Below are 139,093 nucleotides of genomic sequence, written 5' to 3' on the forward strand. Positions count from 1 at the left end.
TATGCGGACGAGGGGACAGGTTATGTCTTGGTTTCAGGGAAAAGAAAGGCAAATGAGGCAAGGATTGGGGATCCCTTTGTGTTTATGTGTGTGGCGAAGATAAAAGGCTGGCTAAGGCGGGGAAAACACATCTATTATCCTGATCTGGGAGCAAGGGAAAGCGATCTGAATTTAACCGGGATGCGGGCGTGCACAGCCAGGGTGGGGACAGGGGCCGAGGCTCGCGTATCCCTGCAGCTGCCGCAGGGATGGATGCTTCGGCTGCTGAAGCTTTCTGCTGGCCCCCATCCATGCACCTGCTAAGAGGCAGCACCCGCAGCTAAGCCGGGGCTGCTCCTGCAGCTGGGGAATGGATCATGGAGTCATCCAGAGCCTGGACTGCCCGGGACCGTCAGCGTCTGCAAGAGGCGAGGCTCGAACGGCTCCCTCGAGGCTGCGCAGCAGCACACGAGGAGGTTCTGCACTGGTGCAGGGACACGGGGCCTGCTGCCGAGCTGCCAGGGTCCTGCTGAGCGCTGGGGCGAGGACATGGAGCTGCCTTCCTGCGCCACAGCATTGTCCTTGTGCCACGGCACTGTCCCTGTGCCACAGCATTGCCCTTGTGCCACAGCATTGTCCCTGTGCCACAGCACTGTCCCTGTGCCATGGCATGGTCCTTGTGCCACAGCACTGTCCCTGTGCCACGGCCCTGCCCTCCTGCCCTGCTCCTGCCGTACCCTCATGGCCGCGGCCCAGCACCGCCCGGGGCCCGTGAGTCACAGGCCCGGGGCCGGCCCTGCCTCAGGAGCTGACTTTGGACTCCTCACAAGGCCGCACCTTCTGCGGGGCCGGAAAGCGGCATTCGGAGCGCTCCACTCCCCACAGCCACGGCTCGGCCGGAGGCGGCTGCGGGCAGGGTCAGTGCTCGGGGGCCGCTGTCGGGGGGCGGGGGGGGCACTGGCTGAGGAGGAACGCCCGGTGCGAGGGGACGGGCTCCCGGACCGACCCCACCGCCACCCCGCCGGCTGCCGCAGGGCCCCCCCGCAGCGCACAGCGCAGCGCCCGGAAGGGCCGCCCCTGCCCCTCACCCGGCGGCTGCCCGGGAAGCCGAGGGCCGGGGAGGAGGCAGCGCGGCGGCTCGGTGCTGCGGCGGGCCGGGGGCAGCGGCAGCGCCGGGACTCGAACCCGCGGCCTCCGCGCCGCTGCCGGGACCACGGAGGAGCAGGTGGAAAAGGGGCGGAGCCACCGGGGAACGGGCGCCGTGCTGCGCGCGGCCGGCCCCGCCCACCCTCGGCGGAGCCGCGCGGTCGCCATGGCAACAGAGGCGCTTCCCGCGGGGCCGGGCCGGGCTGCGCGCGCCGCGGCTCCTGGCGCTGTGGGGCGAAGGGGCCGAGCGCGGCCCCGCGGCGCGGCCCTGGGGAGCGGCGGGGCCCGGACCCCGACCCCGACCCCGACCGGGCCAGGCCCTGCCCGGCCGCGCCGCTCCCCTCCGCCGCCCTCCGGCAGCCCCTGGCCCCGGGGAACGCGGAGGGGCGGCGCCCGCTCCGCCCCGCCCCGCCCCCGGGGGGGTGTCCGGCCGTGCCCGGCCGCCGCTCGCCCTCAGCCGGGCAGGCCGCGGGGCTCGGCCGCGCTCGAACTTAGTTGGGAAGTTCCGCGCTGCGGCGGAGGCGGCGGCGCCGCGGGACGAGCCCGGGCCCCGCAGGGTGAGTGCGGGGCGGCGGCGGGACAAAGGCGGCCCGGCGCGGGCAGTGTCCGGTTCGCCCAGCGGAAAGGGAGGGCGGAGGGGGGGGGCGCGCACGGGGTCCTGCGGGCGCAGCGGGGCTGGGTCCGGCCCGTGGTGCTGGGGTCGCCTCGCTGCTCGTTTTCCACTGCGCCAGAGCCAAGGGCGAGGGGAGAGGTTGGCTCCGCGGGTGCGTGTGTTCGGCACAGAGGGGTCCCCCCGTGCCCCTGCCCCGCGCCCGTGCGGGTGCTCCGGGGGTGAGGTCGGTGGCTCACGGGTGCGATGTTCTGCTGCGAGCGCGGCGGATTAGAGCCTTGTTTTGTAATCCGAGATGACTTTTGTAAGCGCTGCAGTTATCTGTCCCCCTCTGGATTAGTGACGGTAATGTGCTTGGCGTTCTTAAGTGTACAAATAAAGATGCCCCCCTCCCTCTGCCCCCGAAGAGCTCGCGGCGGAGCCGAGTTCTGCTCGGGTGAGGAGCTGCCTGCGGGAGAGGTTTAGCATCCCAGGCGCCGGTATGCGACTCCCTTTTGCCTTGGACTCCGGGATACATGCCTGAAACAGTTCTAAGTGCCACTTTAAGGTCATTGCGCCGGTTCTTTTCAGTTGCAGATGCGCGTACCTTGGCTTGTTGGCACATCAGCCCGCGTGTGTGTCCGTGTCTTTGTTTTACAAGCACGTCTGGAGCGTTTGGGAGGGCAGATTTTTGTGTTGTGTTACGCAATTCAGCTGTTCGTTTTTCCTCCGAAATTCCAAATGTAAGTGGTTTACGCGTGGATGGGGGCTGTGGAGTTCTGTTTATGGGTGGAGAAAGCTGCTCCGAAGGAGGTCAGTTCCCAGTTCCCTGGGTTTGTGTGGAGTTTTGCGCCTGGATCTGGGAGGGAGCGGAGCTGGGATTCTGGGAGGGTGAAACTGAGCTGGGAAATCGCTGTTTCCTGCGTGGTGTTGAGTCCTGTGAAGAGCTTTGCCTTCCCCAGTGTGTTTGCAGCATCGTTACCGTTGTGGCATTTCTCCTGTGTGAGCGTAGGAGATTAATCCTGTGGGTTCAGGTATTGACTTGACTTCTATTTCTGTGGCGTAATCCCTGTGTTTTTGATTTGTGTGTGAGGAATGGGATTAAGGGAAGTCACACTTGGCAGATGGCGGAGCTCTTCTGTACCATGACGAGAGATCGTAACCTCTTATAATACCTATGGATTTGATTCCCTGGAGTTTAGCAGCACAGTTGTGCTGGAGATGAAGTGTTGCTGATGGCAGAACGCGGGTACCGCGTTACAGGAGCGGCAGCACGCAGCAAGGGACATTTTGTCAAGCTGATGCTTCCTGCCACCCTGGTAACTGCAGGCAGTTTTCATGGTAGGCTGAAGAGGTGAACTATGTTTCCACGGTAACTGGAAGTTGTTCAGCTGCTTCAGAGGTACTTTTTGCCAAAACTGAAGGTTGTTGGTGTTCCCTTGCCTTGTCTCCCTTCCAGAAATCAGGAGGTTTCGCATCTTTTTAATGACCACGTGAAAATACCATTTTCCTTTGTTTTCCTGTGACGTTTTCAGGGTGCAGTAGGGAAACAGACAATGTGGGGCAGAAATCCCAATAAAACTGCCTGGCAGCTTGACCCAGGTAAAGACTTTATTAGAGAAAACCCCAGACCTTATAAACTTCTTTTCACTTTTTTTATTTGGTAGGATTTTCATCCCTGCTCAACCTCTTTTTGTACAAGTTGTCAAGGACATTTATTAGCGAGTAAACCTATAAAGCCTTTCTACTTGAGTATAATTAAAGAGGTAGGAATCCCATTTAAGTAGATGTAGCCTGTAATTCGCTTTTGATAGGCGTATGGTTTGTTGAAAATACACTCGTAAAGTGGAGCCTGTTCTCTCAGACGATGCTCAACTAATCCTCAGCTCAGTGTTTCTTTTCCAGTGCAGAGAAGACATAGAACAAAGTGACTCCAGGATGTCATAGTATGGGAAGTCCAGTCCATAAAAGAAATCAAAACTAGGACTCTTTCCTGACTCGGATTCCTGAGTTTGTTGGGTTTTTGCTGTCTCATTTTATACGTGGTGGTAACGACGTGTCACAGTCCCAGGTTTATGCTCATGCTGCAGTTCTGGAGGCTGGAGGAGAAAGGGCAGAGTACCCAGGTATGTTCCCCCTGGCCTGGGCTCTCGACTGACACCATGCCAATAGAGTAGGAGAATCTTAATGTCTGATGATGAAGCAATTTATCACCTCTGATCATTGCCATCTTGATGGCAGTGTGTGGTGCTTGGTTGGTTTATTTTTAAGTACTGTTTCCAGCCATGTGTAGCACTGTCATCCTGGATGCTAATTGGGTCCCTTGTGTGTTTGCAGACTCCTCTGACAGTAATAATGTGCTTACTGTGTGCCTCATTTCTCCCAAAGGAAAATGGAATAAAACAGATTTTACTGAAAGAACGAATTTCAGACTCCAAGGTCTATGATGAGCGTGGCAGCTCCTACTGCTCATGGCCTGAAGGTACAATTGAGACCCTGTGTGAAAGATTTGAGTCCTGACCAGCAGCTCCCGGTGGAAGGGCAGTGGGAGCTCAGGTATTCCTGCCTGGGATTCTTTGCTTGCTCTGTGGTTTTGCCTGGGTGTTGTCCTGGACTCTGCTCCATTCAGCACTTGCGTTTCTCTGGCTACTAGATAATTTTGAAGCCAGTCCTGTCACTCCCTTCTTTCACACGTGCTTGGTTACTGTCAAGTGAAAAGCGAGCGCTCTCGCCCTGGTGAGGAATGTGTTGCTGCCTTGGCTGCCTAGTCCCTTCCTTGGGATTAGCCTTTGTTTGATCTTTGGTCATGGAGCTTTCTCTCTTGTGGTGGGTTTTCCAGGTATCATCAGAGCCAGGTTGTTAGAGCTTCTTGTGATTTTTGTCCCGTCCTTGGGTTTTTAAATGGTAGTGAGAAAACTTCCCATAGTCCTGAACATATCAATGTAGCAGTGCCTGTGGGGAGTGCTCTGCAGAGCAGGACACGGGGCTTGGGATTGTATTTGATTGGGAAGCAGCTGGGGGTTGGAACTTGATGACCTGTAAGGTCCCTTCCAACCCAAACCAGTCTGATAGTTCGAGAGGATTCCTCTGAGCATGTCAGTTAGGGGCATGGGGAATGGCGGCAGCAGCAATCTGCCTCTCTGATAGCTCGGCCTGCTCGTGTGTTTAAACGTTGTACTGGTTCCTCACTGAGCAGTCGCACGTATCAAGGTTTTTCTGTAGGACTCAGTATGTTTTCCTGAATTGATATTCCACCGGAGCTGGTAACTTGGCTCGGCTCACTGGCTGGGGAAGTTTCCCTTGGCAGATGAGGTTGTCATGCTGAGTTGTGAGCTATGGAGTCACTTACAAATTTGACTAGTAAGGGGTGTGTGTGTGCATTCCTAAGTGCGAGTTCTGGATGTTCTGCAGCCAGTTAAGTGTAATGTCACTGTTCTCCTTTGCAAGCTGTTTGTACCTACAGGATGTTTTCCTGCACAAGGATGTGAATGATGCTGGTTGGAAGTCTGTCTTTCACTTCCATAACTTGGTGAATTTGCATGATACCATTGGAGGGATTCAGTGCCTTAGTTTTTCTGCTGATTTACGTGTTAATTTATTTCATAATGCAGGTGCAGCCTTTTGGGGCTCCTTATTAAATTGTGAAGTAGTAGGCAGCCTTTGGGAGGAAAGTATGATGTCTATTGGATACTTCAAAGAGACGTTCATAGAATAGGAGATTGTTCTGCATTCAGTGGGCTGTTTGTAAAAGCCAGACTGAAGTAAACTACTTAATCCTGCAAGCCCAGGCATGAAGCTCGCAGTGATGCTGTGAGCGCAATCTGTATCACTTGTTTGTGTTTGATGCATGAGGGTGAGTAGAGCCTGAGAATGTTGCAATGGTTTCGGTGTGTTTTTTGTTGTGTATGTAGGAATTGCCCAAAGACATCCTATGGAAAAAGCCACAAACCTTTTGCTTTTGCCTCAGAAGTCTGTTTGACTGCGCCTACACTGATTGCAGTAGGAGCCTCTGCAGTTTAAGCCACTGTGGGGTTGTCTTGAGTGTGCAGCCAAAGAGACTGGAGTAATAGTGACAGGAGGGCTGTGGAATTACCTCCACAGCAAACTAGTCCTGAATCCTGTTAACAGCCTTCTGAAGAGCCACAGACCTGGTAGATTTAACAGTGTAACTGGAAGACCTCATGCTTGGTAAGCTCTAGATGCACCTGCCCTGTGCAGTTGAACATGCAGGCTTTCCCAGTACAGGGACTAAGAAAACCTGGATATTGAATTTTGACAAAACACAGTAAATCTTATCTATCCTTTTGCAGCTACTGATTTAAAAGCATGGGTAATGTCTCCCTCTTTTTCTCAGGGTTGGGTATCAGTTCGTGTTGGTATGACCTGAATGTCTGATGAGAAAAGGATATGTAGATCTGCTGGATGATGATTTTCCTCAGGCCTAGGCTGCAATACTTCTTCTAAGAGCCTAGATTATACTTCCGTAAACAGCCTAATCTTCAGATTCTTTCCTCAAATCAAGGTGCCTTATTTTCTTGCCTCCCACTGTCTTTGGTTTGTTCTGGAAATACCTAATACTGGAACTTCTGCAGGCAAGAAAGCCTTCAAACAGCTTCCCAAGCTGGTTGGGGTTATTTTTCGGTGCATCTGTATAATTAGGAGACTGTTAATACATATTTTCTCAGTTCCTGAATACCTTAAAATTACTTTGAAACAATGGGAGCTGAGTTTTTTTGAATACTCATCACTATGAAACATGCTTGGAGAGGAAATGAATTTGTTCTTAGGCTGTGTGATTGCGGTGATGCAACGTGAGCAATCTGGGACTGGAGAGGATTATTATCCAAAACATTGCTTGGTTTTGTTTTGAGTCATGTCCTATGAGCATGCACTTAAATGTTGGAAATGGTTGGGGGGAGAGGAAGGGAATCTGAGCTGCTTTAGAGCCACTTACAGAGCTGTTCATTAAAAGTTCTTATCAGTATTAAGGGCCCAAACTTTGAGTTTTGGGCAGTAATAAAGCTGCTGCCTGCCTGAAAGAAGATAAGCGTTGGTCTTGCAGCAGTGTGAGAACCGAAAGCTTTGTACTGTTGCAGTGATTATGAGTCAGGATGGTCATTAGCCTGCTGTAACAAGTACGAAAAGATAACCAGACCTTCAGCAATTGAATTGTTATCTGCACCATTTTCACTTAGAAGGAAAAAGGGGGCATGTGCGTTCCAGCACTTCCGAGAGTGTAAGTACGCGGCATGCGAACGGCTCCGGCTTTGGTGTGATTTCGATTTGTCTGATTTTACAGATTTAATGTAAGCTTTCGGGGGGGGGTGGCAGTTGATCTCAGGCTTTTTCCCAGCTCAGAATACCCCTTTGATTTGGCTGGGGGCTGGGGAGGGAGCTGTCAGCTACAGCACAGGCCTGACCCAGTTCCCCTGCGGCAGCGTGGGAGCTCCTCGAGCTGGGCCAGCCCAGGGATCCATCCGCAGCTTTGGCTTTGCTGCACAAGCAGCACTTGGGTGCAAAGGAGATGATGGCAAAAAGAGCAGAAACACAAAATGAGCTGCATTTAGTTTTTGAAAATAGGTAGGCATGACACGGTGGAGACGAGGCGGCGAAGAGAAGATGCCGATTGCCTTATTTTGTTAGTTTTTCTTTAAATCTAGCCCTTAAAAACTGGTTTACCCCTCCTAGTTCCTAAGGGTAAAAAGCTGCCAGTATTTTAGTGCAGTGCATGAAAATATGAGCATTTGTGTGTGCTTTTGCTGATGCAGTCAATGTTGTTGCCACACACATCAGCCCCTTCTGTTTGTTTTCATAGTGACTGTTTTTTCTGGTATTGGTAAACACGCTTCCCATGCCTTTCAACAACTGATATCAATAGATGCAAAGTTCTAAGACTTGTTATTCCTCCTGTTGTAAAACCAGGGTGATCTTTATTTCACCGTGTTGATAAGGATTTGAAAGACGTAAAGAGGAATGGGATGCAAGTTTGTTCCGTGTTTTAATGAGGTCAGACTGCAGCCTGCAATAAGTCTGGCTGCTTTTTCAGCTCAGCCATAGTATCAGGAACTCCTGGTAGGGAGCGAGTTGTGCCAAACTTGAAGAGGGATGTTTATCTGCTGCAAGCATGTTCAACCATACAAGGCTTTGGATGGACAAAGCTGTCTCATCCGTAACGAAGGCATTCTGCCCAGCAGAGCCATGATGTGTTTTAAACAGGGCTGGAATTTTTGGCCAGCGGAATTGCGCTTGATATTTCGTGAGAACACTCGGAATTCTCCATTGAACAAAATGGGCACAGATGCCTTTCTAAAAGGAGTGTTCATGCTGGGGTTGCGCAGCTCAGCCGCTGCATTAGAGACCTTTACAAGAAAAGCCATTTCTATTATTTGTGGTCAAACAGTGCTCTCACTCTTCTGGCATTATTAAATGTCAGATATTAGTGTAATCTGCCCTTAGAATATTTTAAGCAACATGATGGTTGCAGACTTACCTAACATCATCCTGTTGTTGTAGTCCACATGTACAAATGATACAGGGCATGTCTGAGCCTGCAATAACAGTTATGTCCGAGGAAACAGACGTCTTGATTTATGCAGATGACATTAACCGTTTCTAAAACATGTTTAAATTAATGTATTGAAATTCTCGCTGGTCATCATAATGTTCAGCTTGTCCTTCACAATCTGAGCGTCAAAAAATCACTGCAGCTCTCTGTGGTTGCTGCTTGTGAATGAGAGATTAAATGAACTGGTTTGGTTACGTAGAGTTCCAGTACAACTTCACCGCTTTACTTACTCTGCTAAATTCAGTCCTACTTAGGACAGAGATGCTCACTGTTGCTGCGTGGTGGTGTGAGGCTGCAGGAGGGGGTTCCACATGTCTGACCCCTTCGTACTGAACTTGACAGAGCAGCGGGTGTTTTCTCACTGCTTCCTTACCATAGTTGAATCACAGCGCTCATAGGAAGGGCTCATCGATGGCTGCAGAGCAGCGTTTCAAGGTCAGGGAAGCGGCTTTCTGCGTGGTGAGCATTATGCTAATTCAGTTGTTAAACATATTGGAATTGTGCTTCCTTTTGCTTCTGCAGTGCTTGCAGATTCCATCGGAGCCTTTGCGCTGCGCTTGGAGTACAGAGGCTTGGGTTAGAGCAGGGAGCAGCTTTCTTGTGTGCTGGGTTGTGACCACGTGCAAGAAATGTGTCTGCAGATCGCGGTTTGATTCAAGTTCTTTGCATGGAATACTTGCTTAAGCAGTGCCACTGTCGTGTTGGGGCTTATGCCTGAAGATGAAACCTAAGGAGGTGATGCCATGATGGTGAGGGTGAAGCCTTGAAGGCTATGGGAGAGTAGCAGCTGTAATGATGGAATTCATTGTTTCTGTGCATGCAGGAGTGAAATGAGAGTGTAATGAAGCAGAGGTGGAACTTAAGTCCTGGTGCTGACACCCTTTACAAACAACATGAAGCTTTTGGTCTCATGTTTGGTCTAGAATACTATGAATGTGTACCGGTATTGATTCCTAGCCAGCATGTGTAGTATCTTCAGAGATTTTGTGATACTTGTAATGATCACACAGTGACCTGTTTGTTTGGTATCAGTTGCACACAGTGTTAAAAGTAGTCGGTTTTGAATCCAGCTTTTCTGTACTGCAGACGCATGGCTGGCTGAGATAGGTTTTGCACCAGCTTGGCTCTGTAAGGAGCAGGTTAGTGTAGTTTTCAATGATTGTGCTTGTATGTGTGTTACATCCTTCCTAATCACCCTGGGAAGCTGAGCTTGGGGATGTTCCTCCTGGTGAGTTAGAAGCATTGTTGTACCTTGGGACAGTTGGAGCCTTCCTACAGGTTCCCCGTCAGGGTGATGCCTGCTTCCTGTCCTGCTCCTGCTCAGGGCTGCTGTAGCCTGGATTTTTCTCACTGCTTTCAAACCTTCATGGATGGTGACCTGCTCCATTTTCTGCTTATGTTGGCTCCTTCAACACTGCGAAGCAGCTCTGCTCTGGAGATCTACATCTCAGCATCCTGCTAATTACACTGGTTCTGCCAGGACTCACTTGGTGATGGGAGTGTGGAAAAGGCTGTGAATGTGGGAGGAGCACCTCAACCCAGAGTTTGAGAACATCTTCAGCAGTGTGAGAAGGGAGCAATGAAGCAGAAGGCAGGTTAGTGTCTGGAGAGCTTTAGAAGTGGTGATGGCGCATGTTGGAAGGCTGTGGATGCTGTTCGGATACTTGGCTGCCTGCGAGCTTCCTGCTCCTGCTGAGTGTCCCTGGCATTGCTTTGAGTGGAGGCCACTGCCAGTGCTTGATGGGCTCTGGTTAGGGAGCTGTCTGACTAGTTTGAGACCAGGGGTAGTAACTGCTAACGATCAGAGACAGACAGCACCAGAACCTGTCTTCAAAGAGCAACTACAGAACGTGGTGTTGGCCAGATTCAAGGGTTGTGCCCTCGATTACATCTGGAGAGGGGCCTGGAGTGAAAAGCTTGTTGAGACATGAGTGTATATTTTAAACTATATCATTAACAGAGGTTGTTTATAACTGTTTAGCCAATATTGGCTTTAAACCAATGTGCAAAGCAGTGTTTAGAAGAAGTTGGACTGGCTTTTATTAGGCTTCGCAGTCTGGAGAGTTTATCATTTTGCTGCAAAACAGGCTGTGTGCTACCTGGACGTCGGGCAGAGATCTCCTCATCCTGCATATCTGTCTTTCGTTCACCTGGTCTTCTGTCGGCTCATCAAGTCTCTAATCTACAGATTACTGGACACTGAAAAGCAAAGGTATGTTGTGCCTTTGTCACTTCTGAAGCATCCTCCACTGGCTGCTGTCTCATGAAAGGTGCTGGGATGTGTGAATCGTTGATTGCGCTGCCCAAGCTTGCCATGGACTTGAGGAAGCTGAAGACACATTTGACCTCGCATCCAGCTCCCTGGATTGGCAAGGCTGTTCTGAGAAGGATTTGATTCAGATGGGATTCCTCCTGCACAAATTGTGGATCCAGAGTCAGTTACTTGTTCTTAGGAGAGCATCGTGCCACTGCTTGAACGTGCAGATTTGCAGCAGAAAGGCCGGTGCGGAGCTGGCTCTGCAGATTTCCCAGGAGCTGCAGGACTTAGCTCTGCCTCTTGAAGTCGGTGAACGCATCTTGTGTCTTCCAGAGGCATCCAGTGCTGTTAACAGTGAAGCTAAACCCAGGATGGGTCAGTCACACTTTGCTGTGTGGCTTTCTGGGGGCAGGGAAGGACAAGGATGGAGGTGGGGAGCTGGGACAACTCTGTACTCTGGTTTTGCTTTGGGTCAGATTTCAAAGGAACCTTCTTTGTAGTGACCTTGGGAAGGTGCTGGTTCTAAGTTCAGTGTGAGATCATTCTCAGATTACTAAAATGCTGTTAAAATCCCTTCCTTTGGATATGCCCTGAGAAATCTGGATCAGGCTCTGGGGCTCCTGTAGTAGTGGTGTTGGTGTGATCCGAGGGAAGCATCCGGGCCTGCATGCTCCCGGGCAGGCGAGTGCTGATGCCCAGGGTCTGGATGAACTGCTGGGAGCATACCCGTGACCCTTCATTCCTGCTGACTTTTGTGACCTCCAAAATATGCCTTAAAATGGAGGTGATCTGCACAGTGCTCCATGGGTTCTTTGACAGGTCTGCACTGTGTAAAGTGTTTCTATGTTACTCTTAGCTTCATTTCCGTGTGTTGAGTGCTTCTGTGGCTTCTGTGCTTAAAGCTTGCCAGAAAATGTTGACTTGTGGTTAAAGAACACTTCTATGCTCCAGGTGTGAGCACGGCGTGAGCAGCCGCCGTCGCCTGCCCTTGCCTTGCTCCGTGCCCCTGCTAGCACAGGGGTGTGCTCACAGCCACGCGCTGCTGGTTCTCCATCCCTCCATGCTTTCTCAGTGCTGTTTTCTCACACTTCTGCCATTTCCCTTTGTTCTCCCACCCTCCTCAATAGACACATGAACATTTGAAGTGTCTGAGCTGTTGCCTTTCAATTCCTGGGCATTTCCCCCTTTTTTGTGCTTTCTGAAGCAGCCGGGGAGATGGAGGGCACTGTGTTGTAGTCAGTATCTTCTAGATTGTGTGTTGACCAATAGCTCATTACAGGCCTTGGTTGTGCTGTATAACATCATGTTTGTGAAGAACAAGGTAGCAGACGATGGCTCGTGTGTGTGCAGGCTTTGTGCTGGCAGAGGTCTTGGCTTAAACATACTTCAGAAATGGGAGGAAATGTTTCATTGCTCTGGTTCCTCATGTTCATATTTTGTGCTTGTTCAGCCTGGAGAAGAGAGGACTCCAGAGAGACCTTAGAGCAACTCCAGTGCCTAAAAGGGGCCACAAGAAACCTGGAGAGGGGCTTTGGACAAGGGGAATGGCTTTTGAGATGAGCTCTTAGGCAGAAGCTCTTCCCTGTGAGGGTGCTGAGGCGCTGGCACAGGGTGCCCAGAGAAGCTGTGGCTGCCCCATCCCTGGCAGTGCTCAAGGCCAGGTTGGACACAGGGGCTTGGAGCAAGCTGCTCCAGTGGAAGGGGTCCCTGCCCGTGGGACACCTTCCAGACAAAGGCTGCTACAGCTTAAAGGAGCAGCTTAGAAGTTGTTTATTGTTCGTGGAATGGAATATCCCTTCTGGGAATCATCCGGTCCAGCCCCTGTCCAGAGCAGGGCCAGTTCAGTGTCTTTCTCCCCTTATGCTGCAGTTCACTTCTAAGGTCGTGCCTGGGACAAGTGTTTTGGGCTTAAGTGTAGTTGCTTGTTGACTAAGCCTGACTACGTGCTTCTGTTATGACTAACGCAGACATTTGGAAGGTAGAATAGTGGATTGAGTGGGGAAAGCTGCTGCTGGACAATATTGCCTGTTTGTACTGAAAGAAAACGTGTTGTTAACAGTAAAACCGAAGCCGTTGAGCACAGCTTTCTAGCATATGAGTCTTTTTAAGAAAGAAGTAGAACATCAGGCGGTGAAGCCGTCAAATGGCAGAGCTGTAAGAGCCAAAGCAGAGCATGAACATCTGTAACAAGACTACGCAATGACAAGTTTCTTTTGAGCTGGGTGAAAGCTTAGAAGCGGCATTACCTGTTACAGCATCTTTGCTCAGTGTTTTGCCTGTAGGTGGCACGTGCTTTTTGTGAATGAGTCTGCGAGCTGGTGACCGTACAGCTTCAGAGGCTGTCCTTTAGCACAAGAACAGCTAAAACGAATGCAGTGGGAACGCTTTCTCTTTGCAGAATCAGAGGAATCTTAACGCTTAGACCTCAAATACAGATGTCGGTCACCCCCTGCCCTTGGGCAGGACCGGGCTGGGGGGTTCCACAGCTCTTCTGTGGGTCTCTGCACCTAACCCAGCAGCTCTGGCTCTGCTCTGCCTTGGGAGCAGTGTTATCCCCAAAGACTTGTCCCCATGCTCAGTCACTCGTTAGTTGTTGGCAGTGGCTGTTGGTGTCCTGACACAGTTGGCTTCATGGGGAGAGCAAATCCTGAGGATTAAACCAGCAGGAAAGCTGACTTCCTTGTGGAAACCATGCAGTTTGGCTTTGCCCAGCTGTTCTGCCATGGAGAAGATGCGCATGCACATACATAGAATTTTTAGCCTGTCATGATTCTTTTTGGTCTTCTATCCCGTCACTGTGTTTCCTGTATCCTCTGTTTTGTTGGTTCAGGTGTTGTCTGGGTGATTAAACTGTTGAAGTGACCTGTTGAAGGTGCTGCCCTTTCAGCAGCCTCAGGTTTTCCTAAAGGCTTGATGCAACCACTTGTTCTCTTCTCCGTATGGCAACACCGTAATCCCTTTTCTGGCAGTCAGATGAATGTGCAAGAGCCGTAGCATCTACATATTGGTACCAGGGACATTGAGTCAATCCCAGCACGGTGTGAGCTGGGTGTACGCGCTGAAGGAGCTTTACCACACAGGCCACCGCCGCGTCTTCCAGCACTGGAAATCCTGTTAGAATTTGAAGAGGACGATCGGGGATTATTGGATTTGTCCTTTCTTATGGGCCCTTCTGCCGCAGAAGCACCTGCCATGCTCAAAGGCGAGCAGGAAACGTCTGCTCACATCACTGCAAGCTTGTATGAAACGATCCATGCCCCCGGTTCCATCCTGGGGGCAGGGGTGATGGGTTTATTTGTGAAGGCTGCGGAGCCCTGGCTCTGTGCAGCAGCTCTGGTTCTGTGCGGGCGCTGGCTATTTCTGTAACAAGTAGGTGGATTTTTTAATAGCCCCAAGCCCACAGATGGTTTCACTCTGTTCTCTGGCTCCCGTGTCACCGGGTCAGGCACAGACCCACCTCCCAGGAGCAGCTCGCCTTGTAGTTCTCCTTAGCTTGGTTTCCATCCCGCTGGCGAGCTTAGCAAGGGGGTTTCTGACGAGGATTTTAACCTGACGTTTGCCCCATGCAATAAATAGCGTCAGTGTCCATGGAATTCTCACCAGTGTTTCAGGAGGAAACTGGCCCAGTGGTATCACTGCTGCCTATAAAGCATTTGCAGCAGCTGGTATCTCTGGCAGCGAGCACAGTGGCAAACCAGAGACTCCAGCAGTGATGATACCTGTGTCCTGTCAGCTCTGAGACTGGGCACGGTGTCCTTTGCTTCCCTTACTGCCAAGAGGACAAGAAGTACAGGCACTTAGAGTAAATACTGCCTGGTGTGGGTGGTCTCTGAGCTCCATTGACTGTTGAAACCTGGTACCGAACACGGCATTCTGGAGGGGGGTATCGAGTGGAGGGATGCTGAAGGTTGTTTTCCATCCTGTATGTCCGAGCTGCAGACAGCTGGCTTCTCCATCATTTGCTCTCCTTGAGCCGTGTCCATGGAGTGCCTGCCAAATGGGAGCATTCCCACCCAGAGCAGGAGCCTGTAGGGAAAACACAGCCCTGCCTCACCTCAGGGCTTCATGCCTAGAAAGGGGTGCTCAGAAGTGCTGCCTGCTTGAGGGCAGAGGGCTTGGTGGCTGCTCCATGTCTTTCTGAAACAACAGCGAACCAAATTCACCTCTTCTAAAGCAAGGTCGTGGAGACCACACACTCAAAGGAGGTATAAATAAATCAGCATGTGATTAATTTAATTGTATCCGGGATGTACAGCATAGGAGAATGAAAAGGACACAGCCAGGGATTTAACCCCTTTCCTGTAGAATCTTATGTGCAGGAAAACTGAATTCTAATCAAAATGTGAAGCTGTGGCTGCCCCATCCCTGGCAGTGCTCAAGGTCAGGTTGGACACAGGGGCTTGGAGCAAGCTGCTGCAGTGGAAGGGGTCCCTGCCCGTGGCAGGGGTTGGAGCTGGAGGAGCTTTAAGGTCCCTCCCAACCCAAACCAGTCTGGGATTCTATGAAGCTGTATTTTAAATGCAGTTAAGAGCTCCCTGCAGCAAGAGGGCTGCGTTGTTCCTGCACATTAACCAGGAGGAAGCTTTATGATGGTTCTGAAAAGGGCTGAGGAGAAACTTGCCAGGTTGCGGATGAAGGAATCCACCCTGTGCTGTGTCAGGGGCACAGCCCTGGTGACCTTTGGGAGCTGCAGATAGGGCAGGGTTCTGCCTGAAACGACTGAACATCAGCCTCCAAGAGCCTTGGCTTGACCTCTTTATGGTTTCAGTTCCATAGCCAGCTCTCCTTGCTTGTATCCAAGCCCAGTCATTAATACTTCAGCTGGCATGTGCTGGAGCTGGTCCGGGAATGTCTTCTTTTCATGCTAAACTGCCTATAATGGGGGGAAGTTATTTGCAAGGTCTTGTTTGTGGGCGAAACACATTTACAAGGATGAAACCTGAAAGAATCTTACCAGGAGCCGGAGCTGACCACAAAGCGAATGTTGGATGACACAAGCAAACAAACCAGCGCTTTCTGAGGCCTCCTGGGGATGCCGACCTTCTGCACAACCACTCCTCAGCCTTGCCCGGTAATTCGCGTTGTTCCTGCCGAGCGGCCTCCTCCGCTGGCATCAGTCAGGGTTTTGCTTTTGTTCCCTAGTTCCAACTGCCAAAAGAATCGGGACTTTCTGGAGATGCCCACTCCCTGGTGAGCCCATGGGATCCCTCGCGCAGAGAGCGAGCTGGCGAGGAAGGGTGACTCAGGAGGGCGAGGATGCACAGCAGCTGGTACCAAAAAATGATGATTCACCGACACCTGAAAGCATTTCTCCTTTGGGTAGGGTTTGTGCTAGCTCGCTCTCATGAGACTTTCAAAACAAATTAGACCCCCTGTGAAACTTGGAAGGGAGAAGAGTTTACTCTGAAACTGTCAATGAGAGGGTTGTGGAGAATGGAGTTATGGAAGCATGAGGTGTAATGAGGTAGTTGTGCTGCTCAGGAAATGCCTAACGTGCTCTTTCAGTCTGTGTGCTCTTGATGGGTCTCTCTCCCGAGGAGAACGCACTGGCAGTGGGGTATGAAGAGGAAGCACCCGAACCAGCAGCCTGGCTTTGACAACGCTGATCTTCACAGAGAAGTATTTGCCTTTGGCTGTCTTAGAACACTTGTAGCTGTCCCCAGAAGACTGCAGGAAGCTTTGGAGGTCTCGCTTGTTTTCAGCTCTGAGAACTGATGATAAATGTGATAACCATGCAGGGGAAAGTATGGTCACCCCTGGTGTTTGGAGGGATCTCCTTTTGCTGGCAAGGATCCCCCGTTCTCCCTTTAAAACCGTTTGGCACTGCAGAGAAGAGTCTCCTGTTGGTGGGAAGGATGGTGGGCACCATGCCCGGCTGTGCAGAGGGTGGAAGCTGGGCTGGGTGAGTGGGAGCGCAGAGCAGAGGCTGAGAGTCCAGAAGGGCTGACATTCAGAAGCTGTTTCCTGAACACAACTGGAGTCAAACCCCTCCTGTTCCAGGTCTGCTCCACTGTGCTGCCTCTTCCAAACAGTGTGGGCACGCTGCTGGGCAAAGGCGCAGGGATGCTCCTGCTTGCAAGTGACTGATTCCTGTCGATGAATCCTGTCTGGCTACTTGTGTCGGTGACACACAGGCACTGGCAGCTCTGCAGGGCTGGCAGCTACGGAAATGGGTCATTACCTGTAATTTTGTCACAAATCCTTCCCTCCAGACCCATCTTTGTCTCGCCAGCTCCAGGAAGTTTGGAGGATGAGATGATTCCGTGTGCTCCCCAGCCCTCCTCAGCCTTCTTGGTTACAGACAGTTGCATTTTGCTGTTGAATCCTATTTTAACATCGACTAATGTGTTCCTGAATGAACATCTCTGTTGTCCTGCTACATCAGGAATGCAGTCTCAGATTTATGTTGTCCATTCCATGGACATGCCAGCCTATTGAACATCCCATTTTTGCCTTGCTGTAAATGTTATTGCCTCTGCGGGGCCAGTTTGAATTATTGCAGCTACTGGCTTATAGTGCTTTATGATTTGTTACCCTTTTAACTGCCTTACCCTCGTAACCTGGGTATTGAAATACAAGGTGTAAAGTTTTCACTTGGGTAGCAGCACATGGTGAAAAGGGTTGTAGAAAATACTCCTGTTCTTTAGTGCATGCCTGGATCTCCCTGCAGCTCTAAGGAGTGATGGTCGTTATGCAATTGTCCTGGCAATAGCAATTGGAGCTTTACAAGTGCTTGTAAATGCTGCTATTTATAGGATGGGCACTTTGCTTAACCAAACCTAATCTTTCTCTGCAGAGGGAGAAATGTCAGAGCAGAGTGGTTCATCCTTGAGATGGGACTGGACTGCAGTGTCCAAAGGAACAGCACTTTGGCCTTAAAATACTAAAATAGAGGCTTCAAATAGGCTGGTAGCTGGGGAATGGAGGAAGATTGTAGCTTGGAATACTTGGAATGTTAGTAATAAAGATGTATGGGGCTTTGCAGGTCATAGGATATCTCAGTTCTCAGCCTGTTACTAACGAGTATTGAGAAGCAGAAGCAGCACCTTGTTCTCCTGAGCTGCACTATGAAGCCGGGAAAAGGGAACTGAGATGTGTTTTATTCCCTGCTCTTCCTTTGTGAACCAGTTTGTCCAGGGACAGTTGTAAAGCTTCGAGCCAGAATGACAGTACTTCTGTTAATCTTTCCTCTTCAATACAACTGATGATCCCGCGTCAGGGAATGACAGTGCTAATAATGGGAATCAGCCTTAAATCCAAGAACAGAAGAAACCCTGTTTTACTGAATTGGTTGCATTATCTGCTTGGTGCTAAAAGTTTCAGGGAAGGGATTTTTCTTTTCTCTGTTACTTTGGTTGTACTGTGTAAGCTGTGTGCTCTCTATAGAAGTCACACACATGGTGAAGTTACTCCCCTCTTCCTACGTGCCCAGCAAGTGATTGGATTAAGCAAGAATTAACGGAGGGATCCTGTCAGCAGCAATCCAAGTGCAGGAGGAAGCAGCAGGAGGATGACTGCTCAGGAGAACTGATGTGACCTGCTGTACGCTGCTGCCAGAGCATGGTCAGTGAGGGGAGGAAGGGGAAAAATGGGAAAAGGAAAGAATTCTTTCTATGAAGGCTGAAACATTTCAGACACGGGAGGAGCCTGTTGTAGAAGGCAGGAAATAAACCCTGGATTGCTGTGTGTCTGCTCATTGCCTTTGTTTCCAGTGGTGCCTGTGGCCTCCTGTGCCAAGGGAAAACCTGCGGGAGAGATGAGCGTACCCTGGCAGAGCTGGGGTTTCGGGAGCTCTCGTGCAGGTGGTTGCAGGGAGCTCCTCCTGGATTTGCACCCTGACTTCTTTCATGCTGCAGCAGATTTGCTGGGCAAGTTGTGTCCGAGGAAGGAAAATCCATAGTTTGATAGTTGTCTGCTGGAGTATTCATAGTGTAAACAGGGATAGTCGCTCCTGAGCCATGCTTTTGGGTTGCTTTCAGTTTTATAACTGGATTTGGGAGGTTTATTGTTTAGGGATTTCTGGATATTATGGAGGTTTTTCTCTGTGGAATTTTTATGCTTCCCATCCTTAGGAAAGACAGAGGGATAGTTCAGGGACAGCTCATGGGTTGGTTTGCTCTGTGCCATTTAAAACACTCTTATTTCGGATCAGGGAAGTTGGCGATAACCACGTGGTTCGTGGTGCAGAAATGACCTGCAGGCTGCTGCTCCTCTTGGCCTAATAGGCTTAAAGGCATTACCAGTGAGGTAAATACCAGTTCCGTGCTGGTGGTGGGCAGGGCAGCGCGCGATGCAAAAGGGTGTGTTTGGGGTAAAGCCCTTCCCGTAGGATTTTAGCGCAAGCAGCGCTGCAAAGGGAGCAGTCCGTGCTGGGTTTTGATGAGGAACGTGTACCACTGTTTAATTGGATTGTTCAGTTAAGAACCCAGGCAGCACCCCGCGACGTTAACTCTGTAAGAGTCTGCTTGAGCTTGGAGTGGTGTTGGTGTGCGCATCCCTGGAACGCCCTGTCCTGGTTCAGCTTGGCCCAGGGAAATCCTGGCCGCGGGAGTTGTGAGGAGGAGCGGAGGGAAGAGCCAGGCCTGCACACGCTGTTCTTGTCCTTATCAGCAGGAGGAATTTCGGGAGCAATTTTGGTGCCATTGATAATTTCATTTGTGCATTCAGGGTGTGCCGTGGAACAGCTGAGGGCGGTGAGACCGGAGCTTAGGGAGCACGAAGGAAAACGGTACCCAGAAAGGGGGACATCGTGGCTTGGGGGCTTTGCTGGATGGAGCTGGGATGTGTAGAGGGTGAGCACGGGACTTTGCTAGGTCATGTGGAAGAAAGCAGGATCCTGGAAAGCTGTAGTACAGTAAAACTAAGGTACAAATATCATCGGAATGGGTAAGCTGTGCTGGGGAATGTTGGCTGGAGACAGCAGTTGTACACTTAGCAGGGATTATGTCCTGCGTCGTATTCTCGCTGCCAGCGGAACGCTGCCTTGCGTTCTGTTGAGGATCAAGTTTTATCCCGTTTAAGAAGCTCTGCGCCCCCTTCTTCCTTTCCAAAGGAAAAGAGCTCCAGGATGAGAGGAGCAAACATGTTCTCGAGTACCGCAAGGCAGATGCTGGGTTTGCAGCTTAATTTTTACCCTGTGGTATTTCCTGTTGGCAGTGCCCTCATTGCAGCAAGTTTCACTGTTTCAGAGCGTGAGTCTCCTCGTAAAACCTTTGCATCCTTGGAATGTGAGAGCATATTAATGAGATTTTAATGGTGTTTCTTAGAATAAGGAGCGGGTGAGGCAGGAAGACCTCATTCAGGTCTGTGAGACTGGGGAAGGGGCAGGTTGATGCTGATAAGCTGATTGGGTTAGAGCCTGTTTAGGGAAGGAGAGGTCATGGGCTCTGCGGGGGCTAGAACAGGGTGTCAGTGCTTGAGACCCAATTCCAAGTGGATTGCGAGATGAAAGGGAACGGGCAAGGCAAGCGCGCAGCCTGCCCCAGAGGGGAAGGCACGAGTGCAAGGGCCGAAAATAAATCCCTGCAATCTATGTGCCAGTGTGGTGTCAGGCTGCTCGAGGGACGCTGAAGGTGAAATAACCCTTTTCCAGAGGGCAGGCTCAGCAAGGCAGTGGGCTCTGGTGGGCTTTGTGCCTTTCAGTTTAATATTCCCATGCGAGGGGCTGCATATTCCACGGGATCTGCAAAGAGGCATTTTGGTAGGGGTTTAAGTACACACCAGCATAGATGAGGCGACAGGAGCCCAGCGGCTGCCCAAAAGTAGACGAGAGGGTGGCAACACAAAACTGAGCCCCTCAGGGAAAGACTGTGAAATACGGGATGAATTGCCTCAAAATAGAGAGAACGGCAGCTTTTAAAGGGGAAAAAACTAAGCATCTAACCTCACCCAGCCACCAGCATCTGCTACAGAGCTTAAATATGCTTCTTATTAGGGCAAATTCAGGTTACTTCTTGTTGCTGAAATGGTAATTACTCTGCTTTGCCCTCATCTCTGCACTAAGAATATAATTAAAGCCAAAGCTGCTCTGCCTTTGTGGTGAGAGCCTGGAAAAACTGCTTTGTCATGGCAAAAGTCATATTTGGCTGGAAAAGCGGGCGCTTGAAGGTCAGCTGCTCAGGTGGCACTTCCCTGCTGCTGCCCCAGAAAGGAGATTTGCAATAGAAAGGGAATGGCAGTAATTGAGATGATGGCAATGCAGGGCCGGTGTTTAACCGGTGACTGGCAGCACTTGAACCTGCAGACAGTACTGGAGATGCGGTTTTACCTGTGCTCAGCCTGGGTCTGTGTCGTGCACGCCAAGGCAGACCTTTCAGTCTGGCCTTTCAGGCTGTAGGTGACAGCTTCTGTTGGCTCTTTAATAACCGCAGTTTTATTTGCTGTGTGCAGTTAAATGGGGTGGGTTTATGCTCGCACATGGGAGCCAGCTCTTCTGCCTTCAAACACTCCGGTCTCGTGGTGTTACCTGTGTGCATCTGGGTCCGTGCCACCCTGGAGTCTGAAGCTCTTTGTTTGCGTGCAGGAGAGGCCTGAGCAGTGCTGCTGCAGTGATCCCTTCGCCTGCTCTTAATGTCATCGTGGGCACCGGAACGCAGCTCTCACTATGAGGAGTGAATCCGGTGGTATGGATTGGTTCCAGCAGAAAATGCAGATTACGGTAAGTGACAGCAAAGCTTCTGGAGATGCATTTATTCCGTTGCTGAACTCTAGGCCTTAGCTAATAGGTAACAAATGACACTTTCAGACACACCAGTCTTGCTGGTTTTGTTAACTGCAGGTACATTCTCAATGCAGCTGAGCAGCTATTTATGTTTTCAGAAGGGGCTGATGTTTGCATGGCAACACTGAGATGTCTGCTTTGACAAAGAAATCTGCTTCTTTATTTTTAAGCATCTCAACTCTTAAAACGTACTAATGGGAGCTCTGTGCAGAGCTCTTGTGGGTTTTGTGATGTATTCTTTGGTTGTTAGGTCTGATCAGTGAATAATGGTGTTGCTGTTTCTCTAGGGGAGGAGGAGCAGGATGTCTGTCATTGTGATACACTCTGTAAGCAGCGTATCTGAAAGTCACCTTAATTTGAGTTTAGGTGCTGCATGAATTTAAATTGGAATGATGTTATTTGATATTCATGCTGACTCCACATCAATACTTGCATTTCCTTTCTTGTTTTGCAGGTCCTTTTTCCTTGTTGCATTCTCTCAGTTCTGTTGAATGTGTAATTACAACTATGGCAACAAGAGTAGAAATAAATTCGACTTTGGCGTCTTTGACGACAGTGCCTGACTTAAATGAGATCAGAAAGGAGGATAAATCACAGCGTGTGTATGTAAGTGTGCTTTCAGATGCAACTGGCAAGGCAAAGGAGGCTTCAGCATCCCTGACTCTGGAAGAGAAGAGCAACTTTGGGAGCACTTTGAGATCTGCAACGATGCCGTCGCTGGGATCACGGCCAAGGCTCTTCCCAAAGCCCTTTTCTAAAGAGAAATCTTCAGATACTTTTGCAAATGTAAAACCACCCGTTCCAGCTTTCAGATCAAGTAGTCTTATTAGAAAGGCCCCTGAAGAAACATCATCTGCTAAGGTGGTGTGTGGAAACGTTCCTCCGTTAGTAGATCAGAAAGCAATAGACGATGAAAGTAAGGCTGGCAGCGAAGTGGTCACAAACATGACTTTCTACACTGGACCCAGTGCAAATACTGTCATTCTCTTTGAGGCAGCAGGCACAGAGCAAGCAAAAGTGAGCCTGGCCCCGGAAAAAAGGGCTGCTGCTGACCGCCGAGTATTTACTGCTACGCAAACGAAAGAGCTGCAGTGCAGTGCAAAGCTGGAGAAACCGTCAGAGGCGTGCAGGAGTCCTGAAGGGTCTCTCCATAGGCAGATAGTGCTTTCCTCCAGTGTCAGACCAGTTTCCTGGAACTCCCTCAAAACTGGGGAAAAAAAAGATGCTTCTGAAGTTCAGCCCGCGGAGAAGCCCAGCGATGATGCGAACTGCATCAGCAGAAAAGCTGATGTCTCCACTGATGTGCAGCAAAGGCCAAAACAAAGACCAGTATCTGCTATTTTCCTGGAATCCTTACGGGATCAAAAGCATCGCACTGTGGAAGCTGCTGAGGAGACATCTCCTACGAAGAAATCCTGGGCTACGAAACCCAGGCCTTTGTCCGTGGACCTGACAGCAAAGTTTGAACAGAAGGACCTTTCTCCTTGCACGAAGACTTGCTCGTCTCATGACAGCAAGGAGAATGCATCAGTGACATCTTTTACTGACGCGGGCTGTCTTGATCAGGCTGAAATGAAGCCAAAACCTGAAGAAACTGAATTTAATAAAGGCACTTCTTCCAAACCAACTCTGAAGTGCAGTAGTCAGGACATTGGTGTTCTGGATAATGGAAAATACATCTGGGAGACAAAGCTTAAACCTAAAAGTGAACAGATTGAGACAAAACCAGAACTGACGAGTAACTCGCAGGGTTCGGAAAGGAGCCATGAAAGCCTGTGTGAAAGCAGAACTGGTAAGGGGGTGAAAAGACCGGATCAGAAGGATGTGGGTATGATCCCAGGCTCCCAAAGCCCTGCAGCTTCCTCAGAAACAGAGAATGCCATTGTAAGAGGCAGTGTTAAAAAACACATTAGTTTGTTCACTCCCGAAACTCCCAGTACCCCAATGGATCCAGAGCCGCTCCCGTCAGCGGCTGAGAAGGAGAGCAGAAGTGTGAGCATCCAGCAGAGAATCAAAGAGCTGACGACAGAAACTGCCGAGGCCAAGGCAGGAAACCTGCGCAGGTCACTGCAGGCGCGACCACGTTCTGCAGACTTCACCAAGTTGTGAGTTCAGAGCGGTTCTGTTTCATCCTCCTAAGTCCACCTCATTCAGTACAACTTGCGCCCTCAGTACAGGAAAACTGATCTTTTTGGTCCCACTAAATGTAATTCTTCTTTATACTGTTACTCTTGAGCCCTTTCCCACCTTTTCCTATCCAAAAAGTAGGAAGTGTAATGAAGGGGGCCCATCAATAGCTGCAAAGAACGGCAGAACTAATGCTGTCAGCTTTGTGGCCTCTGCCTGTTGCTGTAACTATATCTTATTAAAATCCCATGCATTCTGGAATCTCGAGGTGAGCACTGTAGCCTGCAAGCTTCTGTATCTGTTAGAAGGCAGAAGGATGGTTCCTGTGTCTCCACCAGCAGTACAGAGTATCGGGTTTTCAGCCAGACAGGAATCTTATTTTGCTGTCATATTAAAGCCTGAAGATCGATGATGTCTCTGCTGCCTGAGCTGCGGCCCTGAGCAGTGCTATTAGGGTAATATGAGATCTGCTATTTTTATACATCCAACCAAAGGAGCAAAAATCCTGTCCAGTACAAAGAGCTTTAGTCCAAGATAAATGCATTCTCTCAGTGCCAAGTTGGGTAGCTGGGGCCAGCAGTAGAGGGAGGGGATTCTGCCCCTCTGCTCTGCTCTGGTGAGACCCCCACTACTGTCCTGCCTCCATGCTCATGATTGTCTGTCATGACAGGAGGAGGACAGAGAAGTGATGGGTGTAGGTTGTGTAAGGGAGATGTGCTTCACATGATGAGCATGGTGTCTTTCAGCAAGTGAACCTTGGTCTTTCAACATTGGGATCAAAATAAAGATGTTTCCCTGAGGTGTGAGGGTATTGGTGTTGTATCCACTGTGCCTCATTGTCTCTAAATCTTACGCTGTACAGTCAGCTGCATCACCAACTGTTTTTTGGGAAACAACAATCCTTTGGTCTAGACACGATGAAACCACCGTACACCGTTGCAGACTATGAAATGCTGATGTTTCTCCTTTCAGAAATAGAATTTATTGGCTAATTTCTACCAGTCTGCTTTGGTGCAAGTGTATTTGCTAAGTAACTCCCTGGAGTAAAGGAAGTAACAGAAATCTCTTGGTTTAGGTTTTCAAGTCCGACCTCAAGCAGGGAAGCAAAGCCTGAGAAGCCTGCTGAAATGAGAAATGGCTCCATGGGTGAAACACCAGAAACCCCAAAAGTAAGAAAGTGGCACCAGGTTGGTGTGCTCTCCAGCTGGGTGTGCATTGCTTTGGGAGGCAGAGAGCACTGTCCTGTGGGTCTTTATCAGCCAGTGACTTGAAAATGGGTATTGAGAGTATTAAGAATGACATAATCCTAATAGGTTTGCTTGTGTGAGTCTATCTTTAGGACCCGCTGATCAGGTAGGGAAGTCTTCAGTGCTGAGTGGATCTGTGGTAGCTGGGGTTATGAACCTTCTCAAGTTTTGTGCTGTTTTGGCATGTGTTGTCTTCTCTGGAGTTTGTGGGTATAAACTGACCACAGATTAAACTGCATTGTGGAATCTGTGCGCAGGAGCTCAGAGTCCTGCGTCTCGGGTACCAACACATCTTTCCTTTTTTGCATTAAAAGGAAAAATCAAGCTGGGGGATAATTCTGCTACAAGCAGGATTCAGGAGCTGGAGCTATACGTTTGCTTGGTTACCTTGGTCTGAGTGCATTCTGTGTTCAGAGAACATGGATGTGTTTAACTTGAGCAGACCATGTTGCACAGAGTAGGTGCAAGTAAGCTTTATAATCAGCTTTGTTACACACCTTTGCTATGTGCTCTCCTAACTGTTGGATTTTCCTGTTCCAGAGCAAGGAGATCAAGCTTGGGCATGGCACTGATTGCACTGAGGCACATGCTACTGGGAACGCTTGGAAACCCCGGCAGATAGTGAAGATAACACATAAAGCTGCGGAGCTGGAGAGGAGCAGGAGCTTCCTTGGAGACAGTCCGCGTTTTCCCCAGCAAAGTGACAGCTCTGTCTCCTTCACGAGCAGCTTGGAAAGGAAACTAAACCCGAGCACACCTCTGGAAAAGACCTACATTAAAACTGTCCGCGCCACCATGTTTGACCATCACGTCCAGAGGCATAACGTTGCTGCTGATCACCCTGGAGCTGATGCTGCTCTGAAAGTGAATGAGGAGCCTGAGGCAAAGCACAGTGTGGTGACTTCAGGGCACAGCAGACGCTCATGGATGGGAGAAGTAGAGGAAACCACTGGTATAAAGAAGGAGTATCAGAAGCAGCCTGATCTATCAAAACATATGGCAGGTGGAGAGAAAAGCGGAAAACCAGCTTGTTCAAGTGAAGACAAGAAAATGACTTCAGGAATTCTCTTGGAAAAATCTTTGGTTGAGAAAAGTGAAAAGCTCGCTCCTAAAACTGCAGAGGGCTCTGTGGTTTACCAGAGAATAGAGCCAAGATATGAAATCTTCCAGACCTGTGGTGAGAGAGCTCTTAGTGAAGCCGTTGCAATGGCTCCAGAGAAAAAGGCTGTGACTCTCAGAACTAGGAAATCATCTGTGAAGGAGAATAAAACCGATGAGGATGTTCCACACACCAGTCAGTTGGTTAGGACAAGTAGTAAAACTCTCTACTTGAAAGAAGATAGTGTTGTTTCAGAAGCTAGAGACACAAAGGTGTTTGCAAGCAAGGCTGCTTTGAGAGAACCCACTGAGTGCACTTTACCTGAACAGAAAAAAGATTCTGATAAGACTGGTCCGGTATTAACAGCTGAGAAAATGCCCTATTCTACACACAAAAGTAAGTGTTTGGGAGTGAATGAGGAAGCAAATAAGCTGCATTCTGGAATTCAAAATGATAAGAGTGAAGCCTCTTCCTTGGATAGAACAGAGAGGTCTAATGTGATGAAGGCCTCTTCTGAGAGAAGGAGTTTTAGACCAGGAGGGACAGACAGCTATGAATTCAGAACCAACTTGGATTGGGAAGTTCCTTCAGCAAGTGTCAATAAACACAGGCTGCAGTCCTCTGTGCTTTCAGGGGGACAATTTAGTACATCATCCAGTAACCCCCAGCCTGATCCAACAGCACTAACCGTTAACAAAGAGGAGCCCAGGGCTTTTGCTTTAAGGAAAAGTCTAGACTTCACTCGCAAAGAGCAAGACTTCAGCTTAGATGGTCCAGCTCGTGAAAGCAGTGAAAAAACCAGAGCCACAGATCCAGAGGAGAGAGTCAGGAGAAGCAGAAGCAGCGTTTCTGACTTGAAGATTTCCGAGAGGTGGAGGAGGAGAACCCTGCCTCAGGATCCCATCAAGACAGAAGAAGTCATCTGGCTCACCCCTGACAATATCAAGCGGCTGAGCAGGACAGATTCACTGCAGTTGGATGAAGGCTTGGTTAAAAAGAGAAGCAAAAAAAGCAAAGAAGGGGTGGAAGGGGAGGAGGCAACCCAAGCTGCTCTTGGCAGGCACGATGAGGACTTGAAACACCAGAGTTCTCCTTTTGAGCCGAAGGCAACTTACTTTGCAGTGACTTACCAGGTCCCTGATAACAAAAAAGAGAGAGGCCTCATTTGTGCTCCCAGTGCGGGTGAAACCCGAACAAGTTCTAGCTCAAGTGAGGGAGCAACAGTTAATTTGGACCCTGGTCTTCCTGGGAGGTCCAAACCTTCCTTGCAGCAACCAGATGCAAACGTGAGGAGTGCAAACTGTAGAGAATCCTCACGGGAAGTGCGTATTAACAGAGATTGGGGCAAAGATGACCACAAAGATGGTATGTTTTCCATTGGTAATTTTCATGTATCTCCAAAAGATCACCAACAGTACCATGAAAAAGGGCTGGATCGTTCTAAAGAGAAAATTATAGATGTTGATGCTTTCCTGTTAAAACAGGATCTGGAAAGTCCAGCTCAAACTGATCTCAAAGGTAGCAGAAGAAAAGCCTCCTCTTATCTTGAGCCCAGGTCCCCCCTGCATTTTGCGCAGTTACCTAAAGAGAGTGACCCAGCCCCTCAGGCTCAGAGTGAAAACCACTCTGATTTCCCTAGGAGGAAGGCTGAGGATGGTTACAGGTCCCAGATCCTCGATATCGATGCGCTTATGGCAGAGTACAAAGATGACTCCATGAAGGCCAGTAATGCTCAAGATAAGCTCTCTGAAGAGCAAAGTTTACTGAGTAGGGAGAAATCAAAGAACAAGATAAATGAGTTGGACAGGGTGGCTTCTTCCTATAGCTGGAAAGAGTGGAAGGGATCAGGTCACTATTCTGTTAATAACAGACAAGGTGAGTGTGCAGAGGAGTACAACAGGCTGGAGAACCTAATTCTAACTGAAAAGAGCAAAGAGAAACAGGAATCCCGTAGCCCTGAGTTGGATAAACCAAAGTCCAAAGACAGAAAGTTCCTTCCTCCTTACTGGGGAAATCCGAGCAGCTTTAGTCCGGATAAGTTTGTGAACTCCCCTGTGGAGTTCACAAGGAAGAAAACGTTCATCGTTGACGAGGATGAAGACGTGAACTTCAGTTCCAGGAGTCAGAGTTCAAAACTGGTGCTTGATAAGGTACAGCCCATCAGCGCCGTTGGTACAGACCAAAGGGTGGAAGTGAATTTTGCTTCCAAGTTGTCCATAAAGGCAGACGATGGCCTCTTACAGAAGAAGTTGGTCACAAAAGAGCAGTCCCTGGAGGTGTCTCCTGAAGGTGATTGGAGCAAAAATGTAGCTCGGATCTCCATAGTGAGGAACAAAGACGTTGCAAATAAGACTGTGTGTGAGAATGACTCTTCCCATGTGAAAAGCAGAGCTGATTGGAAGAGCTATACCTCTGGCTCTGGAAGCGCACCCCCGGATTTGAGACGATCCTATTCGGAAAAGAGCCACCAAGGAAAAGACAATCTGCTCCTGCTGCAGGAAGCGAGGGCAAGAAAGGATCCGCACCCATCCAGGCAGAGCTTCCCTCTGGAAGGAGCCGACAGTGGATGGAAACACAAGGTGGCAGCTCGGTCAGAGTCATTCTTCTACGAGGATAAAAAGGTATTACGTGGGGTATCCAGGTGTTCATGCAGCTAACATTGGACGTGATGAGAAGCTTTTATTAGGTGTCTACACAGCTTTTCAGCATCAGCTGTGACCTGGCAGCAAGTGAGCAGGGCCATTCAGTAGAGTTCCTGTCCTCTGGGTTGTGTTTCTTGAGGAATTTGTATTGTACTTCGTGACTAGATTCTTTCAAGTGGATAAATATTGATGTTTCCATGGAGAGCTTGAAAAAGCTTTGCAATGTGCGTGTGTGTTATTTATGCTAGGATGTTAAACTGTTAACTCTGCAGTTCTGTAATGATCGGAGAAGTTGGGGTTTATTTCGCAAGTTGTCAGCAGTGAGCTTGGAGTTCTTTTGGGGTGGTTTTTTATTTTATCTTTTTTTCCTGAAGGAAGCAAATTCATGGAATCCCAGAGTCCCAGCCTGGGTTGTGTTGGAAGGACCTTAAAGCTCCTCCAGCTCCAAGCCCTGCCCTGGGCAGGGACCCCTTCCACTGGAGCAGCTTGCTCCAAGCCCCTGTGTCCAACCTGGCCTTGAGCACTGCCAGGGATGGGGCAGCCACAGCTTCTCTGGGCACCCTGTGCCAGCGCCTCAGCACCCTCACAGGGAAGAGCTTCTGCCTAAGAGCTCCTCTCAGTCCAGTCTGTGTTTTTACTGGGTGAATGGCCCTCAGGTGTAGGTGATGCTGACTGGTGGCGCGTTGAACACTGATGCCTGTGATGTTTTCTCATTCTGCATTTTCAGCTTTGAACTTCCTCTGTTCTTTTCTTTACGCAGGCTTTGAGGAGAGAGTGGAGCAAGCAGAGTTCAGCTGGAACAGACTTCTCCCTGGTCTCCACCCAGAGAAGCCACCACAGCTTCTACAAGGAGAGAAGGGACAACGGGACGGTACGTGGCTGTGGGGAGGTTCTCGCGTGGGGGCTCTCAGCTTAGGTCACAAGAGCTGAAATAGTGCACAGACAGAACCATGTCAGAGCCTGGGGAATGACAGCTTCAGGTTTGTTCTGCGAGCAGCACACAGAGCTGTTTATGTGGAGGATCACAGCTGACATCTTGGGTTGTCTGATTTGTCCTTTGGGGTGAACTCCCACTTAGAGCTGTTGGGTGATGTTCTCCTAAGTGGCAGGAGGATGTCCTGACTTCAGCCCACGGTGGAATTTTCTGCTGGGAAATGGGGTCCGGTGTCCAGGTGCTGTGAAATACGAAGCAAAAACCTGGCTCTTGCAAAAGTTGCGTACATGAAATACCCGAATTTGCTGTGGGAAGTAAAGGGGTTGAAGCCACAATAGCTCAGAACTCTGCAGTTTTAAGAGGGACGTTGGTGCTGCCACTGAAATCCTTCCTTGCTGGAGGAACTTGTTTGGAACCACTGCAAGTGCTGGGGAGGGGGATGTTGGTTTTGGTTTTAACGTTGTGCATGGAAACAGCTTTGATACACTGCAGTAACACTGTAGTCGCTTCAGGGAATCCTCTGTTGTAACTCCACACACGCGTCTTTGCTGTGTTTGGAAATCCGGGTGTCCCAGGTCTTTACAGGGCTTTTCCAACTGTGTGGAAAGGGGTGCCTGAAGGGTGTTTCCAGCCTGGCTGTCCCAAGGTCATCTGTCCTCTTGGTCTGCTGCACACTCGTGTGGTGACTGAGAGTATTGCTCCTTGCAGGGATGCTGGTTTTGTAGTTACTCACACTGCTAGTAACAGCCCTTCAGCTGAGGGGAGACAAAAAGGTCACAAGGAGAGGAGCTGAGTGAGTTCTTCCTGTCTCTTCTAATGAAGAAAAAGGAAACACACAAAATCCTGTAAGGATTTTGTGAAACGTTTCCTAATAGGAGTTTTGGAAGAGGTCTCATAGGGTTCCTATTCTAGTTTTAAAACTTCATGGAAGGCATCCAAAGGCTCATATCCCCTTGCCCTTCCCATTCTCAGCATGGTCTTCAACTTGAATCTTCATCTCTGGGGAGATGGCGTTATTTACAGAGTTAGCAGTTATCGTTTGATGCCTAAGAGCTGTTAAATGCCATCAGCTTACGGTGCAGATGTGTAGGATGATGTTGACGAGATAGACTATGGTGGAGAAAAGTGCTGTCAGCAGTAGTGCTGGGATGGTTGAACTGTTCAGGTGCTGTGCTCTCATAAACATGACTTATTCTCCAACTTGGTCATGAAGTGTGAGGTTACTCAGGGTAAACCTTTGACTTTGTCCAGCGTAGCCTGAAGCAAGAAAGGAAGCCTGTGAGCCCACTGGATGAGAGCATGCAGTGTCCAGCATCCACAATTGCTTTGAAGAGCCAGATCATGGTGTATTTGCTCTGCAGAGCAGTGGTAGCAACAGGAGCAGCCAGGCCTTTGTGCGTGTAAAGTGGCTGGGAGGTGGAAAGCTCACCATACTCTCTTGTTTGCCAAAGCTCCACGTGGGTATCGCAGAAGATGATGTAAAACTGAGCTGTTTCTTCTGGCAGCAAGGGTGAAGCCTTGGTTTTCCTTTGGGGAAGTTCTTGGTGTGGTGCTTGCTGTGTGGTCGCTGTTGTCACTGGGACGTTTCGATACTTCCCTCTGGTGGAGAGACCCCGTTGTGGTTGTGTTGGAGCTCGAGGCTGAGCTCCGTCTGGCACACTGTGACTGCACCACGCTGTGGTGAACCACCTGCGTTTCAGAAGATGTTTTCAAGGGTTGCCTTTGATAAATCAGAAGGATTCCATCACAGCTGACACATCTTTAATTCCCCGATGCTGGGTCACAAACCTCAGCTCCTGATTAAGTCATCGACACTGATAGGAGTCTTATGATTTACAAAGTGAGGAATGTGCTGTGCAGCTCAGCCCCTCAGTAAAGTAACTGCACTCGTATTGGGCTGAAGGGGTGGTGCCTTCATCTGCAAACAGAGCAGCTTTCATGCAGCTATGGGTCAGAACCAAAACTGCTGCTTTGTGTGGTTCAAAGGGAGCACTCTGGTACTAGAGCTGGTGTAGGCATGAATTCTTGAGAAGCCTCTGGTTATGCATTTAATGGGTTTATTTAATCATAGAATCCCAGCCTGGTTTGGGTTGAAGGGAGCTTAAAGCTCCTCCAGCTCCAACCACGGGCAGGGACCCCTTCCTCTGGAGCAGCTTGCTCCAAGCCCCTGTGTCCAACCTGGCCTTGAGCACTGCCAGGGATGGGGCAGCCACAGCTCCTCTGGGCACCCTGTGCCAGTGCCTCAGCACCCTCACAGGGAAGAGCTTCTGCCTAAGAGCTCATCTCAGCCTCCCCTCCGCCAGGTTCAAGCCATTCCCCTTGGCCTGTTGTCCCTTGGTGGGGAAAATCTGGTCTCCATATAAAGATGTGGCGCGTGGGTGGAGGAGGATTTGTTTAAGGAAATCACGAGCTGACTCTTGGAAATATTTTGGAAGGGAGCTGCAAGGGAGGGCAGGTAAATATTGTATCGACACGAGCAGATGAATCTGTGGCTGGGCTCGGCACAGTTCAGCAGGTCCCAGGTCTGCCTGTGACGGGCTCCCCTGCCCGCCTTCTCATCCAGTGCTGCAGCTTCACCCGTCCCAGCGCAGGCAGATGCACTGAAAGCTGTGTGTGGGAAAGCGGAAGAAGGTGAAAAGAACTCGTCAGCTCTGCGGGATCTTCCAGGTGCTGGTTAGAAAGAATCCAGAATAGAAAAGACCCAGAATTCCAATCAGAGGAGGCTGTGGTGTCCTGGAGGGGGTTTGTGTCCCCTCCATGCTGTCCCTCACAGGGAAAGGTGAGAGCTGGCGAGGGAGCAGCCGTCAGGGTCCTCGCTGGACTGGCTCTGGTCACGTATCTTGCCTTTTCCCATCCAAAGCCAGACACGGGTCAGAAAAGCCGGAGCAGGTAGATGTGCTGCACTCTCCTTTCTACTCTTCACAAAGTACCTACCGCCCTTCAACCGCTCAGTTCTGCTTCCTATTGCTAAAACCAGCCCGGAGGAGGGAGGCTGGTGTTGGTTAAGGACCGGGTTTGCCCAGGCTTGCTTCCTTTTTTGGTAGTATTCACTTACTGGGAGCATTCCAGGGCTGTATAAAGTCACTTTGTTGTGTCTGTTTCTTCTGGTTCACAAACGATGTTTTCATATTTAAAGCAGGAGCTCTTTTCACATGTGGTTTTTGCTTTTCCGTCTACATTAACCGAAAATAAGGTCAGCTGGCAACCCCGACCATTAGCAGCATTTCATAACCCAGCCTGCCCAGCAGAGAGGGGGGAGACGCTTCTCTTTCCCTGCAGATGAAGGGCTTTTTAGCACGAAACCCAAAGTACTATTATTAATTCCAGCCTAACACACTCGGGATTACGGAGAAGGGAGAGGTCGGAGCAGTTCGATGCTAAATAGCAAGTGGTGAAGTCACATGGTGCTGGGAGCTCAGCTACTGCTTATAAGTAGCCCCAGCATCTGTTAAAGGCGCAGAGCAGCGCGTGGTGACGTGGGGCCGGGCAGCACACACCATTCCTACGGCATTCCTGCTGCTTCTCATCCCACCGGTCTGCTTTGAGCTGCTGCTGGAGGCGGGGAGGAGCAGGAGCCTGGCTCTGCCCACCATGGTTCTGCGTGAACTTTAGCTGTGGAAGATGGAGTATTATTACTGTCCGCGTCTGCTGAAGCTGCTGCAGTACCTGTGGGTAAGAGTACTCCAGTTGTGCTTGCCAAGTTGGGTGTTCGTAGCTGTTTTCAGAGATCCTGAGGATGTTCACATGCAGCAGTGGCTTTACTTTGGAGTTTTTTCTGGTGTAGCTGGATAGTGGCATTGAACTTGGGGGTTATTTTGGGTGAGAAAGGCTATTTTATCTTTAACACTCACTTAAAATGATGAGACTCTGAACCACTTGAATGTGCCTCAGAAAACCCTCCTAGTAACTGGAATTTCTTCCTTGTTAATGTCTAACCATAGCAGTTGTAGTTTTGTATTACTGTGTGTTAGAAATACTCTTCCTGATGTAGTGATAGGGAAAGGGGGAATGGCTTTAACCTGCCAGAGGGGAGATTTAGACTGGATCTTAGGCAGAAGCTCTTCCCTGTGAGGGTGCTGAGGCGCTGGCACAGGGTGCCCAGAGAAGCTGTGGCTGCCCCATCCCTGGCAGTGCTCAAGGCCAGGTTGGACACAGGGGCTTGGAGCAAGCTGCTCCAGTGGAAGGGGTCCCTGCCCGTGGTTGGAGCTGGAGGAGCTTTAAGGTCCCTTCAACCCAAGCCATTCTGTGTGTTTGGAAGCCGGGCTCTAGCGAGTGCTGCTCCCAGGGGTGCTCCTTCCCCTGCTGCCTGTTCGTTGGGTCGGGCAGCAGCACCCCTGGTTCAGCAGGGTGTGATTTCTCAGCTCTGTGTGTTTAATTTGGCTGTTCTGGATCTCTCCTGTCTCGGGCAGCGCTTCCTCCCCAAACAGCCCTCAGTGAAAAGCTCTTTCTGGCCGGCGGCTTGTGCAGGCTGCAGCCTCTGAAGGGTCACTGTTGCTCGGGGATTGCCATTTGATATTTTCACATTCATAAAAGATGAATGCGATCGTCAAGCGTTATGAATAGATGCTCTATTACTTTCAACCTAATTCCGTAATGTTTTAATTTCTTCTGTTCAAATCCGACATCAGTTTTCATTTGCCTGTTGTGCTGTTCGCGTTAATCTCACGCCGTTTTCAGCTGTAAATCCGTGTAACCAGCACTGACACCCTAAACCCTTTGATGTTGGCTGTTTGCTGGCGTGTTTTGAAGCTAGCCTCCCACATTTGGAGCTGGATTTTACAATCCTTTCCTTGTGTGTGCTGCGAGCAGTCGTGAGCAACGCTGGGGCTGCCAATGCAAAGTTTTTGCAGCTGGGAGAGCAGGCAGCGCTCAGAGAAGTGGGTCTGTCCCTCTTGGAGGCTGTAGTGCTGCAACCCACGGAAGGCTGTGGCCATTTCCGATTTTATTTGGCTATGTTTTTAAGAGGCAAGCTGTCTTTAAACTGCATATTAGAGCATGACCATGGTGTATCTGACTTCAGTGTGATGAGGGGGTGGATGTTCTCCCCGGGGTGAGAACGCTGAAAGAGATCTCCAAGCGCTTTTGCTTTCACATTATCTGGTGATTTTCCATTAGGCCAGGAAAAAAACCCAACCTAACCCAAGCTGTTTGATCAGTGCAGATCCTCATGGGGGTCATGCCTCACACTGGGCAGTTTTAGTCTCTAACAGGACAGGCGTGTTCTATTTTCTGTGTGTACAGGCTCTTTCAGGGGCCTCGAGCGTTTCTTAATGTCCGCTCCTGATATGTTGTAGGAAAATATCGTAAGGACAATACGATATTAAATATATGTATAAAAGAAATATAAAGGGAAAAGTACATTTGTGCCTTCGGTCACTTTCTGTGGTGACGTTACAGCTGAAGGCTACTAAGGAGGTATCAGTTCTCTCTTTAATCAGGAGTAACTAGAGAAGTTGGGGTTAGTTGTCAAGTGTTACTTAATCTGTCCTGGGGAGCTAAGGTACTTTATTCATGAGATGGACATGCCTGAAGAAGCTGTGACTCTTAATTAAAAAGCATTATAATGCAAATGCATTTTAAAAGCTCTGTTTTGAGTTCCCAATAGGTTGCATCTCTCCTGCTGTGTATCTGTGGTACTCCTGCGAAGCAGTGGAGCTGTTGGCCACCAGTGGCCACACTCAGTGCCAGCTATCTGCTCATTGTTTGGCGATTGCTCTCCTGATCTGCGGGTAGGATATGTAATGTTGTGATGTGTAGGGAAGTGTCAGAAGGAATCCCCAGTGTTTTTTGAGCACAGCATAGCCGTGCTCTGCCTGAGCATGCGGGAAGTGGGGACTGCCCACCATGAAGCCTCTTTCGTTCAGTGGGTTGTGTTAGATGCAGGCAGAGTTCAGTCCCGGGATGCAGCCAAGAGATCTCTTTTCAGCTGGAGTAATGAGGAGAGCAAGGTAATCAAACCTGGGTCATCTGCGCCCGTGATGAGACCTGCTGCAGCACTCTGAAGTACCGCAGCTCGCTTCGTGTCCATGTGTTAACACTGATGTGGGATAGCTGAAGAGGAGGTTCCTGACCAGCACCTAGCATTGAACTTTGTGATGGGTAATGAGAGCTCCTGAGGACTCTGGCTGCGACTGTACCAACCAGCAAAAGAAAGATCAGTAAAAGAGGAGGGCCAGGAGTGCTGATGGGTCATTCAGATCCCTGCGGAAGGCTTTGAGTGTTTAGGAGGGCTGTTCCAGAATCCAGAAGATCCTGGCTGGTGTGATTAGCACAGTCTGGGTTTGAACAGGTTGCTTGGTGTTTCCTGGAGAGGGGAAGAGCAGACTCTTCAATACCACTCAGTAAATTGTCTTCTCATACTATAAATGTGCTGCTTGTTGGGAGGATTTCTCAGCAGCTTGTGGGCTTGTGGCTGCCACAATGAACTGATGCTTCTCTGGCCCTGAGCATTCAGATTTGAGGAGCTGTGAGCTATAACCTGTGTATCATATAAACAAGATCTTGCAGTGATGGGGAGAAGAAGGGTCCGGGCTGCCTCTTAGGTCTGTCTGCAGCCCTTGCTGGGACTGTCTGTGGTTGGACCTGCCTGGGGATGGGTTTAAACCACAACACCATGGTTTGGCGCGGGCTGCTGGGGGTGTTCTGTTCCTTTTCCTGGCCAGCCCAGGGCTGGCTGTTTTCCATCAACCGGTGTGAGCACCGATTCCTCTTGCTGCTTTTCCATCCGCCTGGAATCCACACCGGCTGAGCTGCTTTCAGGCAGGTTTTTAATTACAGAGCAAAGGTGTTACTTGGACCCCTTTGGATACGTGTGAAGCCAGAGCGCTGCTCACTGATCACCAACTGCGCTGCGGTCGGCAGCTGACGTTCAGGCACTGAATCATTGCTCTGTGCTCCACGTCATCACTTCCTCCTCTGCTCTGCTGTGCACTTCCTCCTAGCTGAGCTCTTTCCATCATCTTTAATTGGTTCATTATTGTAATTACATATCCAAGTGTCAGTCTTGCAGTGACCGTGTGCTATATTTATTCCGTTTGAGTGTTTTCCAGGGTACACAGGGTGTTCATCATCCCTTTTCCAGATGGTGAGGAGCTTTGCTGCAGCTGATAAAAGACATCCTTAGGTCTGACTTGCAGAAGAAATCCTGTAAGTGCAGCTCAATAGTCTAGTGTCCAGCTGCCTGCATCCGTCACACCATGTGCTGGTCAGCATGCCAGGGTTGCACCACAGGAAGGTGGTTTCCTGCTCCTCTGCAATACCCTTTATCCATTAACCAGCTTTTTTGGCTTGCTTGTGGACACAGCCACTCCTGGAGGGCCCTGGCAGTTCTGTCTATGGCTGTCTCAAAGTTGTGAGCAATCCTTGCTCTGCCCCAGGGTGTTTGTGGGATGCTGCAACTTTGATGCTGTGTCTGAGGCTGCTGTAGGAGCACTGTGATAAGCAACGATCCTTGTCACAGGTAGAACCAGGTAACATAAGCCGGCTCGGTGAGTGGAGGCCAGGCTTCAGAGGGGGCAGAGCTGGCAGGAGATAGGGAAGCTCTGCATCTCTTCCAGAATAGGTGCTGAAGGGAAGGAGCCGCCTGACTGTGAACAGGCACTGCTGTGCTCACAGGGAGAAAAGGGTTGGTGTCAGGATGTGAGCTGTGCTGGGGCAGTTCTTAGTACCTTGGTCAGGTAAGTGACTGAAGATGCCTTGAAAACATCATAGGTGTGATCTAAGGGTGGCCTTGGCTCCCAGTTAACACAATGGAGGTGCAAAAAGCCTGTGGAAGTTCAGTGCCCTCCTCTGAGTAGGAGCAAATCTCTTGGGAATCTTGCAGCTGTGTCACACACATAGTACTGTGATACAGCTGGAATGGAAGTGGGTTGTGCAGTTTTGGCCTTCTGCTGTGGATGCTGGTGGCGAGTCTCCTGGTACACGGGTACCATTCCTGATGGGTTGTTTCATCCCAACCTGGCACTTGTCTTTGTTCGAATAGCAAAACAAATGCCGCATCCTGGAAGCATTCAGTGGAAAATGGCATGTTTTAAAGGGAACACTGCCCTGCAGCACTGTGATGGTTTTAAAAGACTTCCTTATTCTTTATGAGCAGTCATTAAACAGTAATTGCAAAATCAAAAGGAAATTGGGGCATTTCAGTAAGACTTAAGGTTTGTTTTGCCAAGATTTTGTTGCTGCCTTTAAAGGGTGGTTCGGGTACCTCTTTACCAGGTGACTCCAGAGGAAGTGGCAGTTCGCTAACAGCTACGGCAATCGCATGTCACTGCTGCAGCATTTCCAGGGGGATGGAGGGAAACCCTAATGGTGGATCTGTGTGCTGCGGGAGTGGTTATCCCTGCTTGGAGGGAGGGCAGGCACGTGCTGTGGGTGCTCTGTGGCTTCCCCTTGTGTGCGCTGCCTGCGGTTTCCTCTGGACAGCGTCTGTTCTGTTACAGGTTCACCTCCGATGATGGGGCGGTTGTGGTTCAGGCACGTGCCTTTTCCTGGACACTCACAAATCCCTCACAGCCAGGTAGTGTCTGAGGTGTCAATGTGCCTTTCAGGCAGGAAATGGAGCCCTGTTGCGGGGAGAAATCTGAGAAGATGTTTTCCTAATTCCTGGAAGCTGCTGTGGAAGAGGAATTCTAACTGGTGTCATAGCTAAGAGCAAGCAGAGAACATAGGGAAGCCCATTCCCAGCAGGAACACGAGAGAGTGCTGTTCAGCCACCGAGGCCGGGCGCTGGCTCCAGGCCACTCATCCTGCCGTGCCTCCGGGCTTGCACAGGGGACACGGGGCAGGATCCAGGGCAGGCTGCTGTCATCAGGTGTGCTCTTCAGTTTAATTTACCGTCAAATGCTGTGATGAAATGGTGCATTCTAGGTTAATTCTGCACTTACAAGGACTGTTCAGGAAGAGGCAGCCATTTGTAGACCTGGTCATTTTTGTTGTGGAATGACTGTGTCATTCCAGGCTGGGAGCAGCTGGAGCCGGGCACTGCCTGCCCCTTCCCCTTCAATAGGAGCCTCTAGTGGTGCGTGCGCCTCCGATGGGCGGCTGGAAGTGGGGTGTTAAACCTCGGTTCTACACACAAAGCAGAGGTAAGCGCTGCCTCCCCACTCATGTTTTGAGGCAGACTTGTTGTGGCTCGGTTCCTGCTTTCCCATGCTGTTGTCCGTGCTCCTGGTGCTGGGAGACAGCCAAGTTCCCACTATTGTTCCCATTCTTTCAGCGCCTGCGAGGTGCTCGCGCAGCCAGCGCGTGTTTACTGTACCGAAAGGAAGCAGCAGTTTGGAGAGCAGCTTGAGCAGGGGGAAAATAGGTCTTTGTTGCGGGCTTCCCTCAAGAGACGCAGGACTTTGTTCTGTGCTGCAGAGCTTCTCTTAAGTAGCTGCAGGTGATTCTCAAGCCTGAATGATGCTTGGAAGTATTTGCTTTAGTGATTCATGGCTGAGGCTGATAAGTACCTGCAGTATAGATTAGTTGCTAACCACAGTACCTCATTTGGCAAGTTTTGATTGCTAGGGCTGGAGATGGCAGATATCGGATGTGGATTTACTTCTGGATTTGTTCCTTAGCTCAGCAGCATTCCTGAGGGCAGGAAATAGAGCAAACGTAGTTGAGATCGCAGATCAACCTTTTAGCTCCATGAAGTTCCAGGCCAAGCAAGAAATAATGCACTTAATCTAGGAAATGTACGTGAAGGCCACTCCTGGAGCAGTGACCCTGATAAGCAGCTTCAGATGTGGCCTCCTGCAGCATTGTGGGGCTGGTCTTGCACCATGACACTGCTCAGGGCTCCTGCAAAGCATCTCTGCTGGGTGTAGCTTGATGCAAGCATGGACTTGGCCTGCTTGTGGTCCCCATCAGTGACCTGGCCTCATCCCAAGGGATGTGGGAGCATCAGCCCTCATGTGGCTGGGCCACCTTCCAGCAGGTGATGTGGGGCTGACATGCTCTGTGTAACAGGAGGAGGAGGCAGCAAGAGCCAAGAGTCCAAGAAGTAATGGAACCGTGTATACGTGTGAGGTCCCACAGCCATGGCAAATAAATGCTATTGCTTTTGTCATAAAAATGGCATGTGGCAAGATAAAATGGATAAAGGACCTATTGTAGGAACTTGTGCCTGGTATTTGTTCTGCTTCCTGCTGTCAGGAAGTGGCTGATGTAGATGAAAGATGCATGGAAAGGTGTTTGTAGGGAGAAATGGAAATTGCCATCAGGCCTCATGGTGGGGGCCCCAGAGCTGAGCGCAGTTGCCTTGCTTAAGGTGTGAGAGTCCATTGGATTAGATGGAGAAGTAACTGTTCCCATGTTGGGACCTTGGGACAAACTGCACCAGGCCCATGCCGAGATGGTGCATTGGATCAGAACAATGAATCTGCTCCCAGGAGTAGTGCAGTCTGCTTTATACTTCCTTACACACCCATATTTGCATTTCAGTGTGCAAACAGCTTCGTTTCCTTAGGGATAGGTTTCACATCAGGCTTCATGTTGACAACAGATACCTCCCCTATTGTAAGACAGCTCCTGGTTTTCCAAAGCCTCTTTTCTTAGGTGATGCTAAAGCCAGTGCTTAGCTTGCTACTAAGCTCGTAGCTAACTCGACTGTGGTTTCCAACCCCCATTGGAGGGAATGTCTGGGATCTGTATGGCAGTGTGTATCAGCAACCAGCTTGCATCCTGGACTCTTATTTGTATAAATGGAAACCAGCAGCTCCCCATCCTTTGCCTGGCCCCAGCCTTTGCATGTAAACAAATGTAAAGCAAATGTTTTCAGGGCTTTCCAGAGGATTTGTGCTGTCGGAATTTCCTGTTGCTGCTTTGTTTCTCAGTTTTTCCCCCTCCATTGAGATAGAAGGGAAGTGCTGAATGATTACGGCCGTGGCCTTTCAAACAACACTGGGTATTTTTAGCCTGTTCCCTCAGCTTTAACGTTGATCGTGGATCGCTTTGTTTTATACTGAAACAATTCAAGGTACAAAAGCTGTGCATGTTCAGGATGTTTAACGGGGCCTTTCTTTAGTTCAAGAGCAACAGAGTTGGGGGGACAAAAAAATTAACGTTTCCCAAAGAAAACTCTTTTGGCACTCTGGTTACTGCTGGTATTCGTGTTTAAAGTGAAATGGCTGAAAACCTTAGGTTAAAAGCTATAGTTCGCCATTGCCTGTATTTAAAAGCTTGGAATAATCACAAAGTACTGTAAAAAGGCACAGAAATTTGTGCAGGAAGAGGGATGTCTGGCTTCTTGCTTTGGTTGCAGTGAAATGGGAAGCTGCAGTTTCTCACTGATCCCATCAAGGATGGCCATGGTGGTAGGATGACAAGATTTATCTAGGGAGGTAGAAACTAGTATGTGGAGAGTCATGAGAGTTACTGATGGGTTTTCTCTTATCACAAGCATTGCTCTGTGAGGAGGACAAGGAATGCAGGGTTAATGTTTTCCTTATCTGGCAGCCTTGGCCTGCGTTGATGAGATACCTTCTGAAGCGCTTTAGCACCTTGCTTTGCCTCTGGTGTTCCTGGGTGCTTGTGTAAGCTGGACAAGCCTCCATCCAGGACCTGTTGCTGCTGCAGCCTCTCCTTGCTCAAGAGTTTACGAGGCCTCTGTGGGCTTTTAAAATAGCCCAATGTGAGAAAAAAGCCTGGCAATGGAATTCCAGTCTCTTGCAGCTGGCTGGACGAGGGGAATGCCTTTAATGTCGTGTTCTATGCAAGCTGGCTTAAACTCTGGATAAGCCAAAGGTAGAACTGGCTTTGTGAGTTCATCTGCTTTGTGTCAGGAGAAAACGAAAGCAGGAGCAGAACACAAATATTATGGGTAAATATTGAGACAGCCGCTGGCTGTCCTTACGGGACAGTTCACTGTGCAAAGTCCTGGTGCTAAAACAGCCTGTCCGCTCTTTTATTTCCCTTTTTGTGCTGCCCACAGGCTGCTGGTGGTGGTTGGGGTGGCTGGAACAGTCTGGGCATCTGAATGAGTTGTAGTTATCCAGGAGAAAGAGAGAAGAAACCCCAGCAAACCAACCTGACACAGCCACTGAGGCCTTTCATCTTTGGCTGAGCCAAGTTTCAGTGTGAATCTTGGATTTTTGGGAGGGGAAAGTGAGGTACAGCCAATGGCAAGAAGGATGGAGGAAGAAGCAAACTTACTTTAGTGACTGGCTGAGAGTCCATGGCGTGTCAGTTATTCTGGGGTGGTAGACGTGATACTGTGTCAAAATCAGAGGGGAAGCAAGGCTTGTGTTGTGTTCAGAGTAGCCCAGCAGCAGGGGCCTGTGCTGTGAATTTGATCCAGTGTGGGCATACTGGTACCTGTGTCCCAGCTGGTGATGCCCCGGCACTGTGTGTTGGGAGCATACAAGAAAGCTGGAGAGCAGCTTTGGGCAAGGGCCTGTAGCTACAGGCCAAGGGAATGGCTTGAACCTGCCCGAGGGAAGGCTGAGCTGAGCTCTTAGGCAGAAGCTCTTCCCTAGGAGGGTGCTGAGGCGCTGGCACAGGGTGCCCAGAGAAGCTGTGGCTGCCCCATCCCTGGCAGTGCTCAAGGCCAGGTTGGACACAGGGGCTTGGAGCAAGCTGCTCCAGTGGAAGGGGTCCCTGCCCGTGGTTGGGGCTGGAGGAGCTTTAAGGTCCCTTCAACCTAAACCAGGCTGGGATGCTGGGATAACCTCAAGGTCCTTACATTATCACCCAGGCTGTGTTCACAGCCTGCAATACGGGGAAGGTGTGAGGCTGAAGGATGTTGAGCTGTAGATGGTTCCTGGCCTGCTGCAGGTCCTCGTCGGGACTGCTGGCTTCGGGACGGAGGTGGATGCGGTGGTGTGAATCGGATCATCTGTTCCTGCTCTCTCAGCGCAGATCCTGACTGCACCAAGGGTTTATTTCTGCTTCAGACGAAGGATGTCACAGTGATCCCTGCACTGCAGCTTGTCACGGCTTTGAGGTCCTGCCGGGTTTGGAACTCTGTCAAGTGAAAGCAGGTGCAGGAGCCCCAGCGATTCCAGCCCTTTGTTCGTGCACCTAAGTATAAGCCGTTTGTTTAACTTCAGCTCTGTGTTAATTCCCATTCTTTTAAACGTAAATGAACGGGATCGCTGCGTGCTGAGAGCAAAGCTCTACATTGAAGGCTCTGTGCAGTGCGGGTGTTCAGTGCACAGCTGTGACAGCTCGCTGACAGGAGCAGGGGAAGCGCCTGCACTTCTCCAAGTCTGCCTGCTTGCCAGCGACGTGGGGTTTAACCAGGCAGCCACACACAGGCAGCTTCTCCCCAGAAGCCTCATAACCTGATGGAAACTTGTGCCTTTGCCTTCCCCAAAGCCAGCTGATCCCAAAGCGCACCCAGGGATCTGTCGCTTTCTTTGGGTAACGGCAAGTCATCCCCAAGAGGAAAAGGGGGAGTGAGAACTGGCGGGTGGGCAGGAGCTTTGTAAAGAAACCAACTCGATACACAACCACTTCTGTCCTTTGCGTATGGAAAGCCAAACAGACTCCATCTGCCCAGGCTTAGGCACTGTGTCTTTTCCCAAGTTGAAACTGGTTTTAAGCAGTCCGGTTGGTCTTGGCTTGGAACGCAATGCAAACCTCTGCTCCAGCTCTTGGGCTTCTGTGCCTGTGCCAGATGTGGGGTGGCTGGAGCGCTTCACAGGGGGTCACTGGGAAGCCTCAGGAATATTACTTGGCATTTCAGATGACTGAGTGCTGCAGCATTCCTCTTCCCTTCAGATGAGAATCTGAAGGTGACGTCGTAAAAATGATGGGATGTTACATGTAGGAAATTCAGCCTGTGGTTAGGAATGCTTGCTGGCCCTTCTGCGGACATGGCAGTTCAGGTGGCAAAGTAGAAACTACAGAGGCAGAAATAAACTAGCTTGTGGGTTTTTATATGCTCCTTGCCATGTCTGAGGAGCCCACGGAGTAGCTGAGGCTGGAGCGGCACAGCTCGGCTCAGCACAGTGCTGTGTGTCTTTAAATAGTCCATAATGTCAAACACAACCGGTTAAATTAAGTTCTCTTACTAATGAAACGGAAAGAGTCGGTGTGGAATGCAGGCCCAGGACAGCCTTACAAGGGCAGGCTTCGCTCCTCGTGGTGCTGAGACTGGACAAACCAGGAGGCCCGGGATGGGATTGAAGCTGTCGTGAGCTTGGCGAGTACTTGGGCATATGTGGGGCGATGGCTTGCAGGAAACGCTTCAGAAACGCGTGAATTGCTAATAATTGCTAACGTAAGGGGAGCGATGGGGTGTGAGGCAGGTCAGCACCGGGACGGTGGGTTTCTGCCTGAGGGTCCCACAAGAGAAAAGCCGACACTGTTCTCTTGGTTAGAGAAGGGTGGGCAGCGTTAGTTTAAACTTGCACTTCTGCTCTGCTGGCAAAGGACCACTCAGGGATGCAGCTGAGATGCAAACTAATCCCTAGTGTCCTTTTGATGGTGTTTCAGCAGGGTTGGCCTCCTGGTTCCATGCACCCCAGTGTTACCATAAGGGAGGAGGTGGTGGTGATGGGGGGATCCGTGGCCATGCAGGGCTCACACTCCTCATGGGGCTGAGCTGTGAGTTCCACCTCCTCCCGTGGCAGGTCCATCATGTGTTGTGCTACACGCAGGCCTGTCTTCATTTGACCTTTCAGTCCTGTATAGTCATTAGCATAATTACGTGTATTTGAGAGCAGGTAAAGCTCAAAATGAGCTGAAAAAGCTCTTGAGAAATAGAATATAACCACTGAATTTTCTTTTCTACTGAATAAGGGGTAAAATGGGGATTGTTACTTTGTGCAGGGTTGTGTTTGTGAGTTGTAGGTGGAATTGATGTTAATAATAAAAGCATCCAGCGACGTTTGAATAATGAGGTCCCATTTGCCACTTGTGCAGTACCAGTTAGCTGCGTGTGCTCTGTGTTCTGAAGCTGCAGACCCTCAACAGACCCAGGGTGGCTGCAGCTCAAGCTAATCACTAGCAGCTTTCAAGGGCAGAAGATCATCTTGTGCTGTTCTTGTTCAGAAACAAACCCTTACTCAGCCAGAAAGACTGCTGCTGAAGCGGCTATGAGACAATTATAGAACATCTGTATGGTTCGAGCTATGTTCTGGAGGCTGGTGGTTATAAAAAGATGCATGGACTCACCCCAGAAGAAGGAAAGAGAGGCCGTGTGTAACCCACACGCTGTTATTTAATTAAAGTACAGTTGTGAGCCTTTTGCCAGCTGGGAAGTGTGTGCAGTGCTGCAGAGCATCGTGTTCTGGGGAGCCTGAGGAGGGAAGGAACAAGCACAAGTTGGCGTGCTCCCTGGGGAGCCCAGGCACTGCTGCAGCGCGGGGTGCGCACCCCAGGCAGACCTGCGCTCTGAAACTGCTGCTCTCCTGTGGCTGATACAGTCCCTACCGCATTGTGAAGGTGATTCGTGTCTCTTCAAATGGTTTTTAATAGCGGCTTATGTTTTTCATACAGATGAAATGTCCCTTGAACCAGAAACGCCCCAAACCACCATTCGCTACTCACAGCTATTGAAAACTCTGTCCTTTAGACTTTCCAAGTGTGCTCCAGCCTCGGCTGGTCGATGTCATGGGGTCCTCTAAGGGCTCAGTGGATTCTTTTACCTACCAGAATAGAAGGGCTAGAAGCAGTCCGTTTTAACAACGTGGAATAATAACCCTCCTCACCCGCCCTGCACGGATCCAGGCAGAGCTCAGCTGTTGACGAGGAGGGGCGAGAAGAACAAATTGAGAGACTAAATTTAGTATTGCAGATAGCCTCAGATCAGCAGTTTTACAGTCTCCTAAGGATGAGGAAGGTAAATGGGACATTAACACACTCTTTTCTGGGAGGTCTAATGAAAAAGTGAATATATTCTCTAGGGAATTCTCAGATCCCTCAAGTCATGTACACATGTAGAGGCTCTTGAAGCAAGTGTGAGAGCTGAGGATCTTGGGTTGAATCTGGTCATGCATCTCCTCCTGTTCTGTGGTGGGTGTTACACCAGGTACTGGTTGAGTTTCAGTTCTGTGCCCATTGTGTCTCAGTGCAGGGACTGGTGACTGATCTGTGTGGCAGCTACAGTCCACAGCTCTCTGATGGCTATTTCGGGGGGCTGCCGAATCAGACAGAGCCTGAACCCATCCGAAATAGCCAAGTGCCTCGCGAAGAATCCCTGTACTGCAGCAGGCACGGAGCTGTGCTTGCAAATGCACACGTTTGAAATGGAGAGCTCGGATCCAACAGCTTGAAAACGTGGGGCAAGTCTTGAATTTCAGCCTTGGGCACAGGCTCTCCATCGTTCGTGAGCCATCATCCGTAACTGTCACAATAGGTTTAGGGGTTTTCTCTCCCTTTCAAAATGTAAGGAACACCCAGCTCTTGGGGCATCAGACCAGGAGTCTCTCTTCCCCTGTCTGTCCAAGAACAACTCTGTAGCTCTTTAAAACAAGAGCTGTGTAAGGGATGAGAAATGTTTTTCCCTATTGGTTGCATTCCTCTTTAACACTGAGGGTTTTATAAGGCTGCTCATGTGAGAATGTTCCAAACAAATATAATGTATTCAGCAACGAAGGAGAGCACAGGGAATGGGACACTTTGTCACCAGGGTGTTTTTTTCTTGGAGCTAAATTGCAGGATGGTGGCTTTCAAGCAGTGCTTAAAAGGCAACCCCCCCCCCATTTCCTCAGAGCATCTCATGCTCCTGTGCCTGTTTGTAATACAATAATACTCTATGTGAGAATCGTTTCATAAGCCATCTAGAAATTATTCGTTAATGTATAAACTAATACATTTAAATCTCTTCCTGAATGGTTTCGAGGAGGAGAGGATGATGCAAGACCATGGTACTTTGTATGGCAAATGAAGCAACAGCACCAAAACCCCCTTGAACAAACAAAGTGAGCAGCTCTCAACATGCCTTTTTTGCCTTCAGACCCATATCTGCCTCCCCTCAGTTCTGAACTAGTCATGTCTTGACTTTGGAGAACTTTTTAAGCTTAGTAATAGAAATCCTTAGCTTTTATTTCTGCTGTCCTCCCAGATGGGCAGGAATTCTACGGTTGGTGGCATCTGACTGCTCAGTATTAGCTGGTTTTGTCCGTGGGGTTCTCCTGTTATCCCCATGCATTCGAGGCTTTGCAGCCGTGGTCCCAAGCAGGATCTCCCAGCTGGAGAGGGAGCAGAGCTGGTGCTGACAGCGAGCCCTTGCTCACAGAAGTGTCTGCAAGGGGGGGAAGAACTCCTTTAAGTGGTCAGACCCACTCGGCTTTGCTTTGAGCTCTGGTTTAATCCTTGTCTTGCACTGATGGCGTAGTCATGAAAGTATCTTGTTGGAGTTTAGTCGCATCATGAACCGTTAGAGGTGATGGTGCTGCCCCAGTGCCCAGTCAGACACCGGGAGCAGGGTGACGGCTTTGCCTGGAGCTGCCCATCTGAATAGGAAGCCTTTTGGTGTCAGTCAGACACTCCCTTGGCAGAGATTTTGCTCCCGTTTCCCCACGGAAGGGTTAAAATCAGTAAGTGCACGTGACATATGCAAACTATGAATCATTCCAATGGATCTGTGCAACTCCTGCCTGCTCCGGCAGCAAGCAGATGCTGTTCCCTCGTTGCCGTGGTAACCCTGCCTGTACTATAATAAAGCCCAGCCCAGATCCTTCCTTAGGCAGACCTCTGCGGCTCTCCCACCTAGCTCATTGTTTCCGCTCCGGAGCAGAGGGAAGGCAGGGACACAGAGGAGGGAGCGGGATTCGGGAGCCAGCGTCCCTCCTGCTGTGACCTCTCGTGCCTTACCCAGGGAGCGTTCGGACCGGGGCGCGCATCCAAAGCCGGCCCAGCCCCAGTGCCTTCATCCCTGGCTGTGCTGAGGAGCTGGGGTGAGCAGCGGGGCAAGGCTCCGTGCTGGCCTCTGTGCAGCTGCGTTCCTCCGGGTGAAGCCCCTGGGAGCAGAGGAGCTGATGTCATCCGGGAGATCTCTGGGCAGGCTCCGAGCAGCGGCAGGTCCGGTCTGAAGGCAGCAGCTCCCCACGGGTCCCCTGCAGCTTCACTGGGAGCTCGGCATCAACACCTTGGGAATGGCTCTAGCAGGGGGAGAGTGGTGAGGAGGGGGTGCTGCTGGGGGCGATGCCTTCCTGTGGCGTTCCTGGGCAGGAAAGCCGTTGGGATTTATTGCTCGGAAGGTCTACTCGTGTTGCTGCTAAATGGATTGTATAGAAGCATGAGAACTTTGTTTCATGTACTGGCACCTGACAAGCCGCCGAGCCAGAAGAATACGCTGGGTTTTATCCTTCTGATGGTATTTACAGCAAAACAAAAACTTGGCTTAAAAAGGGAGTTGCTTTTCCAGCCCTGAGATGAGAGCGTGAGAGCCCAGTCCTCTGCCTGTAGACGGACCAATTTCAGGTGACTGTGTCAGGATTCAGACCTTGATTTCTCTCTCTAACATGGCTGAATTAAACGTGTGTTGATGGAACTCTGGAAACCTGATGGCAAGTGGGAAAATTCCTTGATTTCTTCCTACTTGACAAATACCAGTCTCCAACCTCACCTCTCCTTTGCTATTTAAATACAGAAGTATGCCGATGGTTATCGTGCAGAGCTGTTTGCCTTTATGAGTGGAATCCTTTCAACAGAAGCAAACTGGGGTTGTTAAGGAGGATCTCTTTGCCAGCAATTCCTCCCGAATATTGATTTCTCATCTCTGCTGGAGAAATGGATTACCTTGGAGACAAGCTGACAGTGGCACAAACCCACATGACCCAGTGGATGGGCACAGTGCGGAGATCCTTGCAGGAAGCACTAAATTTAGTCACTACTGCGGTCGCTCACGAGCGGACTAGCGGGGAAGGTGGCAGCAGGACTCCCTTCAAGCGGACCTCCTCCTTCAGGCACTTTGCATCCCGGAGCAGAGAGTCCTTCCGAAGGTTTTCAGTGCGGAGTCAGCAGAGGTTTTCCTCTTTGAGGAAGAGGCAGCCCAGTTCAGAGCCACCCGAGCTTGTAAGCGAAACACCTTTTTGAGCCTCTCGAGGTAGATAACGCAATGCAAAAACCTTGGTGCTGTTGCAGCATTTGATCTTGATAACAGAACCTGTATCACATCTGCTTTCCATGCAGAAATAGCCCCCAAACCTCTCGCAGGTAGTGGTGTGTGTCTGTCTGTCTGCTCCCAGCTGGTTCCTTTCCGCAGCGCAGGTGGGTATTTTCATGTGCCAGGGAACAGTTAGTCCAGGTGTGGGGAACGGGGGGGAAATGGTCTTGAACTGCTTTAAAACAACACAGCCAGGCAGGACAAATATTTGGCTGACACTAGAACCAGGAAGTTAGTGTGAAACCGCGCTTGGGTCATTGCCACACCGTGGCTCAGTGTCACTTGGAGCTCACATCGGTATTTGTGATTTCTCAGTAAAAATGCCTTGAGTTAGGTTGTCATAAGCATGGAGTGCTGTCACTCTGTGCTCAGTGATCATTATGCTCTTTTTTTTCATTGAAAAAGAGGTGTTTTTCTCATTATAATTACTGTTTTGTCATGGAATAGAAGCTCCATGAGCATGGCTTTTGAGGGCTGCAGTGGGGTGTAATTTCATGGGGCAAAGGGAAGGTGAAGAGATCTTGGTTCATCCCAACCATGTGCCACACAGAGCCTCCATCCTCTCCCTTAAATGCCTTTCCTGGTCTCCAGGTTATTTTCAGGAAGGTCACTCGGCATTGAAGAGCCTCACGAAGTGGTGGAGGAGCTGGTGGCTGTGCAGAGAGAAGCCCCATTCCAGTGGGAGGGATGTGGGTCTGGTTCAGGGTCTGCCCCGCTCCTTGCAGGCAGTATGTGCCACCCCCTGTCCCTAGTCCTGCCAAATACTGCCAGTGCTTTTAGGCTGTAGTGTGTGAAAGGTAAAGGAATCCAGTTTATTCTGGTTTATTTCATGGAGAGGAGCCTAAGCAGTGATTTGAGTTGTACCTGGAACTGAGAGCTTAGGGCCGATGCTGGAGCTATGGATGTGCGGTGATTGACTTGGGTGGAATCAGACCTAAGCCTTGGGAGCAGCACGTGGGTAAATCCTGAGGAGCTTCCTCTCTGAAGTGGCTCCCATGTTGCTGGGTTTTGGTTTTGGTTTCTAAACGAAGCAGGTAAGGTCGTGCAGTGCAAGCACGCGGAGCTGGTGCGGCCTCTCGGAGCGGCTGAAGGTAAAGCCGCATTCCTTGGGCAGGCGTGGCCCTCGTGTGCGGGCTATTTCCAGGGCTTTTCATCAGCCCCGGTTATGGCAGTTCTGTCCGAGCTTGCTGCTCGCCTCCCGTTTGGAAAAGAAAACATTGTCAAGTGAGCACAAAAGAATGAGGAGGGAAATATTTGGTAACCACTGTTACAGCGCTAGCGTGGAGGAGCTCTGCTGCTGCCTTTTGTACGCCGGTAATTGCGAGTTATTGGGCTCATCTGACTGGAAAGCTTGTTTAAAGGAAGAGGAGGATGGGAGCGTGGAACCTGCGGAGGACAAGCGGACGACTTCCTTTGCGCTGCCTGTAGAGCAGGAATCGTGGGACGCGGGGTGACCTTTTCGCTCCATCCATGGTGACAGCGGGGATGCTGTTCCCCCCTTCCGCGGTCATTTGGTGTGTGCTTGGCTTTATGCATGGATTTGCTTTAACTTGTGCCCAACTCCTGAGCTCAAAGTTAAGGTTTTGGCACTTGTTCATAGCCTGTCCCCTCCACAGAACAACTTGTGTATATGGACCTTGAGCTATTTGTCATACTTTTATCTGGCTGGAACAGGGTCCTGGGTTTGCTTTGACCTTGGAGCTACTGATGTTTTTCTACAAAACAACTGTGGAATTACTGTAAAGCACGTAATTCATCCCAGCCTGAGCCTTTATTGGTTTAGGGATGTGCTCTAGAGTAGCCCTCGGCGTTGGTACTTGAGTTACGCAGTTAAAATAGAGCAGCCGGGGACTGGGGGCTCTCGGCTCCCATCTCTGGTGGCTTCTGGCTGAGAACTTGGCATCATACAAGAGCAAGGAGCCTGTCACACTTCAGGTCGAACAGCACAATTTGATGTAGTGCGAGTGAACTTCTTGACCTATAAATGCCTCGCTGCTGAGGCTGCAGGCAGGGGAGGTGTGAGGGTGAATTCTGCTGCATTGTGTAGCTGTGCACTTGTCCCCTCTCATGACTTTGGATAGAGTTTGTATGGAGCTCCTGTCGCTGATCTAGAGGAATGAAGAGTATTGCATTTAAGGCGTTCATCCATTCGTAGGTATATCTCTGAATATACAATGCCACAGGCTCATACATTATCCTGTTCTCTGTAGTTGCCACGCTGTGTTTGCAGTAGCTGTAATGGCAAAGGGCCGATGCGGCGCGCGCTGCCTCTTGGATCCGTGGTGAGAAACCTGGGGCTGTTCCATAGGCCTGGCATTCGTGCAGTTCCCAAGCTTTTCACAGGTAGAGGAATGGGGAGGTCAGCCCCTTGCCAACACCCCGCTACAGCGTATTTGAGCTGGTCACTGCTGCGTGTGTGGCTGGGGAAGGGCTCACGGGTGTCGCGGTGCTTTCTGGGCTGGGAGAGATTTTTATCGGCTGTGGAGCAGCTGTGGGATTGGAGCGGGAGGGATTTGACGTAACTGCTGATTGCCTTGCTGAGGTCAGAAGAGTAGGAATCGGGCTGCCAGAGAGAGGAAGTGATTCTCTCTTCAAGCACTTCTCTCCAGCCGCTCTGAAGGACGTGCTCGCTGTGCTGCTTGGGTCCTACCTCGGCCCGTTTTCCTCTTGGATGCAGGGCTGGATTCCTGATCCAGCTCCCATCGTGGCTGCTGCTTCTCTGCAGCGCCACAGCAGGGAGGTTCTGCAGCAGGTTCCTGAGGAGGGGAGATGGGTGGATACAGCTTGCTTAGGATGTGACCCCCTGGTTTTCATATGGGAGCCAGTCTGTATGCACAGGACACTGTGCCTCAGGAAGGCTCTTCTAACCTCCACTTGTTCTTTTTATCTTCTTGGTTTTAACTGATACACCTTACACGACACCTCAATAAATCAATGTCTAACACAGGGCTGTCTGAGTCTGCAGAAAGTACAGCCTAAAAGCAAGGACAATCCAGGGATAAAATGAACCCAAGAGCTAAAGCCGTTTGTCTTGTTCTCAAACCAGTGGCTGATCAGTCAGTTTAGTGTGTGCAGATCACAAAGAGGAGTGCAGGGGTAGTTTTGATTTTTAAATAGCTTCTCTGGTATATTCAATGGGACTGCTTGGAAACGCTGTGGCTGCCCCATCCCTGGCAGTGCTCAAGGCCAGGTTGGACACAGGGGCTTGGAGCAAGCTGCTCCAGTGGAAGGGGTCCCTGCTCGTGGTTGGAGCTGGAGGAGCTTTAAGGCCCCTTCAACCCACACCAGGCTGGGGTTCTGTATTTATTTCTGTGCCAATACAAACCTGTGCAGTCAGCTTGCTTCTTGGGACTGTGGCTTTTCCCATTGCAGTAGGATCCCTGTCCAGCACAGAACAACAGGAGAGGGATGAGAAGAGCGCTGTTAAATCCTGGATGGCACCTCAGCTGTTAAGGCAGCATTGGTCTGTGCTATCCGCTTTGACTTCACCCAAGGTCTGTCTGCAAATGGTTGTCCTTTATGGTAAACACCCTTCAACAGACTGTTTGTAAGAAGGAATTAAGGCAAGCTGGCATTTGGATTCCAAGCTTGGCTGTTTCGATCCTCATGAACTGTTTTGGCCTAGTGTTCACTGAGAGCACAATGAATTGCTCTCAGAAACACTTTGTTGTGTGAGTTGTTTGTCCTGTTTCGAGGTGGAGGCGAGGAGTAAAGCTGTGTGGTTTAATTAATGGAGATACCAGGGCCAGTGCTCAAACAGCTCGGGCTTTTTCATTCTGAATAGCTTCCCTCTGGTTTAACAGGCCATGAACATAGCTGGCAGCAGGAATCTGGGCCATGAGATGCAGCGATGGGCATTTGGTAGAGTGCCTTTGTTGGTCCCTTGTTGTTCTGACAGGGGTAATCACTTCAGCGACTTTACTCTGATTTCACTTGGCTGGCTGCAAGGAGGTGATTTTGACCATGTTAGAGCAGGAGAGAAGAACTAGAACTGGGCATTTTGTGCGCATTCACCTTAGGGGTTCAGGTTTCTTTGCCTTGTTTTTTTTGGTGGTTATTTGTGTTCTTTGGGTTTGGTTTTAAGCACTAAGTGCTATCAGGGGAAATAAATTGTATTAAACAAATACACGGCTGAGCACAGCTCTTAGCACTGGCAGTCCATTTGTATTGAGCTTTTGTAACAGTTGCAGGAAATCCTGGTGCTGGTTCATTGCGGGGGGATGTATTTTGACTGCTCTCATCTAAACCAAGAAATGCTGTCCCTTTCTGCAGATATTTAAGCCCAGACTTTCAATTAAAGAGCACTTTTTTCCCCAGGAATGTTTGTTTGAAGTTTAACTTGTGTCTTAGGTGGCAAAACATTAACTGTGCAGAAGAGGTGTGAAATCAAGCATTTCAAGTAGGAGGTGTTGATTTCAAGTATGCAGCTTCTCAAGAAAAGCAAATAGCTTCACTTCCTAGCATAACAGCAGAAAACTGTCTTGGCTTGTTCTGGCTTGTGTCCCTTGTGATGCTGGAGACGAGGGATCCTGTTCAGCTCTGGGTGCCAGCTTTTATTACTGCTGCCGAGGTAGGACAGCACTGCTGGGCTCAGAATGTCCCTGATGGGCAGGCCACCGTGGCTCTGATCCTGCTGGGTTTGATTAAATGCCTGTAGACCCTGACTGCCTAAAGCTGGAAACAAAACTTAGTATAGAAACATGGAATGGTTTGGGTTGGCAGGGACCTCAAACCTCATCCAGTTCCAACCCCTGCCACAGGCAGGGACACCTTCCACTAGAGCAGCTTGCTCCGAGCCCCAGTTGGTACAGGAGGGGTCTTAAAGATGTCCCCAGCTATTTCCTCTGCTCTGCTTTGGTTTTCAACCACTTCTCAGAGGCCGTGCTCAGCCCTAGCAAGGTATATTTAGTATTTGGTTCTTGTCTGCTTTTTGCACATGGAGTCAACCTCTGCTCTGTCTTCAGCCTTGCACTGAAACCACATGATAGGTGCGTGGTGAATGTTCACAGCAGCTCTATTTTCAGGGTATAAAAACTGTCAACTCAAAAATGGCTCTGAAATCCTCAGTGGAGTGAGCAGGTTCAGTGGGAGTCACTGCAAAGCAGTGGGGAGATTTCATTGCACAGTGATAACCAGTTTCCTGGCAAAACGGAAATAGGCTGGGTTAATTTGGCCCCGTTCTCTGTTGTGGACAGTCAGCTCTGGGTAGACTTTGGGTCTCTGGTGCTGCTGCTGTCAAACCCTGTGTCTCAGCTGGACCTGGCTGGCAGAGCCAAGCAGGGGAGGTCATTGTGTGTGTTCAAGAGGTGTGGAAAATCATGGAATCATGGAATGATTCGGACTGGAAAGGACCTCAAAGCTCATCCTGTGCCACCCCCTGCCACAGGCAGGGACCCCTTCCACTAGAGCAGGTTGCTCCAAGCCCCTGTGTCCAACCTGGCCTTGAAACAACCCGTGTTTTGTAAGGTAAAAACACCGTCAGCTTTGGGGATGTCACTGGTCGTTGCTTATCATATCCCAGTGGAAGAGGTAGAGAAGACACATACGGCTGAGGCAGCCCGGGGTTGCATGGCAACAGCGAGGATGTGGCTGACATCATTTATGAGAATGTTGTATACTGTGGCACTTGGTACCTACTCCAGTGCACAGGGGAAAACTAAGCACAGAATCAAAGAATATCTGGAGTTGGATGGAACCCACAAGGATCATCAAGTCCAACTCCCTGCTCCTCACAGGGCATTTATTATTTAAAGGTTTTCTGAGCAGAACAGCAGTAGATCCTTAGGATTTAATGGTGCTAAACATGCTGTGTGAGTGCTTTTGGACGTGGGCTGGGGCACCTTGTGTTTCCCCAGGCTCAGGTACCCCTGCAGTTTGCCACGTCAGACCGGCCTGTCCCCTCCAGGGCTTGTCCCACAAGAGCCAGCAGGATGTTCCTCTGGAGTGATTTAGAGCCGTTCCCCTTGGCCTGTCCCTACAGGCCCTTGTCCCAAGCCCCTCTCCAGGTTCCCTGCAGCCCCTTTAGGCACTGGAGCTGCTCTCAGGTCTCCCCTTCAGGAGCCTTCTCTTCTCCAGGCTGCCCCAGCCCAGCTCTCTCAGCCTGGCTCCAGAGCAGAGCTGCTCCAGCCCTCGCAGCAGCTCCGTGGCCCCCTCTGGCCTCGCTCCAACAGCTCCGCATCCCTCTTGTGTTATGGGATTGATAATTCCATCGCTTTTGTGGCCGCTCTTAGGCCTGGTCTCCGGCGTTTGTGAAGTGCTTCCTTGGTTGGAAGCGGGCATTCGGGAGGGCTGAGGGACTCGTGCTCACTGTCCATGCTGCGGGTGGAGCCTGCACTGGAGGTCTCTTAACTTCCCTCATCAGTGAGGTCAGAAAGAAAACGTACAATTCCTGGAACTGCTTATCTGGCCCTGCACATGGGCTGGGGGCAGGCAGGAGGTGCTGCTGCTGCTGCCCAGGGCGCTGTGCTAAGGCAGTTACTCCTTTCTCACACCCTGAGAGGGCAGATCTTCTCGCCTGTTCAATAGGAACCAGCTGGGGTGGTGGTCTTGAACCATGACTTACTCCTTGTGGGCAGCACTCATTCGTCGGATAGTAAGTATATATGGAAATCCCAGGATGCCGATCCCACCGGCTTAGGCTTTCCACTTGCTGTGTAGGCATTTGGCTGCTTACCAAGAGAAAATATATAGGTTGTGAAGTGTTATATAAGGCCCTCTGAAAGTGCGGTGGGTTGCGTTGGTCGGTTGGTTCTGATGTGGTGATATGTTCTTGATCATTCTGTTAATGGTGCGGAATATGTGGTGTACCTTTCAGTAATGATCCTTAGAATAGTTCAGGTTAGAAAGGGCCTCTGGAGGTCGTGGAGCCCAGCATCCTGGTCAAAGCAGAGCCAATTGTGGAATAAGAGAGTGATACTTTAATAGAATAAGGTGTATTGCCGTCTCCCTGGTCTAGTGCAGGGAACGATTGGGATGGTTTTCTGCATCCTCAAGGACTTGTAAACTCTCCGTAGTGCAGGGTCACTCTTAAAGGGCAAGGGAGGTCTGAATATGAGTGATTTAACCCAACTTCTGCCTTCTTCTAATGATAAAAAGGAGGGAGAAAGAGATAAGGGAAAAAAGCTTTCCAATAAATAGGCATTTTTTTCCCCCTTTGAGTTGCACATTAAGAAGGCAGAATGATCACAACTTCATTCCATTGTGCAGTCGCATTCATCTGCAATTTATGCCAACAGATTTTCACTTCTATTTCTTGCACTTCAAGCTGTGGGGTGTCATTTTGGCTGTCGGATGTCTCGGTCTCTTTGGCAAACAAAGCTATTTTTAAGGCTGTCTGTGCGGATTCTGACTCATGAGATCTCTTTCAACTGGTGGAATAAAGACGTGGTGTATGAGGAATCCATCAGTGCAGAAGAGTTTTTCGCATCCGTGTCTGCATTCGTGCTTGGTTAGGGTTCATTTTTGTGCTGTAGGACCAATATTGTGTGCGCATCACTTTCAGGAACTGGAAATCGCAGGAGTAATCAGCCCTGGCCTGTGGCCAAACCCAGCTTAATTCCAAGGGAGCACTGAAAGAGCCATAATCATCGTGTCTCATTTTAGAAGAACTAGAGGGAAATCAGTGTAGAGCTCAGCTGGTTTATTTTGTATGAAAATTAAGTTAGGTTTTTCCTGGCTACTGGTATAAGAATGATGACGTTTGAGATCAAAGATGGAGAATTACACACTTGAATACTGGAGCAACAGTGCTGTTTATTTGATTGGGGAGATTTTTCTCTGATTATAAATAAGAACGTTCCCAATTTGGGTGTATCTTGTGCGCTAAGACACCAGACCCCCTTTTGATGGCCTTCTCCTCTGAAATGACTGGTTTTACTGCACCATGAATATTCTGTTTATTGAGGAAGTGCTGTCTCTGGCCTCGCTCCACGTGTTGTACACCTCTGCCTTCGGCTTTGGTTGCTTCTGCCAAGGGATGGAGGACGAAAGAGAATGGATCATACGTATTAGCACAAGCTTGTCAAGTTACTAATGGGTGGTTGTCTCTTGTAGAGGAATGGTTTCTGTTCAGAGCAGGTCTGTTCTTAAGAGCAGCAAAAGTCAGAGCCAGATGTATCACTGCTTCATCCTGCAGGATCCTGCGTTCTGTAGAGCTTCTACATGAAAAAAGACCTCAGCATTGTCACGCTGGTACATTCAGTGTCCTATATTATTCTCCCAATCTGTCATGTTTTACAGCTCTTGATCTGTGATCCCAGTTTGTTCTCCATTCGTGCTCTTTGTCTGGAACACCAGGTTGTTCCAAGTAAAATGTCAATGCCAGAAAATGCAAATGTATCTCTATGATCAAATTGGAGTCGCTTGTGTCTTAAAAGCATCTCAGCCATAAAACACAGCGGTACGTATGTGTAGTTCGCAGTATTTGGGTGATTTTGACTGGTATTTAAAACCCAAAAGTTAATACAAACTAGTAAGTGCTATCCAGAAAGTATGAAGGCCGAAGGAGGACGGAGGATGGAAGCAGAGAAAATGATCCATCTCTTTTAGCTAGCCTCTACTGTCTTTGGAAAGTCAGCTCGTACTTCCTGACAGGTAAACCTTCCGAAGAGGAGGGAATGGATTTTCCCCTGGCACCTCCAAGGTCCCACTTTCAAATTCCCAGTTAAGAATTACTGAGCCTTTAGAGGAGCAATACATTTGCATCTAGATGTTCTGTTGCTGCTGCTGAGGCGGTGTTATCTGGGCCATCCATGCTTTCTCCTTCCAACCATCACATTGGTGATAACACAGTACTCATTATAAACAATGTCTCCTAAATGCCATGAAATGAAGTTGCTTTTCTGCTGCTCCCGTTCCTGTTTCTAAGCTTTTCAGGCTCTGTTTCTAGCTAGAAACAGTGGGAGCGATTGCAGGTAATGTGCTCTATACACCCTGCATAGAGAGAAGGTGCATCAGTCGCAGCTGGTGGGACATACTGGCTTCCAATGACAAGGAGATGCTCATGTGTGTTGGGTCATCTTCTGTCCAGGTCAGGGAGTGTTGTCCCACAGCTGCTGGGGGCTGCAGGTATGGGGCTTAACACAGATGCCACGTTTTCAGTGCAGAAAGCAGCTCTTTGTATTGATAAATACTCTCTATGTAGTGATTGCAAGAATGTAGTGGCTCCTAATGGGAAACTGGGATTGGAAACAAATTCGTAACAAGCAAGTTTAGTCCTGGCTTGAAGTTGGCCAAGTGTAATTGGTGAATTCCAACCCATTATGGCAACTGAATTGTAAATTGAGCTGGGGCTGAAGGAATGCTGACGGGTCTGATGGTGTCGTTGCAGGATCAGCTGAAGCAGTGCTTCTCCAGACAGCCCGCCGGAGCCAAGGACACCGACACGCTCGTGCAGGAGCCCGACAGCCAGTACGGCACCTGGAACAACCCGCGGCACAGCGGGGACAGGTAAGGGCACCGGGTCCCACCAGCACAGCTCTGCTTGCCCGAGTGAGGACAGCAGCCCTTGGCTTGGGTGGCACGTGTGCAGGGGGCTTCTCTAAAGCTTCATGCTCGGTTTCAGTGCCCACGTGGTTTCTTCAGTCTGTCAGTGAAGAAATATTCCTTTAATGTCTGCAAACTGCAGTAACTCCACCCGCAGTGAGAATGCAGCATCACCGCTTCTAGAATCAGTGACAGTACCGGCTTGGACTGGAATAGACTGGTTTGGGTTGAAGGAACCTTAAAGCTCTTCCAGCTCCAACCACGGGCAGGGACCCCTTCCACTGGAGCAGCTTGCTCCAAGCCCCTGTGTCCAACCTGGCCTTGAGCACTGCCAGGGACGGGGCAGCCACAGCTTCTCTGGGCACCCTGTGCCAGCGCCTCAGCACCCTCACAGGGAAGAGCTTCTGCCTAAGAGCTCAGCTCAGCCTCCCCTCTGGCAGGTTAAAGCCATTCCCCTTGTCCAAAGCCCCTCTCCAGCTTTCTTTTTGGCTACTTTAGGCCTGGCTGCTCTAAGGTCTGTCAGGTGAATGAAAGCTGATATTACAGATGCTTTTCTATTATTAACATGATTTAATGAAATAAACCTAGAGCACTGGAGTGTGAGGGTTTGTAACTTACACCTGTTGTGTAAATTATAGCTTCATCTACTCGGAGCCAATATCCTCTCTGCTCAGTGCAGTGTGGGAACAGCATTTTATCTGTGTTTTTAATGCTATACTTGCTGAGATCTTATGGTAGACATTAGTGTCAATTATGTTTGGTGTGCTCTACGCTCGAGAGCAGTGTGTTATAAATATTTTATTGCTTAGGAGCTCGGGGTAGCTTTCAGGCTGGAGTCAGCGAGCTCTCTGACACGCCAACAGTGACATCCAAGCCTCCCGTTAAATTAACTTTGATTTCAGGATATTATAGGCCCTTTCTGAAACCAGTTTCTTAGCAGCGGTGCTGTCTCAGCTCCGCAACAGACAGCAGCTGAATGCAGCTTCGAACCTGGGGGGCTCTTCCTGGTTGGAAAAGCCCCACCTGGAGATTCTGGTTCGTTAAAGTGCTGGACTCAGTCCCCATGTCCTGGAGCTTTGTTTCCACTCTAAGAAATGTTTGGTTTCTTCTGCTTTTACAGTGTCATGATGACAGTATAGTGACTCTTCAGCGTTTTGCCACCCCCTTGCTCTGCTTTAACTTGACTTACGGCTCACTGCAGGGGAATTACTGGTGTATTCATTCAGACACTTAGAGGAATGTGAATAACGTACTTTAAAATATTAAAGTAATAATGGGAATCTTCCTGGAATCTGTATTTTGTTTGCAGTGTATGCTTTATGAATCAGAGGCCTTGTCATAAGGACAAGGGCATCCGTTCTGCTGCTCTTGCCGTGGGTGATGGAGCACGTTCCTGTGCTCTGCTGCTGCGGTGCTTGTCTCCTTCTCTGCTCAGCCAGGGGCAGGAACTTAGAGGAGACTTTGATAACTCAGCCTTCCTGTTTTGCCTGGCTCGCTTCCCTTAGGCTGTATATCTCCCCAGCCACACAGCCCCGGGCTTGTGTTCCTTGGGCACCTTGATACGCCTGCCCAGGCAGTGTGTGCCCGTGGCTGAACTGAGAACACTGAGCACACTGGGACCTGAGTCCTGGGGGGCACCTGGGGAGCAAACAAGGAATATAATAGCAACAGGGACAAAACAACACCACCATCCTGCTGCTGCTGGGCCAGAGGAGCTTCCAGCCCCTGGCATTTTCATAGATTCATGGAATGCCAGACTGGTTTGGGTTGGAAGGGACCCTAAAGCTCATCTGGCAACCAGATTAGGAGCCATCATGTGAAATTAGGAGCCTTGGCTCCTAATTCTGTGTGATAAAGCAACACAATCTTTATGGCCTCGCAGCACTGTCTTGCTAAAACGAATGAAATTTAATTGCAGTTGACAGTGAGGATTGATCTCAGTTCACTGTATATGTGTGGTGCCCATGCTGCTGGCATTTGCGTGGGCTGGATGTAGGATAGGTTTTCAGAGAAGCAAGTGTCTGTAAATGGCACCAGTTGCACACTGTTGGTAGCTTATGGATGTGCTCATAAAACTTGGAATCTTAATGAAGTAATAGAAGAAGATGCATAATACATCATCTTCCATATTCTAGTGGATCTAAAGCCTAACGCTGCAGATACCAAATACCATTCAAAGCAAAACCAGCAGACAAACCCTTCCCCCAGGAGCTCATTAGAACCATTGCTTAATTGTCCTGGGGCCCACACGGAAGGAGGGAAGAGGCATTCACTGTGCCCGTGTGCTGGAAACCCTGCATGCAGGGTTTGCTCTGCCAGCCTGGAAACACACCATGCACTGCTGCTTGGTAGAACGTTGTTATTCAACAGCTCCTGAGTGTTTTCCTCTGAGATCACCATTGGACTGTACCAAATACTAAGGTCTATTGTTCAAAACGTGTGTGTGTTCCTGCATAAGTGTTGAGATTTTGAGGGGGTTTGAGCAGTTTTCCTGGATGTTTGCTAAAGAAAAGGTTCTCAGTAACAGAAGGCTCTTGTTAAGAAAAACCCCACATATCTATATGAAATATACACTATTACATTAGTAAGAGACTCATATGAATTTAAATAAATACAATCTGAGTATTATCTATGTGTGTGTATATACATATACACTTCGTCAGGGACTGTAGTGACAGGACAAGGGGTAACGGGTTCAAACTGAAACACGGAAGTTTAGATTGGATCTAAGGAGGAAATTCTTTCCTGTCAGGGTGCTGAGGCACTGGAATGGGTTGCCCAGGGAGGTTGTGAGTGCTTCATCCCTGGCAGTGTTCAAGGCCAGGTTGGATGAAGCCTTGTGTGGGATGGTTTAGTGTGAGGTGTCCCTGCCCATGGCAGGGGGGTTGGAACTGGATGATCTTGAGGTCCTTTCCAACCCGAACTATTCTATGATTCTATGATTCTATGTATATAATATATAATATATATAATGTGTATATAATGTATAGAATATATAATATATATTCTCTATATATATTCTATAGTATATATATATATAATATATATATATATATTATATATATATATATAAATAAAAGTGCCCTCCTGGGGAGAAGGGAACATGCACAAGTGATCTTGAAAGCTCTGCAAGTACCTCCTAGTGTCCTGCAGGAATCCACTTACAGGAAGAGTATTGATTGTTCTGTATCGGTAAGCATCTATATGTATTGGAGATTATTTTGGAGGAGAAAGGAGAAGAATCTTTTATGAGTTTCTCTTTGCCTGAGGCCTGCAAGCAGGGCATTACCCTTCACAGTGGTTTCACATGTACACAGTGCCACAGTGTAAAGTCTGCTGCTGTTATATATTAAACAGGGAAATCACTGGTGGGGTTTATTTCCTGGCTGTTATTTCCTTGCTGTTTCCCTCGCCTGGTTTGTGTGTATGTATTTAGAGGGGCCTTTTTGCTGGGGAGAAGGAACCCCAAGCAATAAAAGAATGTTACAATCCAGTTACTACAATCTGTCTGCGTACTTGCATCATTCAATGCGCTGTAAATCCACGTGGGTAAAAAGCTGTGCTAATGAAAGTGATCCACACCTTTGCTGCTGGTACCTGCTGCCTCCAAACACGCCTTTGGTACTTGTTTCAGTTCTACCTTTCTTTATCATCTGCTTGAGTATGTGCGATCCAGGCTGTCCTGGCTTGTATTTGTCTCTGAGATCCCATTGTCTTCATTTGCAGCTTTGTGCCCGAATCTCCTTCCTTGGAAAACGATGTCATTTCAACAAGAAAGCAGCCTCCAAACAGCCACCCGTCCTCACTGTCCTCACAGACAGAAGCTGCCTCCCTGGCTGATCACCATGACTTCTCTAAAGACCAAAGGAGCACGAGTTTGGATCGATCCAGCACTGACATGGACTCCACTGATGGCACAGATTTACCTCCTCCAGGAGACACCTACCCTGATGAAAAGACCACTGATTTCTCTTTCATTGATGTGAGTTACCATAATGGGAAACAACTTCTTCGTTAACTATGTAATTACCTGTGTTGGTCTTAATGGAAACTCAGCACTCAGTCTTCCTCTGGCTTTTCTTTATCCCATGGAGTTTTCCCAACTGACTTCCTGCCTGAAAAGTTTAAGGTCAAAGCTACCAAGTTGTTCTAGTTTCTTTAGTGCTTAGATTTTTGAGAGATTCCAGAGCTATTGGCCTTGGGTAATGTCTGCCAGTGGCTTAATAAAGTTGCTGTTTCTGCTCCTCGATGAGCTGTAACAGAAGAGTTAAATGGCTTTATGAACACTGGAGGCAGATATCACAAATAGCTACTGACTGCCGTGCTATGAGCCGTGCTATGAAGACATTGACTAGTATTTTTCTTAATTACAATTGGTCTCCATCTGAAGTCACTTACAATTGCCCTTTAAGGGACTTCTTTCATACTTAAGAACTTTGCAGTTAGCGTAAGGACAGCGATTTCCTCGGCTGTGGTTAAAGGCGTCTCTTTAAAACATGAATAGCTGCAAGTTCAGCTGGCAATATGCTGTTTTAATGAGGAGTTTACTCCTGACCTGAAACCTCTTGACAAGACACAAAACCACATCTGAAGAAGGGGAGGAGGCTCAGTGCTGTTTGCTCATTACCAGCAAGTCTCTCGCAACAAATTGCTTCAAGCAAATGAATTAGAGCTCCTTCTTTTGCCCTGTAACTGTTGCTTTACTGCCACAGCCAGAGATGGATGTGTTGGAAAAGACTGAGCGCAGCACTTTGTGACTGCTCTGGCTCTTCACTTGCAGCATGACAACTTCCTTGTTGCTGGTGAGCAGCTGGACGTGTCTGTGGATGGCAGCCCATCGGGACAATGAAATCCCAGCTCTCTGCTGCAAGAGAATTTTGTGTAGTTGCTCTGTTTAGGTCCCAGTCATCTTCTCTGCCTTCAGGTGGTACTAGCGAGCAAGGCTGCATTCTGAAAGCACTGGAGGAACCAAAATCCCATTTATTGCTGTTAGTTTTCTATTAATTCAGTTCAAATAATTCGTGCAGATCAGGCGTCCACAGCCAAGAGAGATCAAAGAAGCAGCGTTGCACCCAGTTAGCCACAATCTAGCTTCTCCTCATTAGACATTCTCTTTAATATGGTTGTAAGTAACTACAAGAATAATAATCAGGCAAATATCTACAGTTTAATTAAACTGAAGGGGTTAAAACCATTATGGTGATGACTTATTTTCAGGCTGGTTGAAGTAAAGGGTTTGTCTCTCTTGCCAGCAAACCACTGTTCTGGACTCCAGCGCTCTGAAAACGCGCGTGCAGCTCAGCAAGAAGCGACGCCGCCGGGCTCCCATTTCCCACTCCCTTAGAAGAAGCAGAGGGCTGGAGTTTGAGAACAGATTTTCTTTGACAGAAGAACCAGACAATACCTGGATGTTTAAAGATTCCACAGGTATCCCTCACTACCTGAAATAACAGGCTCGGATCACTTTGGTTGCCGGGGCAGGAACTTCTAACTGGTACAGAATACCGGAGCTTTAACAGCAGTTTTCTTTCCTTGCCTCTGGGTCATCCCCTAAATAAAGTCTCCCCCTCCGTTCCTTGGAGCCTTTGGAGCAAGGGAAGCTGCAGCACCAGACCTGCAGAAGCCCAGGGTGAAGGGGAATGTTGCTGCAGTTCCCCTGAGTTTCTGGCTGCTGGCTTAAAGAGAATTTTGTTCACTGAGGAAATACTGAGTTTGGGAATGGCTGCAGTTGGATGCGTTCTCTCGCATTGAAACTTACCTCACACTGTGGGATCAATGTTTAGAAGCAGCAACATTCATTAAATTAGGATTACCTTCGCTCCCTCACCTGTCAGCAAGAAATCTGTCCATTGCTGGGTACCTACTATGTTTGTTGAAGCGCTGAGCTCAGTCCTGTGCTGTGTTAACATAACTCTTAATACACATTTGAATGGAAGGGGGAGATCTGGAACAAGGTACAGGTGAAAAGCTCGCTGACTAACGGCTTTTCCTCTCCTCTGCTTCTTCTCTTTTAAACAACCCATTAGAAGAGAAGAAAACTATGCAACAGGAGGATTCCGATGAGGAAGACAGGGTCCAGCAGACTGCGAGGTCACCGTCTGTACAAGCCCAGAGACTCCCCGTGTTTCCAGGAATGGATCATTCTGTTCTCAAGGTGCGTGTGGGCAGAGGGTGTCAGTTGAGAGTTAAATCGGGTCGGGCGCTGCAGATCCCCTCCAGGAGCAGAGCTAGGAGGTGTGCTGGAGAGGTCTGCAGGGTGGGTGCGATGTGTGGAAAAACCACCCGGTTACCTTCCTTATTTTAACTCTTGGCTAGAAATACGAAGCGATTTGGAACAAAACAAGCTTTGCACCAGCAGGCATGCGTTTGAGCCTGCGAGGTTTATAAGGAATCCCTGCAGTGATTTCAGACGTGGATCTTTGTGGCTTTGTAAATCTCAGAAATCTCTTTTCCATTCCAAACACCATCTGAATGTTGCCTTAACAAGGAGCCCTTGCCTTTATTTTTGTGTTCAGGCTCAGCTGCGGAGAAGACAAGGGTCGGAAAGTCCTGCTGACATAAGTTCTGCTCAGTCCTTCAAATCCCCGAAACCACAACCGCAGCTCGGAGCTCCCGGTAGCAGAGTGCTGCCCTCCAGTGTAGAGAAGGAGGACAGGTGAGAGACTTCCTCGGCGTCGGAAAGATGCTGAACTCATTTTGATGGGAGAAACCCGTAATGCAGATGCACTTCCCGAGGCTCATGAGGAAAATGGGCTGTTCCTTTTTATTCTGTAATGAATTTTTATAATTGAAGAGGGTTTTTTTTTATACCATAGGTCAGAAGAAAAGTCTCCTCAGTGGCTGAAGGAGCTGAAATCAAAGAAGAGACAGAGCCATTACGAGAATCAGGTTTGAAAAGGTATCTTCTGACAGAAAGAGGGGCTGTGCAGTGAGAAAATGTTTCCTTACCATGGCAGTGAAAGAACTCTGTAAGCATAAACGCTGGAGCAGACTTACCAACACGTGTGCACCCCGGAATGTGCGGTAATTCCGTGCTGAGGCAGAGCACTTCTAGAGGAGAAGCTTTCATTCACAGGGGATACCGATGCCCTGGTTGTCTGCAGCTGATTTCAGTCTGTCTGTGCCTCCATCAAGAACGAGTCTGTGTGTGGGTAACTGATGCTTGCGCACAGCCTGAAAACCTTGGTGTGTGTTCTTTCGGCGACATCCGGGGCAGCTCATTTAGCATGTTGAATAGCACAAGACCCAGACAACGCTACAGCAGTAGTGCTGGTTTGTGGGGGCTTTGCTGTCACACCGAGAGGGGTCTGACTGTGTTCTTGACCGTGTCATCCCATGGCCTAATTGCTCCTTTGTTTGCAGGTAGTGATTCTAACTAGAAGAAGATGAAGAAGTTTAACAGAAGCCTTAACTCATCTGAACCTAAAATACACACGTCACGTTGCTGCTGTTTGCTTCCTGCCTCAACTGCTATGTGCATGGTGCCTTCCTGTTTCGTGGAGAAAGCTGCTTCATCTTCATAGTCAAATACAAAGCTGTATCTTTTCGGATGTGTGAGGACAGTCACCTAGGCCTGCCTGAAAGAAGAACCCCTGGGTCATAGGTGGCCCTTCAGAAAGGCAGGAAAGATGGGAATACTTGATCTAGGAGCGGAAAAGTCGCTCGTTGCTGAACAGAGCCTACACTTCTCCATAGGTTTTCAGCGACTCGGAAGGGTGACTGCTGGTAGCCACATCAGGTGGAAGGTTGGGCTTTGTGTTTGGTTATGAAAATAACAATTTTAATCAGATTTATCTTTTTCTTTTATTATTTTTTTGTGGAAAAACTCGTGAGCTCCTGTTTCGGCTGAAGCCTGTGGAAGGTGCGAGTGAGCGAACAAACGATGTTTACTGCCATATTGCAAAGGAAACTTGAGTATTTTTTGTAAGATGTATTTTTGATTGGCTTATATTTCCATGGGATCTGCTGAGCCAGCAGACGGGGTCATTTTTAGGTGAACACAAGGTTGACTTTTGTCCCTATGAGATGGTGTAGTCTGTTTTGTCAGCATGTGGAATAATTGCTTCCTTGGAATGTCCTTCCTAAAGAGGATCGAGCAATAACGTCAACCAGTTCTCTCTGAAAACCATAACTGTGTAAATACTGTTTTTATAACAAAAAAGGAAGGGAAGAGGGAGGATGTTACACTCATATCAGGGTTCCAGTTAATTCTTGAATGTCACTTTAATAGCAGTTTGGGTAGTCCCACTTCATAGTTTTATTTGTTGATCTGTAAATACCAGGTTTAAGGTTTTATTTTTATGCTGATTTCATGGGATAACCTCAATGTGATCTTCAGCTTCTCAGATCATTTCCTTTCCTGTTGCTAAGACCGATGTTCTAATAGCGGCGTAGATCTCATGCACAACACGGGTGTTACGGATGCCACTGATGTCTCAAGTATGTTCATATCTTTGAATACAGATTCTGAAACAGCAACCGAGGTGTCCATGTCAGACATACTTTATTCTCTCCCCAGATTAAGTGCTCTTTCCAGTAAACCTTTCCAAGATGCAGCCCCTCGAGGCAGGTCATCCTGTCGTGTCAGTGTTCCTCGCGCAAGGCCCGAATGCCGTGGCTGGGTTGGGAGCAGGGCCTGCTCCTTCCTTTGCCCTCCCCGTGTCCTGCTTTTGGGTTTCTCTGGATACTAATGATAAAGCACCAGCACTTGAACTCATTTTCCTTTCTCTTTAATTACAATCAGCGTTTCGGGAAGCTTGATCTTCCTGGGGTTACCGCAGTGGTGCATCTGCGAGCCAGAGTGGCATGCCTGCTCTGCTGTCTGTCAAGCTTGGAGCTGCCAAAACCATGTGCCAATTCTTCTCATGGAGGAGTCATAGAGGAGGGGAATTTTAGTCCCAGTCTGCTCATAGGAAATAACAGCAGTATGGCAGGAGACAAGTCCCATATGCCCAGATCTCTCTCCCAGATTTAGTTCCGATAGCAGCTCCCTGTACTTAATGGAGATGAATATGTTGCTTTTAGGGGAAAAAACCTTTCCTTGCTGCTTTGCCCCATTTCACAGCGGAGCTGTTGCAGTGTTAGAGTTTCAGAGCCCCTTCTGCTACCAGATAAGAAACGATCACCCCAGTTTTCTGCCAAGCCTTTCATTCTGTGTGGGTTTAACCTGGGCCACGAGATGGGCTTCCAGTTGGATGCGGTCAACCACTACTAAAGAGCTGCTCTCAGCTCACTTTACCATGTTGCACATAATTCCTTCCCTCTTCTTTAGCTGATGGTGGAAATGGCGACTCTTAAGCTTCGCTTGTGTGTCTTTTGGGATGTGTTTTGTGATGGCAGCACTCAAGGGTACCGTCAGTTCCATCAGCGGGTGTGAGAGGAGCAGCGGTGCTTTGCTTGCTCAGATGAAGTGGGGCTGACTTCAGACAGGACCTAGAAATCAGGTAAATTCCCCCTGCTCACCAGAGTATTTACCCAGGCTCCGTGTTCAAATTCAGCAGGTTGAGAGTGGTGCATTACCAAGAGCTGGAGGATTTGCTGGTTCTTGGTCTCATAAACGAAGGGCAGGAGTTGTGTAACTGAGGTGTTTGCTCTGCGTTTGAGGAACCTGAGGGGATTAACACCACGTTTCCACAAAGCCCTTGGAATGTGTATGCATTTCCACATCTGCTTGGACAATGCACTGAACCTTACTGTATTTAGTAGTTTAACCTACTACTGAGAAATGTTTAACGCTTAAATGTCTAATTAAAAAGCATCTTTAGAATGTTGTTGAATGGGAAGGTGTTTTTTCTGCTCTATCATTTCTTTATGTTGTACATGGATTAAATCCCTACTCCCTTCAGGTTATCGCTATGTAATAAAAGATATATAAATCTGTTATTACTACTTAACTGATAGAACATTCTGTAATACACTTTATATAATTCTATTTTAATTCCAAATAATGCTGGTTTGACTTTGTTACGCTCTTGCTTTTGTTGCCACGTAGTTCTTTTGCTGTTAATACGCGATGGGAGCGAGCTCTTGACCTCAGCACTTAAGGGATGAGCCCTCTTGAGTTACTGGAACCTGCCTTAGAGCAGGATCCAGCTCTTGTCCTAACAGAGGCTGAGTAATAACAAGCGTGATGGAGATCCTGGCCCTCCAGCATCTCTACCCGGTGCTTTGGAAGAGTCAAAGTGTGTGGAATTCAGGCGTTTCTGCCGCACTGCTCTTGTTCGTACCAGGAATCCCTCCAGTCCGGTGTGGGGATTTACGCAGCCATTCTCTTCCGTTTCATTGCAGTCCCACTTGGGGGTTTCTTCCCTGTCACTTTCCTGCCTGCAGATGCACCTCTCTGGGGTCTGTGCAGCTCGAATTTGAGCCTCGCTGCTTTGGTTTTCCTTCCTGTGGAGAAAGGCAACGTTTCTGCTCCTCAGCCTCTGAGCTCTGGAAGTGCCCCTATAGGAATTACCCCCTCCTTCTGCTTGCACAAAGTTTGTTCGCCCTCTGTTTGCAAGCGGTTACTGGGGAGCTGTTAAACACCGCGTGTCACGTTCAGAAAGGCAAACCCTTTCATCCGGAGGAGCAGCATCCGTTCGCTCATAACCTTTAGGACTTGTGCAAACACACTGGAATAGGCCTCCTGGCTTAGGTATTAAAGCGAGGATGTGGTTTGATGTCCGGGTGTTAAAAGGAGAGCAAAACAGCTTAGTGGGGATCAGGGCAGTTCTAAGGCAAATATCATATAAATAGTTTAAATACATCGTGTTCAAGTCTGTGTCCCGGTGAAAGGTGCTTCTGTCTCGAAGCCTTTTCCCCTTTCTATGAAAATCCTGGTGCTGATAGCGCAGTCGTTGCCCTTTGTGTTACTGGGAGTAGGATGGGAGAGAACCTTTGGCAGATGTTTAACTGGATGCTGTGGAGCTGGAGGAACCGTGTATCCACAGCTCTGGTGGTCCGTGTGGTGTCCTGAATGCGGTCAGTGAGGCCATGGAGAGCACGGGGCTGCCAGCATGGGCTGGGGTGCCGGTACAGGCCAAGGGGAATGGCTTTAACCTGGCGGAGGGGAGGCTGAGCTGAGCTCTTAGGCAGAAGCTCTTCCCTGTGAGGGTGCTGAGGCGCTGGCACAGGGTGCCCAGAGAAGCTGTGGCTGCCCCATCCCTGGCAGTGCTCAAGGCCAGGTTGGACACAGGGGCTTGGAGCAAGCTGCTCCAGTGGAAGGGGTCCCTGCCCGTGGCAGGGGTTGGAGCTGGAGGAGCTTTAAGGTCCCTTCAACCCAAACCAGTCAATAAAACACGATGGTATCTATTAAACACGATGATATGAAGCCTGTTTTTAAAGGAGCTATTGTATAGATTAACATTTTATATTGTTCCACATAGCCTTATAGCTTATGTAAATATGGGTCACAATAAATATATTGTGCTCTAGAGAATATTTTGTACTAAGTAGTTTCCTAAGTAATAAAGATATTCTGGCTCTGTGTATTGTGCCGTGCCATTCCCGTTCCCGTCCAGCTTCAGCAGGTATTAGGGAAAGCCAATCTGTTTTCCAGCACTGTAACCGTTTCTCGCCGGGATTTAAGGGGCTGACAGCAGAAGGAAATGGAGTTCTGTTAGGAAGGGAAATCAGTGAGATCTGGTGCCCCTTCTGTCGTGTTCCTGTAATTGCCTTATCAGCGTGCAAAGGAAGATTGATGGGCCCCGCCGAGATGGCCAGGAAGGGGCTGGTGGGAAGAGTTCTGTGCCTCTCTTCAGTCGGAAGCCGGATGCTGTTGGTGAAGGAGGTGAATTAACCCAGCCCAGGCTCGCCTTTGGGGGCCCCTCCTGTGCGGAAGGGATTTGGTGTTTTACAGCCTCCTGTGCAAAGGGGAAGTGAAACCGTGCCCAGGAGCTGCAATGGGCACGGGCGGTATGGGCCTGCCGCAGTGCCGGGCTCTGAGCATCGCGGCCACAAACAGGCCTGTCCCGTGCTGAGCCGCCGCCATCGCTTCACCTTGCTAGCTCGGTTCCGTGCGGTGGAGCTGGGCGGCACAGGGCAGCAGGGCTCCATCCGGCACCGCCGGGGCCGGGGTGGTTTCTGCCCATGGCCCAGGTCGGGGAGCTCCAGGGGTGTCCAACCTGGGGTTTGGGAGCTGTTTCCTCTGCAGTTCTGAGCTTCAAGATGAGACCCGGGTGGGATCCCCTGCAGGAGGTGCGGTGATTGGAGAGGTGTGGAGCTGAATGGAGTCTGTGCCCACTGAAGAGGGAATCGGGCCCACCACCGGCCGAGGGGAAGGCGCTCGGCTTGGTGGGGAAGGGCTGCGCTCGCCCTGCGCGACTGCGCTGCGCCTCCGAAGGCTGACGGACCCCGTGCTCCCAGCAGTGCTCCCAGGTCTGTGCGTGTGGGATGCTCCGGGGAGCCGCGTGGGGCAGGGCGATGGACTGGGATGTGCAGGAGGAGCAGGAGCTCGATGGAGGTAACTTCCCCTTGAGGAGCAGCACTGATCCCGAACCCGAATAGCGAGGGCAGAGCCCCCAGCTCTCTCCTTCCATCCCAGCCCAAACCACGACCGTCTGCGTGCTCTCGCTCTGCGCTGGGTTTCCAGGCCCATCCCTGCCGTTCCTGCTGATGGGGGAGTTTTCCGTGGCCGGCGGCGGTGCGAACGTGCTGATGCGAGTTTCCACGTTAATCTCCTGAGCGGGCAGCGCCGGGGGCACCTGAATGCCGTTTCCATGGCGCGCTGCGAGCCCGCGCTATTGAGCTGCGATCTCCTGGGTGGAATTCCGTGGACGCAGCTGCTGCATCAGCGCCCGGGCAATCTGCTGCCCTGGCCAGAAGCAGCCCATAAATAGGCGGGCGCCCGCGCCGGGCGCAGAGCGGAGCCGCGCCGGAGAGGTACCCGCGGCGCTGGAACGGGCGTTAGGGGAGCACCAGCCCGAGGCAAGGTCCCGGCGCCTGCAGCGCCTGCCTTGGATTGAGCAGCCGGGCAAGGCGGTTTCTCCTGTTCCTCTCCTATTGACTCTTGCCAGCCCCGTGCCCCGTGGCGAGAGATGGGGCAGGCGCGTTCCGAGGGGTTTCCTGTTTGAGGAGGAGCTTTGGGAGATGTTCCTGGAGAGCGGCAATGGGCTCTCGCTGTTGTCCTACCAGCCAGGACGCTGGGAACGTCAGATCTGTGTTAGAAGGGAGAGATGGCAGCAGCTGGAAGCTGAAATCCCTGCTGGAAACAAAGGATGGGTTTTTAGACGTGATTTGATTGAGCAGCTGGGTGAGGGACAGAGAGGTACCCGGTGTCACTTGGAAGATGGCTTGGTTTGGTCTTAGGCTCTCTGGCCTCATGGTGATGCCTGGGTGAGGATGCAGGGCCTGTGTGCCAGAGGGGTGGAGGATGGATAACGGAGCCCGTCCTTCTAGCCTGGGCACCCCTGGGGCTTTCCAGCTGCTGCACTGGGGGGAACTGAATTCCCTGCTCCCAACCAGCTTCGTTCGCTGTGTTCTGGTGCATCCCTCAAAGGCCGCTGCCCCACCTTAACCTCCTCCATTTGGGTTTTCCAGGCACAATGACCGAGCAGCAAAGTCCCCCCGAGCAGATGGTGACCGGGGAGGGAGCTGGCGAGCGAGGAGGCACTTACAAGGTACCCCGGGGGCAGCCGGCTGCGGATGGGCTCTGGGGGATGCTGGGGGTCCCTGTGCATCGCAGGCTCCGTGCTGGGGCTTCGTCCAAGGCTTTGCTGCTCCCTGCAGCTGTGGCTGCCCAGGCCCTTTGCCTGCGCGGCTGCTGTGCACTGAGCTGGGTTTAACGCGAGCACCAGTGCAGCGGGAGCGGCTGCGGGGATACCCCCGGGCGTGCTCTGGTTCTGATGCTTGTGCTCATGGGGTGCGGGAGGTGAGCGGGCTCTGCGGGTTGTGACGGCTGCAGCCCTGCCCGCAGCTCGGGAAGGCTGATCCTGGCTGGGAGCTCATCCTGGAAACGGGATAAAGAGCTCCTGCTGCGGGGATGCTCGTGGCCTTGGGATGGAAAGAAGCTCCTGAGGACCACGGCGTCGCCTCCGTCCCCCGGTACCCACAGCAGGTGGGGTCTGCAGGAGGCTCTGCCCTCGTCCTGGGCTCAGGGGTTTCAGCTGGACCCTGTTAGGGCAGGGTTGGGGGTACCAGGCCCTCCTGCTCCCCACATTGCAGCAGGGACCCCGGGCCCTGCTCCCTGCTGTGCTGCAGCCACAGGCACTGGCTCAAACCCGTCCTGCAGCTCAGCCGAGAGCGGGCGGTCCCAGGGAGGCTTTCGTGGCCTCTGCACATGGCAGGGTCCATAGGAAAGCACCGAGAGACGAGCTCGTGCCGGGCCAGGGGCACAAATGGATCTGGAGGCAGCAGTGAGGAGGAAGGGATGAGCCCTGGGCAGGCTGGGGTCAGGAGTGTGCAGCCACAGCCCCGCAGGTCTCTGGGCACAAACCCTCCCTGGTTTCGGTGTATTTGAGCTGATCAGCTTGGTCCCAGCCTGTCAGGGGTGAAGCATCAGCCTGGGCTTCACCGGGCAAACACCTTTGGCCAGTACAGGGCTGCAGGACCCCTGGAGCCGTCCACTGGGGCAGAGGCAGAGGCAGGGCCCAGCTCTGCTGCAGGAGAGCAGCAGCATCAATGTGGGGCGGCTGGGATAGAGGGGACGTGGCCGGAGCTCTTCCCTCTGCTCCTGCTCGTGCTTCCCCAGCGGGGCTCAGTGTGCTCCCCGCGCAGTGGGGCTGCAGCGGCAGCCGCTGGCGTCTCTGCTGCCTTAGGTCATCATCTACGAGCTGGAGAACTTCCAGGGCAAGAAGTGTGAGCTGACGGAGGAGCTCCCGAACATCGCCGAGAAGGAGCTGGAGAAGGTGGGCTCCATCCAGGTGGAGTCTGGACCGTAAGTCTGGGATGGGGAGGGAGAGCATCCCCCTGCGGCGCTGCATCGTGCTGGGTACCCGCGCCATCCCCCGGTGCCGGTGCCATCCCCCAGTGCCGGTGCCATCCCCTGGTGCCGGTCCCGCAGGTGGCTGGGCTTCGAGCGCCAAGCCTTCGCCGGGGAGCAGTTTGTGCTGGAGAAGGGGGATTACCCGCGCTGGGACTCCTGGTCCAACAGCCACAACAGCGACAGCCTCATGTCCATCCGCCCGCTCCAGATCGTGAGTAGTGGCCGTGTCAGGGGCTCTGTGCCCCCAGGGGCAAGCAGGAGGTCTCAGGGTGCTGTGGGGGGGGGCACAGGGCAGCCCCTGACCCCCTGCTCCCCCCAGGACAGCCCCGACCACAAGATCCACCTCTTTGAGAACGCGGGGTACACCGGGCGGAAGATGGAGATCGTGGATGACGACGTCCCCAGCCTCTGGGCCCACGGCTTCCAGGACCGCGTGGCCAGCGTCAGGGCCCTGAATGGAACGTAAGGACGGGGGCACTGGGGGCGCCCCAGTGAGGTCCTGTCCTGTGGCACTGCGGTTGGTGCCCCCGGTGGCATCAGGGATGCTGGAGCAGCAGGGATGGAGCTGCTTGCTCCCATGATGCTGCTCATGCCCATCGCATCCCTTTTCCCTCCTTGCTGCCACCCTTTCCCTGGTCCACATGGAGTGATGGAGAGCGGGGCAGCATCCCTAGGGCTGTGTGACAGCTCCTTGCACTGCTGCAGGAGCAGTGGGACTCTGGGCCCTCCAGCTCCTCTTGGTACGATGGCACATCCCCACCTGCAGTAGCTCTGGGTGGTGATGGAGCCATGGCCCATCAATGGCGGCAGCAGCCAGAGGCACCAGCACTGCCGTGGTCCCTGGGGTGGCACCGGGCTGCTGTCCTCCTGCTCTGGGTGGGATGTGCCATGGGGCTGGATGTGCCCCGGCCCCGCTGAGTGCGGCCTCCATCCCTGCAGGTGGGTTGGCTACGAGTACCCCGGGTACCGGGGCCGGCAGCACGTCTTCGAGAAGGGCGAGTACCGGCACTGGAACGACTGGGACGCCAACCAGCCCCGCATCCAGTCCGTGCGCCGCGTGCGCGACCAGCAGTGGCACCAGCGCGGCAGCTTCGAGGAGAGCTGAGGGGGGCAGCGCTGCCGGGGGGGGCGAGGGCCCCGGGTGCTGCTGTGACCGTGGTGGACGTTGCTGTGCAAAACCCTCAATAAAGCGCTGAGCTGGAGGCTGCCGGGGCCCGCCTGGGCTGGGGCGCGCGCGGGGATGCAGGAGGGATGCGGAGCAGGGAGCAAGCGGAGGGGGGGCAGCTCCATCAGGGCTGCAGCCTCCCAAACTCTAACCCCTGGTGCTGCAAAGGGAGCTGAGCCCCGAGCCAGGGGCAGCCCAGCCCCGGGGATGCTCTCCAGGCACTTGCCAAGGGCTTTTCCATGGCTCTGCCCCTTCCCAGCGCATCTCCCTGCGCCGGGGTCGCTCTGCTCATGGCTCCTTCCCCACGTCCCTCAGCTCTGCCGGGGCAGTGCCCAGCACAAGGGGCACGCTGGGGGCCCGGCGCCACGGGCAGCCCCAGGAGCGATGGGGAGCAACCACCCCCGGGTGGTGCCAGGCCTTGTGCACCCCAAAGGGGGCCGTGCCCCGCAGGAGCCTGTGCCCGACCCCTCGCAGGGCCCCTGGGGATGTGCCCTGGCACACGGGGGCCTCTTCTGGTTGCACAGGGAGAGGTCAGAGACCCGGCCCAAGTGCCCCAGGGATGGGGCAGGGATGGGGCAAGGATGGGCATCGCTGCCGTGCCTGAGCTGGCTCAGAGGGGCAGAGCCATGGGAGCTGGGCTCGGGGGCCCCTGCACCGGTGGCAGGGACAGGGCTTTGTGCTGGTCCCTGAGCAGCCACCCCAGAGCTTTGCTGTTTGGGCCCTGAGCTGCTGAAGCTGCTCCCAGCACAGCCCATGGGGCTGCCTGTGCCGGTACCGCTGCCCGAGGCTGAGCTGAGCTGAAGCTCATCCATCAGGAGCCGTGCCGAGGGGCTGGGATGTGCCGTGGGGATGCACGTGCCCCGTGCTGGGAGCTGGGGCAGGTCCATGGGGGCCCTGGGCTGGGGACCCCAGTGAATTAGCCCTGAAAGATGGGGAGGGCAGCAGCTGGATCCCTGTGCGGTGCCGCAGGTGGAGGCACAGGGCATGGAGGAGGACGGTGGCGGGGCTGGGAGCGATGTAGGAGCTTCCTCACAACCCCAACGTGCCGAAGCCTGCCCGTGGCACGCTGTCTGGCGGAGCCCCATGAGGCCCCATCACCAGGAGCCGGGGCAGCTGCAGCCCGTGGGGACCGACCCCCCTGCGTGTCGCTGGTGCCCAGAGGTGCCCCTGAGGGGCTGCAGCGCTTCTGCTGCAGGACCCCCGGACGTTGTGTGCACAAGAAAGCTGCTCTGGGCCGCATCAAGGCTGCGTGACACCTGCTGGGGTGAGGCAGGGGATGCTGCTCCTCTGAGGGGTAGGAGGGGGCTGCGGGCGCTGCACAGGACCCGGGGCTGCGGGTGCTGCACAGGACCCGGGGCTGTGCCCCCCTTGCTCACTTTGCTGCAGCCGAACCCAGCCCATGGCCCTGACACATCCGCCGGGGCACCCAGCGGTGAGATGCCGGTGAGGGGGCTTTGCTGCTGCTCAGACCTCAGCTCATCCCTTGGGAAGTGCTGCTCACGCTGGGCGCAGCTCGGATCTGCGGACACATCCCCGGCTCTGAGCCCCCGCTGTGGCCTCGGTGATGCCCTGGTGTGATGGAGCAGGCCCGGTGCTGCTGGACCGGCCGGCCCGGGGCTGGGGGCGCGACTCAGGGACCCCAAATGCGTGGGGATAACGGAGGAACCCAACGCTTGGCACCAGCGCTCGGGCTGAGGATGCTGCCGGATGCTGGCCCCCGCATCGCGCCCGCAGGACCAGCCCAGCCCCTCGCGGGTCCCTGTGCGGTGGCCGCGGGTGCATCCGTGCGTTCCCCACTTGTTTGATGCCATTTTCCGCGCTCGGGAAGAGCCGAGCTCAGCAGATCCGGGCCCGCGGCGCTGGGGAGGGATCAGACCCCTGGCTCCAAACGCCCTGGAGCGGGGCTTTGTTCGCAGGGGCCGCCCGGCTCTTGGCACGCGTTGGGCTGATGCAGGCAAACTGCAAAGCTCCTTCCCCACGGAGCCAACAAAGCGAATTGAAAGGTAATGGAATAACTGCCGGCGCGGGGCTGGCGCAGACAAAGGCAGGGGCCCATCAGCTGACCCGGCCTTTCAGAGGGGTTTAATCCAGCATTCTCGCTCTGAGTCACGCTTTGACTGCTCCCTCCGCGGTTTTGGCACCGTCCTGCAGCGCCCCGCTATAAATGGCACCTCCTGGCCCCAGCCCCGCACTGGCGCAGCGGGTACTGGTATCACTGGTAAGGCTTTGCTGTTTGCTCTCCTGTTCTCTGTCCTCGCCTCCTCTCCACCCCGGGGCTCCTCAAGAGCTGTGCAGGTGGCAGCGGCTGCAGGCACGGGGGGATCCATGGGGATGCTCCCGTCCCCCGGGCCTGGGTGGCCAAGGCAGGGACATCGCTGCCGGACACGGATCGGGTTTAGGTTTGATGGGAATGGGCCCTTCGGAGCCTGCTCAGACACGGGGGTCCCGCTGGGCTCGGGGATGAGGGTGCTCCGTGGCAGCGGCTGTGCCGGGTGCTGGGTGCTTGTCACCCTGTACCTGCATAGTGGGAGCCGCGGAGCTTGTCCCCATCTCCCTGCGTGGGACAGGGACTCCTTGGCTGCCCCCGGCAGGGACAGGGGGAAAAGCCTTGCCCATGGGGCCGGGCACAGCTCAGGAACGCCGGGGCCCATGGACTCCTCGCTGCAGGTCCCGTCACGGGTGATGCTGCCCCAGGACCGTTCCCTGGGCTCCTCCTCGAGCCTGGGAATGGTTGGTGGTGACAGAGAGCCCTGGGTGGGCCTGGTGAGCTGCGGGGTCCGGCTGCGCCTGTGAGCCCGATCCCTGCATCCTCGGTGGCAGCTTCCAACCCGCTCTGCTTCCCCCCAGGGCACCGGACAACCCGGTTTATGATGGCTTCCGAGCACCAAATGCCAGCCTCCAAGCAGCAGCAAGGCAGCTCCAAGGTCAGTGTGGGACCTCTCTGCCCTGAGGCACCCTCAGCCTCCCTGAGCACCCAAACCACCCCAGGGAGCAGCTGAGCTCCGTGCTGCAGCCCCCTCACCGCCATCCGGCATCGCACGGCGGTGCTGAGCTTGTGGAGGGGCGAGGGGATGGGGAACAGGGCACAGCAGACCCACGGGGGTGTTTCTGGCACATCCCGCATCCCGGTGCAGCCGCGGGTGGGACGGATCCAGTCCTGGTCCCCGGCAGGCCCGGGGGCTGCGCTGAGCTGGTGCCTGCGCCCAGCGCGTGCCCCGCTCTGAGGTCGCCTTCCCCCCAGATCGCGATCTTCGAGCAGGAGAACTTCCAGGGCCGCTGCCATGAGCTCACCGGCGCCTGCCCCAACCTGAAGGAAGCCGGCGTGGACAAAGTGGGCTCCATCCTCGTGCACTCCGGACCGTACGTGCCGGGGAGCAGGGCAGGGGATGTGGAGGGGGTCTCCGTGCTGGCAGCACCCTGGGTTCGCTGTGGCCGGTGCTGCTGCGCCCACAGCGGGTGCCAGTGGGTGAGCAGGGGGAGCAGTGTCCCCAGGGCCCGGCTGGGCTCCGCCGGCCCTGCTGGGTGCTGGGTGCGGGCATGGATCACGGTGTTTCCTCTGTTTGGTTTCCTTCCCTCTGGGCACAGGCGGGAATGGGATCCCCTCAGTGGTGTTGCTGGTGGCAGCTCCTTTCCCCATCCAGCCGCTGACCCCTGCGTGTGCTCTCTGAGGGGCTGTGCCCCCCATGCTGGGGCCCTGGGCAATGGGGATCCCCTGGGAAGCACCAGGGTGGGTTCCTCGCCTGCACCCTGTGCCTGGCAATGTGCTGCAGCCCGGACCTATGGGGCAGCGCAGAGCATCCTTGCAGGACCAAAACCTCATCGGGGACATGTGGGTGATCCCATCCTTCTGCAGGTCCCCAGGGACCAAGTGCCCACCACATCAGAGCATCCCCCTGGCGCTGCTTCCAGGCCCCACTGTGCCGTTTCCATGTACAACAGGAGCAGAGGGGCCCGTGCCCTGCTGGGGGCACAGTTACGGCTCAGCACAAGGGTGTTTGCTGGGGTCAGTGCTGGGGTGCTGCTCTCTGCCCCACCTGAAGCTGGTCCCTGCTCTGTTGCAGCTGGGTGGGCTACGAGCAGGCAAGCTGCAAGGGGGAGCAGTTTGTGTTTGAGAAGGGGGAGTACCCGCGCTGGGACTCCTGGACCAACAGCCGGAGAAGCGACAGCATCACCTCCCTGCGCCCCATCAAAGTGGTGAGAGCACCCAGACAGCCACTACCCACCCGCCAGACCAAGGTCTGCAGCCACGCGTGCTCCCCAGCCTTCCCCGCGCCCCCGGCCCCGCGGGCAGGGGGACCCCCCCTGTGCACCCCCGGGTGGGGGGACGGAGGGAGCGCGGGGACGGGGGCAGCGGCTGTGGTGAGTCTGGCGGTGCCCCAGCAGGTACCGGCACCGGGGGGGAGCCGTGGTGCCAGCCCCTCGCTCGGTTTCCCCATAGCCCTGGGCTTATCCCCCCATCCCCGCCTGCCCCTGGGTACCAGCAGCCGCTGAGCCCCGCTCCCGCTCTGCCCGCTGCAGGACAGCCAGGAGCACAAGATCGTGCTGTACGAGAACCCCAGCTTCACCGGCAAGAAGATCGAGATCATAGACGACGACGTGCCCAGCTTCCACGCGCATGGATACCAGGAGAAGGTCTCATCCGTGCGGGTGCAGAGCGGCACGTGAGTACCGGGGCAGGGGGACCGGGGCGATGCTGGAGCATCACACGCTGAGCAGCATTGGCCGGGCTGGCTTGGAGCCTGACCCCATTGCTTGCCTCGCAGGTGGGTGGGATACCAGTACCCCGGCTACAGGGGCTACCAGTACCTGTTTGAGAAGGGGGACTACAAGGACAGCTCAGATTTCGGGGCTCAGCACCCCCAGATCCAGTCGGTCAGGCGCATCCGGGACATGCAGTGGCACCAGCGCGGCGCCTACCACCCCACCAACTAAAGCCACCAGCGCATGCCAGGGCCTGGGGACCGGAGCAAGCTCCCCCCTGGCCACCAGTGTCCCCCCATGGCCTCGCCTCCCGCCTCCCTCGTGTGATGCCCAGCGCTGCCGAAGCAACTGAATAAAGCTTGGAGTTTCAAAGAACCGGCTCCGGCCTCTTCATTCCCCGGGACACAGAAGGACCCCACCAGGGGGATGCGCATCCTGACCCTGTGCCGCTGGGAGGGACGGGGCCCCATTGCTGCATCCCAATGCTCTCGGTGCTGCCCGCATCCCGCCCTCCTCATCACCACCGAACTGCCCAGGGGAGGGGGGCCAGGGTCTCAGCATCAGCAACAGGAGCCATCACCCTGGGTGGGGAGGTCCAGCTTGACGATGATGGCTGTCGTGCCTGGCAAAGCACCGTGGTGCCAGTGTGGATGCAAGGATGTCTGTGGGGTTCACCTTCTCAGTCAGGACACCCCCAAGGCAAATTGCTGCTTTAATTATTAGGCATTGTGAGCTTTCATTTAGCATTAATAATGCTAAAGAATGGTGTCACTATTTACATTGTAATGCGATGCCACTGCCAAGGGTGCAGGGGCTGCTCCCCAGCCCCGGTGATGGGCATCTGATGGGACACCCCGGCCACCCCCATGCCACATCCTGCCATGCTCCTCTCCCCTGCACCGCAGTCCCCGGGGAGCGGGGACCCTCTTGTGGCTGTTTGGCTCCTGTGTTTTGATGTGAACACCATGAAAACCGGGAATCACAGGGAGGTGGGGATGCACGGCCCCCTCTTATCGGCTCCCACACGCAGCCACCCCGCACACGGTGTTTTGCCCCCAGAATCCTCCGCCTTTCAGAGCCTTTTCCACTGAGCCCGGCATCAATCCTGCTCTGGCAGGGCCCAAAGCCTGGATTAATCATCTGCCAAGTGTTGCTGTGAAATGTCAGCTCCGGGCGAGTCGTGCTTTGGCAGCGCATCACCAGGCCCAGCATCCCTGCGGAAATCTGTGCATCTCACTCAACAGGGGCAATTCACAGTGATCCCAGACCTCAGCATTCCCTGTGCAAATGGGGTTTAAGGGAAGCAGGGACACCACCACCACCCCCCCCCCCCCCCCCGTGCTGCTGATGGGCGGCCTCTGCCTTGTCTGCGAGTGGGAAATGGTGCATTCTGTGGGTGCAAGCTGCTAAAACCAGCAACGGGACCCACAGCCCCCTGGGGACCACAGGGCCGGGCTGGGAGCAGTGGGATGGGGGCACCTGGGGCCGAGAGCACCGAAAGCAGAAGAGGAAAATGTGAATGAGCCCAGAGGAGGCCCATGAGGGGCTCGTTGGGGAATCCCCTCAGCTGGTGCCACTCAGGTGGGTGCCCTCAGGTGGTCTCCATGGAGCTCAGCTCGGGTTTTCCACCCTCCGAGCTCAGCCTGCCCCTGGGGTACCAGAAGCCGCTGTGCTGCTCCAAGCAAGGGGACTTGGCGATGCCTGTGATCATCGCTGCTGTTCCCGGCTGTTATTCCCTGCTCATTGCTGGTGTTCCTGGCTGCTGCAGGTAAGGATAGCTCTGGAAAGAGCCACGTCCCCATCTGGGTGCATTTTCAAGCAGCTGCAGGTACCAAATGTGAAGCCATGTGCCCGGCAGCGCAGGCGGGGGGGTGCAGATCTCCCAGGCTTCCAGAGCCGTGGACTTGTCTGGGAGAGGCGCAGAGCCAGGCCCGGTGCGGGGAAGGTGAGCAGGGCCCTGCTGCATGGTGACAGCCCGGGGCAGAGCCGGGGGGCTCCGGCCTTGTGCCAACACTGAGGCAGGAGCTGCCGCATTCAAGCGCGTGCTCAGGACCCGATGGGGCTCTGGCTGCTGCCCAGCTTTGCCCAGTGCCTGCTGCAGTGCTCGGGAGGCGATGGCACAACCAACCACTGCACCCCCCCGCCCATGGGGCTGCAGGGGTGGGGGGCAGAGGGTAAGGCCCCCACTATTCCCTGCCCCAGCTCTCAGGTGCTGTTCTGCCGAGCCATGGGGGAGCTGAAGCTGTTCCAGAGACTGGCAAAGAAAGAGTTTCGTTCCCTTTCACCCAGCAGATAATACGGGGGGGTCAAACCCACGCTGGGTTTCACTCCCCTCCGGTGGCTGTTTCCTTTGGTACCCAGGGCATGTTGGGTGCCGTGGGGTGCTGGGGCTCCCCTGGGACCCTCTGCCTGCGGGGAAAGCCCAGCAGCAATTTACTATGGAGTAATTCCTGCAAGAACCAAAGTAACGCGAGCCCCTGGCTGGATCCCACCTGAGATCTGGGTGCTTTTCCCTTCCCTTTCCGCTGTATTTTTCGGCTTGAGCATCAACCACTGGGTGTCCTTGGAACGTGCCCCTGTGAGTGGCCGTGTCCATGCAGGAGGGGCTGGGAAGCAAAGGCAATGAGGAGGTGACAACGTGCCCGTGGCTCACACCCGCTTCCCTTTGCCTTCCCGTGGTGCCCAGTGCCAGCAGCTGGGTGAATCCCGCTTCGCACAGGGCACCGAGGCCCTGGGGATGCACCAAGGTCAGGAAATCGTTGACTAAAACCCAGTAGTCCTGAAATACGGGAGATGTTTGCTCTTGGCTACAGTGGGGCGAGTTCTATCTTATCTGCAGCCTTGGGGGCTGAACGTGCCTTGGATTCCAGGAGTTTTCATGGATTTCACCGAGTTTTGTCCTTTGGAAATTGCTGTTATTTCCAGTCTCCAGCGTCTGGAGCCACGTGGCTCCATGACATTCTCAGCCCTGGTGGTTCAGGGTTTTTCTCCTTTAGATTAGATTGAGCTCCAGGCTCTGTGCACCCACAGACCCGAGCCGCAGATCCTCAATGCTTAAGAAAGGAAGGGAATCGAAGCAGGAGCCCAGCAAGCGTTATTAAAGCCTCGTAGGGCTGTGATTTATCACTGCTCAGCTCTGGCATGTGGAAAAGTAGTCTCACTTCTGATGGATGTGAAAGCCGGGACAAGAGCGGAATAACCCAGCTGAGAGAGGGGCCGGGGGGCACAGGGGTGCTGGCACTGTGCCCCATGGCGAGCAGGACATCCTTGGCCTGGCTTCACGGAATCAGTTCAGTTTATAGCGTTCAATGCTCGTGAGTGAGGCCTGGGGGGTGTCAGGTAATTTTTCCATTCCAGGCTCTGAGTGCTGCAGCCAAAACACGGGATTAGACATGGAGAGCTGGGGTTGATGCTGCTGGGCACTGGCTCAGGGCCCGTTGGCATCGCTGGGCTGGTGCCAGCCCCAGTTATGGCTTTTCCCACCCTGCAGGGGCCGTGTGGGTCAGTGGCGGAGATCTCTTGTATCAGAGGCAGAGGGAACACCAAGTCCTGTCCAACAACTGATGAGACAAACCTGCCTTGATCACCCGTGGTACCCAGGGCACTGCGCTGCGTGGGGAGCAGGGGACCGGATCTGATGGATGCCCTTGTCCAGAATTCCAGGCTCCTGTTTGCTTTCCTGCTGCTTGGTTTTGTTCCTATCACTGTGAAGAGGGACAAGACAGGAGGACAGAAGCTTTGCAGCTTGGTAGGCTCCTTCCAGCAGTAAAATGCCCGTCCAGCTGAAACGCTGATTAGGAAACATCGCTTCTTCAGAGGCCAGAACTGGAAACAGCCGCATGGAGACGTAATGGGATTAACGTGTACCAGGGGATTACAGCAGCGAGAGGGCTCAGCGGCGCTGCTCCTGCCCTGCGCTGCAGCTCGGGGTGCTCTTCCCAATGCCTGGTTATGAAACAGGGCAAAACCTGTATGATTTAATAACATGAGAATCCAAAGGTATGTGCTGGGAAGTAATGAGTCAGCGGCAGCTGGGAGCAAGGAGCATCCTTGTGCATGCAGCACAGGGGCTGCAGCCACCCTTGTGCTGCGCTGCGCTGTGGGGCAGGGCTTTGCATCCCATCAGCCTAAAGGGAATGTTCTCTTCCCCTCCAGGCAAGCAGCCGGGGCAGCCCTGGTGCAATTAAACCACAGCGATCAGCAGCGGACCCAGCAGCTCGAGGTGGGAAACTGGGATGTGAGCAGCCCCCACCATAGAGCGGCAGCACAGAAACCGGCAGCAGGGTCTCGCTTTTAATGTCAGCAGAAGGCAAAGGCACTATTGTGAGCGAGGAGAACTCCTGGGCAGCAGAAGTGCCTATTAGGAAGCATCGGCTCCTCCTGGTCCAGGCAGTCTATGGGCAAGCACATGGTAACATAATGGGATTAAAATATATCACTGGATTACAGCAGTGCTGCAGAGATCAGCTGCTGGGGATGTTCTCATGAAATCAGGGGGAAAGTGAACAGCAGGTTTCTCACTTCAGGATGGACATAACCTTTCCTTTTTCCTCCTTCATTTCTATCTTGCATAACGTGCAGGAGCTGGTGCCATGCCTTTAATCTGCACGGTTCAGCTCACCTAAAAAGCCTGTGCTGAGCTGAGTTTGAGCAATTTCAGATGAAATGGCCACAGGAGCAGCTGGTCCCTCCTGGTCCCCAGGCACTGCCTGTGCGGCCATGGCTGCACAGTGGGAGGCTGCAGCCCTGGAGAATTCCCTTCATCTGGGAGCCTGGGATGTGATGCAGCGGCTGTCCCGGGTCTGGAAGGTGCAGTGTGAGCAGGATTTGGTCCCTGGGGTGCAGCAGCGAGAGGCTCATGCAGGGGATGCTCATGTGAGCATCCCTGGGGTGCAGCAGTGAGAGGCTCATGCAGGGGATGCTCATGTGAGCATCCCTGGGGTGCAGCAGTGAGAGGCTCTCCCCCTCGGCTGCATCCCCTGCTCCCAACATTTGGCCTGTGGTGAAGCCCTGCATGAAGCATTAGGACAGAAGCAGCAGTGATTTCCAGCCTGCAGACCCCGCAGACAATAGGGACATTCTTCAGAAACCCATACAAACAACCCGGGGAGGCGCACACTATTTCGGGATGCTCGTATGCTCGGAGGCAAATGTCATTTGTATGTAACATCCATTCCGGGAGCCGAGTAATGAAGTCGTGCATCATAAGGAGGGAACTGCTCGCTTAGCAACCTTCCAGCTGTGACGTCTTCCCTCCGCAGGACAGGATTGCTCCTTCCCCAGCCAGGAGATGGAATGCTGCTCACAGCTGCCCTGAGGGGCGTTTGGAACAGGGACACATCAGGTCCCCTGGCAGCAAATCCTTGGGTTGGGCTCGTGCCCCGAGCTAGAGCCAGGCGACATTTGTGCCGTGAGGGGTGCTTGTGGCCTGCCTTCCCCCAGCACATCCATGCACTGCCTTCCTGAGGGCTCCCCATGCTCTTGTAGGGATGGAGAGCAGGGGGGAAGGCACCGGCTGTGCTGAATGCGCTGGTTGCTCTGGCTGCGCTGGATGCTGTGGATGCGCTGAGTGCTGTGGGTGCACTGGGTGTTGTGGGTGCTCTGGATGCACCGAGTGCTGTGGACGTGCTGGGTGCTATGGGCACACTGGGTGCTGTGGGTGCAGGCTGCAGCAGGGCAGCAGCAGGGAGGCAGAGGATGGCTGTATCACATGGCGGGGAGCGTCTGTCCTGCCTCGCTCTGAGGTTTCCAGATGATAAGCAATTAAGAGAGAGTGATTTACAGAAGGTTAAGTCCGAAGGCAAAGTCCATTATCTCGGAGATGAGCTCCAAGGGAAGAGGCCGTGCGGAACGGGGAAGTAGGACACTTTAACTGTTAACATCCCTATCAACACCAACCCGGTATCTGAAGGACAGAGGCTGACGGTCCCTGCAAGGATGCTGGCACCAGCACCCCAGTGCCTCTCCCTGCCACAGTAATGGCATCGGGGTGCCTGAATTGGCCCCGATTCGCCCCCCGCAGCCTGGCTGCATGAGGAATGTGGGCACATGTGACTGCAGTGCTTGGTTTAAGCTCTCTGTGCACCTGCTGAGTGCAACGTGTCACCGCCCTGGAGCTCTCACACAGCGAAGGCACCAGGAAAGGTGTTATTTGCTGGGTTTGTGATCCATGCGCCTACACAACAGCAGTAATGAATAGCCTGCGTGTCCCTCTGGGTGGTTTAGAGGCATTTAGTCCTTCTCTGCCCTACCCAAGCAGAAAGGAGCTTGTTGCTTTTAGTGTTTTAATTGAAACAAGTGGCTTTTTTACATCCCATCTGGGTTTGATTTGCTCTTAGTACAGTGCATGGTAATGGCTGAGCCTTTCAGAGGCCAAACCAAATTGCTCTGGTGCAAAGGTGCTTTTCACCAGTGCCGGGGTCAAGCTGAGCTGAAGATGCTGGATCCATGTGAATGCATTTTAGCAGAAAGATGTTTTGGAGGTCACTGGCAGGTTATTCACTGCGCTTTCCTCACATGCTGATCTCTCTTCTCCCAGGAAGGCTGCCTTGGGATGCTGCAGCCATCTGCCTGGATGTGCCCCCAGACCCCATCCACAGGGTCCTGCAGGGATGCAGACCTGCACCCCGGAGCTAGGAGGCCTCCCTGGACCACGTTCTCTCAGCTGTGAAATGAAGATAATTCACTGGTGTGCTTGACAAGGGCACCGAGAGGGGAGATGAATTGTTCGGCATCTGGTGACTGCAGATAGGATGGGTTATGCTCCTGCACATCCTGCTCTGTGGTAATGCACAGCACAGCAGGAGCACGGCTTCGCTCTGCTGCGGTCCTGGGCTCCTTTCCCCCATGGAGCTCTCCCGTGGTGCTGCTCCTGCGCAGGCAGGCACAGACTCAGGTGGCAGCACCAGGACACAGCCAGTGTCCTGGGAACAGCATCGCCACCGGCTCTGGTGGCCTCACGCCTGGCATGCAAAGGACAACCTGGTGTCCAGCATCCATGTGCGGCGTGATGATGCAGCAGTAGCTGCCGGCCGGAGGCACCCGCTGCCGTACATACCTTTGGTGTCTGGGTTAAACCTGGTACCTAGAGCCTGAAATCTGCTTAAGGGAAAGCTGACATAATTCTGTGCGGCCAGGATGGGCTGTGGAGCAGGCGCAGGTCCCTCCCTGCTCTCCTGCTGGTTAGATGCTGAACCCACGGGCTTTACCCACAGCTGATGCAGCGAGACACCCCCTGCACCATCCTACAGCCAACAGGAGGAATCCTCTTGCAGGATGATGCTTGGTGCCTGCAGATGGGCAGCAGACATGCCGGATGTGCTGCCCACAGCCCTTCCTACAGCAGGGATGTCCCCAGGGATGTGGGACCAGAGCCATGCCACATGGTCTTGCTCCCTGCTTGGTCCTTGTCTGGTAGGGATGACTTCCTGAGCGTCCCTTTGCCCTGCCACCAGCACCAGTCCCTCAGCATCCCTGTGGTAGCAGTGCCCCCTTTGCCAGCCTATTGGCTTGCTGGGGTGCTCCTTCTCCTCTCTTCATGCCAGTCCTGGGGAGGTTTAATGGAAAATCAGGCAGTTTTGGGGTAAGGCAGCTCACTTTTCTGCGCTGGTGGCTCTCTGGGCACAGGAGCACCACACAACTCCTCTGGGACCGGGTGCTACTGACACAGAAGTTCTCAGTGTCATCTCCTACCGAAGTGGAGAAGGCAGTAATTAAAGCTGCTGAGCACACACTTCTTCCAAAATTACCTCATTTATTCAGAGGATCAGATGCCGCAGTCTTTCATGGCTTCTTGCGAGGCTTGGATCTTGTGGGATGCGAGGCTATTAATAGGAACCAATCTTTCCCCTTCTTCTCCTCCAGGCTAAAGAGAGAAGAATTCAAACAAGGGCCCCTTTGATGTGACAGAAGTACAAATAAACTCCATGCCACTTTGTTCCCAAGCTGGCAGCGCATTCCTGCCTTGTCACTCCATGTTTCTGGCGGGGTTTGCCTGCGTGAGGGCTGCATCCACAGCCCCGGGGGTGCCCTGGAGCAGGGTAGCCGAGGTGGAGGTGCCGCCTGTCACACCACAGCACTGCCACAGGGCACGGAGAGCACCAGGCTGGTTCTGTTCTGCAGAGAGCTGTTTTCTCTCACTGAAAAGGAGATGCAGCCAAGTAGAAAAATTCACAGCGCCATGGCTGGCTCAGGCAGAGCACTGTGAGTTCCCTTCTGCTTTCCTGAGCGGCCTCGCAGGGAGGACTTTTCCCATGTAGGTTTCAAACGCAGGCAGGGGGAAAGGAGGGCTGGGACACACGCAGGAGCCTGGCACAGCTTTCCCTGTGTCTTGCTTCCTCCATCTGCAGCTGATGGAGTTGAGCTGCTTTCCACCCCTCTGGGTGTGGGTGCGATGGCTGGGGCTGAACCAGTGTGATCCCTGCGTGAAACAGTGACCAAGCCGCAGGGGCAGGGCTGAGCAGGGCCAAGGCAGCAGCCCCGGGGCTGTGCGTGCCAGGAGGATGCTGAGCCCTGGCTCCACTCTGCCCACACCAAGCCTGAGCTGCCAGCTGGAGGAAGGGGACATCTCCTGCAGCTTCTGGTGCCGGAGCAAGGCAAAGCCTCCCCGTGCTCATCCAGCACAAGGGATTCGCTGGCTCAGGGGTGGCTCGGCCACGGGGAACCATGACTCTGTGCTCTGCCACCCTGCACCTTCCATCTGATGCTGCTGTCGTCTGTGGTAACATCAGGCACCAGGGCCAGGTTGGGGACCAGACGTGTGCTATTGGATCCGGGTGAATGATCAGCCAGGGCAGTAAACGCCAATCTGTGTGCAAATAGACTTTGAGGACTAAAAGCCAGGGGAGAGAAATGACTAGAAAGCATTTCCCACATAACCAGACTCGTTTCCAAGGAGCACATGTGAATGGCTTCCTCGCAGGCTGCCGAGGCTGGCTCAGCACACTGGAGCCCCAGCACCCACCGGCTGCCAACTGCTCCCACCAGAGCACCGGGTGCTTTGGCATCGCCCCGGGGTGCTGCCGTGAGCTCCACACCTCCCACTGCCTGCCAGAGCTGCCTCTGAGACGCTCCTGCATATGCTGATCTACGGTGTCCTCCTGATCCCCTCCTACATCGGGCAGCAAAACCACCCGGGAGGCGCGGGAGGGCTTTTATTTCCAGCACTGCATGATTTACCTTGCATCAGATGCAGTGACAGAACCTGATTTCACTTGTGACATTTCGCTATCTGCGCCGTTGTGGGCTCGTTCCTTCCACCCCTCAGAATTTATGGCTAAATTAGTCAATTATTGATTTTTTTTTTTTTCCCTTTTTCTCTACCAAATTGCATTGAAGCCAGGCTGTGGAACAGTGAATGCTCAATGGTTCCCTCTTGGCATCTGTTTGTCTAATCAGGCTGTACAGGGAAAGTGCTGCTTTAATGCCAGTTGATATTAGCTCTCACTTCTAGTGCTGAAGGGGGACTCTTCGTAGAGCTTTAAGACATTTGTTGTTACAGTCCTCATTTGGTTTATTTGCCTCATACTGAAGCAACATCCTCTGTTGCTTTTAAATCAGGGAGTTCTGGAAGATGGGTCAGTTCTGAGCTGGGCAAAGGGAGGTACAGGCAGAGGGGCATGGAGAAGGTCCCCGCGAGCCCAGGGACTGCAAGGACAATGAAGGCTGGAGGATTAAGTGCCAAAGTAAACTGAGGATCTCCTTGTTCCCCTCTTGCCCTGAGAGGTTCCATGCAGGGCAGCCTCCCTTGCAGAGGAACACAGGGTGGGTGCTTGTGGCACCAGGTGGTGGTGTTTAGGGAGCAGAATAAGGGCTGGCCATGAGCCTTGCTCCCTGTGTCTGCCTTCCTCCCACAGCAGGGGTCTGGTACCACCAGCGTTGTGGCTGGGCTGGTTTCGGAGTGGTGATGCAGGGATGGTGATGCTGGTTCTGCAGCCCCGACTCGCCTGGCAGCTGCTCTGCACTGGGGATGCTGCTCCTGCGCCCCAGCCAGGTGAGAGCCATGTTTCTTCTTTTAGATGTGTGGATGGTGGGAACAAAAGCTGTTTCCTCACCTTGCTCAGGTTTAGAAACGTTCCTGTGTGCAGTGCACAGAGGTCGGAGCCAGCTCTGGCAGCAGTGCGAGAGCATCGGGCTGCAGTGACAGCACACAGCCACGGGAAGGGACCGCTGGCTGCGTGCAGCTGGGAGGCCGAGCCTGCTGGCACTCCTGTTTGCAAGGGAAAGCTTTGGGGTTTTGCCATGCCTGTGGAGCCAGCAGTGGCTGCTCAGGTGCTAGGATTGATTTCACATCCAGCCATTGCAGGTGGCCTCGGATGAGGGTGTCTTTCAGCACACAAATGTTCCTCTCCAGAATGTTAACTCCCCATTTACAGCTCAGTTAGTTAAGACATAAATGGTCTTTATTTCCATTCTGCTGAGTAGATCACAGAATCTCATCCAACCCGGCCTTGAGCACTGCCAGGGATGGGGCAGCCACAGCTTCTCTGGGCACCCTGTGCCAGCGCCTCAGCACCCTCACAGGGAAGAGCTTCTGCCTAAGAGCTCAGCTCAGTCTCCCCTCGGGCAGGTTCAAGCCATTCCCCTTGGCCTGTCCCTACAGGCCCTTGTCCCAAGCCCCTCTCCAGGTTCCCTGCAGCCCCTTTAGGCACTGGAGCTGCTCTCAGGTCTCCCCTTCAGGAGCCTTCTCTTCTCCAGGCTGCCCCAGCCCAGCTCTCTCAGCCTGGCTCCAGAGCAGAGCTGCTCCAGCCCTCGCAGCATCCCTGTGGCCTCCTCTGGCCTCACTCGAGCAGGTCCATGGCCTTCTTGTGTGGGGGGCCCAAACACAAATGGGGGTCTCAGCCCATAACAGTTGCATTCAAACACTCTGACACTCAGTTAACTTCTGGTTCTAACATAAGCAATCAAGTGAAAAGAGGGAAATGGTGTGATGCAACTGCAAAGGGAAGGACTTGTACCTCTTGTGCCTGTGTTTTCTCATGCAAGACTTGAGACTCTGCATGACTGTTTTTTTCTCTCTGCCCCCACTGGACGTTATTATCACCAGTCAGACTGTTCAAGTGCAAATGCTTGATGGTGGTAATATTTTTGAGAATTTAATTGCCATTTGTTTCCTGGTTCAAACTTGGCCTCCTCATCATGTGAGCTAGTTACAAACAGGAACACGATGGCGATGAACTACATCGTGTGATTTACCTGTCAGAGATGGATGAAGTACCTTCACTACGAGTATTTGGGAGAGAGCTGGAGGGATGTGTAGAGAAGAGCCTCTGTGTTTCTCCAGGAGGCCAGAGCTGCAGCGCTCATTCCCCTCCTGAGATTCAGGGTGCCTAATGCATCGGCACTGGGAAGGCAGAGGCTGTCTTCTGGAAAATTGCTCCTTCTGGAATAGTCAGCGAATAAAAGCAGCAGCAGAAATGGCCATTAATTACTCTATTTGTTTTCCATATTGCCTCTCGCTGCCTGTTAGCATAGCGTGAGATGGGATGGAACTTCAGCTTCAGTGCGGGTGCTGCAGAGGAATGCCTGTGGGCTTGGATGTGCCTCCCACCCTGCTCTGCACTGGGCTCGGAGACGGTCCACAGCCTCCCAGAGCCCACCAAACCCAAGAGGCAGAGGCGATAGAGTGAGGCTGTTTCCTTGGGATGCTGGGCTAAAAACATCCCTGTCCCTGCATCCCACTGGGTGAGCGTGGGAGCGGTGGCTCTGGTCCCTGCCGTGGGGCGAGATCAGAGAAGGCAGCAGGCTGAGGAGGGCTGACGCTGCCCAGGTCCCATGGGGAATAGTTTGCATTTATGCATCTCTTGCTGTCCTCTGGGCACTTTACCATTGCTTACTAATGAATCCTCAGACAACCTCGTTATGTGCTTTACCTCCAGGTAACCCTGCGCTCCGAAGAGAGAGCAGCTCAGCAGAGGCAGTGCAGGGAAGGGATTTCTGCCCTCTCCCTTTCAGCCAAGCGTGGTTGCACCCCACGTAATGCTGCCAGGAGTAGAGGAAGCAGCAAACGCAACCTTTCTGCTTGGCTGTTACACAAACAAGCCATGGAGAGTCAGATCCCATTGGGATCCATCACCGATAAATGTATTATCCCTCCCAGCACTGCTGAGGAGGTGCAAGGAATGAAGTGGGATTCTGGCTGCTGGCTTGCTCTCTCCGTAGACAGCAGCATCCCATGGAGGGAGCTGAGCTAAGCACTGCTTAATGCTCTTAAACTTAAGCTATGTGTATTCCTGGTAAGAGATCAGAAATACTTAAAAAATAGCATTTAATAATCTTCTCCAGAGAACAAATACTCAGGTATACCATTATCGTTAGCCATGCACAGAGGCAGAGCTCTGACCTGTTTGCAGGTCTGCCTCCATCCTCCTGCGCCCCTTTGCACCATTATCTTGCTGGGGTGGTGTTGGAATAGGGCACACTAATAAATCCGCTTCAGACGCGTTACTCTCTGTAGTATCATCTGTCATCCCGCGAAGCAGAGCAGTGCAAAATTAAACATTTAAATCTCATACAGATGGTAGGAGAAACTGGCTCCTCGGAAGGAAGGAATGCTAGAGGGGAGGCAAGGTTTCTTGGCTCTGCAAACCCGGCGCTCAACCCAGACAGGCCTCCAGACACGCTTGAATTGATTGAACAGGATCAATCAGCATGCACAGAAATGTCAGGAGGTATTTAAATGCATTCACAGCGTGCAGGAGTATCGTGTTCTGCGCTCTGCTAACCCTGGCAGCGATGGAAACAGGGTTCCCTTCACCCTGGGGAGCACTCTCACCGTGCGCTGGTTCTAAACACACAAATACCACACACAGACACCGAAACCACCACGAACCAGCACACACAAAGGCAAACCCCACATAGAGAGCAAACACAAAACCTGGGATACAAACAGTGCCAAGGAAAGCTGCCGACTTGCACTGGAGGAATCGCACTTCCCTGTGTCAGATGCCTGCGTTACCTGTTCTGCTCGCTGCAGGGTGAGGAAAACAATCAGGGTTGCTTCCACTCCATAATTAAAAGAAGCCCATCCAAGTGACCTTTACAACCTCTGCGTATAGAACGGCAAGATGTGAGTTTTCATGCACCAACCCCTTCACAGAATCACAGAATCCCAAGGGTTGGAAGGGACCTCAAAAGATCATCTAGTCCAACCCCCCTGCAAGAGCAGGGTAGCCTACAGTACATCACACAGGAACTTGTCCAGGCGGGCCTTGAATATCTCCAGTGTAGGAGACTCCACAACCCCCCTGGGCAACCTGTTCCAGTGTGACACAGCCCCGTGAATGGTGACAGTGACACCTTTCCTTATAACCCACCGCTGGTTTCGTTGTAGGTGCCGCTGCCACGATGCTTCGCACCGATGGAAACCCCAGAGCAGAAAGAAGAGACCAAGTTTCTTAATTAGGTTTCTGTATTGGCCATCACCAAACCTGACTTCCTAGAAACTGTCACCAAGAACACCTTTGGAGGGTTCATTACAATAACACCCAGATGACAATGGTGCAAACATGTCAGGGGATAAGAAGCACAGAATCTGGAATCTGACAAGGCATTTCCGTGGCTGTTACTGCTCTCACCAACATCACTGTAAGGTCACTTAAATGTTTTAGACCACAAAAGGCCCTCCTTGGAGGTGGCACAGGGGGACAGCGATGGGTTTGTGTTTGCTCTTCCTTCACTCAGCGTGGCCACATCGGGATGATGGTGTTTAGCAATGCTACCAACAGTGCTACTGCTGCTTCTGCGTGTTCCCAGCTCAGGAAATGAAAAACGGTTCTCTCCACAGCAGCAGGGACAGGCCAAGGGGAATGGCTTTAACCTGCCCGAGGGGAGACTGAGATGAGCTCTTAGCCAGAAGCTCTTCCCTGTGAGGGTGCTGAGGCGCTGGCACAGGGTGCCCAGAGAAGCTGTGGCTGCCCCATCCCTGGCAGTGCTCAAGGCCAGGTTGGACACAGGGGCTTGGAGCAAGCTGCTCCAGTGGAAGGGGTCCCTGCCCGTGGTTGGGGCTGGAGGAGATTCAAGGTCCCTTCAACCCAAACCAGGCTGGGGTTCTGTGAGTCCATGATTTCATGAGGCTGGGATGATTCCAGAGGAACCCCCCGGCAGGGGAGAGACCTTCCCCATGGGATGTGCTCCGGTGGGAAGCGTTGGGTTAAATTCACGTTTCCCACAACGAGCAGGTTTTCAGACGGCTCCTCATGAGCGGCTCGGTGAAACCCTCCCGGCTGTGTGCTCTACCTTGCTTTAATCAGATCATTAACTTTCATAAAGCTGTAGGAAGGAGGAGTGGCGGCACTTGAAAAGAGCTCAAAACAAGCTGAGTTTCAAACTTCAGACTTGTCATTGACTTAGCCTTTCATTGAGCCAATTATTCATGACATATTTGACGAAATCCAGAGCAGAAAGCAGCTGAAATCTGCATATCTGCTTGGCTGCAGCCGCGCTACTACTACAGCTCCAACCCGGACCGCGGGGCTCTGCGGGGTGCGGGGGCACTCACAGCGCTTCAATGAGCACCAGCGGGGCCCCGCACAGGTGCGGTTGTTCGCATCCCGCTCCTCGTACACACGCCAGGTTTCGGTGCGCTCCGAGGCATCCATCCCAGGGCAGCGCGCCCGACGGCTGCCCACTGCTGCGCTCGGGGGGGCCGGCACCCCACTGCGGGCCGTGTCCGCGTGTCCTGCCGGGGGGCTGAGCCATGGGGCTCCCACCCCCGGTAAGCAAACACCGGGCACGCTGCGGTCCCCCCCGGGGCAGGGGCTCTGCGCTCCGCGCCCCCCCCCCCCCCCGCCCCGATCCCCCCCCGGCTCCGGCCCCGCCGCCGAATCCAGGTCCGGATTTTCGCAGCCGCCGCCGCCGGGCAGCCCCTGCGGCCGCGCCGCCCGCCCATGGCCGCCGAGCGCCGCGGGCGCACCCGGAGCTGCCCGCCCGGCGCCGCGGGGGCCGCGTAGGCTGCGAGCCGGGGTGGGGGGGGGGCCGCGCCGGGCGGCCCTGCCGCCGCCATGGGCCCGGCGGGGGCGGGCGAGCGCTGAGGGGCCGCTGCGGCGCGGCGGGGGCGGTGCGCGGCCCGCGGGGGTTCCGCCCGCCCGGCCCCGCGGGCTGAGGGCGCGCAGGGCCGGCGGCGAGCCCCGGGCGCGCAGGGCGGGGAGGCGGCCGCTGCCCCCCCCCTCGCACACGCGCAGCCGGGCGGCGCTCGGCGGCACCGGCGGACGGGGAGCGGGAGCCGCCGCCAACCCCTGCCTCGGGGGCGGCTGCCCCGGCGGAGCCTCCATCTGCAGCCCGGCGGCGGGAGCGGGAACATGGCGGACCTGGAGGCGGTGCTGGCCGATGTCAGCTACCTGATGGCGATGGAGAAGAGCAAGAGCACCCCGGCGGCCAGGGCCAGCAAGAAGATCACCCTGCCCGAGCCCAGGTACCGCCCGCCGCGGCCTCCCCTCGGCGCCGGCTCCGCGGTGCCCAACATAACGGTCTGGCGGCCTCGGGCGGCCCGAGCGGGGCCGGGGGGTGCGAGGGCTCGGAGCGACTTGTGGGGCGCCTGCGGGCAGGTGGAGGTGCGGAGAGCGCCGCTGCTCCGCGGGGAGCGAGCACCCCGCGGCCGGGCGTTTGCCCGAGCCCCAACTTGGTGCCTCCTTGAGCGGCGAGAGGCGGCTGGAGCGCTGGGCTCCGCGGCGGGGTGAACGCGAACGGAGTGGCGCTCGCTGCCGTGCTCCGCAGGGCCGTTCTCTCGGCGGTTTGACCGCAGAGCACGGGGATGCGGGGACAGACTCGGCGGGAGGGTTTTCCCTTCGCAGCAGAACCGGGGTGTGCTCAGCCGTGAGCCGGGGCACGGCTCGGGCTCACGGCCGGCTCCATCGCTGTGGTCCTGCCGCCCTGGGGTGGTTTGCCTGGGGCTCGGAGCGGGCTGCTCCAGTGGAAGGGGTCCCTGCCCGTGGCAGGGGTTGGAGCTGGATGGGCTTTAAGGTCCCTTCGACCCAAACCAGGCTGGGATTCTATGGAAAGCATCTCTTTTGCTGAGCGACAGCCCTTGGTTATGCACGGGTTATAAAATCACCTGAGCATCGCTTAGTTATTTACTGCTGAAATGAAAAGTAAGCTTTCACGGCTCTGTGTGTGTGTATATATATATATGTATATATGCAAAACGATGTTTTAGCAGGCAGGCTACAGATTGCAGCAGAAAAAACCAACCCCCCCATGCACTGCAAAGCGTGTAGGCAGTTTGCATGGCTGCTGGTGGCCTAGCCCAGCTCTGCCGCGAGCGGGGGCTCACTGAAGCCCTCTCGCACTTGGTCACTTGTTTTTCTGCCTTTATGCTTGAATTCTGGGCAGTGTGGAAGGTGAGGGGCACGGGGGTGCTCGGCCTGTGTTAATCCGCCTTACAAGGGTGTGAAACCTGAGGCAGAGGGGGTTGGCAGTGGTTTTTGGGGTCCAGTTGAGGATGGATTCTTGGGCAGATGAAGGTGCCTGGTTTTCTCCTGATGTGTGGAGATGCTCATGAAAATAATGCCCATAACATTTAGCCTGCTGTTAGCCCGAGGTGCTGTGCGTTTACTGGAGTGCTGGTAGCTTCACATTCCTCAGTGCTGCTGTCCTCGGTGGCAGGGATGTGCGGTGGGGTTCTGCCTTTGCAGCAGGGACGGGACCCCTCTGAGGAGGGAGAAGGTGGGATGTGGAGGGGTGCAGAGGAGGAAGGGTCCTTCCAGCACCCACATGAACAAACAGCAGCACTGTTGGAGCTTGTGGGGAGGCTCAAAAGCTGCTCCTGGTACCGATATCCCATTGCACAGAGCGCAGAGCAGGCCTGGAGAGCCCGCAGCACAGTGCTCTCCTCCTCCAGGACCCGCGTTTGGCCCATGCTTGGTCGTTGCTCTGAGATGGTTCAGCCGCGTTCGGGAAGCGGCAGCCGGGTGCAAGAGGAAGTTTGACGGAGGAGGAGGAGGAGAGGTGAAGGGTGAGGTGGGTGCAACGCCTCGCTGCCGGAGCTGCGTGTGGAAGAACCTGTTTGCAGCTTACATGCGATGTTAAAGGAAAGGGATTGTGTGCGACTGTCGTGCTCTGCAGAAGGCGAGGAGCCTTCAGCAAGGGATCGGTTTGTGAGCGGTGCCAGGGTGCTGTGGGACAAACAGGAGAGCTCAGGAAATGAATGAGAGGAAGCGTGGACATAAATGAGAGCAGACTTACCTAAGCCTGGGACCACAAACGGCTCTTAGGTTGCTTGAAGTGACTGAACTTGTCAGCTTCTAACTGAAACCAGGGATTTCCTCATGCAGTAGGAAATTGTGACCGTTATTCTGGTGTCAGATGTCTTCCTGCTAGCTTCTGCTCGGGGTTTTTTTTTTGGTCCCTCTCATTAAAACACAGTGTGTTGGCTATACTTAAATATTCTGTATTGCTGGCAAAGTGATTCATTTAAAATTACATAAATCGGCTGGTTAATGCAGGTTGATATAGTAACAGTAAAAAAAATACAGCACACAACGGCCTCCCTTATACGAGTTTGAAATCAAACATTTCCAAAGATGTCTTTTCATTTTGGGGTGCAAGAGCAGCTCCTCGGAGGAGCACGAACACCGGCTTGTAACGCTGCGAGCAGCATCCTGGCCTTCGGCTCCTGGCTGCCGGCGGGGCAGACAGCAGGAAGGTCACTGGAATATCACATCCACGCCTGACGGTCCACGGCTCTGCCTTGTTGCGGCAGGAATGTCTTCCCTGCCGGTTTGTCTCCAGCGGGCAACCACTGCCCAGCCACGGCATCCTGTGCGCTGACGCTACCTCCTGGGGGTAGATCACAAAGGTTTTCCCCCCTGTCCCACTTTGTCTCTTTGCTGGAGCCTGGCACACCTGTAGGCACCGTTTTGTATCGCTGAGATGGGAGCAAATGAAGTAAATGAGTTTACTGTCATGCAAATTTGAGGGGGCTTCCTGTTTACAAGGAAATAGCTGTAGTGCAGCAGAATGAATTCCAAGGCCGCAGGCCAAGGCTTAGCAGCAAATAAACTATGAGGGTGAAGAGTTTATTGGCCGTGGGGCTGATTAGTGCTGAGTTTACATGGAGTATCCTCCGACTCTTTCTGTACCGAACATGTTAAATATCACAGTTTGGGAAGAAAAAGGCCAGCGAGCGCTGATGAGACAAGAAGTGCCCAAGGAACAGGCTGAGGGTGTTTTTGTTGTTTTAAAACACCAAAACAAAACGACCCGTTTTCCATCCTCTGTCATCTGCTTTTCCTTCCCTTCTTGCGTTTCCTTTCGTTCCAAAGGGCCTTGCCAAGGCCTGGGAAAGCTGCGGTATCCTTGAGTTCTGCCTTGTTCCTTGGGAGCTGCTTTGTGGGTGGATTCGCAGGGGTGGACAGAAGGGTGTCAAAGGCAGGCTGTCCTGCACAGATAGGACAGAAACGGAAAAGCAGATGTGTTGAAACATGAGCAAATCTGAAACCGGGATCATTTTCTGCAGAATTGATGTGCAATATTTTTAGTTTTGGGGGAAGGAGTAGATGCACTGCGTTCCAGTTTTCAGGCTATTCAGCAGAGTTCTGAAGGTCTTCACTTTTCCATGTAAATTTTAGATTTCCCTTATTTTGATCAAAGCGAGTGGAAGAACACTATAGAGCAGCTCCTTTTATTTGCTCTTCTGAGTAAAGTATTTTCATAATGTGACATAGAGAAAAATGGTCCAAGAAATCCAGTAACTGGAATCAAAGAGGGTGCAGGGTTTGCAGTGGGTTCCATCCAGCTCTGCTGTCCTCCTGTATGCTTCTGAATCCTGCCCCTTGGGGAAAAAGGAGCATGTTGCTGTCACTTCCTTAAAAGCCATGCTTTTAACATGGCTTTCCTCAGTTATCATCCAGCCTTGCTTTACCTTTAGAGTTGAGGTGAGGCACTGGTAACCCGCTGCTTCTTCCTGAGGCAGGTTCATCTGGGGTGTGCTCTTTGCTTTCCTACCTGGTACTCAGAGCAACTCGTGTAAAACCAGTCGAGGTTCACTGAATGCATGGAGGTTGCTTTTTCTTTCCCAGTTCTGTCCTGAACTGTTTGTGCTTTGCTTTCTTCATGTTACAGTGCTGAAAACCCAAGGGCATCTCTAGCTGGGAGTCAAGCATCTCTCTCCTCAATCCTTCTGGTTTTCAGTTTTGTTCTCTTGGCATTGCTGTACTCTTTCTCTGAATTTCAATTGTTTCTTCATGTTCCCTCCAGCGTTTTCTTGTACCTCTTGAAACTTCTGTAACATCTCTAAGTTACAGGCTAAACCTCTGTCTCTGTCAGTCTCGGTTACTTTGATGGTGTTTTCCCTGGCTTGCTTTAACATTTTCTTGTGATGCTTATTCATTTAGAGCGCTGTCTCTACCCAAATCTTCCTGACAATTGTTTGTGTCATTTTCATCCTTGTTGCTATTACACTCATGTCATCCCTTTGCATCTTTGTAGGTGCTTCCCTGTTGCTCCAAGCATACCCCTCCGTTCTGGGCTTCTGCTTTTGCACTTCACTCACTGAGCATCTCTTGCTTAGTGTCACGGTATCGGGAACTGCTGCAGCTTCTGTTGCCCAATGCGAGGTGAGAGGCACTGCCGGCTTTGGACCGTGCTGATCGTTGCCTTCAGGTCTACAGAGCTCCCTGAATCCCTCATTGAAACACCCTGTTTGTTATGAGGCTTCTGAGGTTTATTGTGTTTAATCTCCCGGTGTTTGCAGTGCTGAGGCAGTGGTTGCTGTGTTTACCCGTGGTGTTTCCCATCTGCTTCTCTCTACCCATTTGCATTCACTTCCCTCCGATGGCACGTGTGGACCTGGAACACCTTTTGTGTTGCTGGTCCGTGGCATGGCAGGGTCTCCCCAGTGCCATTAACACCAAACCCCTACTTTATACACAGGTTGCTTAGAGAATGTGGCAGCTCCAGGAAGTCTTGTTGCTGTATCAGGCTTCTTCCCCACTGTCTGAATGCAAATCGTAGAGATCTTCAAAGTGCTGTTTTCCTGTTTTCAGAGCATAGGCCCAGATTTTGCAAAGGCTTGTGCATTTCCTGGGCTTTGCACAGAAACGTGCCAATGAATGCAGAATTAAACAGGAGATGCTACGGAGGATTAAGGATCTAATGCTTAATTCGGCCGAGTTTGTGAATTTAGCTCTGTATGGTGATGCTTCACTGGAGCGTGTTCCATCTGCTTGTGGCAATAATGACTGTAAATTATTTGAATAGAATTTCTGAAGCTTGGCTGTGTAAAACTGCAAACCAGTTGAGGGTTTTGTTTGACATTTACAGGTTTTTTAGTGAAGTGTTTCTTGGCATTTTTGTGCCATTTCCAGGACTTACTAAATATTGAATTGAAAAATCTGAAGTGAGAAAGTAAAACCAGCATGCAGGACCGTCAAACTGCTCAGAATGGTTCCATCGACACGCAGTTTGTGAAGTACAGAAGGAAAAAGGATTCTGAGTGAAACGGGTTTAGGAACTCATTTATTGTCTTGCAGCTATACTGCATCTCCTTGTTTGAGATGAACGTTTAAGTGAAGAATACAGGAGGCAAAGCCTGGGGAGAGCTAGGGATGGCTGAATGTGTGGCGAACACAAGGCAAGGATTCCAGCGAGTGCTGTAGGTGACCCTGGAGTAGGTGTGTGTTGGAGACAAGCAGTAGGGACTTTCCAAGGCCGGAGTGTTGCTGTTAAATGGAGCTTCTCGTAGTTCACTGGGCACTGTCATGAAACAGGTAGTAAACTACTCGTACGGATGCATTATTCCATGTTAGTGTACTTCTGCAGCGCAGCTCACATTTCTGAGATGGTGTCTTCTCATTTCAGTGAGACAGCAGGGCATCTGCCCAGTTTTCAAGTGCTAAAAATACCCATGAGGGTGTATTTTTACATATTTGAGACACTCCAACATGCCTTTTGTCCCCTGCCTCGAGCAATAGTGCTGTTGGATGCCTGGAGAGCAGTGTGAGCGCTGCACTGGCCCATCCTGCTTGTCTCCTGTCTTAGGCTATTTTTTATTTCCTTACTTAATGTAGTAAATTACTATTGACAAGTACGGTCAAGAAGGCAGTTGTTCATTTAGTTTAGCGCAATTCATAGTGAGGTGTGTGTTTCGAAGGTTAGTCTTCCTGTTCAGCAATGATGAAGTGTGTAGACTGAAGCTTACACCTTACCTTGCTTGGCTGAAAAGGGATGCTTGAATATTCGCATGGTAACTGGTTGAGGAGGGGTTAAAACTTGATTTTTTTCTGAGCTGGCATTACAAGAAGGACTGAACAGTTGTGGTTTTGTTGTGGAAGAGCTCAGCCCTGCTCGGGGTGAGGACAGATGACAGTAGTTAGATTTTCTTTAGCGATTCAGCCTCCTAAGTGCTGTCAGTAGAAGTGTGTGGTTGGGAAGGTAGTAAAAAGATGGGTTTCTCAAAATAGTTTCGTATACATACGGGAAGCTTGGGGCTGCTGACAACGTGTGCTTGCTTTTTATCTCAGCTTTGTGCTGCAGGACTGGCTTAGGGAGAATGCAGGCTTTCCGGATGGATGTGGACTGTCAGTGCCAGAGCCTGTGGAGCAGGGCTGCGGATGCTGCTCCCTGCACCAGTTGGGTGTTCTCTCCCTTGGGATTTCGGGCTGTTATTTATCTGTTTATCTGCAGGGACATGTTAATAAAAGACAGGCCTCCCAGAGCATGGGAGGACGAAGGTCCCGTGGCAAGGCTTTAGTAGATGAGAAGTGAGAGTCTGAAAGAAGGGCCCTGGTGCTACCTGTGCTCTACAGATCAGAAAGCCTGACAGAAAGGAAACGTGTACCTGTGATCGCTCGTAGGACCTTTGGCAGGTGCAGGGATTGCAGTTTGATTTTCCAAGCTTTGGATAAGCAGTGAGGCCCTGGGCTGTCTCGGCTCCTGAACACACAGTACTCGGCGCATCTCTGTGTGCAGGCAAGAAAGCTCTGGCCTCGAGAGAGATGCTCCAATTAGCTCTCCTGTGGGGATGCTGTGAGACTGAAGCTTATGTTTTGAAACATAGACCTTCCCTCGGGTGTCATTACTTTAATTAAGAAAGAAGGTAAATGAGGTTGATCTGGGAAGGGATCAGTGTGCAATCTGCTGATGCTGTGCTGAAAACAGGGATGTTCCAGGGGTGTTTTGAGGGGAAGCTTCTATGGTGTGATGTTGCATTGTAGGTGTGATGCATCTGACCAGCTGCAGCACACGGAGCGCGCGTGGTGTTCCTGGTGGGAGATGTGGACAAGCAGATTTGCCTTTCCAGTAAAATTAATAGCCACTGCTCCTTGTACAGGTATGACAGCTTTAGAGCGCCCAGGCCTTCCCATGTGAAATGCTTTTGGCAAAGCTCTGGAACTATAACATCAGGACATGGATGTATGCAGCTCTCAGTTTCTTTTCAGGTGAAATCCTGTGGAATGGCCTGGTTTAATCTTCTTATCAATAACAACATTATTATTTCTTTTTTTGTAATTAATAGAATTAGAAAAAAGCCAATCAGGAGCCATCAGGTCCAGGTGCATAAATTGAATAACGCGATTTAATTGAGCTAAATTGAGGTAAAAGCAGCAGTTCCTAGCTTTAGAAAATACAGCTGTTTCCCCCAGCAAGAGCTTCACCCCATGCTTGTTAGTTTCTGTGAGAAGATAATCCCAGTACTGAGTAAACACCTATATAAATATGCCTTTCATAATGTCCGAGAGGGTTGGGATACATGTAGAACCCCCCTGCCCCGTTCATGTAGAACCCCCCCAGTCCTCTTCCAGTGTGCCAGGAGTGCATCCTGTCAGCATGTGTCATGTCCTGTGGAGAAAGGAACTGGGGAAAGGGCAGGTTTCTCAGGTACAGCTCTGCAAATCAAAGCCTTTATTAGAGGCAAACAGCAGTCCAGCCCGGCCGATGCCGTGTGTTGGTGATGCACCAGCAAGCACCAGCTCCTGCAGTTTGAACTTGTTTGAAAGACTTCTGGGAAGAGGTGATTCTTAGGCCACATATTATGTGAAAGGTTTCACTTTTGATCCGTTTTGCATTACTAAACCTTTTAAAGGCGCTTCTCTAAAGAAGGAAGGGTTGGCTGCACTGGCGGTGTGCCAGTCTGTCCTTGCTTTGAGTTGGGCTTGTTGACCCTGTCATGCTGGCAGTTCAAAGGCCTTTGGGGCAGGATCTGTGGTCCAGTTTTAGCAAGTTTCTGATGGGTTTGGATAGTGCAAATAAACACTGAAGTCTCTGCACAATTGCATCTGGAGACTATAAATGAAGAAATAAATCACAGGCGAAAGAAAACGTTGGCCGTAGTTTTTGGTAGCTCAATGTTTATGGTTGCACACTGCGTTTAAAGAAAGATCTAAACATTTTATAGATATGGGAAGATAGAGTAAAAAAAACCTGGCACGTCGTCAGTGTTTTGTATTTGTTTAAGAAGAAGAATGATGAGTGACAAATTACTTAATTGCAGGAGCGAGGAGATGTGGTTTTGCTCCAATTTCTCCTCCTTGTACTCTCTCAGTCACAGCATTCTGGTGGAAGGGCAAGTCCTTGACATTACCAGGCAGTGTAATTATTCCTGAAAAATTCATGTACTTAGAGGCTTTTATGTTAGTTTCAGATTCCAGCAATGATAATGCAGCCGATCCTCAAGGAACATGAGGATAGTGCATATTTTGACATCATCACTATGTAGCTCTTGCTTTTGGCTCTCTACTCATAAACTTGCTCCATTACTACAGTTTGCATAAGTGAAACAGCTTTGTCTCCTGGATGAGATACATGTGCTGGAAGGGGGGGTGTGTGTGGTGTGGGAATGTGTGGCTGAGCTTTAGTCCCTTCCATCATAAACAGGGTGGAATATGCTGTTAATTGTCCTTGTCAGGTACAAGAGCATTAGTTGGCCCCAGCGAGTGACTTGGCAGTGGGCTTGGCATCAGCTTCAGAGGGTGCGGAAGGGCAGAAAATTGGGTAGAAATACATGCCAGTTTCTTTCCCTTTCTGTTTTCTATCGCAGTTCTTGTCCTTTGTGACATCCATGCAGGAATGACCAGGAACTGCAGGTGCCTGTGCTGCTGTGTTGGTGGAGGGAGATAAAGTTTAGGTTCCTTCATGTTATCTGTCAGCTGATGAGACTAAGAGTAGGATGAGCGTGTGCTCTAATTAATGTAGCACCAACCATCACTTTTATTTCTCTATTAAATAATGAAGTCAACTGGATGTTACATTGCTGTCAAGGGTATTGCAGTAATAGGATAGGATAGTATCGGATGCTCAGAAGTAAAAGAATAGAAGGAACATATATTTTCCATGTTATTTCACTGTTGTCCAAAAATGTTTGGATTTTGGGTTTTTTCCACAGTCTTCTAATGATTTCTTTCCTCTTTGAATGTGGAATTGTACAAGTAAGGGATACATAGATGGTCTTATGGTCCCTTCTAGCTTTACATGCTGGGAATTTACTGTGCCCCATTAATCGCTCGAACAAGCGTTGCGATGCGTAAAGTACCTTTTACAGCATCTGAGAACAAAATAATTTGGAGAAGTATTAACTTCTGCTGAACTTTGAGCTGGGTGCAAGGCTGAGAGGAAGCAAAGTGAAATGGCTTGAGAGGTTTGTGATATGTTCACCGTCTCTTTTACCTCTTACATAGGAGGGAAGCTGATTCTTTTTTACTGGTTGCATCGAGTGCCTGCCCTTTGCTTTCACCCCTGAAGCGGAGCATTAAGCTGAGCTGGGGGCTCTGATCCAGCGATTGTTGCCGTTTAGTCTCGTTCACGGGGAATTTTCTGTTCAGCTGGAGAGATTCTTCATGCCAGTGATGAATATACTACAAGAAAATAACAGCACCCTTAGTAATCAGCCGCACAGATTTACTCATTATGTTGAGATGTTTCCTTTCTTCTCCCTGTCGCCTTCTGTTATGGGACTTGTTTTCTTTCCTTCTCCACAAAACCTCAGTAAAAGTACTTCTGAGGAGAAGCTGTATTACTGATGATGCATTGGTAGTATTATACTTCAGGCTTCCAGATTTTCTCCTCGTTTGAAATTGAGTCTTAAGTGGGCTCAGTTATTTTCTGACTGCAGCAAGCTCAGGTCTTTGGGAGACTTACCTGCGGGCGCGGGCTGGAGTATTGGTGCAGAAAAAGAAGGCAAAGAGGAAAGCAGAGATGGAGGGATGGGATGAGAGGATGTGGTGAATACGGTGAGCAAGGTGAGAACAGGATGAGGGAGAGGCTGGGAAGAAGGAAAGAGGGGGTGAGAACAAGAAGGGAGAAGACAGATGAGAATAAATGGAAGGTGACTGTCCAGTGTGGAAACAGGCTGCTGGAATGGGGAGAGTGGGAAGGTGGTGCCAAAGGTCGGCAGCCAGAGGCAGTGGTGATTTAGCTGCTGAATATCTTCTGTTCTCTTGAAATAATTATTAGCATCTAAGCAGTTCTTGGATGTGCCAGGAGCCATCAGGAGCTTGTGCTGGGTACAGGATACACACATGCAGGAGGATGCTACTGCCCTGACGACAAAGAGGAGGAAGAAAAGAAACCCAGCTTTATTTTACAGACTGGAGAGCCCAGGCAGAGAATGTTCAGGGCTTGCCCAGGATGGTACAGGAATGGCAGAGTTGTATACTGCACTCTGCTCTCAGGCCAGCCTCCCTAAAGCTGCCATTTCATTCTTGGCTTGTTTTTCAGTTCCCCTTTTTCTGGTTCAGCTTATAGGTGAATGTAATAGTGTACCCATGCATTCCTAATGTGGGTACGATTCTTTAATGCTTGCAATAAGGCCAAACATTTTTCTTCTCAAGCTGTTGGGTGCATCTCTGCAATATATATATCCCACAAACCTGAACTCTTAGTGATTTATAAGAAAAAATAATGGCCTTTTATGATAAATAATTAAAAGCTCCTTTAAGATACAGTAAGGCCGATAGTAAATAGCTCCTTGATCGAGTTCCAGTAGTAAGAGTATGTATTCACATACGTACCATCACATTTTTCTTTACCCTTTTCATTTCCTAGGTGCAAGATTCTTTCAGAAGAGCTCCTGCGCAATGCAGTGTATCAGACCTGCGGGGTCAGGATCCATGCAGCTTTGAAATTAAGAGCACAACTTCTAGGAAATGCCAAAATGAATGCTGTTTATTTTGCCCTCCTCCCGAACTTCTGTTTCTGCTTATGCCCTCATCCTCACCCTGCTCTCCGAGGGACCTCCTGGTTTGCTACTGCTGGTGTAGCTCACCAGGGAGGGAAGGCTGTGGGTGAATGAATGATGCCTGTTCCATACACGTCCTTTTCTGTCTTAAACAGAATATAATGTGTTTTCTTCCTGGTTTTCAGACGCTGTGATTTGAAGTAGACATGTTCTGCCTGTACCAACCTTGGCCCCGTGGTGGTCAGCTGTGTCCTGTCAGACCATGTGCCACCACACATGCTGGTAGACAATGAGAGCTTTTGAATTGCCAAATGTATTTTAACGTGAAGGTTGCTTTTCAGTGTGTTTCTTTGATCAAGTCTGAAAGACCAGGGTGCTGGCTGTGGTAACTACATCTTCAAGATGCAGCTTAAAGCTCCTTTGAACAGATTCTTCAGCTCATGCTTGTAACAAACCCCTCTCCTGGGGCAGTGGAGGAGCTGACCAGGTTAGAGTGGCCTGTGCTGCTCACAGAGTTTGTAGTTAGATATCAGTGTCATCTTCCTGCCTGCTCCTGGGCAGGCAGTACACTCTGAGCTGCTGGGTTGTTCAGCCTTTGCTTTAAGGGCACCTTTTCCCATGGGGCTGCAAGAGATGAGCGTGTCAAGTGCCTGCAGCATCCCATTGCCCCCTTCAACATCAGCATGAGGCACTACGTGGGTACTGTCTGCAGTGCCGAGGATGGAGGTGACTGCCTTACCTGCCATGAAGAGCTCTCCCAAAACTTGGCTGATGGGCCACCTCTGCGTTAGTTGTCTCTGGCTGACCTTGGCACGGTGCAGCTCTCTTCCCTGCCTCGTCGTGGGCAAAGGGCTGCATCATGCTCCCAGATCTCCACTTCAGTTCAGTGCTGGTTAAACCAGCAATGAAGTATCCGGAGTCCCTGTTGCATTTCTCATCAAATCTTAAACTTGACTTGTGATTTCCGCTAAATGTACTTGCTATTTCAGTTGACCTGTGGTATGTGGACAGCGAACTGAGCCTTTCTGATGTTTCTGTTTGCTATTCTCCATTTCAGAAAGGAAGAAGGTACACGGACAGGAGGTTTTGCCACAGCACAGTCACATACGCTTTTGTTTCTGAATTTAATTTTTAGGCAGCTTTTGTTTCTGCTCCTTCGGAGTGGTGCTGTTAAGGTAGATCATGCTGCGAACTGAGGTGAACTTGTGCAAAGAAGTCCGCTCTCACATTAGTGCGTGGTTTGTGCTGAAAGCACATGTGGGTATGGAAAGCTTTTCAGAGATGGTTACCTCTCTGTGAAATGCAGCTTTTAACCCAGATTGTTTGTGTGTGGGGCATCTGATGATTCAGTGTATGGAAGCAAAGAGGGTTCTTCCTTCCTGTTTATGGAATGTGCTAGGCTCCATTTCAAAATTTTCCATCCTTCTGAAGCATACATGGGCTGTGCTTCATTTCTTTTGAACACAGAAGGATTTCTGCCTTTGACGTCTGTGTGAGAACTGAAGGTGGTGATTCTTAGTAGTCATAATCTAGTCCGTGCCCTTTATTCCTATTTATTCATCTGGATAAGGAGAACTGCTTCTGAAGGGGTGGCAGTCTGTGTTCAGTAGCTGGAATGCAGTGTGGACTCCCAGAGCCTGTGATCATTTCACAGATTTGTTCAGATTCTGTAGCCACCAAATCATTTTGTTCCTTTGACACGTTATCCATCAGACCAGAAGCGCTGCGTGTCGAGGGAGAGGAGGAGGCACGCTCCTTTGTTCCTGTCACAATCAGTGTTTTCCTGGCCGCTTCAGTCACACGTTAAATATGTCATTCTCTCCTCCCGTTGTCCAGGCTGAGCTATGTTTGCGTAGTTTCTTGCAGTGCACTTGTTGGAGCAGAGAAAAGCTGTCTTGATGTCATTATTATTAAAAGGGCTCATTCTGTTACTAACGGTCTAGCGGTCAGTGGGAACGGGACGTTGCACAAGAGTGCTCCAAGTGCAGGCGCTCTGATGGGCTCAGGTCAACCAGGAGAGAAGTTTGTGGTCTACGGTGATGCACACCATGGTCATTTATGAGCCCTCCGTAAGCATGGAGAGACAAGGGGAAGGGCTGGGTGGGAGAAGCGGGATGCAGAGCAGGCCATGCTGCCTGTAGTCACTGGCATGTGGTGGTATCGGTACAACTGGAGGTATTTTGCCATTGATGTGCTCGCATTTTACGTATTTAAGAGCAGAATTAAGTTTTACCATCACTATTTTAAACGTGTTAAACTCAAATGTATGTTTTTAAAAGCCTGCCCATAGAACAGGCAGCCAAACTTGGCAGTTCTGCCACTTATGTGAGAGATTCCCTTTACTACCTTGCTTTTCCTGAGTACCGAACCACAGTCTCTATCTACTGCTTCCTCTTTGCTTGGAATCAGTATTTTGTTTAGATTGTTAAAATGCGCAGAGAGGAGGCATAGTTTGTAATGAGCAGATAAAAAGATTAGCAAGTTCGTCACTGAATAATTTATAACCTTGAACCCGATTAACAACGTTCAGCCCTCCCCGTTCTTGTTGAAGTTGACGTGGTGCTTACCCTCCAGAGTGCTCGCTTGGGATCACAGTGTTCGTGGAGCTGTGTTCCAGGCGGGGCTTTGAGATATACATAAAAACTATTCATAGAGAGATCCCCTATGCTGGGGTTTAAGCCTTCCAGCTAATTCTTGGCTTTTAGTAGAGATGTTTTTCTGGTCAAGTCATGCAGACTTCATGCCTCAGCTCCTCATTTGAAGAGGAGTGCAGATACTTCCCTCCCTCAGAGACGATGGAAGAGATGCTGGTTGATATTCGGCAGGGTTTGCAGAAGCTCTGGTGATGGGTCCTGGTAGGTAGGCACAGGGCTGGGGATGGTCTCAGCCCTTTGCTTTTTCAGGCAGGGCTCTGCTGCCCGGGGTAACCCAAAGCAGTTCAGAGGCCACATTTTACAAGGGTGAGTTGCTCAGTCTTTCTTCTGCAGGAACCTGAGTGATATTGAATAGTCTTGTTTAAGACATGAGCACTTTCTACAGGGCGCTTGTGGTACTTCTTAGAAAAACAAACAGAACATACGAAAATAGCAATTGTAAAATTGGAACAGAAAAGGTCCAGTGGAATTTTGGCTTCGTGCTGTGACAAGAGGGTTGGTTTACCAAGGCACGATGCTGCTGGGCTGCATGGATTCTCAAATTTAGGAACTTGTATTGTTGCCCCTGTGGAATTTTTATGGGCATTATATTGCAATGAATATTGAGGTTACTTGACAAATAAAGGAAATCTTTGTTAATGTGGTTTAAATGGGTGATTGTGACATTATAAATTAGGCAAAGTAGATGTTAAGTGCATTGCAGCCAAGCTAGGGGCCTAATGGAGCTTGTGTTGGCTCATTTTCTGGATGATAGATGGCAGTTGCAGTGCTAACAGCCTGCTCCAGCTCTGAGTGACTTGTACACTAGTTTTACATGGTGCAAGCTAAAACCTGATGCAAGAATACAGAAGTGATGACCAGAATGTCCCCTGGGAAGTGCTATGACCCCGAGGCGAGGGTCCACCTGATGCTGCCTATGAGTTTCTGCTGCCCTCTCTGTGTCTGAGGAAGAACACTCAGTGTTCGGTGCTCCAGCTCCTGCTGGCAGCCCCCTACCACTCTTCAGTTCATCCCACAACCATCTAACTGGGATAAAACCACTCATCTTGCAGGAGTCTTTTACACTAACATTTCATTTTAGAGATCTGTTTCTCGCTAAAGGTCTGGTTTAAAATAAGCAGTTTCAAGTAACTCTTTTTTCCCCCTTCTTTTTCAGTATCCGCAGTGTTATGCAGAAATACCTTGAGGAAAGGGGTGAATTAACCTTTGGCAAGATGTTTCATCAGAAAATTGGTAAGTCATAGATAAGTGAAATGTTACTCATGTAAATACTAAGACCTGCTTGCCTGCAACCTCTCTGTAACGACTGCTGAAAACCAGTGTTGGAGATGGTCTGAGGAGCACTGGAGTATGGACAGGACGCAGTAAGACCAAGGTCTTCAATAAAATGAAATGCTGTGGAAGGGAAGAGGACGAAGCCGAGCAATCTGTCAAGTTCATGGGCTGGAAAACTACTGGGAAAATAATTAAGTTATTGAAAACATCAAGGAGAAAATTATATTACGTGGTATGGGCTTGTCAGCAACGTAATGTGTCACATCAGTTACACTTTCTTGTTTTCTCTGAGGGCTCATATGCCTTCTTGATAAGGGAGCAGTAGTAGAAAAAATACTGTATGTGTTTTCTTGACTATCTGACATCATGCTTTTGCTGGCGACAGAGGGAGATGTGGCCTGGGTGAACCTGCTGTGTGATGGGGCAAGCTGCTGGGGAGATGGGCTTGAGGAACAGGTAGTGAGCGCTTCCATGGGAGCGTGGAAGGAGTTTGCACCAGAGCATCAGGGATCAGTTGCTATGCAGCAGTTTAGGTAATGGTGTAAATGTTGGGATGAAGAACCTCTGTATGCTGTGTGTGTGACTCTGTTGACTAGAGGGGCGGGGGGGGGGGGGGCGGAATGTGATGCTTCTCAGTCAAAACCAGCAGTGCCCTCTGTGTCTGTGCTGGAATGATCACACAGATCCAGGGTGGAGAACCACTGCTCAGGTAGGTGCTGTTAACTGCCTTGGCTGTTACACTGAGGTTGTATTGTCTGTGCTACATCATATGACTAAATATAAAAGCAGGATCATAGCCAGTGAGGCATGTGAAGTAATCCTCTTTTGGCAGAGTATTGTGTCCATCCTGGCACTGGACTACAAAATATACATGGACCTGCTGGAGAGAGGCCAGGAAAGAGCAGTGGGAATGAGCAGACCTTACTTAGCAGTCTGCTAAGCACGACCTACAAGGAAGTATTGAAATAGGGTGTTAATGCAGGCTGTAAAAGGGAGAAGTGAGGTTGAACAACCTTCAAAACCAGAAAAGCTGTTGCGGAAATGATGAGGTTGGTCAATTTTCCAGGGGCTTGACATGTGAGTTATAAAAGAATCTGGATACGACTGAAGCAGTTTTAGTAGTAGGATGGGTGGTGAAGCAGGGGAATGGATTTCGTGAGGGGCTTGTGAAATCCTTGTCCTTTGGCATATGTCTGCTGGGATAATACAGCTGCTCTTGTCTTGCAAAATGGGGACAAAACCATAAAGCAGGCTGGGAAGACTTGAGGAGGTCAGTGGATCTATTCCTGTCTGAAGTGCACCAAGACTGTAACTAACAATGGAAGCAAATGCCCATGAACAAGGTGCCGTGCACCTTGTTGCCCAGGGAGAGTGATGCAATGGGGGCATCTTTGGGCTGGTTGAGCCTTAGCTGGGTTCCATGGCTGGAGCAGCAATGTCCAGCCTTTCTGATTGCCTGGAAATGTGCAGCTCAGTAGGTGGGAGAATATTCCAGAGTGGGAGTTTTGAGTATTGCCAGATTGAAATAAAGAGTATTCACCGACTGTCATTAATGGATTTCATCGCTTTGTGCAAAGAGGGTTGTGGAAACACTGGTCTAAAGGATGCATTCGTAGCAGTCTCAAGGAGCTTTCCATTGTGTTACAGTAGCTGAAGTGTGGTCTGTGTTTTTGTGCATAAAAGCTATCACTTTTTCTTCTGGCCTGAAATTTTGCACTGTAAATACCTTGTTTGCTTGTACTGACGTCTCCCAGCATGTGCCTCAGTTTAGATGTCTGTGCTGAATCATTAGGATTTGCTCTAGCATGGCAGTTGCAAAATAAGTGGAATTTTAAGCAGGCAAACACAGCCTGGCTCTAACTGTTCCATTCTCCTTGGTGGCAATGAAGTGGAGTGGTCTTTTTTTTATCTCCTTAAACCCAGAGCAGCTTCACCCTAATGGGTATTTCTATTTCTGCAATGGAATACGTTTCATTCACCGTTGGTTCCAAAGAACAGTGAAGAATGCTGCTGTTATTTAGTAAGTTACGGCAATTACAGTTGGGTAACTGTAGCCTTGGAAGGGTTCTAGCTTTGTGTTCTTCTGTCCCCCATTCTGGTGGCCATCAAACCTGGCATTTTAGAGCCCCTGCCTGTTTAGAGGCACCATCAACACACCAGTCTGTGTCCCTGGTGTCGAGGTGCCCAGCTCGCAGACGTGCAGGGAGGTTTCCTCTCCTCTCCCCATGGTACACTCATAGCAGTGCTTGCCCTTGTTACCTGGGAATGGGGAGGTCGCCTGTGACCCCTTTGATGCTGTTTCGGTTACTTCTGAACCTGCTTTCTTCTGAAGTAGGATTTAGATGGGAAGAAAACGAAGGTTAAAGAGAAACGCGACTGTTTTTACCAGAAGGCTTTGCATTGCTCTGGAAAATGTTGTATTTCCTTACTGTGGTGGTTCATTTGAATTTGATTGCATTTTCTAGCTTGTTCTTTGCCATTGAATGAGTTCTGTTTCCAGACGTTAGCATAATTGCTTGTGGTAAAGTACCTTCGGTTTTAGGCAAGCGGGAGGCTGTGAAAATAAACCTGGTGAGGTCATTAAAAAGTCTAATCACTTTTTTACTCTCCTTGTTATCTCTTTGCATGGTGGGGATGCGGCTCAGGCCGGGCCCCGGGCCGGGAGGCAGCTCCTGCTCTGAGGAGTTTCAATCAGCCGGAGCTGGATGAGTGTCTGGTCCTGAGCTGTAATTCTGCTGCTTCACCCCCTTGCTGCTGGCTCTTCCTGCGCCTTTATTTTCTCAGTTAAAGAGCTGTCTGGTATGCAGTGTTTTATCCTTGTATACTAACTATAAAGCTTCATCAAGGCACCTATTCTTTCCTCGGCAAGCATGTAGATGAGCACTGTTAAGCTGTTTTCTTCCCCAGAGCACAATTCTTTCTTGCAGCCCCAGGTCATTGTTTTCTCTGGTTTTCAGTCTCCTCCTTTCAAATGCAAACCCCAGGGCTTTGATCAGTTGTCTGATATGATTCTTTCTGATGTCCTGTGTGGAGCCATTCCTGTTGGATGTTTTCCTATGAGTATGTCTAATTATGGTGCTGTTCTTAGCAGGTGCAAGTGCTTATCTTTAATGAGCCTTTAAATCCTTTTAGGATCAGTGTTTTCCAGGGCCCACTCTAAAAGATTGGCCTAAATTCCCTCCCTGCCACCTTCTCCAGGTGTGCAACTGCAGGGACAGCTTGAGCTTGGAAACCAAAACCTCAGCTCTGCCCTTTGGAATCACACTAAAAGCAGGAACTCCATCAGCAGGCAGTGGCAGCAGCCTTCCAGGGATGAAACTGGCCTGGAGGCTTCGTAAGGTCTGCATGAACAAGTGTCTGTCCTCTCTTTGTGTCTATGTCTTCATGAAGGCAAATGGGTTGCTCTCCTCTCTCGAAGATGGGATGACTGCTTGCAGGAGTGATGCTCCAGAATGATCTTGAACTCTAAGAATCTCCTAATGACTCAGAGGACATGAAGATACAGAACCACCCAGAAAAGCACTCTGGCAGCGCTCAGTAGCCCAGCAGCCGGCTGTTCCCACAGAAGCTGCTTCCTCCACAGCAGAAGCTTCATGGGGGAAGTACAGGCTGTCTCGAAGCGGAGTGCGTAACCACCTCTAGCTAGTTGTCATTTTACCACATCCTGTTTGCTACACCACCAGATTATGTTTGCTTTAGCAAAAGAGACGTTTTCTGGTATCCCCAGATCTATCACTTACGTGTAGGACCCGCTCCTGGTTCACGGCGGAGTTGTCCTCGTGCTGCGGGGTGGGCACACGTGTGACAGCACCGCTTCCAGAGGGCAGTTTGGGAATGAGCTGGAATGAGCGTAGCTGCTGGGTGGATCAGGGTCTGCTCAGCCAGTGCAGCTGCCAAGTGTGAACTGGAGTGAATTAGGTCATAGTGTTGCTTTAGAACAGGATTATCGAGGTTATTAAAGTTAAATGCTTTGGAGCAAACTTGTTGCTGGTTATAGTTCAGTGACTCTTATGTCTGACACTGGACTTACTGACAAATTGCATCTACGTGGTAGGCAGTGAACAAAATCAGCTTAGGGCTCATGGGATGTGACAGTATAAAGCATCCTGCAGCTTCAGGTCCTGGCTTGGTTCAGCCTTGGGTTCTCTGGTAACTGCCTGGGAGCTGGTGGGTTGTGGCAGTTTGTCTACGCCCATCTCGGTTTCTCATCAGTTACACAGAGCCGTTGGGTTTGGGTCTTGGGGAAAGATGAGACCAGAAGGTGTTTGAACTGTTTCAGCAGCTGGTCATGCTGCAGTTTCAGCATTCACCTTGCCTAGGAAGTGACTTGCATGGGGGTTTTTTTACCCTGAAACTGGATCTAATTTCTGGTTTATTTTCTTGAAACACACTTGCAAAAAGAAGTAATTAAAACCCATGTAGTTGACGTAACAAGTTACAAACGTGGCGATTTTTTTCCTGTTTACCATCTCCTTTTGCTTAGTGAGGAATGATCGTTCTTGGGTGATTCATTTCACTGTCTTTCATATCCACTTAAATCAGCAGGCTCCAAGTTGGAGGTCTTCCCAGCCAGGGTGAGCATTTTGCCATCTGCATCAGTGCTTCTTCCTACACACGCACGTCTTCTGCGGGGCTCTCGCTTCTTATCTGCTCCCTTTACACTGCAGCAGCTAAGTATAGCTAATGTATATTCCTTTGAGCTGAGTTTCCAGAGCCGATGAGCCTTGGGTCTCTTTTGTAGTTCCTCCTGCACAGGCGACCTCCATCTGCAGGGAGGGACTTTTCTGCCTGCCCTCTGCAGTTCGAGGGAAACGTGCTCCTGGCCGTTGTGGCTGCTGTTTCCTCCAGCTCTGTCAGTGACACCGTTGAGAAAAGCCCATACCCCTCCAAACAAGGGTGAGAACAGCTAAAGAGGTGGTTTTTTAGGGCACTGAATCGCGCTTTCTGTTGCTTGTTTCTCCTGGACCCAGCTTCTTTGGTTATTTCAGAATTTTGATGCTAATCACTAGGTGGATCTTGAGTGAAAATCTGTTGAGAAAAACATTCTTGCTCTTCCTCTTTCTGTTGCCAGTGTGGTAGCAGAGCGCACTGCGCTCCCCGAGGTGCCTAAAAATAACAGGCTGGGAAAAGCACCTCCCTAGAGCATTATTGAAGCTATTGTTTAGTTTAAGCATAAGATCTGTGTGCCGTTGGCATTCTGAACTAATTAAATAGGCCCCTGAGGACAGAACAACGAAAGCAGCAAAACTTCATTGGAAGTAAAGCAAAGCACCTGAGGTTTTTACTGTTAAATGAGCAGGGGATGACAAAACTATTAGCAGGTCTTGCTCCTAGTCTGCTCGAGATGACGCTGAAGCTGCAGCTTGGATGTGCAAGTAGTGGGGTTGTGCTGGGAGCTGATGGTGGACTGAAACCCTCCCTCCTTCCGGGGAGAGGACTGTGGTGAGCAGGAGGGGCCGCCCAAAACCCCATGTGAAGTGTTTAGAACCAGATTGTTTTGAGAGCCAAAGTCACCTACAGGTTGTACATTAGCTACTGACCTAAAACGTGAGTGAGGGCAAGTGTCACAGCCTTGGATTTCTTTCTTAACAGTGTCCGTGAGACTTGTAGCACTGCGATAACTTTACTCTGTTCTGGTATGTTGATGTTGAATAAAGTGCAGCCGTATAATAGGGAAAATAGGTACTTGCTTGATGGGTTTTCTATACAAGCAAGAAGGCAGGTTAGTTGTTGAAGTGCTTTTCTCCTGAGGTTCTGTTTCTGACCTAGGGGAAACAGCCACCATACAGAAGTAGGCACCATCAAAATTAGGAAGTAACTAGATGAGCAAAACCCCACATATTTAAAACACTGCTTGAAGACTGATCTTCTTCTTTCTCGTGTTACTTCTTATTTTCAGTTCAAGTTTAGACAAAATCCTGGATTCTGGAGAGCCTGCGGGAGGGTTTCTGAATCCGTTGAACTCGTGCTTTCCTTGCACCGTTGGTATGATCAGTTAAAAACAGCACAAACCCCAAACCGCAGGTCGAGGTCGGAAACTGGGCGATTGTAAACTGAAACAGAAACGATTCATCTGAAGTGTTTCATAGAATCATAGAATGGGTTGGGTTGGAAAGGACCTTATGATCCTCTAGTTCCAACCCCCAAATTCCAGCCGATTTCACAGTGATTCTCCACTTGTATCAAACTGGGGTGTGGGCAGCGAAGGAGAGAAAATGCATACTGTGTGCAGTCTGTCTTCACCAAAATAGGGTCAGGTTTGAGATCTGGTTTCTGTGTCGTGATTTAAATGTTACTGAATGCTAAATTTCTTTAAACATACTTTATTTTGTGGTAAAGTAAAAGTGATACTTGCATGAATTACACTGAAGATCATTTGGAGGGGTACTTGATGAACATTCCCACTGCAGATTTTATGTGCAGGCAGCTTTAAGGAGGTGTCTGTCTTGTGTGTCAGGGGCAAATAGTATCCAAAGTCACTATAAAAAATGTATGTATTCATTTTGGGTTTTCTTCTTGTCATAAATAATTGAGCATTTCTTTGCTGGGATGCAGCCTGATATGCTCCCATGCGTGCTGGTGCAGAGGGGTTGGAAATACTCAATTGTGTGATTTCCCAGAGGAGCTGCAGATTAATTCTGGGCTTTAAGGTAGGAAATATATATATCCTATCCTCTGGAACTTCATATAATGGATAATGCACTGAATAGCTTTAACCTGCCCGAGGGGAGACTGAGATGAGCTCTTAGGCAGAAGCTCTTCCCTGTGAGGGTGCTGAGGCGCTGGCACAGGGTGCCCAGAGAAGCTGTGGCTGCCCCATCCCTGGCAGTGCTCAAGGCCAGGTTGGACACAGGGGCGTGGAGCAAGCTGCTCCAGTGGAAGGGGTCCCTGCCCATGGCAGGGGTTGGAGCTGGATGGGGTTTAAGGTCCCTTCCAACACAAACCAGGCTGGGGTTCTGTGAAACTCATCTTTAATATACTGCAAAGTGTCTTATGTACCAAAGATGTTGTTTTTCTACCTTCTTGTTTGAGCTTTCTTAGCCCATTTCTGATGGGATGTTCTCCTTGTGTACCAGCAGTGATGGTGTGTAGTCATGATTTCCCCCCTCTCCTCCCCAGCAATTTCTCAGTCAGTCCAAAGCGTTTGCACTCCCACGGAGTTTTTATCAACGTGCCTTGAAACAATTCACCCACTAATGAAGCCTCTGAACACCACTGTGAAATAGGTAAATATTAGTTTCCCATGCCTGTAACGTGGCATGATAACAACTTTAATGAGATTTACCTGCATAGCTCTCTGCTCCTAATAAGCAGATTCTGTGGTCCTGCCAGTGCTACTCATTCATCTCAGTGGGATAACTCATTAGTAACAGGAGAAAAGCTCAGGAAGAAGGGAAAAAGTAGACCCTGGATTACTGAATCTCTTAAGTCTTCTGACTTTCAGCTTTCAAGAGACAGAGCAGTTAGTCACAGAGCAGGGAAGCTGGAGAGCTCTGGCTGTCGATTCCTCATCGATTTGTTTGTAGAGCAGATATTTACTATAAACCTTTCAAATGCTTTTATTGTTCTATACCAGTATGTGTCCTCTAACAGAATGATGCATAACAGGACTTGCAAACCCCCCGAGGAATTTGTCCACATTTCCAAGGTTCTTGCTGCAGAGCATCACTTGGTGACGGTCAGGAGGTGAGTAACACACCATCAGAACATGAATCTTTGTAGGGGAGCAGAGCAGTAACCTTGTGGGTTTGCTGCTTCTCTCTTTCCCCTGACAGCATCGTGTCCAGCCAGTGCCTCCATAACGTTCTGCTGTCAGATGTGTGCATGTCTGCAGTGGTTGGATAGAAAATCTGCAGTCAGAAATCTGCAAAACAGTTTCTCAATGTTTCTAGATGCCTCTGTCATTAATGTCTTTGATTTAATGGGGAAAGAGGCTGAAGAGAAGTAGAACCATCTGTTTCTGAACCTCCGGCTCTCAGCAGCTTTCTTCTTAGAGTGCACAGAATGAACCAGAGGAAGGCTTTAAGATTCATGTAGGAGAATCATCTGTGCTCTGTCACTGTTGTTTTAGCAGTTTTGCTCCTCTTTACCTAGTGCTGCATGTATTTACTAGCTGCATACTACTGGTTTTGTGTTCTGATTCTAACCACAGTACAACAGACTTCCTAGATGCTGTGGCAGAACGGTTTGGATCCTTGCAGTGGTTCACATAATGAGCAGTCCTGGCTAAGGTGAATACTGGCATCACTTTTGCTGTGAACTTATTCCATGTCTTCAGTAAATGACGTTAGTGCCTGGCTCTTCCCCAAGCAAAGCCATGCACAGGCCCTTCCTCATAAGTGGAAATACACCTCCGAGTGGGCTTCGTGTGCTTAATAATTCATAGTAGTGAGCGGTTCATGGCGTGGAGAGGTCAGAAGAGACAGTGTGCTTTCCAATAGTGAGGGATGTTGCCTTGCATTATCATAGAATCGTAGAATAGTTTGGGTTAGAAAGGACCTTAAGATCATCCAGTTCCACCCCACTGCCATGGGCAGGGACACCTCACACTAAACCATCCCACCCAAGGCTTCATCCAACCTGGCCTTGAGCACTGCCAGGGACGGAGCACTCGCAGCCTCCCTGGGCAAACCCATTCCAGTGCCTCGCCACCCTAACACCACCCTAATTATGCAAGCAATTTGCAAAGGTTGTATAATGGCAAAACACTGATCAAGAAAATGACAACTGGCACGTCCTTCGTAGGGACTGAACATCCTTGTGACGTGGGGAAGGAACCGCTGCGACAGCAACCATCGTGACGTTTTTAAGCTGCTCATGCTTGTTAGCTTGCTCATAGCTTGCTAGTAGCTGCTAATACCACTTGCAAAAGCGGTGGGAGTTTCTTCTATGTACAAGTGAAAAGAGAACAAAACCTCAAGTGCTGTGTATTTCTTGATGAGCTTCAGTGAAGGAATTTAATCACGTTCTTTGCAATAACTGATGGATTGAAATGAAATGCTTCAACTCTGTGTTTCGTTGTCCTTCTAAAATTAGAATAGTTACGTGTGATACCGGTCCATCTTTCAGAGGAGGGTTTTCTGATGTACAGCCCTCTTTTTTCGTTCACCTTTGGTATGTGAATACATACTTGACTTCCTCATCCCTGGCAGTGCTCAAGGACAGGTTGGACAGGGCTTGGAGCAACCTGGTTTAGAGGAAGGTGTCCCTGCCCGTGGCAGGGGGTTGGAACTGGATGGGCTTTAAAGTCCCTTCTAGTCCAAACTATTCTATGGTTCTGTGATTCTGTGACTTTAGTCAAATGGAATTCTGGAGACCAGAGTATGAAAGATGTGTCCTAATTTGGTTCAGCTATAAGTTTTCCCTGTTCTTTTATTTTCATGCCTTTAAGTAGTGATTTATTGCATGTTCAGTATTCAGAGGTACATTTCATGAGGATATTAGGGTGATAACCTGGTGGTTTTGGGGTTTTTTTTGAGGTAAAGATCCAGTGGCAATTGCAGTAGGTGAAGCAGAGACATGGCATTTTTTAATGGTTTACAGCTGCGTGTTAAAGACAGAGCACGTTCTCCTTTTCCTTAGGAGCCCTTTTATCCTGTGAATTGCTGTGCTGCCACTTGACATCTTGACAGCTGCTGGTCCTGCCCTTTGGAAGTGCTGAGCTCCTGGCTGCTGTCAGGGAGGGTATTTACAGTGCGCCTTCTTGTTTGAGATGCAGGCTCTCTAATCCACCTCAAGTGTTTAGCTCTGAGCTGCTCTGCGGGGCTACAAGCAGAATAGTGATTGAATGCTCTTGGTAAGACGGTGCATTATCTGCTTAAGATCCTCTCCCTTGCGGGCCTGGTTGAGGATTAGCACACAGTCTGTGAATACTCCTCCATCGTGTCCAATATGTGTGTGCTGGAGGAAGTGAGGGCACGCACAGCTCCGGGATTTGGGACCAGGGCTGACCACGTTGTAACAAGTGTTAGTGATTTCATGGGGAGAAAACAATTGGAAAACGTACGTGGAAATAAGGATTTTCTTTGGAGACACTTGAAACCTTGCAGCCAAAGTTTATTTTCCTATAGTGATTTATAGGCATCATTAAACAAGCTACCTGGCAACTTAGTAATGCTGAGCTCAGTTCGAGTCTGTTGTAGGGGAGTTGTTCTGCGCTCCTCCCCACTGCATGCAAGTCCTGTCTTGGAAAACACAATTTGTTCTTTTACCCTGCTTTTTCTGCACACAGATATGTTTTAATTTGTTGTGATGTATTTTTAAGGAACAGTGAATGTACTTTAGGCTCTATTAGGAAAAATAGGTTAAGGACAAACAGCTCGTAATTGGAAAGCAAAGTAGTGAAATCTGTGGTGCCTTCTGGGCTGGGAGGATTTTTGTGGCTTTGTACCTAGCCCAAGCTGTGATTCCTACGCAGATGAGTTTTCCCTGGTAGTAGCAGGTCTCTTTGTTCCTGAACAAGGAAATCAGTGGTTCTCTCAATTCTGGAGCTTTTAGGTGGTCTTAATTATGCTGTGCTATGGCAACTGAGCGCATGTAGCGTACAGAACAAGATCCTGAACTTGACTGGATGTGCCTTAACAGCTGCAGCCTGGTTCGAATCACAGCTTTTATAGGGTTTAATAACAGAGTCTACCCCTAATGTTTTGTGTCCGTGACCCAGGTCTGTTACTGCTGCCGGTGGTGGTCACTGTGGAGTGTTGGTTGAGGTTTGCTGTTACTGCATCCTGCAGGTTCCTTGGCAGTCCTGCACAAGAGGCTTTGCTGGAGGCAAGTTGTCTGTGTCCCTGTGGTTCTGCTCCTCTGACTTCTTCAAGCTGTTGCCTGAATTCAGCCACATAAGAAATACCAGGAGATTCTTGGAGGGTCTCAGGATAGAGACATTTAAGGGCCCTAAATGAGGAAAACTCCTTGTGTTGCATGGTTTGCATCCTGATGTCGGGAAGCTTGCGCTGACGTTTCGTCTGCCTGGAGCCAGAGCCATTCGCTGCAGCCGAGGTCTGAGGAGCCTGGTTCTGGTGCAGATGTCACTGCTTGCTGGGTCGTCATTATTCTCTATTTATACACAGCACATTTAGTTAGGATTTGGAAGCAGCTTGATATTTTTGTTTTCTAATTTGCTATTTTGCCTACTCGAAAGTGTCTACATCAGCATTTTGGACCACGTTCAGGTCTGCTGTAAATAGCTGCAGCTTCCTTTCAGTCAGTGACATTGTGAATACTTACATCAGGGCGGAATGTGTCTATTTTTAGCTCCGCTGTCTTACCTAGTCGTTTCTGTTTGTTTTAATAAGGTTGTTATTTACTCCTGTTAGAAGGGTATTTGGATCAGATAGGTATAAAATTCCTGTTAGAGTGAGATAAGTCGTTCTCTGCAAGGTTTGTTTCATTGCAGGGTTCCTCATTAATTGTGTTATTATTATTATCCCATGCTCTCAATTAATTGACATTCTGGTGAAGATCAAGGTACGGTGTTGTGAGTGCAGGAGTGACCTTGAGCAGGCAGAAGGCCAGCGCTGTCCCCTGGCCTGGCCTGCAGTGTGGCTCTGGCTGCTGTCCTGCTGCCCACTGCTGCCAGAGCTGAACCTGCTGATGGGGCAGTGCCTCCTGCTTAAATAGCACTGGTGGCAGGGCAGGAAAATGGCATGGAGCTGTAAAATGAGAAGGTGGCTTTTGTCCCTGCAAGTGGAAAGGGCAGCATTTCTTTATTAAAACTGTACGAGAAGGGTTTGACATTGCAGGGTGGATACAGCCCATGGGCATCGGCCTCGGTGCAGAACAGGCTGTGATTGTATGAAATACAGCTGTGTTCCTTTTTAAAAGACATGAGTTAACCTAAGTCCCTTCCTTGTCCCTTTCCAAGCTGGTGAAACCAACCTTGGCTGGTGGGGGATGAGTGCTGGGAATGGGCTGATGGATTGAGAGGATGCCGGGGTCATCACCTCAGTCTCCCCATCTGTCCAGTTAAGACTGAGCTGCAAACCCCGAGGATTGTCTTTATCCCTCCTTGAAAGACATTTTGTCTTGGTTGTTGGTTAGTGCAATTAATGACATTTGGCAAACTTATCTGCAAAGGATTGCCCATCAAAAGATAATGGGGAAAAGATACTGTCTGGAGAGTGGGAAAGTTGAGGCTCGGCGCTCTGTCTGTCTCGTACTCCAGCATGTGCATTATGGGTACCATCCAGCGCTGTGGTGGTACCAGAAAAAGCTTTTAAGAACTATTTTTCTTTTCCCTTAACAAGTAGTGATGTGGTTGTTGCAGAAATTATATAGTATAGAGGAAGAGATCTTTAAAGCGAAAGCTGTCAGCATCTTGATTTCATAAATAATTGCCGGTTCCTTTTATCTGTTACTTAACGCTATCATTTTTCTAATTCCTGCTTTCTGTTCTGGGTCTGATTTTTTGGTGTGTAGTTAAAGGTGCTTATTGTGCTCTGCGTCAGTTCTGCCTGAACTTCTTCAAGCTCCTGTCACTTCTTCACTGCTGCGTCTGTCAATTAGTTCTGCAATTATGTGAGAGCTGCAGTTTCTGGCTAGTAATTTTTCACTCAATCTCAGAGCGGCAATAGGAGAGATTTCCTTTATGCTGCAGTAGAAATGCAGACTCCGGGAGGTCGCAACACAAACACAGTGCGGAGAACGTCAGGCTCTCAGTGGATTTGTTTGAGATCAGGATGGTGGGAAGAGGGGACATGTGCTGATACCTGCGGACGTGGATTGAACAGACAAGCTGCAAATGCAAGATGAGGGAGGAGTAGGGTGTTTGTATCTGCATTGGTGCTGTAAAAGAGTTTAAGGCAAATCATTCAAGAAAAGGTTAAAATCACGGAATCTCAGCCTGGGTTATGTTGAAGGGAGCTTAAAGCTCATCCAGCCCCCTGCCACGGGCAGGGACCCCTTCCACTGGAGCAGCTTGCTCCAAGCCCCTGTGTCCAACCTGGCCTTGAGCACTGCCAGGGATGGGGCAGCCACAGCTTCTCTGGGCACCCTGTGCCAGCGCCTCAGCACCCTCACAGGGAAGAGCTTCTGCTTAAGATCCAGTCTAAATCTCCCCTCGGGCAGGTTAAAGCCATTCCCCTTGGCCTGTCCCTACAGGCCCTATGTTTTCATGCTATGATTTATTTTACTGCAGTATTTTTAATAATTTATTTTTTTATCATAGGCTTTAAAATGCAGCTGTAATAATTCTGCTCATGTTCGCTGGAGCTCAATAGCAGCCTTTTCTCATACTTGATATGGCTGTAACATATTATGACTGTATCAATCATCTCTAAAGGTTCCTAACTTCTCATTTGGGATGTCTTTATTTTCTTGCACAGCAGTGCAGTTCAGAACAGAGCCCTGGAGAGAAGCAGCTTTGCAGCGTGAGCAGCATCAGCCTCCTCTTGTTCCCTGCCATAATGAAATGAAACAGTTTGGAAAACACTAAGCAGGGCTCCGATGTTTGCCAGGGCATTGTTGGGGTGCGTGTTGGTGTATTTTCACACTCCTCCCGCAGTTGTCTTTGTGGGTTGGGTTTTGTTGTTTGTGGGTTTGTTTGGTGACCAGCCAGTGGCTGGGACCTCGCCAGGGATTTTTCTTTCAGTGCATTCATTGCTGTTGGTGCTGCTCTTTAGTCTCTTAATTACACGACTGTAATCTTCTTTGGTTCGTTGTCCAAGGGAAAGTTCAGTCAATTCAGCAGTGTTTTGCTCGGTGCTGCTGCTGCTGCCATCGTGTGTAAAGGAAGGAGTTGGGTTCGTGCCCTCAGTGGCAGGTTTTGCTCTGAGCCAGGTTTGGGCCACGTTCTCCATGCTCTAGAGGTGCCAAGAGCAGCTCTGGGGTTTGGGCAGGAGGAGGAACAGTCTGGGTCCTGCTGCAGGGACCCGTCCTGTCCCCACTGGGGACTGGGTGAGCCAGGTCCTTCACATGAGGTGTGGGGATCGCAGGGGCTGCTCTGGTGCTGCGCTCCTGTCCCCTCTGCAGCAAGAGAAGCAGCTCAGCGAGAGTATTCCCAGCAAAACAGGAACTGAGGCAAGGCCTTAGAAGAGAAGGAAGCCCCAGCGTGAGCGCGGATTGCTGCAGGGAGTAGCCAGCTCGGGGTGGGTTGGTTTCTTTTCAGAAAAGCGTGTTTCTTTGTGAGATATTTCAGGAGTGATTCTTTTTGCTGAGAATAATGAGAAGGTTTGGAGGGTCTCGGAAGGGAATCTCGTCATCGGATTTCTGCCCTTCCTCAGAGAACAAACCCCAGTTTGCGTAACCTTTGAAATACCATCCTAACCAGCTAAATGAGCTGAGCGAAGTATGGGAGCTCTCTGGTCATAATCCCTTTGCTGGTGTTCTGATTGTGACAAAGAAATCCAGAGGACCCCAGGAAAACAAGTGCTTCCAATAGGAAATGTAACTTGGGGTCTGGATGTATGTAGAGGGGCTATCAAGAAGACGGTCAGTGTTTTCATGATAAATAAATCAAAGCTTTTGTTTGCCTGATTAGCAGTGCTTTATCTGCTGGCACTGAGGGGTTTGCTGCTGAATAGCAGGTGGGTATCTTCTTATTTAGGTCCTTGACAAAATCAGGTGATAGTGAATTGGAAGGACATGACGCTCATAACTGACAGGTAATGTCCTCCTGTACATACTACAATGGAATTACTGGGTAGTATAGTCTGGAATACACGAGATGTTGTAGGTGGATGTATTATTTCTTAGTCGAGCATATAATTTTGCTGTAAATTCAAATTACAATGACATTTTAATTAAATCAGGTCTTCTGTACGTATAATCCCTTCTCTGTGTTCTTATAAATATTAGTATTAAATATTGTATGTATTTGAAGTTGAAAAGGGGCATTTTCTGTCTCCACATGCTGCTTTTTTGGGAAGGAAAAGGAGCAGGGAGGCGATGGAGCGGTGCCCAGGCAGTGTCAGCCCTTGGCTCAGCCGCTCTGCTGCTTCTTGCTCCCTTTGCTATTTGAGTTCATGTTTTCCTGGTCTTACCTCCAAAAGATGGCTGTGATTTCCATGAGCAGCAGGGAGTCTAAATAAGGAAAGGTATTGCCTGGTGTGGTGGAGTGAGACCGGGTTCATTCACAGCTCTGAGGGGCTGTAAACCCAAAGCAGGAGCTGCGGCAGCAGATACCCATGTAAAGTCAAAGGGTAGCAGGTACCAGCCCGGGCGCATGTAAGGACACCACTTCCATGAGACTCAGCTTGTCACGGTGCATGGAGATGCTTAGAATGGAAAATAGTCATCAGCAGGCTGCAGAGGTCATGCTTTAAATTACTTGTAAAGGAGCTATAAAGATTCTGATGTAATTTATTGTGCTATAAAACCTATTAGAGGTAACATTAACCAGTAATTTTAAACTGGGAATGCAGAAGAGGTTGTTTTTTGTCAATAAAGTGTAGGTAAATCTAAACCAAACCATGTGAATAGTATTTAGTCTTTACTCTGAAAAAAGGAACAAATTCTGATCCTTTGAGAGGAATGGGATATTGCAGTGCAGTATGGAACCATTTCATACAATTCTCAGCATGTAGAAACTGGAATATGCTTTATGGGAGGTAAGTGAGGTTTATGATCCTTTTCTGTCTGAATGCTGGTGATGGGAATTGCTGAGCCTTGGGACCATGTGTCTCTGCAGGTATAGTTAATCCAGGATGTTACCTGGGGGCTGTATCCCTCTTGACAGGTTACTGCAGTAATGATATGGCATTTTCTGATTTTATTTTTCCCTTTTCTCTTTCCTTTCCAGGATTTTTGCTGTTTAAAGACTATTGCTTGAACGAGATTGATGAAGCTGTCCCTCAACTGAAGTTTTATGAAGAGGTAAGGAGGAAGGCTCTCCCTCTGCTCCTCGGGGATGCTGAGAGGGGACGAGAGGCATCCAGGGGGACGTTGGGACCTTGTTCTCAATCACTTCAGCTTCACAGTGGAATGGTTGGTTCATAAGAGACGATCTTTGATATAGTAACGATGGCACCTCAAAGGGACAAAACCATCACTGTAACCAAGCTCAGGAGAGTTTTAAGATAGCAGTGTAACTATTGACAAGTTGGCAGTTTGGTACAGTCATGGTTGATATGGTCAGTTGTGCTCCATTGTCAGGAGATAACCGGCGGAGGAACCCACAGACACGGTGCCCAAGGCAGGCATCATGCAGAGGGATCTGTAATTCAGGGGAGCACGTTGTATCCTTCCCATCTCTCCTCGGCTGGGGGGCCCTGGCAGCGCGGGGACCCTGAGGAGCCTCCTCGCTCCATTCATTCCGCGCTCTATTTGTGAGGCTCTAAATATAAAAGTGTAGGTAATCCTGTCAGAGGTGCTGGTTTCAGTTCAAACACGCAGACGTGCTGGGAAGAGGCAGCCTCTGCTGCTCACTAGTAATTAGAAAAGCTGCCTGAGATAACCTTTTGTCTGGATTACTCTTAAGCTGATGAGTTGAATTTCTCTTGCTGGCAGCACAGAATAGCTGGAGTTGGTCATTGGTGGGAGAGAACTCAACAACACGCAGCTCCCCCCCACGCACACATATTAGATACTGTCAATAAAGAAGGATCTTTTTCCTATTGTTTCCACCTTTTTATATCCTGAAGGTATCACTGTCATAGGTAATCAAAAAGGCACGTTGTCAGGGGTTGTTTAGCGGGTATTTTTAGCTGCCTCTTTATCTCTGAAACAATTTGGAATTGTATTTTTAGGTTATTAGCAAAGTGTGGCTTAAAAAGAACTTCAGTGCTTTGTCAGGTACTGCTCAAAAAGTCCCATCACAGGTATTCCAGGAGGGGTTTGGTGCAGTGTTGTTGGTGTCATACCGGATTTCTCTTTTATTTTATAATATTTGATTTACTTGCTGCATTTATTACATGTGGAATAATTTGAGTACCTCGCCCCATTAAAAAGCGCTTGATGTAGAAGGGCCCCGTACTCCAGGGATTTCATGTTACTGCAGCTGAAGTCACGATCAGGCATTTAGCTGGGGGAGTGATTCATGCAGCTCGGCTTCGGAAAGAAGGGGAAGAAAAGGAGAAAAAGAAGAAGTACTTCTGGGTGCTTGAAAACCGACACGTTCTGATTCCCATTTTCAAAGCTGTGTCCCTGGAGGGGGGCTGAAGTTGGCCAAGGAAGGGTTGAAATACGGTGACAGGGGCAGTTATCTCTGGGTCAGGAGCAATACTGCAGAGCTGCTGCTGACAGAGACTGGTGACAGCTCTGAATGCTGACACTTCAGCTCTGCCTAGTGCTGTGTCTTTTTGGCGTGCTACAGTCATGTTCTATTTAATGAAAGTATAAAATTAGCTGTGAACATGTCAGGCACATGTGTTAAATGTGGTCTGTAGTAGAGGTGTCTCATGGAATCACCTGTGATGAGCAGCATTGGGCAGTGTGCAGGGGGAGAACAGGCTGAGGTGCCCCGGGGTGCATCACCAAAGTCACCTCCTGTCCCTTTCTCCAAAGCTTTATATGACAAAGGGACTGTGGTTAAAAGGTGAGGGCAGGTGAGGATGTGCCTGCGAGGATGTGGTGGAGGGATGCTTTGCGTGCAGAATTAGATGGTTTGAAAACCAAATAGCAAAGGGCAGGAAATTGCATTCAAGTAAGACAATATACCACGTATCAGGCTTTCTCCTGAACTTCTAATTATTTTATGGCATTGCATTAATTAAAAAATGTTTCCTTGGCAAAGATGTATTGAATCATTTTAATTATAACTGGGTACGAAGGGGAAGCAGTCGCAGATGGCAGCTCGCGGGGGAACTGTTGCCTTATCATAGGCAGCAAACAAGGGGACTAGAAAAACACGGAGTTCAGTTATGGTGTTGCACCTCCCGAGGTAGGCTGGTCTGAGCTGTCACGTGGAGACCTGCTCGAGAGCTGTGAGGAACAGCTCATCCTGTGAAAGGAGCAGGCTCAGAATGAAGGGACAAAAGAAAGTATTGTGGCGGAGGCAGGACACTGGGTTTTCACATCTTCGCTTTCTGAAGTCCTCAGGGATGTGCTTTGTGCTAACCACGGTGCCGCTCTGCTCTGAAGGGTCTGGCAGGGCAGCAGAGCCCTCCCTCTGTCCCTGCTTCATGAAGAGATGCTCTGTACATCTTCTGTGCAGGGTTTATTCTGTAGGCTGAAGGTACAGGCAGCTCCCATCTGTCCTGTTCCCTCTCCCACAAGCACTGAATGAAATCCAGCTGGGAGCTACTGTGCTCTGGTTTCCCTGAGTCGGAGCAGGGCCCCAGAGCAGGGCTGCATGCTTCATTTTATTTGGATCCAGGGATCTCACACGTTCCCCGGTTGGATGGGGCTTGGAGCAAGCTGCTCCAGTGGAAGGGGTCCCTGCCCGTGGCAGGGGTTGGAGCTGGGTGAGCTTTGAGGTCCCTTCCAACCCAAACCAGGCTGGGGTTGTATTCTCCAATTCTGTGATGCTGGGCAGGTCTCAGCAAGTCAGAGCTGAATCTGTGCCCTAAAGATCTTGTATGGTTTTTACATTCTGTCAGTCCCGAAGAACTCTTTCCCTAAACAAACCCCAAAGGACCCTTGGACTCGGTGAGGGTTCTGGAAAAGCCCGTGAAGATCATTGAGTTCAACTGTTAATCTGCTCTCAATGAAAATTAGTTTCAGACTTCTTAATTCCTACCAGCGGGAACGGCAGCAGAACTGCCCTGGTGGGATTCCTTCCATACATGTCTGGACACTTTTCTGCAGGGGGAAGTGATGACCTGCAAAGGGATTTAGCTGTGATGGAAGCGTGAAGGACGGTACCGGGCTGGCTTTGAGCTGCAGGGAGAGAAGTTTTCTGCAGACAAATCCAAGGGGGAAAAAGAGCTGTTCCTCAAAAATAGCAAAGACTTCCTGAATTCTTCTTCAGTGTTCTCAGAAGTCTCCTCTTCATTCTCGGAGCCAATGCAGCATTTTTGAAGACAGAAAAATGTTGTGAGCAAATGTGCTCCCTAAGCATTAGTTAAGAAAATAACAAAGTGAAATAAACTTCAGTGAAAGCATTTGGGTTTTTGAACCAAATCAGTAAAAAATCATTAGGAATGTGCTGATCTAATGGACCTTTTCTCTTGTATTGCAGATAAAAGAATACGAGAAACTGGATTCTGAGGAAGAGCGGCTGGCCCGGAGTCGGCAGATCTATGACACGTACATCATGAAGGAGCTCCTGTCCTGTTCCCATGTGTGTAGCATCCCGATCTCACACTGCTCTTTGCCTCATTTGAGTAGCTTGACAGCAGGGATAATTCAAAATAACGTTGTTTCATGCAGAGAACAATTATTGCTGAAGGGATTGTAGCCACCAGTGCTTGTAGTGCTGGGGATTTCCATTTGAAGCCAGTGGGACTGCGTTTGGCTGAAGTCAGCAGAGAATCCCAGGCTGGTTTGGGTTGGAAAGGACCTTAAAGCCCATCCAGCTCCAACCCCTGCCACAGGCAGGGACCCCTTCCACTGGAACAGCTTGCTCCGAGCCCCTGTGTCCAACCTGGCCTTGAGCACTGCCAGGGATGGGGCAGCCACAGCTTCTCTGGGCACCCTGTGCCAGCGCCTCAGCACCCTCACAGGGAAGAGCTTCTGCCCAAGAGCTCATCTCAGCCTCCCCTCTGGCAGGTTAAAGCCATTCCTTGTCCTGTCCCTACAGGCCCTTGTCCAAAGCCCCTCTCCAGGTTTCTTGTAGCCCCTTAGGCACTGGAGCTGCTCCAAGGTCTCCCAGAAGCGTGTCTTTTTCAGTTTATTTTCAGTGATGAGAGCTGTGTGCCAGTCATTGTGAAACTTGGTGGTAGGCAAAGGAAATATTTGGAGATTGATCTGTTTTAATTCTGCAAACAAGATGCTTTACAATACGACAGCATGAGTGCCGTTTGTGTGTGTATATACTTGCACGCCTTAACCAACCTCCCCCAGCCCAGCAACAAGCCTGCCCCACAAACCCAAAGGAGTGGAGCTGCCAGGGACCATTTGGATGTGGAAGTCTGGTGTGTGGGAAAGCTCAGAGTAAAGGTTGAGATGATTGTGTTTAAAACTGGTCACACACAGCTTGCTGGGGGTTGTGTTATGATTTGTTTAGCCATAAAGCAGGCTTTCATACTACATAGACACAAGGCACTCTTTAGCCTCAGCGTGGTGAGTTGAAGGCGTGGGGCCACGCTGGGACAGATACTGCTTTGTTACAGCCCATGGAAACACGTGTTCCTTCCAGCTGAGCTCTTGCCCCATTGATCTGTATTTATCAGTTTCATTTGCTGTCACTTTAAAGAAGGATCTGCAGTAGGTTTTAATATATTAATTATGATATTGTTAACCTATGATAGGCTCTGCAGTGGTAGAAGGCCCATGTCTGCTGTCTCTGGAGCTGTACCCGGATAAAGCATTTTTCACTGATTTGTTAAAGGAGCATCAGGGGGCCCTTCTGCCTTGGCCTTTCTACTCCTCCTTTTCACCTCTCCTGCCTTCCTGCTTTAGAGTGGTTGTTTCACTGTGTTACTCTGCATGTTTCACAATGACATGCTCTGGGGGAGGTGTTGCACCCATTCATTCTGAGGAGCGTCTCTTTCTCGCATGGGTAGAACAGCAGTGCCGTAGACCTCCCATGAAACCTTTACATTTCCAGCTGTTTGAAACGTTTCTCTTTCTTTTCCAAAAGCCTTTCTCAAAGCAAGCTGTAGATCACGTACAAATGCATTTAGCCAAGAAACAAGTGCCCGCCAGCCTTTTCCAGGTGAGCCTAACGCATTCGGAATGGTCTTGTTTCCTTCATTTCTGTGACAGTAAGCGATCTGGTGCATACTATTTCAGGAGACAGAATAAACTGTGCTGGTGTATGGTCTTTGCCGTAGTAGCGATAAAAATGCTATTTTTTTAAGTCAAAAATTACAAATTATCATCTAAAATATTGTAAGCACATTTAATGAAAGGAAACTGTACCTTGGTGCATATGAACAGAGTAATTCTTAAATCTATGCAATTTTAAGCCATTAAATGATTTAGAGTAAATCTCTTTCCATCAGGAGGATACACATCCTGTCAGGCTAATCTGAACTGAGAAATAGCCTTAATGTTTCAGTAATGTGAAACCTTTGAAAGCATTTTTCCTTTGATTTTCAAGTGTATTAATTCCCAGCTGATGTTGGTGTGGAATTCAGCATTTGTGCCATCTCGCATGTTCTAGTGTTCCTCTAGAAAAAGCTGCTTGCGAATGGAAGGTGCTGATTTCTTGGTAAGGGCAGAGAGGAGATGAAGCAAGAGGGCAGCTCTAAGAGTACAGACTCCACAGCGGGGACCATTTACTCTGTTTAAATACATTGGGGAAGAAGAGCTGTGCTGTGACTGATTTCCCTGACCTGTTGTCCATAGGCAGGTGCTTCACGCAGGTTTTATACATTAATCGGATTCCAAAAGCTAAATGAAGCTTCAGTGCTTCATTCAGAGTGTCTCCTTCAAAGAAAACACAGTAAATGCTGTTGTTGTATCAGGCCAACATGAGTTAAATGCAGTGGGTAGTATTGCATCATCAGTTTATTGTATGCTTAAATACTAATTGTGTTTCTTATCCCTCTTCAGCCATATATAGAAGAAATTTGTGATAGTCTCCGAGGAAAAATATTTCAGAAATTTATGGAAAGGTAGGAACGTGGCACATTATCCAAGCTTTCTACCTAATGTAGCAGGAAGACAGGTCCTTAAGTATTGCTATAAAATAAGGCTGAAAATGTTTCATAAACTTCATTTAATTGTGTGTTATCAGCCAGCTTCCGCAAAGGGTTGGCTGCTTTGTATGTAGTGATGAACGTCAGGATGCCCGAGTGGAGAAATAGTAAAGCTGATTTTCTCTTGCTCCATACAGCAGCAATAATGGGCTGCAGTTTGATCTCAGGGGTTTACAAACACAGAACTACATTCTTGGGGGAGATTCTCATGAATAACCAGCTCTTGAGTGTGACTGAAAGACCTGGTTTGTATCTGGACACCCCCCAGTTAAGCAGGAAAGGTCTAGTAAAGAGCACAAGACGGAGATGACGGTAAAAATCCTTCTGTAGAACTATTATTTCTTACTCTGAAGATAAATACTTCATTATTTGTGTAGAAATAAGAAATGATTTTTTTCTTTGCAACAGCTTGTGGTATTATCAGTGTTTTTCCTATTTTAAGATAAAATTAGTTTAAAATGTTCCTTGGAGTATATGGAGACTCATTAGCATGAATCGAGCTGCTTCTGTTTTCTTACAGTTATCTTACAATTATCTTCCTCTCGCTGTAATTTAAATGTTTGTTAGTTCCAATTTTAGTTGGTTTTAAAAGTTAAAAACCATCTGAAGGAGAGATGCGAGGACACAGCGAGCACTTACAGGGATAAGATTATCTGATGTCCTTCTCCTGTAAGGATGTAAAATCTGAAGCATGCACTGCTAGCAATTGTTTTTCTTGGTGGGGGTAGGATTACAGTGTTTTGAAAGGGAGACTGTCATTTGCTAAGTAGCACCGCATACCCTGGTTATTTTACACAGCAGAGTCTTGATGCTTCCTGTGATGCTTTACACAGTGTCTCAGACCACTTTTAAACATTTTTTCCCTACAGTGACAAGTTTACTAGATTCTGTCAATGGAAAAACGTAGAACTAAATATTCATGTAAGTACCTCCAAGTATATTTATCTTGTCAAAGGAAGAACATGTTCCTTTTTGAGTAATTGCTTGCAAGTAGGTTGAAATGGAAACAATCAGGAGCTCCTTCTTCCAAAACAATGCATGTTATATGAGTTACACTTGTTAAATATCTTAACGCATGAATAGGTTCTTCAGATGTTTTTTTACAGTAAGTTTTTGTAATGCTGCAAATTGAATCTGGTTTTGTTCTGGTTTGTTTTTTGCATTTACAGCTGACCATGAATGATTTTAGTGTACATAGAATAATAGGAAGAGGGGGATTTGGTGAAGTGTATGGTTGCAGAAAAGCAGACACTGGAAAAATGTGAGTATATACCCGCTTTATTTTAGAGGCAATGCTAAGCTCTGACCTAGTAAGGAAAATCCTTCCAGTTGTTTCTTACCAAACCACTGGGAAGCAGCGTCACGTTACTCTGTAGTTCTTTGTAATTAAATGTTATCCCAAGAGGTTCCGATCTCTGGATCATCTTTAAGCTGAGTTTGATATTTGATCCTGTTACATGCCATGCAGTGGGGCTTCAGTCTAGCAGAGCTCTTAAGCACATCCTGCATTTAAATGGTCTTTGCAGAGGTAATGGAAAGGGCAGATGTGTTTAAAATGAAGTGTGTGCTTAACTGATTTCCTGGCTCGGAGCCTGATGGCGCAGGACCGTGTCCCTGTGGAAGCCATGGTGGTGGTGTGAGGTGGTGCCTCTCGTCTGCTCGAGGTTGCTCCTCTCGCAGTGAAGCCCATCCCATAGCTGGTGCTGATGTAAGGACATGACCTCATTGATGATGTAGAGACAGGACCTCAGTGCTGTGCAGCCTGCAGGGTCGGGCCTGAGCAGGTTCTGAACACGGAATTCCAGCTATGTGTGATTGCGTGTTTGTGCCCTGAAGAGCACGTTTCACTGGTGAAAGCAGTGATCCTTATTTACATTCAGTAGAATATAGTTCCAGTGTTGAAGTTCTCTTTAACAGAGCTCTCAGTGGGAACTCCAAGATCAGCCTTCTGTGGGTTTTATCCTTTTTCTGGTCTTACCATTCACTCACTTCCTTTGATCATCAGATTTCAATTTCTAGGCATTAATTGCCCCATTATGTTCCCTTTGGAACATCTGGGCATTGATTTAACAAAGCGTTCTCAGCATCTCTCTATCTGTTTATTTACATTCCACCCCACCCCTTTCAACTTGGTTTTCTCCTAACAATTTTAGTCCAGGGACCATCCTTACACATTCCTCTTCTAAGTAAGCACTGGCATGTTTGACGTGCCAAGTGTCTGTGGTTACAGTTGGCTTCACTGGCACTGCTGTGTGCTTGGCATCCTTGATAATAATAAACTTCTGAGCTATTAACAAGTGGAAGACATCTTAATGTTGCTGTCATGCTCAGTATTTTTGCAGGGACTTCAAGTATTTTTATTAATATTATTACTAACAATACTGTCTCTGTTCTTACTTGGGGACTTTTTTTGTCCATGTGCAGTTTGTTAATTTGTCCATGAACAAAACTAAAGATCTTACTTAGCTTGAGCCGCAATCAGTAGGTGTCCACCCTGAAGACGCAGTTGACAGATTCCCAGGCATTTTCATGTCTCAGGAGGCGGATAATCCTTGGGACTAGCAAGTGAAGCAAAGGACAGGTTTTATCAGCTATAAATAGAGTGAAGGGAAGTGCAATATGGGATAAACCAATCTATTTCCAATTTGAAGCAAACCTTTAGATTAGGTTCAGTTGCTGGGTAAAGGTTTGGTTTAGTTCTTTCTTAATCCAAACCTGTTTACCCATCCCTAATCCAGATCCCGTCCACTCTAGATGGCTGCCTCTGCTGCACTTACTGCCTGCAAGGAGCTTGGGAAGCCACCCCTCGAAGGTAAATGCCATTGGTGTTTCACTAACCCACAAAGACACACCTGAGGCTTCTTTCACATCACCTCCTTCAAGGGTATCTAAATAGGAGCCAGAAGCATGATGCAGAAAGCAGTCTAAAGGGGGAGGGATTGCATTGCTTCGTAAGCATGCAGTTCCAGATGAGTATGAGGTTCCCCATCTTGGTCAGCCCTGAACAGCCCCTGTCATTCGCTTGATCAGTGGAGTCAAAGCGTAAATCAAGGACAGCATGTGCAGCGTTATTTATAGTCGGCGTCTGCAGACTCCCCAGCAGGAGCACGTGCTGTGAATATATTCCTTGTTTTGGAAACGTAGAATCCGGGATGTTCACGCTCACTCTTCCCCCACTCACCACACATGCATGGCAGGAATGACGTGGCTTGTCGAGGGAGTGCAGGGCGAGGTGATGCGAGGCCCCGTGGCTGTGCAGAGCTGGCAGCGTAGGCAGTTGATGAGCATCGATGCAGTGCTGTAACACGGTGTTCTCCTCAGTGCAGTTTAACACCAGTGGCCTAAAAACCTGTGGTTGCCCGTGTCTAGAAATCATCTATGCGGGAGCACACGTCTCCTCCTCAGCTGTTGTCTAATAGTGGGCTCACCTACTGCCTTCACCAAATAGCCAGACTATGTAATACCCTCCTCTTGTTTGATGGTTGTTAGGGTAACGTTCTGGTTTTGAGCAAAATGTTATTAATTTGTGTAATACAGATGGTAGAGGATTAAAAAAAAAGCTTTCTTGTGTATATCTGACCTTTGAGTAGAAAGAAAACTTCAAATCCAAACTCAGCGTGTGTTCAGGATGTTATTTTCCTCGCAGGAACTGTTAGAATTACATGTAACTGTAATAGAGGGTCTGTTACTTAATTCATACTGCAAAGCCCTGCTTGTAGGTGTTAATAAATGGATGTATGATATGTAATACCTCAATCTCCGTGGTTGTTTGGACACAGAATTATTTGTTACAGCACATTTCTGTGCTAGGAGGCTTCTGCTGAAAATGGGGTTTGCTTGTTTAGTCGTGTAATGATGTTTTTAGTGCCAGGTTTAAGTCTTTAAAGAGCTTGCTTACAGGATATTGAAATATGCATGGCGTAACTGGTAGCGAATAACTCTGAGTAAGGAGGAAGTGTTTTTGGTGCTTTTTCTGAACGGTTAATATTTTCAGGTATGCAATGAAATGTTTAGATAAGAAGAGAATCAAGATGAAGCAAGGAGAAACATTAGCCTTAAATGAAAGAATTATGCTGTCTCTTGTCAGTACAGGAGTAAGTATCATTGATTTGTTATTATTTTATTTCTTCTTTTTCTTCCATGCAATATAAAAGCTGTTACATATAATACGTATTCCATTAATTCAGTTGTGTGACATGCAAATATTAACTCCTTCTGCAGCCTTCCCCCTGATTCGAGCAGTGTGTCTGAAATGAGAATGGAATGTGCTCCAGGCCCTGCACCAGCTCCATTGCCCTTCTCTGGCCCCCTCCATCACCTCAATGTCTCTCTTGTAGTGAGGGCACCAGAACTGAACACAGGATTCGAGGTGCAGCCTCACCAGTGCCCAGTGCAGGGGGACAATCACTGCCATGGCCCTGCTGCCACACTGATGTTAACACAAGCCAGGATGCTCTTGGCCTTCTTGGCTGCCTGGGCACGAGTTCATACTCAGTGGCTGTTGACCAACACCAACCAGGTCCTTTCCCTCAGGGCAGCTTCCCAGCCACTCTTCCCTAATCCTGGAGCATTGTGTGGGGTTCTTGGGGCTCACCTGCAGAAGCCAGCCCTGAGCCTTGGTGATCCTCATACAGTTGGCCACAGCCCAGTGATGCGGTTGGGATTTACCAGTTCGACTTTTAATCAAGTGAGCTCTTTCACCAAAGGGGGGTTGTGGCTTCTCCAGAAGTGTCAGGAGTTTCCAGAGCCGGAGGGTGAAGTTCTGTAGCAGAGACTAGACAAGAAATCTGGGCAAATTAGTGATAATTGTCCTATTCACTTCAATCTGTGGTTCTGTTGCTGCAGAACTGACTGTGAGTTCTCATGTCTAGCAATTCAAAGAGAAAATTGCTCTGGAGGCTGCTAATGGTGGGGGTAGTTTTCTTACCTGACAGCGCGGAGCTCGTCATTGAGCAACAGAAAAGCAGGACAACCCATTTATTTTTTCATTAAGGATTATCAGCTCATTGGAGAGAATCTGGTTTTAGATTCTTAGAAACCTGAAAGCGAGTTTGAACAGAGGTTTTGTACAGAGCGCTGCCCATTCAGGGACATAGGCACATCAGCCAACACGAGATGCTGGAACGTTCTGAATATGCAGAATTCAATAGGTTTGCAAGGGGTAGAACAAGGTAATTCATTTAATTCCTGAATCTGAGCTGTTAGGTTCGCAAGGCGCGTGCTGTGCCCGCTGACAGGATTGATGTGCTGCCCAGAACAAAACGGAACTGGGAAGTTCATTGCAATACAGTTAGTCATGAAACTGGGAATCCAGATGTCTCTGCAAAGCACATAATAACAGCTGCGCAGATTACACGTACCTTTGTGTAATCGGATGTGGTAATCCACCTCAGATGCTGGCCCTCACAACCACTTCTTCAGCAGGGAGCTGCCAGACTTGGGTCCACCACGGCTGCCTTGTGAGAGCAGCTTCTCATGGTGATGCTGCCGACGAGCACAGCTCGGCAGTGGGGTGGACACCACTAAGGGGACAGGGAGCTGATGGGCTTGGCTGCATAACACCAAATGGGGGTTCCCCTCTGTGGCGTGTGCTTTGTCACTCATGGTTGGTGCAACACGGACAGACTGTTGGTGAGGTTTGTGTTTCCTCTCCTGCAAGATACAGGCCCTGGCTTCCTGTCCCGTGGAGATGTTCGAGCTGGGCGCTGGGAATAGGTTTTGAAGTTCTTGGGAAATAGCAGAGTATGGAAAAATATTTTACTTTCTGTTAAAAGAAAGAAAAATATTTACTTTCTGTAATAGCCAATGTTTGCCTAACTTCTGTTCAAACCCAGCGCATCGAGGTCAACTGGGGCCATGGCTGCGTAACAGCAGTGTGCCAAAAGGTGCAGTCCGTGTTAGGAAGCAGGGGCTCTGCACTGCTGGAGTTCCATCCACTCTGCTGTTCCATCCACTCTTCTAGTTCTCCTGTTTGAGAACACTAGGCAATCAAGCTCCCTTATTAAGGGTAGCGATTAAATTAGGAAGGCTTACACAAAAATGAATTATGCATCACATTTACACCTGCAGAGCTCCTTTAAAAAATGAGATCCGTAAGAGTACAGGTGCACTGGTGTAGATGGTGCCCTTTATTCTTCTGTGTCTGGTGTTTAAATTCCGATCCTTCGGGTAATGAGGTTGCTCTGAGGCGCTAGGAAGCCCGCTTAGGGACACTGCTGAATTATCCAGCTGATTTAGAAAATCAAGCTAGTAATTCTACTGAAGCTTTTGCTCTGAAGTTAAGTTGGAACTACGGAATAGGGAGTTTGTAACGAGAGGTAATGTCTTTTGTTAGATGCCATACAGCCTTGCCTAGAGCCCCCTTGTTTCTAGGACCATTTAGCAGTTATTTTCACACGTTTCAGACACATGCTTGCCTTCTGCATTGGGGATTGGTATGGACACAGTAGCAATAAAACGGATTTGAGCGGTGCAGCAGGATTGGTCCATGTAGTGTGGGAATCACTGGAATTCAGTCAAGTATAGAAGGGTTCACATTTCAACCTTATCTGGTTTTGCCCTGTGGGAGGATGAGCTGACCTGAGCTGTCCCAGTGGCTGGTGGGGATGGAGTGTGTGGCTGTTCCCTCCCTTCCGGAGCTGGCTCCGTGTCCCCCGCTCTGCCCAAGGCCACTGTGTTTTGCTGCTTCTAAATTGGGATGGAAGCGAGTTCCTGTTAGAGATTCCCAGAGCTTTCACTATCAGTCCTGCTGTAATTAACTCATTGTTTAAGTCATGGTAGGTCACATTCATGCTTCCTGCCTGCTGACCTGCCTCAGCAGCAGTTAAGCTCATCTTGGCCCATCTTCCCATCAGTGCTTTGGGGTCGGAACGTTGTCCGTTGTCGTTGCCCAGTCTGTGTTGGTAGCACAGCCACTCCTTAAGCTTTCACTATAGACTAACCAAACAGCCCTGGTCTCATATGGCTTTGGAGAAAGGGTTGACCAAGTAATAGCCACCCGCTATTAATTAGCATCCAATATAGGCCTGTTGAAGAGAGGATGTTCTGCCAGCTTTCTGCCTTGGCCTGTGCATTATAGAGGTACCAGCACACTGAACAGATCAGTGGCAGCAGAGGTGTTTTCCCAGCTGTATTTTCAAGGGCTGCTTGTCTTAAACATCTGTGTGAATTAAGGCTCACGTGCATCAAGCAGCAGCAGTATAATCCATCCCTGTGCACGGCCACCCTGCAGTGACACTTAAATCTGCACTCACCACACTTGTTTTCTGGGTTTTGCATAGTCTGGAGCTTGCTGTTCCTGCTTCCTGGGCATCACATACTCATCAGAGCTGTGGCTTCCTTCCTGGTGTATTATGTTCCCTTTAACCATCTGCTGCGAGTGCTGCTGGGGAGCTGCAGGGCAGCAGCGGGTGGCTGTCCCCTCCTCTCCGGTGCAGCTCTGCAGGGGCTGGCACCAGTGTGGCTGCATTTAATGTCTAGGTGAGGATAACACCTTCTTTCCTTTGGGATTTGGTACGGGACGTGACTCAGATTCTCGGTCAGTGTTCCAACAGCTGAACATTCACCATGCAATTGTGAGAAATAGTGTGTTCCCTTTACACTTCGTGGTAAGAGCTTTATTTCTCCCTGAGCTGGCTTAGAGCTTGTCAGCTTTGATGTATCTTTATGTAAGTCTTGTGCAAGCTCAGGTAAATAGAGTATTTGTAGCTGCTGTAGGTGCAGGTCTTCAGAGGATAGTGATGGTCACTGCACTTTTTAAGCCTTTGGCTCCTCATAGCAAAATCTGAGATCTCTGTAAAGTGCAAGTGAAACATCAGCGTGTGTAGGTGTGATTGCTTTAGAAAACTATTATGAATCTGGGCAGATATCACAGGAAGACCATCCCATGTATTTTTAGCTTCTCTAAGTGGTACTTTGTTTATTGCCCAAATGAACTCTTTGCTCCTTTCCTTCTAGGACTGTCCTTTTATAGTGTGTATGACCTATGCCTTCCACACCCCTGACAAACTCTGTTTCATTCTGGACCTGATGAATGGTAAGCAAGACTCATGCAGGTGGTGGTGGTATTACAGAAATACTGGCAGGAGGACTTGTAGAGATCATAAGGAGAATGAGGGAAAAATAACTTGAGGTATGAAGCAGTGGCCTGCAAGCACCAGGGGTAAATTGATCTGAACCAGGGGATGTATAGAACAGGCTGGAAAATCTCTGTAACCTTAAAATATTGATGTATTTAAGCAAAGGTTCCAAAAGGCCCACCAGGCTGGAAGCTTGGGGAAATGCTGATCCTGTGGAGAAATGTATGAGGACATCAGGGACTGATGACTTTCAGAATAAAAGTAAAAGGGCTGCTATAGAGAGATTTGCAAAGACTTGGTGGGGGAAGCATTCCTCAGAAGGGAAGAACTCATACCTAGAAGCCTCAACCTACCTCTTGTGAAGACACACAGAGAGAGGAATTGATGGAGTTAAGAGAGAGAAGGTGCTGCAGTGCCCATATTTGCTGAGGATGCTGAGCGCTTGTGGGACTTGGACTCTTTCCTAGGAATATTCACAATTTGATGCGGTGATGGCATGGCTTAGCTCACAGAGTGACGTTGTGTTGTGCCTGCTCTTAGGCAGCGTTTTACTTGCTGTGTAAATCCTTTACATTGAGACTCAGTTGCTGGATTAGTCACTGAATGCAAACGTGTATGAGGTAGATGTATTCTTGAAACAGAGTTTCAGATTGATGAGATTTATTTATTGCCTTTCTTAGGTGTTTTGTCCCCATTGGTACTCA

General features: G+C 50.3%; 4 protein-coding genes across 12 annotated transcripts in view; all 4 read left to right on the forward strand.

Moving 5' to 3' along the window:
* The first annotated feature begins 1,579 nt into the window (after nt 1-1,579).
* Nucleotides 1,580-69,294, forward strand: KIAA1671 (KIAA1671 ortholog). Of its 4 annotated transcripts, XM_065693115.1 has the most exons (13): nt 1,580-1,682; nt 21,059-21,193; nt 21,711-23,361; nt 24,459-24,552; nt 25,171-28,350; nt 29,132-29,242; nt 57,673-57,791; nt 61,554-61,809; nt 63,080-63,254; nt 63,854-63,981; nt 64,343-64,482; nt 64,643-64,725; nt 65,190-69,294. In XM_065693115.1, the coding sequence occupies exons 3-12, from the start codon at nt 21,764-21,766 to the stop codon at nt 64,719-64,721; spliced, it is 5,880 nt and encodes a 1,959-aa protein (XP_065549187.1). In that variant the 5' UTR covers nt 1,580-1,682; nt 21,059-21,193; nt 21,711-21,763; the 3' UTR covers nt 64,722-64,725; nt 65,190-69,294. The 4 variants fall into 4 exon arrangements, with proteins under 4 accessions (XP_065549187.1, XP_065549190.1, XP_065549188.1 ...); XM_065693118.1 differs by lacking the exons at nt 1,580-1,682; nt 21,059-21,193; nt 21,711-23,361; ... (1 more) ...; nt 25,171-28,350; nt 29,132-29,242 and adding an exon at nt 32,604-32,977; XM_065693116.1 differs by lacking the exons at nt 1,580-1,682; nt 21,059-21,193; nt 21,711-23,361; ... (1 more) ...; nt 25,171-28,350; nt 29,132-29,242 and adding an exon at nt 46,965-48,253.
* Nucleotides 69,295-69,484: 190 nt separating this feature from the next.
* On the forward strand, nt 69,485-73,931 carry CRYBB3 (crystallin beta B3). Of its 6 annotated transcripts, XM_065693123.1 has the most exons (6): nt 69,500-70,184; nt 71,346-71,425; nt 72,563-72,681; nt 72,808-72,940; nt 73,049-73,191; nt 73,669-73,931. In XM_065693123.1, exons 1-6 carry the CDS (start codon nt 70,034-70,036, stop codon nt 73,832-73,834), a joined length of 792 nt encoding a protein of 263 aa, XP_065549195.1. In that variant the 5' UTR covers nt 69,500-70,033; the 3' UTR covers nt 73,835-73,931. The 6 variants fall into 6 exon arrangements, with proteins under 6 accessions (XP_065549193.1, XP_065549192.1, XP_065549195.1 ...); XM_065693121.1 differs by having other exon boundaries at nt 69,485-70,168; nt 71,342-71,425; nt 72,808-73,191; XM_065693120.1 differs by having other exon boundaries at nt 69,487-70,184; nt 72,808-73,191.
* A 2,148-nt stretch (nt 73,932-76,079) lies between these two features.
* Nucleotides 76,080-78,847, forward strand: CRYBB2 (crystallin beta B2). Its single transcript, XM_065692533.1, has 6 exons — nt 76,080-76,112; nt 76,742-76,818; nt 77,136-77,254; nt 77,956-78,130; nt 78,413-78,555; nt 78,658-78,847. Exons 2-6 carry the CDS (start codon nt 76,762-76,764, stop codon nt 78,824-78,826), a joined length of 663 nt encoding a protein of 220 aa, XP_065548605.1. The 5' UTR covers nt 76,080-76,112; nt 76,742-76,761; the 3' UTR covers nt 78,827-78,847.
* A 14,861-nt stretch (nt 78,848-93,708) lies between these two features.
* The window catches only part of GRK3 (G protein-coupled receptor kinase 3), a 58,840-nt gene continuing 13,455 nt past the window's right edge, over nt 93,709-139,093 (forward strand). The window contains exons 1-10 of the mRNA XM_065692338.1: nt 93,709-94,004; nt 108,513-108,589; nt 124,368-124,441; nt 127,686-127,787; nt 129,249-129,323; nt 130,166-130,227; nt 131,181-131,232; nt 131,481-131,572; nt 134,306-134,405; nt 138,268-138,346. Of these exons, the coding sequence (XP_065548410.1) occupies nt 93,892-94,004; nt 108,513-108,589; nt 124,368-124,441; nt 127,686-127,787; nt 129,249-129,323; nt 130,166-130,227; nt 131,181-131,232; nt 131,481-131,572; nt 134,306-134,405; nt 138,268-138,346 (826 nt within the window). The 5' untranslated portion in view covers nt 93,709-93,891. The remainder of the gene's footprint in view (nt 94,005-108,512; nt 108,590-124,367; nt 124,442-127,685; nt 127,788-129,248; nt 129,324-130,165; nt 130,228-131,180; nt 131,233-131,480; nt 131,573-134,305; nt 134,406-138,267; nt 138,347-139,093) is intronic.

This window comes from Lathamus discolor, chromosome 12 (genome assembly GCF_037157495.1).
Source record: "Lathamus discolor isolate bLatDis1 chromosome 12, bLatDis1.hap1, whole genome shotgun sequence".
Classification (NCBI taxonomy): domain Eukaryota; kingdom Metazoa; phylum Chordata; class Aves; order Psittaciformes; family Psittacidae; genus Lathamus; species Lathamus discolor.

What these genes read in the sequence shown, in the direction of transcription:
- KIAA1671 (XM_065693115.1), top strand. Translation starts at nt 21,764, where the DNA reads ATGGCAACAAGAGTAGAAATAAATTCGACTTTGGCGTCTTTGACGACA. An exon ending in CTGATTTCTCTTTCATTGAT is followed by an intron (nt 61,810 to 63,079) that starts GTGAGTTACCAT and finishes CTCTCTTGCCAG; the next exon opens with CAAACCACTGTTCTGGACTC. An exon ending in GATGTTTAAAGATTCCACAG is followed by an intron (nt 63,255 to 63,853) that starts GTATCCCTCACT and finishes ACAACCCATTAG; the next exon opens with AAGAGAAGAAAACTATGCAA.
- CRYBB3 (XM_065693120.1), top strand. Translation starts at nt 70,034, where the DNA reads ATGGAGTCTGTGCCCACTGAAGAGGGAATCGGGCCCACCACCGGCCGA. An exon ending in ATCCAGGTGGAGTCTGGACC is followed by an intron (nt 72,682 to 72,807) that starts GTAAGTCTGGGA and finishes CCGGTCCCGCAG; the next exon opens with GTGGCTGGGCTTCGAGCGCC. An exon ending in GTCAGGGCCCTGAATGGAAC is followed by an intron (nt 73,192 to 73,668) that starts GTAAGGACGGGG and finishes CCATCCCTGCAG; the next exon opens with GTGGGTTGGCTACGAGTACC.
- CRYBB2 (XM_065692533.1), top strand. Translation starts at nt 76,762, where the DNA reads ATGATGGCTTCCGAGCACCAAATGCCAGCCTCCAAGCAGCAGCAAGGC. An exon ending in ATCCTCGTGCACTCCGGACC is followed by an intron (nt 77,255 to 77,955) that starts GTACGTGCCGGG and finishes GCTCTGTTGCAG; the next exon opens with CTGGGTGGGCTACGAGCAGG. An exon ending in TACCCACCCGCCAGACCAAG is followed by an intron (nt 78,131 to 78,412) that starts GTCTGCAGCCAC and finishes TGCCCGCTGCAG; the next exon opens with GACAGCCAGGAGCACAAGAT.